We start from the raw sequence: 144,179 nt of genomic DNA on the forward strand, positions 1-144,179 counted from the left end.
ATTTTAAAACCAATATTAAAAATTGTAAAAATCCACCAACCACTTTTACTAAAATCCACGAAATTCTAAATCACCTATGTACTATTAATTGAGGCTATTTTTCTTAAGTAAATGTCCTGAGGCTATTTTGTCCGAGGCTATGTGACACCCTATTGAACTCTCCTCCCTCCCTCCCTGTCTTACTTGAATATAATTTAGCCTCCCCAGGTAGTAACAATTAGTTTCTTCACTAAACTTTTTATCTTCAAAGAAAAGTTCTAATTAGAAAATTAATCTTCAGATTGGGAAAGAAATTTACATAAATTTTGGCAGTTTTACTCAAAATGCCTTTTTGAGTATGGAACCTCCCTCCCCTTGGGTGAGGTTAAGTTGGGATGTACTGGGTACAGCATAGCCCCCCCCCCCCCCCCCAGAATGAGGGTACCACACAGTTGAAGTGGTTAAACATTAGAGTAAAACACTAGAGGGAGAAAGAGTTAAATAACTTTATCTCCCAATCGCATCAACCTTGAGAAACCTTTCTATTGGTTCATTGAAAATCAACCAATGGTGTCGCTTATATTCACACAGCCAAGTAGCAGAAAATAATTTAGAAGCAGACGAAAAAGGACATTGAAAAAAACAATCGCCACCCTTATTCAATTTATTTTAAATTAATTGATAGGGGGGGAAGTTGTAATCGTTGCTTTATATACACTTTGATGGAAAGTACTAAAATTTCATCAATACTTATCAAAATTTGTGTATCTTTACACATTTTAATATAAAATTATAATAAAATGAAATGTGCAATAAGAAATAAATAAATCTATAAGATATTTTCATTGAGATGTTTTATAAAGTATCCTGCATTTAAACTATTATATGAAATACATTTATTTACTTGTGTTTTGTTGAGGTTTGCATTTATAGATGTTTTCATCCTTGTTTAGATGAACCACCCAGGGAGTAGAGGACATTGGGCTGTTTATTACATTAGCCACAAAAGTTTTATAATGTAGTTTTCGTATTTGTTGGCTTAACAACTTTGGGGTCTTTTATTGATTTTTGATTGGTTGGTTCATCAAATTTAGTGTTCAAACTTTTCAACCACTAATTGTAATCAATAAAAGCTGTAATTTTGTGTATCATCATTGGGGATTTAAATAAATTTATCGGTCATTATCTTATACCTTTAGATTCCTGCAAAACTTTGAAGAAAAAGAAAGAAAAAAAAGTTTCTGAGTCATTTGAATGTGTGACCTAGTATCTTATGTCTCTGCTATGATCAACTCAAAATTGATTGCCTATGTATACCCTAATTTCCGAAGTTGTACAGCAGATAACACAAATATTACAAAATCTATTTTCAGCTACTCCGGTCAAAGGGAAAAGCGATATAATAACGATTTATACATTTTACATCCAAACTTTTATTTTTCAAATTTTTATTTTTTTTTTAAGTTTGAAGCTTTTTTAGCTATTAGTAAATATTGAGATAGGATGAGGAAACTATGTACACAACCGGAAACACAAATTCAGCTGAACTCTGCTTAGTCTACCCTCCAGCTATCAACATCTATGGTAGCCACTGAGTAGACACTCTACCCTTTTAGACTCCCCCCAAGGATACCCCATCCCCCAGTCATCATACCCTCATCTACACACACTCGCAAGGCGCACCATCTACCCCTCTCCCTCAGCTGTCCTACCCCACCACACACACACTCTCTCTAGGCGGGCTATCAGCTGACACAAGGTGCCGGTAACAAAGCCCTCTCATTGGAGGAATTATTTCCTACCGACAGATAAGGGATCTGATTGGACCAGCGCATATTCATTTGGTCACATGACCTCAGGCTATTGGCTAATCTAGATTGATTAGTATAACCCGCGTGTTTTTTACACCAGTTTTTATCTGACCACGCTCGAATATACATCTCAATTATCAATTATATAAGTGTTGTTGCTTTATAAAATGTCAAAAAAATTGCTAACGCAGGACGCCTTAGCTCAAGTAAGGTCATTCTTACAAGATGACATAAAAGATGCCATCAGTCAAGCGGTAACACAGAGCGTGCAAGCATATGAGAAACTTCAAAAGGTGAGCAACGACACTCTTAATAAAACTTTTTTATCTGAGATTCGTGGTCTGCGTGATTCTATTGAAATTTTGAATGTTAAACACCACGATGAAATGAATGAACTTCGAGCGCTAATGAAAGGTGATGAACTTTCGTCGGAACAGCAAATTGCTGTACGTGTAGTGTCGTTAACAAAAAACTTTGAGAATTTTGTCGTTAACGCAAATGCGCGAGAAAAATGTCAATCCACGCTCAATGATTATTTTTTGACCGTCTCTGGAGTATTCGCGTAAACAATGTGCAGTGCCCATGGCTTGAAAAAACGCCGACAAGCCGTGAAGTTTTCGACATTGTCATCAAGCCTGTCTTGCTCGAAACAGGACCCTGACGCGAACGTTAACTACTCTAATATAATAGAGTACTCTCACCCTCTAAGCCAGAGGGTGAAAGGTCCCAGGAATTATATCTTCAGATTTTACTCTCGCCATATGCTTTTTCAGTTCATGATCAACAAGAAGAAGCATTTACAGTTGTTGGACAAGAAGGCTCGAGACAAGACAGGTTGGACCAGCGCCGCAGCAGTATCATTCGACGGTAAGAGTTATCTTAAGTGCGCCCACGATCTTGCGGACACAAATAGAAGCCTGATGACCTACCTACATAGCACAGGAATCGCATCTAGGACCAAACTGTCGGGTACAAGCGTCGCCTTCCAACCCAAAGATGGCCCCCCTAAATGGATAAAAGTGCAGAATCCTATGGCTCGAAGCCACATTGGGTTGATCTCTCCACTGCCTCCCCTTCAGGAAATATTAAGCACTGATAATCTGATAGTTAAATTTATGCGTGAGAATGGCCAATCTAACCGTAACCTTTTCTTTCAAGGTTTCGAAGCAGAGATCAAGAGTCTGCTGCAGGACCTGAAGACCAACAAGCTGCGTGGAATCCAGACAGAGCAGGACCATGAGGATCAACATTCTCCAGATCATAGTATCACTGCTGATGCTATCTCCACAGCCGAATTTCCTGCCATTGAGAATTCTGGTGCCGCAATTCCCGCCAAGACAGGTCCGGCCCCAGGTACAACACCAGGCTCTACAACCACAGGTACTAATGCAGCATCATCCTCGGTATCGACAAGGTCAGCAGCTGCCAAGCCATGAGCAAAGCCATGAGCATTCCTCTATGGATATCGGGTCAAATATAAGCCTTGAAAAGGTTATCGTCATACTAGTAATGTACATCTTGTACAGATTTCACTTAAATTGAGCAATTACTAGGTATTACTAGGTACATACCAATAACAAAGCTCAAACTCAACTTATTACGCTTAGTCGTCTTTATAATATTATTAAAAGTACCATATGTACTTATATATCATGTGAGTTGTTATTATTATTATTATTATAATCTGTATAATCTGTCAATAATCAAAAATTCAATGAAAAAGACTGATTAATGATAATCGTTGTGTAAACATAAACTGGTAATTGGTAATTAGTAATTAGCAAACTAATTTTAAATTTCACGCATCAATCTTGACATACTTAATTATAGCATCAGATCCTTCTATCCTAAATTTTAACCTAAATTTTAACCTAAATTTTGATGTCTTCAAGCAACGTTTTCTTTTTTCATTCATGAAGGTTTATACATGGTTCTTGCGCATGGTCTTCTCGGGGACTAAGGGATACATCAGAATTTTAGCAAGGGTTGAAACTTAATTCAAGAACAGCAGGGTTTTTGTAAATGGTCGAGGAACGTTAAATATAAGTGACAAATAACTGTGGAATACTACCTAGGACTTAATACACATAGAAATTCCTTTTCTCAATGCAAATCTTTTTTTCGAGCACCAAATTTTAATTTCTTAATTTTTAATCTTAACTTTATTATTTTTTGGCAACTTAACTTAACATTAAATTTATTTTAGACTACTTTGTCCGGGTCAGTACAGCCAGGAGCTCCTGGAGAGCGTACATTGTGTCCTTCGAGTCCGACCTAAGTACCTACATCCCCGTCGTCGGGTCGTCGTTGCAAAATAGATTTCTTACTAGATGTTAACCCCTGCAATTAAATTCATCCAACAAAATTCTTTACAAACTCTCTTTTCTTACATTACAGTTTTAGACAGTTTTTTGGCAATTTTTCCTTTCAATATTTTAAATTATCAACAATTTTCACAAAAAACATTTAACTTTTAATCTTAACAATCTTTTACTTTTTTTCTTTTCAAACTTCAACTTAATAAATTACTTTTACGGGGGAGCGCATCTAGAAACCTGCTGAGATTCTCATATTTTATTTAATATTCCAATTTTAATCAAAATTCTTTTTTTCGCAAAATCCTTTTCTTTCTTTTTACCTTTTTTCTTTTGCTTTCTTCTTTTTTACTATATCAAGTCACACGAAATGTCTATATGTCATGATTAGGTTCATATTCCCGTGTCTGCGCAAAATTTATCTATCTGTCTAACCGCTAGCCGGTCAATTCGTTGACCGGTCACGTACTAACATTGCTGTAAAGGTTGACATATGGAGGGTATGGAGAAGGAGGTGCAGGCAAAGCTGAAGTGAAGGCGAGCTCGCAGATGGTAAAGCGGTGGAACCACGAGCGGATAACTTTCTGATCCGCGTTTATCAAAATCCGCAATTATGTTTACCAGTAATAATAAAAACATATAATTATTATCGATATAATATGAAATATTAACATGTAATTTCAATATAATAATTAATTGTCTATGTGATTTTCTCATAACAGGATTGAAGAGTTATTGAATAAAAGTTCTATTATTATTATTATAAAACATTTTCAACTAGAGCTGAGGTACAAAGGGATAGGACAATGGATGATAATTTTTTTGCACCCCAAGTGATAAAAACCTCTTTTGCAGATTAAAATTATTGGTGTAAAAGTTTTTACACCTCTGCTTTGCACCAAGATTTGATAAAATTTTTAATGTTTTTAAGCCAAAAATTGATAATAAATTCTGGGTACCAGTATAATTTAAAGTCAAGAGTACCATCTCTTCCTAATTTTCAACTTTATCTCGGGCAGGTTTTTATTATTATTATAACAAAGGGTTAAAAGGACGGGTAAAAAGTCATTTTCAATTTACCTTCATAATATGTTTTCTCGTATTCATTCGAATCCGGTGGATAGGAACCGGTTCTTATCCATACCAAAAAACTATGTCTAGCATCGTATTATATCCAGTATTCTACGAATATAGAAATGTACAATCATAAGATTAAAACCAGTTTTCTAGCCGGTGCCTCCGGCACCTCGGGGCTAAAAAAACTAGTTTTAATCTTATAATTGTACATTCTATATCCGCTGAAAGCCGTTTATAATACGATACGAGAAATAACTATTATTAACGTTAAAAGGAAATTCTGTAGATATTTGTTATTTTTTTCAATAAAAATTATCTATACTTTCAGTATATAGGGACATTGCAGTGTAAACTATTCTGAGCTGGATCTTTAAATCATTTTAATGGAGCGCCAAATCGGGTTGAGCCAACTTTCCACCAATGAAAGCACAGCATTTTACGAAATGCCGCGCTGTGATTGGCTGAAATTGGCGCACCCCGATTTGGCGCACCATTAAAATGATTTAAAGATCCAGCTCTGGTCCCCAAAGTTTTACTAACACGTTCTCTAATTCGTTGATTTAAAGCTTTACAGATTTTTATTTAATCTGATTGGTTCACATTCTAGCAGTGTCTAAACTTTTATCAATAATTTGAATCTGCAGAAGGAGTAATTTGTTTATCATCATTGTGGATGTATATTAATTCATCGTCAATTTTCTTATCCCTTTAGATCCCTGCAAATGCCATATCTTTGGTCTCCATGCAGTGACAAATTTGTTGAAATGATTATTGCGCTGGCTGCTACTGCAGGGTTTTACAGGGAGGCACAGTTATGGAATCTCTACCACAAAGATTTTTTTATCCAATCTTGACAAGTGAGGTATTTTTGGAAAGAGGAATATACATAGAAAACGCCTATGTAAATTAGAAAATCCGCAGAAATCATATTTGCAAGTTATTTGCAAAAATCTGCAATTTAATTTGCAAAATTAATTTCTTGCCTTCAATGACTTATTTATAAATAAATCTTTTATGAAATATGTTTATCTATAAGTTTAGAACATACTTAAGGCAAAAAAAAATTCTTTAGTGTTACTTTTTTCACCCTATATATGAAAAAAGCAGTTTCTCACAATTTATGATAAAAAGAGGTATAGGAACAAAAAAATGTGTTTTTCTTGATGTAAACACAATAATTGGCATAAAATCTATCATCCTAAACGTAAAAATCAGATATAGAATCCTTTTTAGAGGAAATATAGTGCAAAAAGTAACCAAGACATTTTTGCAAAGTATGAAAATCTAAAGAAAATAGTCCTTTTTGATTTTGATATACATATCAGATAAATGGATTTAAAATTAGTGATCAAAAACTATAAAACAAGTTATAACTTTTTTCAACCCTATCATTGATTAAAATGCACTTTTAGGTTTACTTATTACAAAAGTTGCACATAAAAACTCTTTTTATTTAGTTATTAAACAAAATAAATTCAAATCAACAATTAGGTGTTTTTTATAATGCAGTAGACCATTATGTAGTTGGTTTTTTGGCATTTATTTTGTTTGATTACTTCATAAAAAGAGTTTTTATGCACTACTTCGGTAATTCTTAAACCTAAAAGTGCAATTTAATCAATGACATTGTTGAAAAAACTTATAACATGTTTTATAGTTTTTGATCACTAATTCTATATACATTTATCTGATATGTATATCAAAAGCAAAAAGAACTATTTTCTTTAGATTTTCATACTTTGCAAAAATGTCTTAGTTACTTATTGCACTATATTTCATCTAAAAAGGATTCTATACCTGATTTTTACATTTAGGATGATAGATTATATGCCATTTATTGTGTTTACATCAAGAAAAAACATATTTTTTGTTCCTATACCTTTTTTTATCATAAAATGTGAGAAACTGCTTTTTTCAGATATAGGGTGAAAAAAGTAACACTAAATAAATTTTTTTTGCCTTAAGTATGTTCTAAACTTATAGATAAACATATTTCATAAAAGATTTATTTATAAATAAGTCATTGAAGGCAAGAAATTAATTTTGCAAATTAACATTGCAGATTTTTGCAAATTACTTGCAAATATGATTTCTGCGGATTTTCTAATTTACATAGGCGTTTTCTATGTATATTCCTCTTTCCAAAAATACCTCGCTTGTCAAGATTGGATAAAAAAATCTTTGTGGTCGAGATTCCATAACTGTGGAGGGAGACGACATTGGAATGTAAATTGAATTGAAACCCAAAGTGTTGCAACTATAATTGAATACTATTGGTTTGTTTCCAGGAATAAGGTATAGCCAACAAGCGAAATAAATCTAGAATAATATTTGGGGGGCAGATAAAAAGGTCGTGTTGACCCCCAACGACAGCTGAAAATCAAGTATAGGTTTCGTGATTTTTTTCCGAATTAATTTCGTTGTTGGTAAAAGCTGGTGTGTTTCAAACTTCTAATGTCCAAATTTTTCAACCAATTACTTTTCATCTACAGATGGGGTGATTTTGTTATTTTTGGGAACGTACAACAATTTATCTTCCCTTGTCCTATCCCTTAAGATCCATGAGTGTTGTGTGTGTAAATATGTATGCAGGCATGCAGAAGAAGTGAAAAAAGTAATTAGTGCATTACAACGAATTCATATCATCCTTGTGCCTGCCCCGAAATATATAGCTCATTGCTGGACCCATAAGACTTCTTGTAGATTTATGTAAGGTTTATTCAAAAGTTCAGAGGTCTCTACTAACTAGAATTTTAGGTCAAGTAACATTCAATAGTAAATCAACCCTTTAATTACATGGCCTTTGTCTGGACATGCTAACGTTGCATGGTAATGAGTAGAATAAAAACAACATTACCAATTCTAAATTTTCAGTATTTGGTATTATAATTTTGTATCATCACTGGGGATGTACATCAATTTATTAGCCAGTGTCTTATCCCTTTAGATTGATCCCTGGTTTTACATTAGGTTAGGTTAGCTAGTATAGGGTAGCCATGGGTTAGGGGGTACTCTCTGAGTCGCTAGCCACTTAAGGGAATCACCAAATAAAGATTTTTTTCTACCATTATAAAAAATAGGTTTTATTTTTACCTGGTTTATAAAACCTTAGTCGTATAATAATTTTTGCCTGCGAAATGTCTGGAAATTTGTTAATCATTCTGTTTGAATTGAATACTGTTGTAACTTGTTGTTTATTTCCTCGGAGCTTGATTCAAAGAGATAGAAAGTGTGTGCTGTTAAGTTAGTAGTAGCGAAGCTATTATATAATCTGAAATGTCTTTCTGTTTGTTAAAAATGGTATTGGGAATAGTTATTTCTCGCATCGTACCATTGAACAGCTAAAAAAACATGTTTTTAGCCCCGAGATGCTGAAGGCACAGACTAAAATACTGGTTTTAATCTTATGATTGTATTTTTCTATTGCATAGAAAACTGAATATATACGATGCTAGTTTTTTCGACTGGATGAGAACCGGTTCTAATCCGCCGGATATTAATCGGTTTCCAATAAATACGAGAAAACATATTAAGATAGACTGCTGAAATTTAATGTAAATATTCTGATAATTATTCATTGTATATTTTACTTTATAAGTCAGTAATGACATTATGGGCTTAAAATTAATAAAATAGACCAATAACCAATTTGATTTTAGACTTATTATTTTTACCATGTGATTGCAGTTTTTATGTTTATAAGCATCTCTACTTATGTTGTCATCCTTGTTTAGTTTATTTATTACTAGATTTTGTGAATTATACATTTTATACTGAAATGGCAAATTTTCTCGAATATGAGTTACTAAAAATATTATAGGCCTCAACAGTCAGACTTTCAACTTTCAATTTAAAAAGAAACGGTAAAAAAGAATTTTTCGTAGGGATAATTTTTCTCCAGGGGCGATTTCTCTTGAGAGGGTGATGGTAACCTACCCCTCTCAGGACCTACCATGTAAAAAGAACCATTTAGTGGTTAGCGATATCTTTCGGTACACACAGACACATAGAGATCATGTTACTTTATTATAAGAAAATGAAAATTAAAAAAAAAATAGAATCCATCCAAATCCTGACAGCCACGAGAGCTATTCAAAACCGAGATAGATTAATTGAAAGGTACTTAAAAATACCAAATTACCTACTTTATGCGTGTTTTTGCTCCATTTACAAATTACCATCAATAATGAGCTTATTTAAGGCTATTTTTTTTATTTAAGTTGAGTTCCTTGTGCATGAAATTTTAAAATTAATCATACATTAATTAAAAGGATAGTTATAATCCTCTGAAAACTGACAGACAGACTGACAGACAGAAGGTCAAAAGATCCATACATTAACACTTGAAGAGTAGCTTCGCTATTAAAAAGTCTAAACCACACTTTTCGTACCAAACTACAATATCTTTGGTTAGATATTAACATAACCAATTTGAGTTTGTAATTAGATGAAAAAGTTTGATGTAGTTATATTCTAAACTTTGTTGTGTAAACCAGTTTTATATTCCAAAATGGGTTTATGTTATGAAAGTGGCTGTGTATACATGCATTTTTACACGTAAATAACATTTTTACATATAAAAGTAACATGATATGTGTCTGTCTGTACTGAAGGATCTCGCTAACCGCTAATTTGTAATTGTTCTCCTTATATCCTGGGAAGGTTTATAACCATTTTGGGCGAGAGTTATCCACCCCTCACCCAAAGCAATTCAACCGCAACCACTTCAAGTACCCCTAGAGGCCTCTAGGGGCCTAGTCGATAGTTATATGTTTTAGCAAAATACACTAAACTTGTCGTACAATATACATAAAAATATATTACTGCGTAATAAATGCAATAAATGTAGAATTGAGAAATCATGTTTAAGTCGCATATCAATTATTTAGGAAAGATTGAATAGTTCTCCTGATGCAGACAATAGATGTATAATCCAGACAACTACCTAGATCTACTGTTAGGGCCCTTTTTCGTCTTCTAGCAAATTGCTTTCTGCTCTTTTGTAGCGACTTAGTTGTGTTAATATGCCCGACGCTATTGATTGATATTCAAAAACCCAATTATAAGTCTACGGGGGTAGGGGGCAAATGGTTGTTTAACCCCTTCCTCCTCTATTGTTTTACTCTGATATTCAGACAACCAAGACTTTTGGAAAATGTATCTTTTCACTGTAAAAAGGGAGCTCACTGATATTTAGTTAGAAATGCTTTTTTGAACATGAAGAAAATCTCTAAAATTATAAATCTATCCTATATATATATATATATATAGTATGTTTTCTTTTGTCTGAAGCTTATAATCTCAATAACTTCTGAAATGATTGAAATCTCTATTTTATGGTGGCTTCTTTTAGGTCCCGGGATGGTTTCAGGCTGCTTTTAGATTATTCTTCTAATAAATCAATACCCTTTTTTTAAATTTCCCTTAGATTCCAGGGGCGTAACCACTATTCTTTATCAAGGACTGATACAATCTCATTTACAATTGCTACTATCTTAATTTTTATATAAATTATTGTTTTAGAAAGATCTGTTTCTTGTTAAAAATCTTTTATGGTTTGGTTTAAAAACATTTGTATACAAGTTTTATTTGTTTATGATACCATTAAGAGAATAAAAAAAACAAAGAGAATGTTATTTGGCAGTTTCAATGCTACATTTATAACATGCATTAACTTGTGCATTCGTGATAATGACTCGATAAATCATACCACTTTACAGCTTTATTCTGCATAATTATATATTCTTTATGTTGTAAAAGTTTTGTTATTATCACAATAATATTTTCTAGTAATGACATCCTCAATGTTTATTAGAACATTTTTTTATGTTTTCCCCGATTTTTAAAAGCGAAGCTTTTCTATAATTAGGGTCGGTCCGTCCGTACGTCCGTCCGTTCGTACGTCTGAGACAGATAGCTTTTTTCTTTAATTTAGGCATGTTAGAATTGTCCTATCGATTTCAAACTTTGCATGGTGATTCCTGTAGTAGTTAGGTATGATTTAAAAAGCGTAGCAACACTATAATCATTACCAGAATGTCCGTAGTCCATTTTAAACATGTTGATTTTTAAACAAAATTTTTTTATGTGATCTAATTATCCGAATGTTCTGGTTTTTGGTATACTGATTCATGAGGCTTTTATGGATGTTGTCATCCTTTTTTTTCATTTTATATAGATAATTTATGAATTACAAGTGGTTAAGTCCCCTTCCATCTTAGGTCTGTTTTTTATGTTAATGGAAAGGGCACAAAAATAGCCAGAAACCATCCCAAACCTATGTGAAGCTTTCCTTAAAAGGAGAACTCAATTTCCGAAATCTTTAGCAACAGACAAAAAAATACACTCATATTATAGGATGGCGGTTTCTTTCAAAGTACCTTTTCGAGCATAGCAACCTCCCTACCCTATTTTGATACAAAGTAAAACAATTGGGAGGGGGGGATGGGGCACCCCGAAGTTGTTAGGTAGAAAGAATAATAATACCTCCCCTCATCCTTTTTAATTTATTTTAAAAAGGAGAGAAAGCGCCTAACTTTTGTTACCCATCTAACTATACAAATTGCCATAATCCACATTTAAGCTTTAAAAAAAAACTAACAACATTTTTTTCAAAAATTATACATTTCAAATGCTGTTAAATATTAAAACATATTCTAATTCGCAAGTACAAAAACACTTCTGGGTAGAGAACGTTGCAAAATCTAAATTTTCTTTGGTATTTTAAAACTGCATAAATAAAGGCTAAAAATTTCTGATAATTGCAGAAAAAAGTCATGAAACGTGAAATTATTTTTGCACACACTGCTGCCAGGGAGGGGAGGGGACACTGGACTGTACATTATACTGATACCCATTGATTTATAAACACTTTTCTTTATTTGTTAGCACAAAAACTTTCAATATATCTTGATTTGTTGGTTCAAACATTTCAACCAATGACTTTAATTTACAGGGATTATTTTGCAGTCTATCATTGGGGGTATTCTTCAATTTAATGTTCATTGTCTTATCCCTTGATATCCCTGCTGCTCAGTAGTATAACAGTCAGGGATCTAAAGGATATGTCGCTTGCTGATAAATTTATGTACATCCCCACAGATGATAAACAAAATTAATCCTTCTGTAGATTACAAACAGTGGTTGAAACGATAGGACACTTAAAAAGACCACCATCAAAATTCAACAAAAGTCCCCAAGGTTTGTATGCCAACGAATAATATAATGTTATTATAAAACTTTGGGGACTAGTGGTATAAACAGCCCAATGTCCCCTCCCTCCCTGTATAGCAGTGCTGTGGCATGTCAGGAAACATTTGTGTCCAACAATTTGATTAGAGTATGCAACCACCAAAATTGGTCATTATTCCTATTATAGGTCCTGAGACAAACGCAGGAGTGACAAACGTCGAAAAGGCTACTTAATCTAACCTAACTTATTTTAAATCTTACAGGTTTTTAAATTATTTAACCCCTGCTTATTTGTATATTCATATATCAACCTAGCCTAACCTGTATAGAGATACTTACTTAACTCAATATTTTAGACGCTTCTGCGTTTGTCCACTCTGACGTTTGTCCTGGAACCCTATTATACACTTTCATTCTTTACTTTCTTAAAACATGCACCAAAATTGTTATACAAGCTTGTATTATATGAAAGAATAAATGTAATAAGTTTAGATGTATAACCAGACAAATACCTGGCCTCTTTCTTGGGGACCTTTTTTGTCTGCTATCAAATTGCTTTTTGCTCTTTTGTAGCGACTTGTCTGTGTTAATTTTAGGCCGATATTGACAGATATTCAAAGACCTAATTAAAAGTCGGCACAGGGTCCATAAGGTAGGAATCTACAATTATTTAATCCTTCCTCCTCTATTATTTTACTCCAATTATGAAAGTTTTAAGGTTTTATAAGGTTTTATAAGGTTTTATAGGTTTGTACAACCCAATCAAGAGTTTATATAAGTCCCAAAAATTTTCCAATTCACGAATGAGGTATGTTGTTTGTAACCAGAGCATACACTCCCTTCCCTTTTAAAGAATAGTTATTTCTTTCATCGTATTATAAACGGCTTTCCGCGGATATAGAATGTACAATTATGAGATTAAAACTAGTTTTTTTAGCCCCGAGATGTCGAAGGCACGTGCTAAAAAAACTAGTTTTAATCTTATGATTGTACTTTTCTATTTTCGTAGAAAACTTTATATAATACGATGCTAGACATAGTTTTTTCGTATGGATGATAACCGGTTCCTATCCAAAGGATTCAAATAAATACGAGAAAATATATTCCTTTTTCTGAACCTTTCAGGGTCTATACCTGCGGCGGTACCCTAACACTGTGGGGCTTCCCCCCTTATTTATAATTATCGACTACGCCCCTAGAAGCCTCTAGGGACATGTAAAATTGTTTCTTTTCAATCTATTTTAAAATTCACTATTTACCAAAGTACATATTTTTTGCCGATAGATAGTGTTATAACTATTGTTATGTTTTTTTTATAGGGCGGCTTTTTTGTCGATTTCTCTGTGAAGGGTGGTGGTACCCTCCCCCAAAATAGTTATAAACCTTCCCGGGAAACTATCCTGTTAAGGAGAACCCGATCGGTTCAGCGGTTAGCGAGGAACCCGGTATTAGTGTCGGACTGATTATGACGTAACAAAAAAAATTAGCCAATGAGAGGACATTATTGACCAATGGTAAAATTCATAGTAGCCTCTCATTGGCTAATTTTTTTTGTTACGTCATAATCAGTCCGACACTAATACCGGGTTCTTAGCGAGTTCCTTCGGTACAAACATACAAACACACACACAAACACACAGACATCTTTATTATAAGGATTTTGATTAAAAATCAGGGTGGGCGTTTCAGTGATCAACAAGGCACAATATAAATATGGTTTCTTTTTGCCTGGTTTGACCCAAATATAAAATCTGACCCAAGTTTTCACCAGTTTTGTGGTAACCTTGAAGCATAGCTTCACATTAAGGGTGTTAAAATTAAAACCATTTGCTCTGAATAAAATAAAACATTTTTTTCTCTTTTTTCATATCCTCGCCCCTAGAGGTAAGCCTACAAATAAAAATCAAACTGGACTGAAGCTATTATTATTGCCTATAAAAATGACTAAATTACAAAGTGAAGGCAAGTGGCCAAGTATACATTATAATTGGCCAATTTAAATGCACTATGAAAGCTTCACTGTAATGCATATCATTTGACTAATATTAACATTCCCTAAAAGGCAGTCTCTAGGAGAGGTTTGGAAAAAAGCCTAAAACCAAAAAACCAAAATACTTCCAATTCAAACCTAAACTTCAGACAAAAAACCTTACTACTTTAATATAGATTAATTTTTAAAAAATATTTTAACACCCCTTGGCTTAGCCTTAGCAAGCCTTATCTCATTACCAAGTTTAAAAGTTGAAAATTTTGCAAAGCAAGCTTATAATACATAGTATACAGTATATGTACTTCAAGTTTTGAAGCTTTACAAAGTGTCTCAAAAAATATGCGGTGCGACGTCATAAAAATGAGGGATTATCCATTACTTTTTTAGGTGTTCTTTCCCACTTCTCCTCTCATCCCTTATTTTTATGACGTCACGTGGCTAATTTTTTTAGACACTTTTTTGAGCCAAATTTAATAAAGGGTAGCATAGGATGTAGGGTTTCCTTAACCTTGCATAGATATTAGCGAACAAGGATGACAACATCCATAAAAGCGAAGCTCTGAAACGGTAGGACAAATGAACATTAACGCTTGTAGAGTGCCATAACTGAATAATCAGAATATAAATGTATAAAATTAGAAACAAAATTTAACCCTTAACAGTCAGGCCCCTTGTCGCACCTTTTTCGGTAGCGGGGGGGGGGCGTTCAACGCAACCCCTATTATCTCAGTTCCTATTAGAGCTAGAAGGCTAAATTTTTTTGTGCAAGTCCCCTGTTTGATAATAAATTTCCGACCTTAAGTAAGTCAAAGTCAATTTTCGCTTATTTCACCCTTTTATTTAACAACCTTTGTTTTTAGGTCCTTTTTCACTTAAAATTTTCAATTTTTTTTGCAGAAAATGTTTATCTTTATGTCAATATTATATTAGAAATATCAAAAATATCGGCGGGAAAACGGCCTGGAGACCTGGAAGATCAGAACCTGCAGGATGATACCTGGAACCTGAAATTGACCTGAACACCTGTATTTAGTAAGAGGATATTTTAGTATTTTGGTAAGATAAAATGCTTTGTTTAAGTCAAAAAATATTTTCGCTCTTTACCTGGATGACCCTGCCAGGTTTGCTTGCATCCTGTGCCCGCCAGGATGGAGATATTAAAAAATTCCAACTCTCAGTTATGTGTCTTACCCATACTTAAAAAGTCAAGCAGTTTGGGCTTTTTATCTTTCACACACCGAAAATGAGATAGAAAAAAGCGGAGAGGGGGGCGTTCAACGCCCCTCCCCCCCGATCGTTAAGGGTTAAGCAAATTTGTTGGAAAACTGCGCTAATACAGTTCAATGTTTAAGGACATATTTACATTTTTAGGACTTGAGTATAGAGATGCTTTGCTTATAACATTGCACTTTGTTGTCCTAGAAATCAGTATTCCAAAAATCAGATCAATCGCATGATTCATCATATAAAAAATTTGTTGTTAAAAAAGTTAAAAATCAACATGTTCAAAATGGACGTACAAACATTCTGGTAACGATTAAAGAGTTGCTACGCTTTCTAAATAGTACCTAACTACTACAGGAATCACAATGCAAAGTTTGAAATCGATAGGACAACTCTAACATGCCTAAATTAGCGACAAGAGCTAACCGTTACGGACTGACTGACCCTAATTATAGAAAAGCATTGCTTTTAAAAAATAAGAGTTATAAAATTCTAACCTACGTTCAAAATTTCATAGGATTTGGCTCTTTGTAAAGCTTCCAAATTATGAGAATAAAATATGTATATTTGGTTGAAATATTGTAATACTAATAATTTCTGTTTAATACAAATTAATAAGAATCATGGCAATTTTCAAATCAATAGAACAATTCTAACAGGTCTAAATTAAGTATAAGAACTTCATTTTTTTTTGAAAAGTATCCTTGAGAAAGATGACCCGCGATCGTGGCTCAACACGTAGCGCATCTGCTCGTCGCCGGGGAGGTGGTAGGTTCGAATCTCGGGCCGACACCGCGTCATAACTAAAGACATTAAAAATGGTTCCTACTGCTGCTATGTAAGGTGCTTGAAATAAATGGTTAGAGACGTGGGAATGCCTTGACACATAAACAGGCGCAACTCATTACCATGCACAGTTAGGACTACTCAGACAAAGGTCGTGCAATCAAAGGGTTGGTTGTCTGATGAATGTTACTTAACCTAGTATCCTTGGGTGTTATCGCATCCCATTGCACGTGGATGATGCTTTGGATTCTCTAGATGAACACTTTGATCGAAGGAGAATCCCGCCCAAAAAAAATCCTTGATAAAAATTAAAAGAAAATTGGGATATATGATAATTGTTCTACGATGATTTTCATTTCTTTATTTTGTTTTTAATCTAGGTTTTATGGTCGGTGGGATATTTTATCAATTACAAAAAAATGACCTGGCAAATTTAGGGTTCTATTTTAAACAATATATTTTAAGTAGATTATTTACTTAAAAATTACAAAGGAGTTTTTAAAAGCAAATGTTTATTATTTAAAGCAGTATTTTAGTGGTTATTTATAAAGATTGTATCTGTGGAATATTATAACATTAAATACAAAAGCAAATAGCGGTGATTTCCCTAAAAGTTCTTCTTGAGCATAGACCCCCTCCCACTTTCTTTAAATAAGAATTTTAATTCAATGTTTTTTTTATGTTATTTCTACTCAATACAGCCTAACCCAACCTAACATGAGACACAGTAATAAACAAACGAACGAAAACTTCAACCACTTTTTCACTTATTTATAATTTGTTTCCAAATAAGAGAAAAGAAACTACGCGGATATATATAATATATTGGTTAGTTCGTTCATCCAGAAGAAGGGGCGGGGATGAGGTAAAGGGGGTGGATAGGGGTTATCATTATTTTAGCCTACTGCGAGCATCACTTTATCAGAGTACATGAAAATCTGGTGCAACTTTCAAGTAATAATATCTATGATACAAAGTAGAATGCTGTCTGTCCGTATGTCCCTAAAGATCTCGGTAACCACTAAACCGATCGGATTCTACTCTTCAGGGAATATACCTACTGGTCCTGTGGTGGTTTTAGGTTATTTTCTTTGGGGGTGGGACACCCCCAACCCCCCCCCCAAAAAAAAAAAAAAAAAAAAAAAATTCCCCCATCATTTTTTTAAATAATTGAAAATAGTGGTCGAGTGGGGATCTCCTAGTAATAAAAGATGTAACTTTGATGTAAACCACTAAACTAAAAAACAAAACAAGCCACTATAGAGAACGCGCAGTACACAATGAAAGTACCTCTGAACACAAACATAAAAGTCTTTTTATTTCAAGTTTTGGTTTTCATGAGATGGGAAACCACAATTTTCCTTTATAAACAACTGATGACAGATACCCAATATATCAAGAATGTACATTGTACGTAAGTAGAATGGCAAATGACCCAAAAATGTTTAGTTTTTAGTGCCGTTTTTTTATTTCTACATGTTAGTATGTTTTAAAATATTGGTGATTTACACCAGGGCGCGGCAGCTGAGCTTCAGCCGCAACTAAGCCTCAAATTGAACACAGTAATAGTGGCTGACTGATTATGACGTAACAAAAAAAAATAGCCAATGAGAGGCCGTTATTGACCAATGGTAAAATTTATAGTGGCCTCTCATTGGCTAATTTCTTTTGTTACGTCAGAATCAGTCAGACACTATTACTGTGTTCCTCAAATTTAAACCTGTCTGGAGTGTAATATTTGGACTTTCAGCAGATTCTTAAAATTTGTTGATTTTCCTGAGGCTTACAGGCGGCTGACAAGCCCAGATTTGCTTAGTGCCTACTAACCAACACTGAAATGAAGCTCTTTAAAGTGCCTTTAAAAAAAGGTGATAAATCAAAAAACTTTATGCTGAAAAATCCTGAATCAGATCAAGAGAATAATGGAATATAGCCCTGCGGGATTAGCCAGTACCTAACCTAACCTAACCTAGCCTAAAGCAATTAACAAACAAATGAAAAAATTAACCTTTCCTACTGACTTTCAATTTCGGTTAAAATTATGGGGTGGGGATTTCTGTGCTAGACAAAGTACTTAAAGGGAAACTGCTAAAATATTTGTAATACCCAAGAAAACTCAATGTACAGAGAATATGTACAGTACAAAATCGGACCATCAATTTTCCTGTCAGCAAAGAATCTTTTTGTGAGTTTTTATTAACATAAGTTCTTTACGTACTCTGTTTCTTTTAACCTTGCTTGTCTATACAATAAATGTATAGGTGTATAATCCAAACAACTAATTGGCCCAAGTGATGGGGACCTTGTCTGCTAGCAAATTATTTTCTTCTCATTTGTAACGACTTGGCTGTGTTGATATTTCCGATGCTATTGGCTGATATTTAAGGACCTTGTTAGTTGGGTTAAATATAGCTCGTGTCCTCACTATTCTTTGTTTTTAAGTGTCTATAGTTGACAAGAACAATTTTACCTTTAACCCGAATCTTTCTCAAGGGTGAAAATTATCAGGTGCCGTTCCTATTCAAACATGATATCCAAAATTAATCTGGATTTTAAAAATAAGTGCAATGTAGTGGAGAGATAATCCCCCATTATTAATTTTTTGAATACAAATTTGATGGAAGGGTTGATGAATTGTTTTAGAAGCCATATCTGTAAAGGATGATGTAAACCTACCGTTAAATAGCCTAAAACCTTGCGAGTACAAATTTATAATATTCCAGGAAGTTTTTGACTGATCAGACAGCCGTTTGCAAGATCTTAGTAGACATATCGACAGAAGACATACTTACCTATTTGAAGAATTAATGAAAAATATAGAGAAGCTCCACACCCTCATGGCTGTATTATATAATTAGAGTAAAACACTAGAGGGGGAAGGGGTAAAATAACTTCAATTCCCATTCCCAAGGACCTTATGCCGACTTTCAATTGGGTCTTTAAAATCAACCAAAAAAATCGGAAATATTACCACAGCCAAGTCGTTGCAAAAGAGCAGAAAACAAGTTGCTAGCAGATCAAAAGGGTCTTTAATAGGGGGATCCAGGCAGTTGTAAGGTCATACATCTATACTATAAAGGGATTAGTAGCTTCCACAATATTACGTAAAGTTGGAGTAAGATTCCAGTCAAAGGCGCATATTAGGTCAAACAAATTTAAAATATGCGTTTGATTATACTATGAGTATCGTCAACAAAAAAGAACAATTAGACTTAATGAGTGCCTTTGACTGGAATCTTACTCACAACTTTACGCATTAATTTGAAATCTACTTTTCCCTTTATTATTGCATATATGTGTCTAGATTGGCGACAGGCAAACTCAGATTCAAATTTTGTACAGATGATTTGAATTTTATCCAGTTTTACAATATTTATAAAAAAGGTTTAGTTGCTTAAGTGTAACAAAAAAGCTTTTTTAAAAAATATATATCAATTCAACTTCAATAATTTTGAGTTTTTCTCCCTTGTACCGTTCAAAATTGCGTACATTTTATGGGTGCTAGGATTTTGTAACCGCCCAGATTTATTATACCTATTCTGAAGATTACACAATAGATTAAAAAATAGAATTAGTTATCTAATTTTCAAGATAAGGGTAATTAATCAGCGAGCAAAAGAGATAAAAATATGGTTAATAAAAATGATATACATTTCCAATGACGATACACAAAATTACCCCATATGTAGATATTGATTTAATAATTAACTTATTGACCAACCAAAATTCACTAAAGTCCCAAAACTTGATAAGCCAACGAATAAGAAAACGTTATCATAAATCTTTCAGGTCTATTGTAATAAACAGACCAATGTCCTCTCTCCCTCCCTAAATAATAGTGTTTTTTCTACATATAATTCAACAAAACTTTCAGAATCCTTTAAATGTGGATGATATCTTATTCAACTTTCGAGTAGGTAGTTGATTCGAATTTCGGCTCAAATCGCGTGTAAAATGGAAAAAAATCGTACATGCAGATCTAATGTCTTATGTGAGTAAAAAAAGCGTAGTTTATTTTAGTACAAAATTCATGTACCATGTAGTCTGAGAAATTTATTAAAATTACCAAAGCGTTGCAACTCTATGTATGTTAACGTTCGTTTGTCTGTCCTAATATGTTATCTTTCGTCTGTAGCTAAAGATCTCACAAACCACTAAATCATTTGTTTTCTCCATTTAACCCTTAACGGTCGGGGGGGGGGGCGTTGAACGCCACCCCATCAGGTTTTTTCTATCTCATTTTCTGTGTGTGAAATATAAAGAGCCCAAAATGCTTGACTTTTTAAGTATGGGTATGACACATTACTGAGAGTTGGAATTTTTTGAATATCTCCATCTTGGCGGGCACAGGATGCCAGCAAACCTGGCAGGGTCATCCAGGTAAATAGCAAAAATATTTTTTGACTAAAACAAAGCATTTTATCATACCAAAATACTAAAAAATCCTCTAGTAGTACATCCTTATATAAAATACAGGTGTTCAAGTCACTTTCAGGTTCCAGGTATGATCCTGCAGGTCCTGATCCTCCAGGTCTCCAGAAATCTTTAAAAGGCTCCTGTGGCCGTAATTTTTTACTTAAAGACTTCAAATTTTAAACTTAAGCTTTTCTTACATGTCTACATAACGTAGTAAAATTTCATGAAGATCCGCCGCCGTTTTTCCGCCGACCGCCGACTGCGGCGGCTGGCAGCTGCTAAGTACAGCTGTGGCCGCTGAAACTTATATTTGATATTTCTAATGTAAAATTTACATAAAAATAAACATTTTCTGGGAAAAAAAATTTCTTCTAGCTTCAAAAATAAGAAAGTTACAGCCGTTTGAAATTTTTAAGTAAAAAAAAGACCTAAAAACAAAGGTTGTTAAATAAAAGGGTGAAGGAAGCGAAAATTGACTTAGACTTATAAAAGGTCAGAAATTCATTATCAAACCATGGACTTGCACAAAATTTAGCCCTCTAGCTCTAATAGGAACTGAGATAATAAGGGGGGGAGTTGAACGTCCCCCCCCCCCGACCGATTAAGGTGCGGCAAGGGGCCCGACTGTAAGGGGTTAAGGTAAGCTTCAGTTAGGCCCCGGGGTGGTTTTAGGCTATTTTTCATCTCTTTTCTACTCCTTCGAACCATAGTTGCGAAGATGATTAAAGTCCCTCCACAGATTATGATGTCATACGATAGAATAGCAAATGTGAGGTCAGTATACACTGTAATTGACCAGTGGTAAAATTTATGCTGGCCTCTCATTTTAGTTATTTTATCGTATGACGTCATAATCTGTGGAGGTACTTTAATCATCTTCCATAGTTGCTAGGGGTGCATCCACACTAGTGAAATGACATAACATATTTTAAAAAAAGTTTAATATGCCCGTATTTGAATAGCTGTGAGTGAATACTGAATACAGGCCAAATATATATTCTCAGATTATCAAATAGTTGAAAATATCTGGTAGGAATTTTAATAGAAAAGTTTTCTGTTAACTTAAGCTTTCCACCATCCACCCCTTTGCTTGTTTTACAGTTTTATCAAGTTTTTTAACTTAAAGATTTATGCTTTTCGATCCTTTTTAATTAAGTACTAAAATCTTTAAAAGTTAAAAAACAGCTTTCCGCGGATATCAAAATTTACAATTATAAGATTATATTCGTAGTTTTCTGGATATAATACGATGCCATACACAATTTTACAGTATGGCTAAGAAACCGTTCTAATCTAATGGATATTAACCAGTTTCGAAGCGATACTAGAAAAGAAATCAACTGATTTAATTTTATTTATAAATAAGATACAGTGAAAAGTAATTTATTATAAATCATAAATACAAATAAAATCAATGTTCGAAAATAATAAGTTATCAAATAGCAAAGCTTTTTGTACAAGTAAAAGACCATTTTTGAAAATCGACCATCTTAATTGTGGAGGGCTTTTTGAGGGTTCGATTTTATATTTTTTTTCATTTGGGTTTTTATCGAGTTTTACAAATATTTAAGAAATGTGTATTTTGTGAAAAAATGCAAAACAAAAAGATTTCGTTGCACTTGTACTTTTGAAAATTGCTTACATGGTCTACGTTTAAGTACATTATGACTTGACACGCTTTTGCATGAGAGCAGATTTTTAGTATGGCAGGTGTCCCAGATTAAGTCAATGACAGTGGGTGTGTGTATAAGACTTTACAATGCAGTATCAGTGTTCTCACAGTAAGATAGATTATAGTTATTTCTCGCATCGTATTATAATCAGCTTTCCGCGGGTATAAAATGTACAATTATAAGATTAAACATTTTTACATTTGTAGAAAACTGAATGAGAATTGGTATTGAATGAATACGAGATTAGTTATTTCTTGCATCATATTATAAACAGCTTTCCGCGGATATAGAATGTACAGTTATAAGATTAAAACAAGATTTTTAGCCCCAAGGTGCCGAAGGCACGGGCTAAAAAAATAACCAGGTGAATGATAAAATAGTTACATCTGATTATGTAGTTGAGAATAATGATTTTATCAGTCATACAGTTCATAGGCATGAGCTACCTGTCACAGATCAAAGGCAAGGACGTAGATATGATGATGCTTTCAATTTTCCCTTTCCTGCTTAACACCTTACTGTTTTTCTTTTGCTTTCCCCTTATTAGTAGAAAAGCTACTTTATAATTCACTTTGTCCACCAATCTGTCCGTAACGTTTTTTTGTATGGATGAGAACCGGTTCCTATCCACTGGATTCGAATGAATACGAGAATAGTTATTTCTTGTATCGTATTATAAACGGCTTTCCGCGGATATAGAATGTACAATTATAAGATTAAAACTAGTTTTTTTAGCCCCGTGGTGCCGAAGGCACCGGCTAAAAAAACTAGTTTTAATCTTGTGATTGTATATTTCTATATTCGTAGAAAACTGGATATAATACGATGCTAGACATAGTTTTTTCGTATGGATGAGAACCGGTTCCTATCCACCAGATTCGAATGAATACGACAAACATTATTATCAAATTGTTTATTAAATTGTCACTAAAAGAAAGACGGATATATTATATAGTTTTAGAGTAGCTATGCCATTTTTTGCCTTCTACAGGAAGGGAGAGGACATTAGACTTTTAATCATACTGAGGTGGATTCTTTAAAAAAATTTGCCCCACTAATCGCTTAGTGGGGCAATATTATTTTCGTGAAAAATCCTCCAAAATCATATAAAAAATCTACAAAAATAAATAAAATCTTCATAACCCTTCTATGATTTTGTTTATTTTTTGTAGATTTTTAATGCAATTTTGGTGGATTTATCACAAAAATAATTTTGCCCTACTAAGCGATTAGTGATTTTTTAAGAATCCACCTCTGGTATTTAAATTTTGTTCATTGGCTCAATAATTTTAATCTACAAAAAGTGTAATTTATCGTAATTGGAGTGTACATAAATTTTTCTTCCATTGTCTTATCCCTAAAGATCCCTGGTATCCGAATATCTTCGTTTGATTTGGTCCAGACATATGTCTACTTGAAATCAATCCAATATATCTTTGACGATGGAAATTTGAAACCCACGGGTCAATATTTCTCAGATATTCCCCCTATTTACGAACTGTCCAAAGTCGTTGATAATAATTAGGGAAAGGGTTGAATTTGGACATGAAACAGAAATATTAAAATCTTTTCTAAATTTTTACGATCCTGAAAGTTAATATTTACTGATATTTTCCAATAAATTTTTTCGTTCCGTCAAAATTTGGAAAAATAGCCAATATAGCTGTCTAGAAAGAACACGAAACCTCTACACCTAATATTTTCTCAGTGTTTTTTTTTACTTTTTATACAATTTTTTTTTAAAAATTAAATATTGATGAGTTTTTTATTTTTATAGAATGAATTATAAAAAAAAATAATATTGGTTGATTGGTTTTTGTGATATCAGAACCATATTTTGTATCATTGTTGGGGATGTACATCAATTTATTGGCTATTATCTTATCTCTTAAGATCCCTGATTTTTCTTACTTTTAATTTTTATTGCAAGATATTTTGACTTTTAGACTGACATAACCTAAAACATAAAAAGGGAGGCGGAAAAATTAATATCCAGGGAGGGAGGGGACAATGAGCTGTTGATCACACTATTCCTATGTTCAACCCCTTCCTTTCTTTCCCCCCACCCCCCATTAATTATTTATGATGATGATAATCCCATTTTATGGGGGGGGGGGGGAAATGTATGACATGTATATACTCAGTCATGGAAAATTTTAGAAAGGATTACAAGATCCATAAAAGCGAAGCACTGATACAGTAGGACAAACGGATATTAACACTTGTATAGTGTCAGAAGAGTCAAAGCAAAATTGTAAGTCAATTTGTTAAAAAACTGCTTGATATCTCAAACATGCCTAAATTAACAAAAAAAGCTATCCATTTGTGACGGATGGAAGGACCAACCCTAATTATAGAAAAGCCTCGCCTTTAAAATGTCTAAGCTATGATGAACATAAGCCTCCCCCCTCCCCCCCCCAAAAAAAAAAAACAAACAAACCTAATAATAGACTTCAGATGGACAACTCATATCATATTACCTTAGATGGGGGGGGGGTGGAGGGGCTGTAGTCCTGTATTCTTTATATGAGATCTAAAGGGATAAGACAATGGCAGATAAATTGATTCACATCCCCAATGATCATACACAACCCCTTCTGTAAATTACAATTTTTAAAGTTTAATAATTATAAGTTTAACACATAATACATCTTAAGACAAAGATAATAAAAAAAACATGTATAGAGTCATGAAAAATTAAAAGTATATTTCTGTTTTCAATATCTATTAAAATGTTTAAGTTTTTAACCATGCATAATATTAGTAATGTTATAAGCGAAGCATCTCCCTAATCAAGTCCTAAAAATCTTATATGTCCTTATATCTATTTATATTCTGCCCTCAGTTCTAACACTCTACAACTTACAAGTAATTATAAAGTTTATTTGTCCTACCATTACAGAGGTTCGCTTTGATATATGTTGTCATTCTTGTATTAGTTCTAATTTTTCTAAATGTTAGCGCCTCTTCTTATTGTAGAAACTAGAAATCTTTCTCATTTGTATTTTGAAGCTAGGGAAATCAGAAAATTGCTTCAAAACATCCCAAGACCTAAACAATAAATTGAATTTTGATTGGTTGATTCATTTAATTTAGTGTCAAAATGTTTTAAACACCAATTGTAATCTACATTTGCCTATTGTAGAAAAGGATATATACGTGGATATCATGACAAGGGAGAATTAGTGGTCTATTTAGATTGCTAACAGTGAACTCCCTTGGTGGTTAGTTCGATAATTCATTAGGAGGGGAGGGGATGGGGTAGGGAAGGGAAGGGGAAGGGAGAAATCATTACTTAGACTGCTGCGTAATTGCAACCTAAATTCAAATTAAAAAGCTGAAATGTTATATGAGTCATTATAAAAGGCTTGAAACAAGAAGGACGTGTCTATCACCCTAAAAATTAATCTGTTATGGGCTTTATGGACAAACAAAATTATATATAGAAACAAGGATGACAACATCCACAAAAGCGAAGCACTGAAAGTGTAGGACAAACGGACATTAACACTGATATAGTGTCAGAACTGAATAATCAGAGTATAAATGTATAAGAGTAAAAGCAAAATTGTAATTAAATTTGTTGAAAAACTGTTTGATACAGGATAATGTTTATAGACATACTCAGATTTTTAGGAGGACCTCATTATAGTGTTGTTTCTCTTATAATATTGTACTTTGTTGTCCCAGGAATCATTATACCAAAAATCAGATCAATCGTATAATTAAATCACATTTGTTGTTAAAAAGTAGAAGAATTAACATGTTTGAAATGGACGTACTTACATTCTGGTAATGATTATAGAGTTTCTCAATCTTAACTAACTACTACAGAAATCACCATGCAAGAAATATATAGGACAATTCTAACATGCCTAAATTAACGGAAAAAGCTATCTGTCTCGGACAAATGGACCGATTCTAATTATAGAAAAGCTTCGCTTTTAAAAATCAACTGATGTTTAACATTATATTAAATTATATGAAAATAATTTTGTCTTTAAAGAAAATGAACAATAATAGTTATTTCTCGTATCGTATTATAAACGGCTTTCCGCGGTTATAGAATGTACAATTATAAGATTAAAACTCGGGGCTAGTTTTAATCTTATGATTGTACATTTCTATATTCGTAGAAAACTGGATATAATACGATGCTAGACATAGTTTTTTCGTATGGATGAGAACCGGTTCCTATCCACCGGATTCGAATGAATACAAGAAATTATATTAAACTAACTAAGAAGCATGGAAAAATAATCATGGTGATAACTTTAGTAGTTAGGTACGATTTAGAAAGCGTAGCAACTCTATAATCATTACCAAAATGTCCGTACGTCCATTTTAACCATGTTGATTTTTTTACTTTTTTAACAACAAATTTTTATGTGATCTAATCATCTGATTGATCTGATTTTTGGTATTTTGATTTCTGATTTTGATTAATGAAAAAAGCTATCCATCTCAGACGTACGGACGGACGGACGTACAGTTCAACCCTAATTATAGAAAAGCTTCGCTTTTAAAAATTTAAACTTATAAAATCATTAGATTAATTTAATATCCCTCCCATATTTCTTTACTAATACAACAACAGGAAGTTGAGGTTTTGATATGAGCAAGGGGTCCAACCTTACTTTTTATAAAGCAGGGCTTTTCTATACTTAGGGTCGGTAGGTCTGTCCTTTTAACATTATTCTGTATTTAACAGTTTTACAAAAAAAATAACGTATAATTTTGTCAAAAATAATCCAAAAATATTATGCTTAATTTGTTCTGACACTCTACAAAAGTTAATATCAGTCATTCCATTTTAGAGCTTCGCTTTTATGGATGTTGTTATCCTTGTAATTTTCTCAAAGTAGATAGTGTAAAAAGTGGTCGATGACAAATTAATGCCACGCTGTATCACGGGATGGGGGCGTGATTGAAATGTGTAGTATACTCCTTTGATTAAACTCAATTTACGGGTTTTTATATAATTGCAACGTAGTTATAAGACTTTTGGTAGCAATAAATTGAGACGTTGGGTATCCCTCTAACTGAACCGATTTTTGATTAGTCAACGGTCTAAATTTGTCTCGGCCAGGATATGATTAAAAGCCTAAATCGGCCAAGGAATAGCCGAGTACAATATTTTTAAACTTAAAAAATTAAAAATAAAGAGCTAAATGATTTATTGCGTCTTTCTCTTTTTATCGACAGACGCACTTGGATATATTATTTTCATAATTAATTATATGTATTTCCCATGTTAACGTCACCTTATGTGTAAATTTGGTGAGCTACATTATTAATTAGCGTTGTTAAGTTAGGATGGAAGAATTTTGTAATGAAAGCAAAAGTGGGGTAGAGGATAAGGGATGGGGTAAAACGGGTTATCATAATGTTTTATTTTCTTGACTTTAAGTTAAACTCTATCTAAAAAGTAATGATAAATAATTGGAGGGGGGGGAGCAGTATTTTTAATTATCCTATTATATAAAGTAGTTTTTGTCTGTCCTGAAGGATCTCGCTAACCGCTGAACCGGTATTGTTCTCTTTTACAGTAAAGCTTCTTACAGGTCCTGGGAAGGTTTTAAACTTCCCCCCCAAAATATTATTTTTTTACTCTTTCAAAACTTAATATTTAAATGGGATGAGGTCGACTTTTTCCCCTTCTACCTTAAGTACCCCTAGAGGCTTCTAGGGGCGTAACCGCTAGTATATGTATATTGTAAAACTACAAAAACATGTGTTAGGTGTGATTGGGAGAAGGTTGGAACTTGCCCTGATTAGTTCTGCTAACAAAATATCACATAGGTTTTAGGGGTTGTTGATGGTGTCCCCCCCCCCCCACACAATACAAATAGCCTATAACCACCACAGGACCAGTAGGTATATTCCCTGAAGAGTAGAATCCAGCAGTTACAAAGATCTTAAGGGACAGACAGACAGACATCATTCTACTTTGTATTGTAGATTGTGGGGGAGGAAAACTTTTACTTTTATTTATTATCCCTTCATTCTTCTGGGTTAGACTTAGGAGTTGACTTTCCAAACTTTCGAAGCTACTCTATATTTTGAAATGTCCTTCTGTCTTTCTATTTTTGGTGTTTATGGTCGGAATATCAAAATAAGCATAATTTAAATGTACAAGTGTACATCTAAATCACATTAAATGACCCGTGTATACATGTCATTCCCCCCCCCCCCCCCCCAAATAGACGTCATATTGTAATTTGATAATTATAACATGACCTCCCCTCCCCTCCCCCATCCTTTCATGCAATAATAAAAACAAGGTTGACTAGATCCAAAATCATTGATAGAAATACATACAACAAGATTATTTGTGTATTGTAGTTTAAGTTATTTAATCTAGAGAGTGACATATTCATAGAAGGTAATTTTGTGTATCATTGTTGAGGATGTACATCAATTTATTGGCCATTGTCTTATCTCTTAAGAACCCTGATTTTTCTTAATATTGATTGCAAGATATTTTGACTTTTAGACTGACCTAACCTAGTTATAGAGCAGCTGTGCCACTAAAAAAGGGGAAAACAATTAGTGAGCAAAACTTAAAAGGATTTTGTTTCTTGTAACTAAAATTTGTTAGGGGAAGGAGGGGAAACTTTCTAACTTACTAGTAGCTTCGTCCCATGTTCCTAGGGATATCTTATATTTTATAGAGAAACTAGCTTAAAACCTGACCATTGATATTATTTATCTTCTCAATATTTCAACTACATACTACTTAACTTTTTAATAGCAAAGCTATTCTACAATTCTATAATGTATAACTCCTAACATTCGTCTATAAAAAGGTTACTATTAAAGATTTATGTCGGATTTTTTTACGAAGATTTTCATCAAATATACTTTTCAAAGTTCAAAGAGATAGGGGACAATGGGATGTTTATTACACTAATCCCAAAAGTTTTATAATATTTTCTTATTTGATGGCTTAACAACATGTTACTTGTAAGTGCAGCGCTGCATCTACAAGTTACATGATCCGAAGTTTTCAATAGGAAGACAATATCATTAATGATCAGTCTACAATTTTCTGGTCTGAATTATTGCTCTATCCCTGTATCTTAGGAATGCAATCTTAGCATTTCTTGGGGGGGGGGGGGGGAGGAGTTAAATAAACACTCACTCTCTCTCACTTCATACATCCCCCCCCCCTAATAATTCTTCCTATAGGACAATTTTGTCAATTCAAAGTTTTATGATAACGTTTACTTATTCATTGGCTTAACAACTTTGGGGACTTTAATGGTTTGTTCATTAAGTTGAGCATCAATCTTTGGGGATGTAAATAAATTTATCGCTCATTGTCTTATCCCTTATGGTTTCCCTTAAACTATACGGGGACCTATATGAAGCTTACCTAAGATGGATAACTTAATTTTAAGGAAGCTGTTTAATGATTAACTGGCTAAACCTAATTATAGAGGAGCTTCGCTTCTATGAACTATATAAATGTAATATTTTAGATTTTATTGGCCTTGTTAGAAACTCTATAATCGTTACCAGAATGTCCGTATGTCCATTTAAAACATGATGATTTTACTTTTTGCCAAATTTTTTATTTGTGAAATGATAACTAAAATAGACATGTTACAATTATACTATCGATTTTAAACTTTACATGATGATTCCAATAATAGTTAGGTATAATTTATGAAGTGTAGCAACTCTATAATCATTACCAGAATCACATCCATTTAAAAACATGCTGGTTCCTTTTCAAAAATTCAAACAATGTTCAATATTATAAGCGAAGCATCTGTATAATCAAGTGTTTTCTTTCTTTATCTTTTATATTCATTTTATCTCTTTTTCTCTTTCTTTCTCTCTCTTTCTCTTTTGTTGGTTCTTTTCGTTAATTTAGGCATGTTAGAATTGTCCTAATGATTTCAAACTGTGCATGATGATTCCTATGACAGTTAGGTACAATTTAGAAAGCATAGCAACACTATAATCGTTACCAGAAAGTCCGTATATCCATTTAAAACATGCTGATTTTCTTGACACTTTGACAAAACAATTTTGTATGACATAATTATCTTATTCATCTGATTTTTTAAATAATGATTCTTAGTACAACAAGGTAAAGTATTATAATCAAATCCTAAAATTGAAAGTAAATATTAGAGAAAGGGAACAATGGGCTATTTATATCACATGTCCCCAAAGTTTTATAAAAAGCATTTTCTTATTTGTTGGCTTAACAACTTTGGGGACTTTTCCTGAATTTTAATTGGTTGGGATGTACATGAATTTAACAGCCATTGTCTTATCCTTTTAGATCCCTTCCTAACCTAAAAGTATAAAAGTCTGGGACTATAAATTAATAACTGAAATATCTTTAAAATGATGTTTCTTAGTTAGGGAAATTGATGGGTGCTTTCACACAAAGTACCTGTTAAGCACAAATACACCCCCCCATCCTCCTTATCATTTCTATAAATATGAATAAGGGCCTAAAGAAATTAACAAACAGACATGGGGGTTTATCATTAATACACTTTCAGTGATAAATCTATTTATATAAATCAGGGATCAGAAGGAATATGACGATGGCCTTTAAATTAACACACATCCCTAATGTAGATCACAGTTAGTGGTTGAAACGTTTTGACACAACTAAATGAACCAATCAAAATTCCCAAAGTTGTTAAGCCAACGAATAAGAAATTTAAAACCCTAACGACTAGTGTAATAAACAGCCCAATGTCCACTTCCTCCCTGCCAAATATTTATTTGAAATTGCCGTGGTTAAAACGGTCATGAGTGTATCTTAACGGTCATTGGAATGTGTGTTAATCCCCGCCCCATATTAAAACGGACATTAATCTCCGCCCATTTATTTCCTAAAAAACGAAACGGTCAGGTATTAATCTCTATTAGAATACGGTCATAGACTATTGTCTCCGCCCATTTATTTTTATTTAATGGTTATGAGTTAATCTGTACTTGATTTTTAAAAATTGGGGTTAAACTACCCTCCCCCCCCCCCTCTCTACAATCAAACCAGGAGAGGTTAAAAGCCTGCCCAGGATTTATATAATACATAATTATTTTAATAGAGATTTTGAACATTGTTGTCATAGGAATCAATATTCCAAAATTCAGATGAATATCACACAAAAAAATGTTGCAAAAAAAACGTTAAAAATCACCCTATTTTAAATGGACATTCGGATTTTCATAGAGTTGCTATGCTTTCTAAATCGTACCTAACTGTTATTGGAATCATCATGCAAAGTTTGAAAACAATAGAACAATTCTAACCCATCCAAATTACAAACTGATGACCGTGCAGACAGAATTAGAAAAAAAATCTTGTCTAAAAAAAGGTTTTCAAGAAAGAAATTTAAACAGTATAATGTAATAATGGAGCATGTATGAGATCTAAAGGGATATGACAATGGCAGATATATTGATGTACAACCCCAAAGATGATACACAAAATTACCCCTTCTGTAGATTACAATTGGTGGTTGAAACGTTAAGACACTTATTGAACTAACCAACCATTATTCTTCAAAAGTCCCCAAAGTTGTTCGACAAAAAAACTTTGTGGACAAGTGTAATAAACAGCCCAATGTCGTCTCCCTCCCTGGTATAATATAATAAGGGAAGATGTATGTAGCCTTGATGTGCATAGGTCTTACAAGTTTTCACCAAAAATTTTAGCTTTCCATTTTAAATAGTAGTCAGGAAATTTATGTTTCCCCTTAGCCATACAGATGGACAGACGCACTAAGTTATTTCTAGAGTAGCTTTGCTAAAAAAAATATAACATTAAATGATATTTAAAGATTTTTTCATAACAAATTGTTATAATTTAACGAGGGCTCTAAAGGGATAAGATAATGGCAGATATATTGATGTACAACCCCAAAGATGATACACAAAATTACCCCTTCTATAGATTACAATTAGTAGTTGAAACGTTAGGACACTTATTGAACTAACCAATCATTATTCTTTGAAAGTCCCCAAAGTTGTTAGACAAAAAAACTTTGTGGACAAGTGTAATAAACAGCCCAATGTCGTCTCCCTCCCTGGTATAATATAATAAGGAAAGACAAATGTAGCCTTGATGTGCATAGGTCTTACAAGTTTTCACCAAAAATTTTAGCTTTCTACATTAAATAGTAGTCAAGAAATTCATGTTTCCCCTTAGCCATACAGATGGACAGACGCACCAAGTTATCTCTAGAGTAGTTTTGCTGCTATAAATATAACATAAGATGCTATTTAAAGGTTTTTGTATAACAAATTGTTATAATATAACGAGGGATCTAAAGAGATGAGACAATGGCCGATAAATTGATGAATATCCCAATTTATGATACAAAATGTAGATAACAAATAGTGGTTGAAACAGATGGACACTCAATTTAATCACCCAACCAATCACCCAATTCATTAAAAGTCCCCAAAGTTGCTAAGCTAACGAAAAGAAAATGTTATTATAAACTTTAGAGACTTTGGTTTACCTCGTAATTACCTCGTACGGGCGGAATTACAGTCAAGGACCTTATCAACTTGATGTACTGTCCAGGTCCTGGTCCAGCAATCCAGGAGAACTAAGGATGACTTTAACGCACCCTTCTCTGTCCAAACAATATTAGGTTAAGTAACATCCATCAGACAACCAACTCTCTGTGGTGCATGACCTTTTTCTGAGAAGTCCCAACTGTGCATGGTAACAAGTTGCGCCTGTTTTATATAAAAAATAAAAAACCTTCATTTTATCATAAAACGAGCAAAAATCGAGCTATCTGGCTAATTTTTTAATATGTTAGAGATTTTTTCATGCTTAACAACTTTGCTTTTATATTTTGTTTTGAAAAAATCATTTTAAAACCGGTTTATTTGGGCTTGAAAATTGATGTACCTAAAATCGCATATTTTTTTGTCCAAAAATTTAAATCTAGCCTAAAACCTGCCCAAATTGATTTCCTCTGATGGTATATGATAACCAAACATAAAAATATAGTTTTTAAAAAAATCGAAGGCTATGAAAATTTTAAGAAGAAAAAAAGCACAGTACCCTACCTTAACATTTAAAAAAATCAATTTTTGACCAACTTACGTAAGAGATAAAACAATAACCAATGATCCTAGAAGGCTAATTTTTTTATATGTTGTACTCAAAGCAATTCCTAACAACTTTGCTTTTCTATAAAAGTTGAAAAAAATCACGCTAAATATCATTTTTTTCCTTCGTAAGTTCGTATGGTTTATAAATTTCTTTAAAATGCAAAAATCTAATATTTTTTTATTTAGCGCCTATATGAATGCTCATCTGTCATTGGTTAATTTGTTTACCGCTGAAATTTTCTATTGGTTAATATAGTTTAGTGTGAGTGAGTTTCTCCGTCAAAAGTTATGCTAACTCTCTCTCTCTATCTCTCTCTCTCTCTTTCCTTCTAACTCTCTCTCCCTCTTTCTCTCTTTATGTTATTCTCTCTCTCTCTCTATCTCTCTCTCTCTCTTTCCTTCTAACTCTCTCTCCCTCTTTCTCTCTTTATGTTATTCTCTCTCTCTCTCTCTCTGACTCTCTCTTTCTCTTATTATCTCTCTCTCTCTCTGTCTGTCTCTTTCTCTCTGACTCTCTCTCTATCTCTCTCTGTCTGTCTCTTTCTCTCTCTCTCTCTTACTCTCTCTCTTACTCTCTCTCTCTCTGAATCTATCTTTCTCTTATTCTCTCTCTCTCTCTCTCTCTCTCTCTCTCTCTTTCTCTCTTTATGTTATTCTCTCTCTCTCTCTCTCTCTCTCTCTCTCTCTCTCTCTTTCTCTCTCTCTCTCTCTTTCTTTCTCTCTCTTTCTCTCATTCTCTCTCTTTCTCTCTTTCTCTGACTCTCTCTTTCTCTCTCTCTCTCTCGTTCTCTCTCATATTCTCTCTTTCTCTCTCTCTCTCTCTTAATTGCTTAACTACTCAATATTAAATTGTTAGGGAAGCTAAGTATTGTTGTATGGACAGGTTTCAGGCTATTTCTTTTTATTCGATTCTATCTATCTATGGGATTATCTATCTATCTAAAAAGAACCTAAAAGTCTAATATATTTAGTAAATTTTATTTCGGAATTGTTTAACGAACATACTTCATTTAAGATTGCGTGATTTATTTCGAAATAGAAATATAAAACGTAAAAATTTATTATTTTTCAAAATCTTCTATTTATTTACGAAGTACTTCGTAAATAAATATTAAGAAATTTGAATATTTAGAAAAATAGAAATAGGGAGGTATTTGTGAACGAACGGAGAGGGGAATAAATATCATATTTTTGAAATAGAATTCTTGCCGACGTTAATTAATATTCCCCAATTTCAATATTTTCATGTCTCATGAAATACGATACGTTTAGGGTTTGGAATACTTAATATTTTAAATATGTAGTAGACACATCATTGATTTGGTCAACTGAATTTGAGTTGCCGATTGTGTACTTAGTTTTCTCGGTGTTGCCTCATCCTATCTTAATATTTACTACTAGCTAAAAAACTTCAAACTTACAAAAAAAATATAAATTTGAATGTATAAACGATTTATACATTATACATTCAAAATTTCAATTTTTAAAATTTTGATTTTTTTTGGAATTTTGTACACATTCGGCAACTCAAATTCAACTGACCCTTCTTTCTTTTAATTTTGTAAAGATGAGATTGCACAATTATTCAATTAATCTCCCTGACTATTTTGGCAGAAATGGCCTGCTTCCATTATCTGAATATATACATATCTATCCCTGTCCACATTCCTTTAGTTCTCCAACTGAGCCAGACCTACACTGATGAACCGCCACCTTGTCCTATCCTGCTGTATCCAGAGTCAGTTGATATATATAGGCCTTTGTGTGAACATCTCACCTTTTGTCTATATTCGGTAGATTGCAAGCCTATATGTCTAGGCTGTTGGCAATCTTAACTCTCTAGCATTCGAGCACGTGGTTTCTTGCCTGCCAAGAAACGAGACACCAAAGCTTTTTATTAACCTAATACTGATCCATATTCCATTAATAAAACACCTATTCAATTGCCAGTTCTACTTTGATATTTATGTATAATAAATGTATTTTTTTTATGAAAATACCTGTGTTAGATTATTGATATATTATTGTGTCGAAGCTACTCTATACTCATATTCCGGTCTGTCCGTACATCCCCTCATACGTCATTTTGGCGCAGTTCTGTCTACCACTCATTTTTGAGGGGGGAAGGTATAGTGGTAAATATTAACGTACAGACAAAGCCAAATCGCTAAGTAGCTTCGATTGCAAAGTGAAATAAATATTTTCCGAATAACTAAACTAGGTTTATTTAGGGAAACACATTTAACAGTAACAATTTGTTACAAAATATTGCTAATAAGTATTTCGTGGCAAGCTGCCAAATAAAAATAAAAAGGAACCCGCCTTTTTCACACTAGTATTATTTTCACATATCTTCTTCCTAAGCAGGAAGAAAGGGATACTTCTAAGTTCTTAAAAGTTCGTGGTAGACAAACAGTGTTAACGAACACTACAGCTCCATCACTATGACCAACACGGAAGGTAAAAAGGGTGAGAAGGGGGATGGCTCCTCTAAAACAGTTCCGCCTCCTCCGAATGCCAATCTGACTCCGCCAGATCCACTTTCCCCTGAAAGTATAAAAGAATTTGTACGGGAAGCTCTAAACGAATCTCTAAACGAATATTCGGCACATTATAGAGATATGATAAAACAAGAATCTGATATTGTTAAGCTAGAAATGGAAACAAAATGGGCAGGGTTTAAGGAAAAAGAAGCACATCGTAGATTGCTGGCCGATACTGACATCCTAGATTTAAAGCGTAGAGTGTCAAAACTCCCAGCGGACGGAAATTTAGGCCCCCTGTTCGCGGAAAAAACGTTAAACGAAAGTCTTAACATGACCCATTTTAATACCATAGGGGATGATTCAATTAATGCCACTTTTTATGACCGATTATCGGTCCAACAAAGGGTAAGCGTGACCGAATGGGTTGCCAAAGATAGAACTACAGCTCCAGGTTGTATGGCTTATTCAATCGTAGGCTTTGTAGGCCCAGTAGACAATGACAATTGGATGAATGTAAGGGAAACTTCCCTAACAGAATATGAAAAAAGTTTACTGGAAAAATTTCCCTTTATCCCTGATAGGATTAAGTCATTAGAGCCTCTTCGTAGGTCTGCACCCAATGTAACACAAAGAGTTTCCACCAGAAGCACACCTAGGACGGCAGCAAATAATAGTGCTGACAATGATTTTATTAAGGAGTGCTTTATTAAGGGGCAAAAGTGGGATTCCGATTTTGCAAGAGATGCCCCTAAGTGGGACGATAGAGCTGATTTTGACAATTTCTTTGCTAATTTGTGGAGGGTTGCAAAAACATACAGAATCTGTGACCCAATTTTGTTCAAAGATATTCTGTACCAACAAATTTATGATTCCAGAGGGGAACGACTTGGGGATCTAGTTACACCTGAGAGAAATCAGGTCCTATCTGCCCTAAGTTACTATCTAATGATCAGAAGGGTGGTCACTCCCTTCTCGGACCCGGAAGTAGCCTCGCAGTATTTCTACAACCTAAGACAAGAGGCTAATCAGCCCCTTGACACGTTCTTCGAAAACAAACTTAAGGTGTTTAAACTTATGAACCCTGGAATAATCCCCAAAAAGAAATGGAAGGAATTCTACCTTAATGTTAGCAAAAACCTATTATACTCAAACCTTGCCATAGATATGGCAAATTATGTCGAAAATATGCAATTTTTGGACGACTATAATGCTTATTTAAATAAACTTATTAATCTCGGACAGAGATACGTCAATTGGGACGGGTCTGGCCATATTAGCAAGGAAAATCTTTCGGCCTGCTATTCCCAAGCTATGGAAATGTTGTCACTCTGTGTTTGTTAACGTTCGTTTGTCCGTCATATTTTTAGTCTTCAATTATGTGGATATTCTAATAGAAACGTTTTCAGTAGCTTAAAATCTCACAAACCAATGAATCATTTGTTTTCTCCATTTAAGGTAAGCTTCAGTTAGGTCCCGTGGTGTTTCTACTCCTTCAAACCCATAGTTGCGAAAATGGTTAAAGTCCCTCCACAGATTATGATGTCATACGATAGAATAGCAAATGAGAGGCCAGTATACACTGTAATTGACCAGTGGTAAAATTAATGCTGGCCTCTTATTGGTTAATTTATTGTATGATGTCATAATCTGTGGAGGGACTTTAAATCATCTTTCATAGTTGCTCTGGGTGCATCCACTATTGATATGACATAACATATTTTGAAAAAGTTTAATATGCTTGCTTGTTTTACAGTTGTATCAAGTTTTTTAACATAAAGATTTATGCTTTTCGATCTCTTTTCATTAAGTACAAACATTTTTAAATGAAATTAATTTATTTAATTTTAATTTAAAATTAAGAAAGAATATCTATAAAATATCAATAAAAATGAAATTAATGTTCTAAAATAGTAAGTTATTAAATAGCAAAGCTTTCTAAACAAGCAAAAGACCATTTTTGAAAATTGACCATCTTAATTGTGGGGGGCTTTTTGAAGGTCCGATTTAGTAATTTTTTTTCGAGTTTTACAAATATTTAAGAAATGTGTATTTTGTGGAAAATGCAAAACAAAAAGATTTCTTTGCACTTGTACTTTTGAAAATTGCTTACATGGTTCACGTTTGAGTACATTATGACTTGACATGCTCTTCATGATAGCACCTCGCCATCGCCGATTTTGGGTATAGCAGGTGACCCAGATTAAAACAAGAATGACAACATCCATAAGTTGCGAAACTCAAAAATTATGGATGGATATCGGGCAAAAATTTACTATAGAGCAGTGTAATACAATAAACATTAAGCATGTAAAATAGTTAAAACAGGGAACCTTTAATATCACGCAACAATTAAAATTCCGAAAACTTAAAAATCTAGGAATCGATCTAGCACCACAATTAGACACAATAGACAAATCTTAATGAAACTTGATGGAAATATGTAGAATATGAGCATATTTAATCCCTGATAATTTCAGCCGTCAATCCGGAATAGGAATTGAGAAAATCACGAAAACCTAAAAATTTAGGAATCGATATAGCACCCCAATTAATAGACAAATCTTAACAAAACTTAGTCAAAATAAGTAGAATTTAAAATTTCCTTAAACAGGTGGACTAAACAATGTATATATTAGATGAGCATTTGTCATAGGGATCTTCACTAAAAATGTCAGCTGTCTATATTGAATAGGAGCCAAGAAAATCAGTTTCCCCCATAGCGTTACGGACAGAATGACTGACTGACAAAGTAAATTAGAGAGTAGCTTCGCTACTATAAATAAGTTTACATAATTATCATGTTGTATAACTAAATTGTAACTAAAAGACAGGCGGTCGTACGAATATAATATAGTTTTAGAGTAGCCCTGCAATTTTTTTGCCCTCTGCAGAAAGAGAGAATAATTTTTTTGATCAACATAAGATGTAATTTTTGGTAATTAGGAGGTTTACATCAATTTATCTTTCATTGTCTTATCCCTAAAGATCCCTGGTATCCGAATATCTTCTTTCAGTTAGCTGAATTTGAGTTGCCGATTGTGTACATAGTTTCCTTGGTGTTGCCAGATCCTTTCTCAATATTTACTACTAACTTAAAAACTTCAAACTTCAAAAAAATCTAAATTTGAATGTATAAACTATTTATACATTATACATTCAAAATTAAAATTTTTCAAATTTAGATTTTTTTAAAGTTTGTACACATTCGGCAACTCAAATTCAACTGACCCTTCTTTCTTTTAATTTTGTAAAGGTGAGGTTGCACAATTATTCAATTAATCTCTCCCTGACTATATTTATCCCAAACAATTTACTTTCATTTTACAGTATTTTCCACAGGGGACATTGGACTGTTTATTACACTAGTCCCCAAAGTTTAAATTAAAGTTTTCTTATTCGTTGGCTTAACAGCTATGGGAATTTTATGGAATTTTGATTGGTTGTTTCATTTGGTTAAGAGTCCTAGGAGGGTGGTAAACCTTGAAAGCGGTATGAAAGGGGAAGGTCAATAATTTCATTTTTCAAAGGGGTAATTTTGTTATTCATACTTGGGGTATACATCAATTAATCTCTATTAGCTTATCCCTTATGATCCCTGAGTAAATGTGCAGGGATTTAAAGGAACAACGATGATAAATTTACGTACATCCCCATTGCTGACACACAAAATTACCACTTCTTTCCATTACAATTAGTGGTTGAAACGTTTGGACACTCAGCTTAATGAATCAACCAATGAAAATTCAATAAAAGTCCCTAAGATTGTTAAGCCAACGAATAAGAAATCGTTATTATAAGACTTTGAGGACTAGTGTAATAACTTGAGTGTAAGAGGGGATAAGACAATGGCTGATAAATTGACGTACATCCCCAATATGATGACACACAAAATTACCACTTATTTTCATTACAATTAGTGTTTGAAACGTTTAGACACTCAACTTAATGAACCAACCAATGAAAATTTAAGTCCATGAGGTTGTTAAGCCAACGAATAAGAAATCGTTATTATAAGACTTTGGGGACTAGTGTAATAACTTTAGTTTAAGAATCTAAAGGGATAAGACAATGGCCGATAAAATGACGTACATCCCAAATATGATGACACACAAAATTATCCCATCTGTACATTACAATTAGTGGTTGAAACGTTTGTACACTCAACTAAATGAACCAACCAATAAAAATTCAATAAAAGTTCCTAAAGTTGTTAAGCCAACAAATAAAAAAAACATTATCATAAGACTTTTGGTACTAGTGTAATATACAGCCCAAAGTCCCCTCCCTCCCTGACAGAATGTGACTGGATGCAGTGTGCGACCACTTGTCTTGCTATGTCCATGGTTCTGCTCTGCTATGTGCCACCTTGAATAAGAAGCCAATTTAACTTTTTGACAGAGAGTAATTTAGATTTTGGAAGTTGGACCAACCAACACCACCACATCTGTACATCCAGGGGGGGGGGGGGGGGAGGGGAGGAGGGGACAATGGGCTGTATATTACAAAAGTCCTCAAAGTTTAAAATAACGTTTTCTTATTCGTTGGCTTATTAATTTTGTGGACTTTTATGAAAATTTTGATTGGTTGTTTCAAAATTGAGAGTCCAAACGTTTAAACCACTAGGTGAAATAATTTTTGTATAAAAATTGGGGATGTACATTGTACATTAATTTATCCGCCATTGTCTTATCCCTTTATATCCCTGACAAAAATATAAAACAGAACAATATTGGAAATGATGACATTTTTTCTAATTTTTAAAACAAGGCAACTCTATAACTTATATGTTTTTTTTTTGTGGCAAGTGAGATCTTAAATGACAAACAAACAAAAACCTTACCGTTTTATCTTACTGCCAATAAATGAAAAATTTCAACAAAATATACTTTTATTTCCATAGACAAGGATGGAAATATCCAAAACCTTTAAGTACTATGAGCAGACATGCTCTACTGTTAAGGGTTAATTATTATTAATTTTAACATTTAAGACACCTACATATTTTCTGTAAGACGTTATGAAGAACTTAAATCATAATAAAAGAAAATCATTGCTTTAAAACATACAAAGTAACACAAAATATTTCTTATGTTTATCGTTTTTTGTTAGTTTTATATTCCCCTTTTCTAATTCCATAAAAAAAACCTGGCTATTTATGCTAACTATTAAAGAATAAACGCAAACATTATGTAAATGATTAAGGGGAAAACTTTAAGTATTTGTACAAAATAATATGCATTTGATCAGGAATAAGGTATGGCCAAGAAGCGAAATAAATCAAAAATAATGTTTGGAATGCAGATAAAAAAGTCGTCAAGTGTTGCCCCCCAACGACAGCTGAATATGACGCATAGGTTTCGTGACTTTTAAAAATCCATTTCGTTGTTGGTATAAGCTGACACTTAGTAAGTTAGTAAGCAACTAAATATTTTTTTAAAAACATTGTCAAAAAATTTTGGTGATTTTTTTTATAAAACTAGATTGGGTTGTAAAATCCAATCAAATGTGTTTAAATAAGTAAAAGAATGGGATCATATGAATGAAATGAAGTCATTCCTGAAAGGAAAGGAAATAGCCTTCCTAACCCAAGGAAGGGAATTTCTGTCCTTATTAGGAATGACTTCATTTTCTTCATATGATCTAAAGAATGTAACCAACTGTAAAAGGTACTGGGGCTAAAAATCATTAAAAATTTTTTTTATTTGTTGAATTATTATTTCATTTCGACATAATTTTAAAAAAGAGGAAGAGAGGACAATGGGTTTGTTAATTAAACTGGTCCCCAAAGTTTTATATTAACGATTTCTTATTCGTTGGCTCAATAAATGTATTGAACTTTGATTGGTTTCATCATCAAGTTCAAACGTTTCAACCACTAATTGTAATCTAATTGTATTATCAATTTATTGGCCATTGTCTTGTTCCTTTAGATCCCTGAAATAATTAACTAATTTGAGAAAAACCTAAGTACCTCTAAGAAAAACCTCTGTACAACATTAAACCCTGAATAGCCCTCCACCATTGTAATGCATTAGTTGTTAGGCTTTTTAGTATTATAATAATATCCAGAACTCTTTATATAATTCCCCCCCTATCAAAATATTGGATGTAGGAATAAGTAAAAAAAATAACTTCAATTGAGGTCAACTGAACCATTGTGAATCTAAATCATGCACAATTTTAGCAGGGCTCAGCAGTAGTGCCTCAGCTGCGCATATGCCTCGAATTTAAACCCACTTGTGTCCAAAAAAAAAAAAAAAAAATTCAAAAAAGATGAATTGACTGTTTAGAAACAAGTTTAGACATCTAGCTGAATTTTAAAGTTATAATATGACAATTTTAATGAGGCGTACACGCTGCTGCCGAGCCCAGAATTTTATATATCATAGTAACAGTTATTTTTTCTTCTGCTTTTAAAAATCAGGTTAATTCGAACATTTCTTACTCTAAAATGTGGGTTAAAAATATTAAAAAATTAATGTATATATCCCCACACTGGGATAACAATTTTCAAGGAGGTACAACCTCCCCTCCCCAATAACAAAAAATAAAAGGTTTCCCTTCCTTGCCTAAAGATTACTTTTAAAGGAGGACCAAATCTGTCTAGCGTTTACAAACAGCCAGACATACTGCATTAGAATACATGCATCAAGAACGTAGCTGTTCAAAATTACCATTTTTGAATGCAAAATTAAACAATTTGTAAAAAAAAAATATTTTGAAATAAATCATATAATTGTTATTAAAAATCATTAGTATGTTTCTTAAGATTGCAAAAGCATAAATAAAAAAAAAACGTTGTTTGCTATATAAGATTTACAAAATGCATTTTATAATATGCAACCAGAATGTCTATCTCTACACTCCTGATCAATCAGCCAATGCAGAGTTAGGATATTTGTTCATATTGTATCCAGGGATATAAATGGATAAGACAATGGATGATAAATTTACATACATTCCTCTTTATAGTTAACCTTTCTGTAGAATAAAATCATTGTTCCAAAAGTTTGGATACTACAATTTGCAGCAACAAATCGAGTAAAGGTACCCAAAGTTTCAGGCTAACCAACGAGATCATTGGGTCCAACTATAATTTACAGTTCTCTGTCCCCTCCCTTCCTGTTATGTAATAGATCAGCTTATTGTAACATTGTTAATGGTTATTTGCATAACATACTTTTGCAACTTATACAAATAAGCAATAGATCCATTATTACTTGGATCTTACACCATATTAACATGTACTCTAATAAAATGAAACTTGTAGCTGGCTAAAATAACGATCCCCTCCCTCCTACTGAAAGAACGAACTGACAAATAAATTATGTCCATGTTAGCACCCTAAATTGACAAACATTTTCGCTATCATAATATCCAGGTATTTTGTATATCCATTAAATAAGCAAGGATTTGCTTCAGCTGCCATAAAAGTTTATATTTCGACTGCAGCATGCATAAAGGGGGTGGGGGAAGTTCTGACACTTTTGCGTAAACAGTGATTATAGGCTTTGTCTTTGGAGTGAGAGGATTGGTTATTTCACAAAAAAGTTTCCTTTTGGGATGTAGTCTCCCTATATTTAAAAAAATTGGATTTGGCCTCCAGGTTCAGGTGCTGCAGGCCTCCAGGTTGTCTCTGGAGAGGTAAAAATGAAAAAAAAAATGTTTTGAAGATTTACAGGTAAACTTATAAAACAAAATATGCATCTATTTGAAGATAAAAGATTCATATAACCTTTCCTCTCACTCCAAAAACAAAGCCAATAATCATTGTTTACGCAAAAGTGTCAGAACTCCCCCTAACCCTTTAATCATATATTTTTTTCATTTTACTATTCGGGGAAAACGATGCGATAGATAAAAGTATTAAGATAACACCAGATAATTGACTCTGACTGTCTGTATTTTTGGATTTCGCTAATCGCTGAACCGATATAGTTCTCCAATTTAAGTGAATTTCTTTATAGGTCTACTAGTGGCTTCGTCCCTAGCCTCTAGGGGCTTTGCCTCTAGCGGTTTGATCAAACCAATTTTTCGTAATTTAGATTTTAAAAAATAAATCTAAAAAAAAAATTTTTTTAGGGGGAGAGGAATTTTTTTTTCATGGGGGGGGGGTAGTCGACCCCACTATTTTAATTTTAGTTTTAAGAAGAACAACATTTTTTTTTGGGTGGGGGTGGGGAGTGTCCCAACTCCCCAAGAAAATACTTATAAACCTTCCCGGGACCTATGAGAAGCTACCCTGTAAAGGAGAACCCGAGAAAGGGGGGGGGGGACCTCTACCCTCCCATGAGAAGTCGCTAGTAGGTGTATACTACATCTCGAAAAAAATATAATCGAAAATGGAGGAACGACTTTCCCCCCCCCCTTTTTCTTTCCTAATGTACTAGAGGCCTCTAGGGGCGTATCCGCTAGTGTAAATATATGTGTAATTGATATAATATCTGGTTGACTTAACAATTATGCAAATAATAATAATATCATGCAACTAACTCATTTACAATATCTTATAATTATTATTCTTGCTTGTGTTTATATATTTGTGTTAAACAACATAGAATAAGGTAATAGATAAGTAGATGTAGTAAATAAATAGGATTAAACATAGAAATATTCTGCAAAGAGGGCAAAGACATTGGGCTGTTTATTGTACTAGTCCGCAAAATTTTATAATAATAACATTTTTTTATTCGTTGGCTAAACAATTTTGATTGGTTGGTTCAGTAAGTAGTGTCACGTCACAGTCGCGGGTTTACTAGATTCGTAATCTATAATTCAATCAATTTTATGCACCTTGAACTCAGCAAAGTGTTTGATTTTTCCCCTATCTTATTCAGAGATCTGAAGGGATAAGACAATGGTTGTTAAATTGAAACACAGCTTCAATGATACACAAAATAACCCCTTCTGTAGATCCCAATTAGTGGCTGAAACTTTTGTACACTCAACCTAATGAACCAACCAATCAAAATTTGAAAATTCAATTAAAGTCTCCAAGGTTGTAAAGCTTTTTAATAAGAAAACGTTATTATAAAACATTGGGAAGTAGTGTAAATAACAGCCTTATATAGAAGTTTTTCTCATAGAAACAAAGATAACGAATCTGATCAAACAAAATATTAAGAACTATCTTTCCTTTACAACAAAACGGTCGTAACCCACAAGGATGCAATTAAAAGAAACAAAAAACGGATATAGTCCATTTCGTGGCAACGACTCTTAAGGAGCGTTTCGTCGTACTTTCGCAGAAAAGCTACTGTAAAAATACGACGAAACGCCTCTTTGACACGAAAGTGACTATTCCCAAAAAAAACAAATTTGATTGAATATTATGTGATTTATGATGTAGTGATACACATAATATATCATATGCATTATTGACGCATTTATAGTTTATATAAGAGAAAAAGGTGCTGGTTACAAAAAAGTTGTACATGTATAGAAAAGGATGTTATGAAATAAACAGGGTATAAAACTATAATTAATGTTCACCTATATCATTAATTAATAATTTACAAACAAAGCTAAAGTTTCATAATAAAATCTTTAGCAGATATCAAAATTAAACATTATTACAAAAGTGGTATTAATTTTATGATTTTTATTATAATATTTGTGAAAAATTGTATGTACAGGATTTTTCTGTATGACTGGGAACCGGTTCTAATCAAGCGGATATTATTCGGTTTCGAAGCCATACTGAAAAAGGGGTTGTCTGACATCTGCGCTAATTTACTCTTATAGCTTTGACTGTAAGAGCACTCTGATAGCACTAATGCATTACAGACAGACAGTGTAAGGGATCATAGGCTTTATGGAACACACTTGCGTTTTAATTAAAAATAAAATAATATAATCTTTACGTTTATCTGAAAACTGAATATTTACATACCATTTGTACAAAATTTAATGTGCATTATCAAAAGAATTTTATATCAGAAATAAAAAAAATTCTCGTGAAAAAGATATTTTTATTACTGAAAACTGCGCAAAAAAATGTTAAAAAACTGACTAATGAAATTCTTAAAATACAATATGACAGAAATTCCGATATTGAGGCATCCCTTTAATATATTCAAGTTTTTGTTTGGTCCAAGCAAGGATTTAAATTGTCGGTTTAAAATATTCACAGAGTTTAATATCAACCAGTTTCATACATAAATTTAAACATTTCTGAAAATTATTTAAAATTTTATTGAAAGAGAAGTACAATACAAATATCAATCGAAATTATTAAAAATACAGTATGACCAAATTTGTCTCAAATATGAAGATTCTTTGCTTTTTGAATTATGCATAACTAGCGGCTAAGCCCCTAGAGGAGATTTTATTTTGAAGGGGGAGGGGGTAGGAGCTTTCTAGTTAAAAAATGATATTATAATTTTAGGGGGGGGGGGGGGGTTATCTAGGGGTGTTTTCTTTTAGGAGGGTAGTGGTACCCTCCCCTAAAATTGTTATAAACATTCCCAGGACCTATAAGAAGCTACGGTTAGCGAGATCCTTCGGTACATACAAACAAATAGACATCCTGTTACTTTATTATAAGGATAAATAATAATCATCATTGCAAAAATCATGGTAATAGGAAGGCTACATCTGGTAAAAAATGACGTCAAAATGTCCATAATTGACATTCGTATCAATTGTAAAGATTATATAGTAGGTAAGCTGTATAAAAAGATGATCTTTTAAAGTTTGAAATCGACAAGACAATTTAAATTGTAGGAAAGCTTCGCTAGTTACAGTGGACAATACTCTTATGCTAAAGGAATGTAAAAAAAATCACTATTTGACAAACATTATAGAGTTGCAGCGCTTTCTAAATTATGTTGAACTGTTGCTTAGGTCCAAATACCAAGTTTCAAATAGATAAGGTAATTCTAACATGCCTATACTAACGTAAGTAAAATTATCCTAAATGGACACTGAGGCCGAACACATTGTTAAATTATAGCTTTGCTCTCAAAAATAATTTCTAAGGTATTACATTAAGTTTGTAAAATGGAGGTAACTTGTGACAGTAAAATTCGGAGGGCTTGACAGCCGCGTGCCAGCCACAGTGACATAGTCATATTATAAAAATGTAGCTTGATATCTAAACCTGTTCCTCGACAGACAGACCATCTTTTCATAATCTTTTTTTTATGCACACAATCAGGTTAAAATTTGAGGTTTATTCGCGGCTGAGGTTTAGCTGCCGAGCCCTGGGAATTCTAATGACGTAAATGAACAGAAAAAAATATTAATCCACTTTAAATAAAAATTATCTAGGAAAAAGATTATACCTTTCATAATCTTAATCTTCAAATAATAAAATTAAAATTATTAGTATTTAATGTTTTAGAAATAATACCTTACACAATTAAATATTTTATTAGAAATGATAAAAATTTGGGTTATTAAATATTTTTTATTAAAAAATCATAACATGTTAATTATTTAGAAAGATTGTATTGTTACAGCAAAATATTTAGATTAAGTCCTAAGGATTTGATTATGTTGGAGTATAGACACCCTGATAAAATTGATTAACATACACAATGATGTTAAACAAAATCATCCCTTCTATAGTTTAAAATTCTTACCTGAGTGTTGTAAACAACCCATAAAAATTAGTGTTATTTACAGTTTAAGGTTCCCTTCCTCCCTGGGTATGGGTAAAATGGAGCCAAAATACTTAATTGGAGTATTGTTACATGCACCATGCAATTAGTATTTAGAGATCAGGTTTCTGTACACTAACATGAACCAATTCTAATGAACAGCATGCCATCATTATATTCGACCAAAACTTGGGGGATGCATTTAAAATTTAGAAATGCAAAACTTGCACCAGCGGCGCCACATTAAAAAGTAAAAGTTAAAATTTAGTCTTGGCTAGATTTTAGTGAGTCAAGGTGGTGTGCTGCATAATTAATCAAAAATTCAATTAGATGTTCAACCTAAATTTCCCATGTGGATTCCCAGATTAGCAAATATATATCATAATATTAATGCATTAAGTTAAATACTGTGGATTCATTTTAAATAACGTCTGAAATAACGTTGTGAAAAGAGGGCAGAAACATAGCCTAAAACCATTTCAAAATAAAATAAAATAGCCTAAAACGAACCCAAATCATATGTGAATATTCATTAATATAAATTCTATAACAAGGATGACAACAGCCATAGGTAACGTAACACAAAAAATCAAATATTGACCAACGGACAAAGAACGAAAGAGGGATATAACAATACAAGAAAATAACAAAATGTTTAACATAATTACATTGATATCTGAAACATTCATGAAACAACTAATATTGTCTGAATGAATATGTTAAATTCATACTTTGATTGTGAGTTACGTCTAGTTTTGCATGATTGATAGATAAAGTAACTAATTAAATTACATACTGAGGTGGATTCTTTATTAAAATAAGGGTCACTTAAAGAGTCAAATATATTAGAAAGGCAAAATTGTTCTTTTTTGGGGAAAATTCTCCAAAATCGCATAAAAATCTATAAAAATTAAATAAAATCATAAATGGGTAATTAACTTATGATTTTGTTTTAATTTTGTAGATTTTTATGTGGTTTTAATTTTTTAAGAATCCACCTTGGGATGCTTATTAATTGAGAAGTACACGTGCCTCCCATTTAATTTATTATTGACGGACAGACATTTCTAATGAAATTAAAATTAACAAATTTTCGACAGAATTAATAAATTATTTTTTAAAGAAAATATTTTGTAATCTTTGATTAAAACAATTCTTTATTTTAATCGAATTTCATAAGATTTTATTACTAAATATTTAAAAACTGGTAAAAACAGTCTAAAACAAATTAACATTTTTTATAAGAAAGTCTAATAACCATTCTATTTGGAAAAAAAATATCTTTACAAAAAATTCGTTTATGGCTTTCCAAAAATCTATTTAAATAATAGGCGAGTACAAAGAAAAACATTTACAAAATATTTACAGAGTAGCTTAAATCCAAAGCAAAATTCATAAATAAGTTTCTTAAAGTAGGATTTAATAAAATTACACAAGATATCATTTACCTAAATTATTTTATCAAATATTTGCCAAAAATAAGATTCCTTGAACCAACAATAGGACCATAGATTCTTCCCTTCCCGGACCTAAGATTTATTTTAAAAAATGGTTCTTATCCCAGAAAGTATTTGAATCTAGTAATAATATAATTATTCTTGCTTTAATCTAAGGCATGGAGGGGGAGTTTAATGTAATCCACTGGTGATTTGAGCTATTACCAAAAAATTGAGTATAGTCCCTTTAGTGGCAACGCCTCTTAAGGGGTGTTTAGTTGTATTTTCACAGTAGCTTTTCCCCTATTTTTAGCCCCTGTGGGGAGCTCTAACCCTGCGGGGCAATCACATAACCTAACCTATAATAACCTGAAAAAAGCTAATTTGATAATACAACGAAACGCCCATTAAGAGGCGTTGCCACGAAAGGGACTATACCCAAATTTGTATAAACAACATAACATTAACAAATAACTAATATTATTTTGGCGCTTAACACAAACTACCTTGTAGAACACTCATACTACTCATACCCCTAATTTGAAAAAAGTAAGGAAAGGATTAGGGGGAGGGGTCGTTTGTTTGTTTATAACTTTTTGTCAGGTTAGGTTATATTAAGTACTAGGTAGCCACGCAGTTTTAGAGCATTGTAGGCTTAGGGACAGGTTAAAAAACTACACTCAAAATATCTTCAAATTCAAATTTTAAATAAGAAAAGAGGAGGGTTATCAATGCTCAACATGTTTCTTTGTGTAAAAGCACCTAAAAGTGCAACATAATAATACCCATCATTTGTATAAACTAATATTGCACAGGAATGACAGAATTATATGTATACTTGGTATTTACGGTGTATTATTTGCAAAGTAGAACAATTTTTTGCACTACCTCTCCGATTTTGGAAATACTTCAGCTGTAACACAGGTTTGGGCCAAAAATAAAACATATTTTTCGGAAAGGTATTATGAGCTTTAGGAGGATATCCAAAAAATACTTTTTGTTGGACACCATGTAAAACTAAAGTTTTGGCAAAAATATTCTTTTGTGTGATTTTTACATCAATAATCGATGATTTTGTGTATTATATGTATATTATGTTCCACAAAAGATAAATGAAAAAAAAATATTTTTGAAATCATGACAAAATGTGATGTTTTTTTTTTTTTTTTTGGGGGGGGGAGGTTCAGTATCGACCTTCATGATTAGCTGGATATCTAGACATACAGGGACTTTTTTCTGCCCTCTTGGAGGTAAGAACCACCCAAAATCGAAGAGGTATTAAAGTGTCCCACTTGGTAAATAATACAACATACACATCATGCATTTGGTATATTTAGTTTCATTAAACAAGTTAATTAAATATTTGTGACAAGATCATTTAAAGCTTTTCAGAAAAGGCATATTTTACTACTAAGAATGTTTATTTCTACATTCTATGTAATATACTAGCGGCTGTGTCTCCAGCAAATAGGGGTAGAAGGGGAATAAAATAGCACAAAACCATTCTAAGACTTTAATTTAAAAGTAAAATAGACTAAAACCATCCAAATATAGTAAAGAACTCTGAGTTTAGAAAATCTTAACGACTAAAAAATCCTTACTGCTTTTTAAAATAAGACTAGCGGCTACGCCCCTAGAGGCCTCTAGTGGCACTTTAAATGTTTTTGTTTGTTAAAGTTGATTTTTTATGTACGATACCTCTTTATTTGACGTTGAAGTCTCCCATAAGTTTTTAAAATTTTTGATTTTTTTGTCATTTCTCTTGGGAGGGTGGTGGTACCCTCCCCCAAAATAGTTATAAACCTTCCCGGGACTTATGAGAAGCTACCCTGTTAAGGAGAACCCGATCGGTTCAGCGGTTAGCGAGATCTTTCGGTCAAACACACAGACATCCTGTTACTTAAGTATAAGGATTAAATACATTTGATTGTGATATCCAGTAATGTTTTAATTCAGTCAAAATAATTTATCTATTAAACAAAGGAGTTAGATCAAGAAAAACTTAATTTCAAATTAAACAGATTCTACTCAGGGAGGAAGGATTCATTGGGCTGTTTATCAACTAGTCCCCAAAGTTTTATAATAACGTAATTTATTATTCGTTGGCCCAACAACTTTGGGGACTATTAATGAATTTGGATTGAATGGTTTATTGAGTTCAGTGTCCAAACGTTCCAATCATTAATTGTAATCAACATAAGGGTTAATTTTATGTATCATAATTGGGGAGGTACATCAATTTATCGGGCATTGTCTTATCCCTTTAGACCCCTGGATTCTACTACACCAATTATAACATGTTGAAAACTTTGTTAATTATCAGGGATCTTAAAGGATAAAACAATGGACGATAAATTGATAAACGTCCTTAATTATGATATACAAAATTATCCCTTATGTAGATTATAATATACTACATTTCACTACAATAAAAAATTAATAAAAGTACCCAAAGTTTTGAAATCAACACCTCATATAACGTTGTTATACATCTTTGAATACCAGTGTAATTAACAGTCCAATGACCCCTCCCTGCCTGGCTAATTATGCAAGAAATAAAAAAGGGTTTGATCAAAAAATTTCGGGAATAGTCCCTTTCGTAACATCGCCCCATAAGGGGCGATTCGTCGTATTTTTAAAATGGCTTTTTATAGGTTAGGTCAGGTTATATTGGGTTAGGTGATTGCCCCACAGGGTTAGAGTCCCCCGCAGGGGCTAGAAATAGGGGAAAAGCTACTGTGAAAAATACGAAGAATCGCCCCATAAGGTGCGATGTTACGAACGGGAATATACCCAAAATTTATTTTCTTCAGAAAGATGTTCTTGCTCTTCATTATTTATTAAATCCCGAGTTGGTGGTCCAATCAGGTACAGGTGAACTTCTAACGGTCATCCTGTGGCTGGAGGCCGGGCTCCAAACTGGCAACCTTTCCACAGCCTCTCCGGCTAGAGCCTAAATTTTAAATATTTTTGTATTTCTTTACAGAGATAAGACAATGGACAATAAATTCATTTTCTTATACCCAATGATGTAAACACAATTAACTCTTATGTAGATTATTAGAAGTTTAAACATTGATAGTTTTAACACACAAATAAAGATTTATAATAGGTTTTAAGCCAACGAATGAAAAAAAAACTTTGCGTTCTTGAATAATTACATCAATGTCCCCCCCCCCTTCTTATTTTTTCCTATTCCAAAACAAAGTGGGGCTAGAAAAAAAACTTAACACCATTCCATTACTTAAACTAAAAAAATAGAATGGGCTAAAATTATTATATGAGCTGAGAAGCTTCCATAAAAAAGAACTGTCAATAGTTATTTATATCTTAAGCTTTAGACAAATAAACCTTATTTCTTAAGATTTTTTAATTGATACGTAATTATTTATCTGTTTAAAATTTTTGAAAAACACAAAACAAATATATTTTTCTTTTATAAATAAATTATTGATTGAAATATAACAAATATTATCAAAATTGAAATCAAAGCTTTAACTTCTCGGCCAGATAGTTTTGTATTGATATTGTATTTCAACTTTGAACAAGGCATTGAACCACAAATATAATATTAGTTTGGTAATTTCCTTTAATGATCTTTTACATGAACATGAACGATTTCTCTTTTCATTCCTATTAATACTCTTAGGTAACAGGTTACAACTGTTGGAGGTTTCCCTCAAAGTTCCTGCTAGGCACAGAAAAACCCCTCCCTTATTTTTTTTTGTTTTTCTTAATGTTTTATTCCTGAGGGTCGAATCCAGTGAGGCATATACCTAAAGTGTCCTAAACTTGTAGGTCTAGATCTCCCACTTTATTTTCAATTTATTTCAAAATAAAGAGGGGTCGTTCTGTGCTCGCTGGACACTTTGAAGAAAAGCGCTAAACGTTTAGCATAGTAACTCTACTCTTGCTCAAAAATATGGTATTAAAAATAATCAAGTTGGGGGAGTTATGATGATTTTAAGGGGTTGATCAAGCTTTTCCCTCACAACTGGAAAATTCAAGTGTGCGCCCTTGGATACGACTAAGTTTTCTAACCTGTAAATAAATATATATATCTGTACCATAACCTTCATACGAGGCAGCCCTTATTTCACCCTGGAAATATCTAAAAACATATTTATATTAGTTGTAAGGCCATTGACTTAAATATATTTTAAGGATTAAAGGAATAATACAATGGGCTAAAATTTGATGTATGTACATCTTCCTATTGCCATAATCAAAATAAGCCCTTATGGAGAATTAAGTTATCTGTAGAAAGTTTTGACAACAATGGTATAAAAATGTATATATAAAGGGTCGGCAAAAAAATGCAGACCTTTTTAAAATCGAAATAACGGGGCTTGTGTTAATGGTATAAACGACAAGTCAGTAGGGACATTTTACCACTATACCAACTATATGCTGCACAGGAACCGTTTTTTTTTAACAGTACGCATATTTTTTTTACTATTAACACAAGCCGCGCAATTTTGATTTTAAACGCATTTTTTTACTCACCCTTTAATTAAAGGATAGTTAATACATATTTCGATTTGTATACACTTAATAATAATATTTTTTTAATTATAGTAATAGTCCATAAGTAATTAAGTTTAAGCCCCTTTAAATTGAAGCCTACTATTCTTATATTTCTGATGTATTTTAAGCTTTTAAGTAAAAGACATAACATATCTAGATGGAATATCTGATCCAAATTCTCATCCATGTTTTAAAAAATCTAGCAGACAAATATCTTTGTTTATCGTTTTTGTATATGATATCCATTCAAGTAATAGTGCATCGACATTTTTTGAAGATATGATCTTTAGAAAGCTAATTTTATTCTAAGGAATTCAACTATTCATATCTAACTTATTATATGTTTTGTCATATGCTTCATATTACATGAGGGAAGAAATATTTAAAAGAAAAAATTTACTCATGAAAATCTTTGTTCTATGATATGCGACAATTTATAGCTGACTTATAATGCGAACTAAATGAGAATCGTTATTTCTCGCATCGTATTATAAACAGCTTTCCGCAGTTATAAAATGTACAATTATAAGATTAAAATCAGAGATGCCGTAGGCACGGGCTAAAAAACTGGTTTTAATATGGATAAGAACCGGTTCTAAACCACCGGATTTTAATCGGTTTCAGATGAATACGAGAAAAAAATATGCCCTTACATACCAAAAACTGACAATGTTTCAACCAATGACAGGGCTGCATTTTTCCTCCAGTGCACTGGTGTCCTATTGGACGATTTAGAACATATACCTCTAGACGATTATTTCTATTGCTTAACCATGAATTATTGTAATACATATTATAATTACGTGAAATTACTCATTATACATATGAAATATTAAATTTCCAATCAACTCACTTCTTAATTAACATTCATAAATAATTTCATCACTATTAAAAGCGACGCTTTTCTATAATTATGGCCAGTCCGTACTTGCGTACTTAACGGATTGCTTTTTTCGTTAATTTAGGCAAGTTAGAATTGTCCTATCGATTTTAAACTTTGAATGATGATTCCTGCAGTAGATAGGTACGATTTAGAAAACAATCTATAATCGTTACTAGAATGTTTGTAAGTCCATTTTAAACATGATGATTTTTAACTTTTTAGCAAAAAAAATTATGTGATATAATCATCCGATTGATTTGATTTTTAGAGTACTGATTCCTATCACAATAAGGTACAAGATTACAAGCGAAGCATATCTATAATCAAGTCCTAAATTTCGTTGGTTGTATTATCGTTATGAATCATATGTGACTAAATATAAACTAAAAATTTTGTCTGATCAAAAATCCTTTTTAATTTTTGCGGATGATTGTATCTGACCGCCCATCGGGGATAAAAAAAATCCATTTTTGTAACTTTAGTGTAAAAATCTAAAGGGATAAGACACTGGCCGATAAATTAATATATATCACTAATGATGTCACACAAAATTACACCTTCTGTAGATTTTAATTTGTGATTGAAGCGTTTGTACACTCAACTAAATAAATCAGCCAAAAAAGTAATAAAAGTCACCAAGGTTGCTAAACTAATAAGAAAGCGTTATTTCAAGACCTTAGGACTGGTGTAATAAACAGCCCAATGTCCCCTCCCTCCCTATTAAAACTATTACCTGGCATATAGCCTGGCAAGGGGTAGGCCATAACCAAGACCAGATAGTGGCACAGTCTCAGCAGTCAAACTTGCCTAAAGAAAAAATACAGGATAGTTTCAGTATTCGGCGGTTTCCCTAAAATTGTCTAACAGAGAACCAAAACCCCTAATTGTAAATAATAAGTTAAGAGGTGTTAGTTTTTCATCTCTTATGGTTTACCTTAGGTTAGGTTATATTGGATGTAGGGTAACCTTGCAGAGTTAGAACAGCCCAAAGGGAAAAAACGAGCACTTTTAGGCAAATCACCTAGAAATCAAAACGCTCAAAAAAATGAGAAAAAGCTTTCTTGAAGAACAGAACATGAAAGTATAGTTCTTATACACTGAATCAGACAAACGGACGGACATTGTTCTACTTTATATAAAGGGTATGGAATATTACAAAAAATCAAAGTACACTATAGGTACTCAGAAAAAGGAAAAATCTGAAAATAACAATTATTGCTAAATTCAAATATATGACATTTTCAATTGCACGATTTGCAAATTTCAGGGATCTTAATGGATAAGACAAAGCATGATAAGATAAAATGTTTCTCCCAACTGGCTTATAAAATGATACCATCCTTCGACCTTGTGATTTTACCCTATCCCCTCCACTGACGTGACTATGGAGGAAAGGATCGACCAATATCTGAGGACTATATTAACAACCTAAATTGACGACAGAAATTCTCACAATATCCACGTATTCTATATCCATTAGAGTTGGTAACTACCAAGTAATATCAAAGTACACGTTAATAAATCACTATAATGTATATTATGTGCATCAAAAATATAAAGAATACTAAATATTTAATAAAATTTTACCCCAGGGGTAAATTTTTTTGGGGGGGGTAAACTAAATTTACCCCCCCACAACAGACTTCAGGGGGTGTAATTACCCCCCCCCCCCAATCAAATTTTACCCTCGGGGTAAAAATTTTGGGAGGGGTAAAAAAAAATTTCGGCGCGCTTGGCGCGCCATCTTACCCCCCCCCCCAAAAAAAACCTTGGACGTCTATGATTGGGCTGTTTATTATACTAGTCCCCAAAGTCCTATAATAAGGTTATCTTTTTTGATGGCTTAACAACCTTGTGGACTTTTGTTGGATTTTTATTGGTTTGTTCCTTTAGTTCAGTGTCCAAACGTTTCAACCACTACATTTACATCAATTAATCGGCCATTGTCTTATCCCTTTAGATCCCTGCCAAACTCACCCTTGGAGCAGTGGTGTAGAGGTACTTGAATATCTTATCAGTCCTGTATCTAGGTATACCTCCTCCAAGATCACTTATCCTAGGAATATATAATATCTTATCAGTCCTGAATCTAGGTATACCTCCTCCAAGATCACTTATCCTAGGAATATAAAATATCTTAATAGTCCTGTATCTAGGTATACCTCCTCCAAGATCACTTATCCTAGGAATATAGAATATCTTATCAGTCCTGTATCTAGGTATACCTCCTCCAAGATCACTTATCCTAGGAATATAGAATATCTCAATAGTCCTGTATCTAGGTATACCTCCTCCAAGATCACTTATCCTAGGAATATAGAATATCTTATCAGTCCTGAATCTAGGTATACCTCCTCCAAGATCACTTATCCTAGGAATATAGAATATCTCAATAGTCCTGTATCTAGGTATACCTCCTCCAAGATCACTTATCCTAGGAATATATAATATCTTATCAGTCCTGAATCTAGGTATACCTCCTCCAAGATCACTTATCCTAGGAATATAGAATATCTTATTAGTCCTGTATCTAGGTATACCTCCTCCAAGATCACTTATCCTAGGAATATATAATATCTTATCAGTCCTGTATCTAGGTATACCTTTTCCAAGGTCACTTATCCTAGGAATATAGAATATCTTATCAGTCATGTATCTAGGTATACCTCCTCCAAGATCACTTATCCTAGGAATATATAATATCTTATCAGTCCTGTATCTAGGTATACCTTTTCCAAGGTCACTTATCCTAGGAATAAAAAATATCTTATCAGTTCAATTTCTTCATATACACCTTTAGATCTTATTTTAAGATTGCGATAACTCCTTACTTTATTTTTTATCTTATAGTATAAAAAGTATAAAGAGTATTGAAGTACAAAAATATATTGAAATTTTGATTGGAATGATTCATAAAATGCAGAGATATAGAAAGGGATAACAAATCTTAAATTCATTCTTTTGGTCATATTGGAATTTTGGTACTCAAAGCAACATGAAATCAAACCTTGGTATTAATTTAAAAGATTAACCGTGTCTAAACCTTTTATGATCAATTACATACTATTCACACAAAAATAAGACAAAATAACCTAATATTAAATATTTTTCTTCCAAAGTTACATATTCCTTACTATTTGATTTTTTCTAAAACTCTAAAATTGAATTAAATGTCCATAGTCCCATCCCTTTATCCCTAATAAAATGATAAACAGCACAAAACTAAATTGAATAAGTTTTAAAATTAATTAAACTTTTCACTTTTACCTACCAATATTACATGTTTTCCAATTTAAATTAGTTAAAACTGAACTTGAAAGAAAAATGTAAATGGATTTGTGTATGAATGCCTAATTGAAATATAAATCATGAAACGTTTTTATGTAAAATTGTACAATTTAAAGCAAACTTTTTCATTTTATACTTAAAAAAGCGATTTGCCTTCCCCCAAAAGAACAAATTTAAGTAAACTCCAAAATGTTTGACAAATGGGTTTTAACTCCACCCAAATATCCCAAAACTTCCTTTAAATATTGGTCTAAACGCATTCATTTTTATAAATTAGGTTAATTCTTAAACATTTTAATGCCTGTTTAAACACCGCCTGTTCTACCTTCAGCATTGACATTTTTCAGCAACTCCTTTATTTCGAAAATAAGACGACATGGAACGAAGAATGATTTTGAAAATAAGATAAATAGGCAGTTCTAATTCAGCGGATATTTAAACCACAAACAACTGTTTTTAATTCCTACCTTATTGTGATATCACTGTCAGACTGACAAATCAACACCTAAAAAATTACGATTATCTTATAATCAAGAACTTTCTTTTTTTATAGTATGTTTCAAGGCATTAATAGTACAACAAGGGAAAAGGGAAGGCGATTCTGACAAACAATTCTTAAATTAATTTTCCCACAACCCCCTTCCTTCTTTTTCTTCCCTTCTTACCTTCGGCATCACGGGGCCAAAAAACTGGTTTTAGTCTTAAAATTGTACATTTTACATCCACGGAAAGCTGTTTATAATACGATGCGAGAAATAACTATCAAGGTTGTTTACTGACCTTTATTTCAGGTAAAACATCACTCTGGTCCAGGTGCTGGTCCACAGTTGCCTGCATGGCGTTCTTCAACACCTCAAATACCATGTGATACACGTGCGACGGTACCTTAAAATTAAAAGGTGGTTTACCTCAAAATAACTAGTAAGCATATAAAAACCAAGAACCCCTCTTGTTAGTAAAATTAATTGAAATGTAAGGCTACCCTGTAATTAACTTAACCTAACCTTAAAATACATACACATGAAAAAAATAACCACATTTTCAATTTAATCAAAATTAAGCGAGGGGAGTTTCTGTGCTCGTCAAGGCGCTTTTATAAAATAAGTAAATATTGCACTTTGCAAAAAACTGAGCTAGGCAACTGCAGTCGTTGTCTGCCGCTCAACGTTTGGGAATCCACATGCAGACATTCTGGCATGATATTAAGCCGCTAGGTTTCATTAATATGGTTGCACTAGGACGTTTAAGATTTGTTTTGGGTGATTTAAATGGTTTTAGGGGAGAGGTAATGCCAGAGAGAGGGGACAATGGGCTGTTTATTTCTATAGTTCCCAAAGTTTTATAATAACGTTTTCTATTTCGTTGGTGTAATAACTTTGGGAACTCAAGTAAATTTTGATTGGTTCGATCATTAAGTTGAGTGTTAAAACGTTTCAACCACTAATTTTAATAAAGTAGGTATAATTTTGAATTATAATCAGAGATTAACATCAATTTATCGGTCATTCTCTTATCCTTTTAGATCCCTGGATAAACAATTTTCCTATTGCACCCCCCCCCCCCTCCGATCCCCCCAACTTAGAGAAAGTTTTAAAGTGGGGGTCAAATCTAATATATTTCCAAGCCTAGATATTGTAGATGCTTAAATACGTTTACATTATAAATAAACTAACGGCTTCGCACCTAGCCTCTAGGGACTTTGCCTCAAGAGGAAATTAAAAAAGAAGAGTATGGGAATCATTACATCTTCTATTACCTACCCAGCCGAAAAAATTGTCTATCCCCAAAGAAAATAGCTTAAAACCACCACAGGACCAGGTATATTCCCTGAAGAGAAGAATCCAATCGGTTTGGTGGTTACCGAGGTCTTAAGGGACAGACGAACAGACGGACAGACGGAAAGACGGACGGACGAACGGACATACGGACGGACGGACAGACAGACAGACATCATTCTACTTTGTATTATAGATTAGAAAATTAAACAAATCAAATTAATTGCATTGCTAAAAAGTACAAAAAGAAAAAAATACAAAAATTACATGAGGTATACACAGGGATCTTAAGGGATAAGACATTGGACGATAAATTGATCTACATCCCCAATTTTTATACACACAGTTACCCCTTCTGTATATAAAAGTTATTAGTTAAAAATATTGGACATTGCTAGTATAAAACAACCAATAAAGATTTAGTATTTGTTCCCAGAGTTTAAGCCTAAGAATAAAATAGTGGGAATACAGATACATAATTTACAGTCCGATATACCTTCTCTCCCTGGGTTTACAAGGGAAAAACAAAATAAAAGCTAGAAAAATAAAAACACAAATCTAATGAATTATGCATCTCTAAATGTTAGATAATAGTATCAAATATTCTATAATTGTGATTTTTAATTCAGGGGGCTTGACAGTTTTGTCTCTGCTGTCTCAGGGAGCTGAGATAAAGGGCCTGTTTATTACTTTAGTCCCCAATGTTTTAATTAACGTTTTCTAACTCGTTACCTTTTCAACTTTGGGGATTATTTTTTAATTTGATTGGAAGGTTTAGTTGAGTGTCCAAAAGCTTCAACCACTAATTTTAACCTACATAAGGGTAAATTTTGTGTAACATCATTGCACTGTGTGCCCAGAATTCCAAAATAAAACAAAAACTCATAGTTCTGTTAATTTTGCTTCAAATTGCGTAAAATCTTTTGGATTGGGTCACTAATTACCCCAAGTTTTGATATATTTTAAAAAAATGGCGGCGGAATAGCCGCTCCCGCCGTTAACAGCCATTTTCTGCCGCAAACATTATCTCAAATGATTCCAAATTGCCTAATTCGGCAAGAAATGCAAAAAAAAAATTTTGAGGCGGCGGCTGAAAACGGCGGGAGCGGCGGGCCCGCCGCCGTTTTCAAAATACCAAAAATTGGGGTGATTAGTGACAACCTAAAACGATTTGAGTCCAATATCTTAAAAGCACAAGAGAAGCACTGAATTTAAGGTATACCTTGATAAATAAGAATTTGAAAATGAAGTCCAAATTGCCTAATTCAACGAGAAATGCAATAACAAAATTTTTGTTGGTGGCGGAAAACGGCCGTGAACGGCGGTTCCGCCGCAGTTTTTTTTAAGATTCCAAAACTTTTACCCAATTATCTCTAAAACTAAGGGAGTAGCGCACAAAATAAAATTGCTGGTATGTTTTGTTTCAAGTCAACCCCCTCCCGTAAATAAATTATCAATGAAATACTTATATATCAATTGATTTGTTTCAGGGAGGGAGGGGACATTGGGCTGTTTATTACACTAGTCCCTAAAGCTTTATATTAATGTTTTATCATTCATTGGTTTAGCCACTTTTGGGGCTTTTACTGAATTTTAATTGTTTTGTTTTTCAAATGTTGAGTGTCCAAACGTTTAAACCACTAATTGTAATCTATAGAAGGGGTAATTTTGTGTATCATCGTTGGATAAGTTCATCAATTTATCGGCCATTAACTTATCCCTTTAAATCCCTTGATTTGTTGACATTAATAACTATAAACAAGGAAACATGTTAATAACATTTTTTTAAATAATTTTCTATTTTCCTATAACCCATTTTACTGTACTTTTTCATTAAAAAAATTACCTATTATTGCTGCGCTACTTATAGACAAAACAATTCTTGTTTTAAAATAAAAGCAAATATATCACAAATCACCCCAAAAGCACTAAAAACTTTAATCCAAAGGCCTTGCAATCAAAGGATTGATTGTCTGCAATAGGGCCTTTATCAGAAAGGAAGGGGACATTGGGCTGTTAATCACTCTAGTCCCCAAAGTTTTATAATAACATTTTCTTGTTTGTTTATTAAGTTGAGTGTCATAACTTTTCAACCAATAATTGTAATCTACAGAAGAGTAAGTTTGTGTATCATTATTGGTAATGTACATAAATTTATCTGCCATTCTCTTATCTCTTATGACAAAGATTAACCTAAAACTTTAAAATTGGTCAATATTCAAAAATGCATTTTTTGGAATCTTGGAGTTTTTGCATTGGCTGGGCACATAGTGCATTGGGGATGTAATTGTACATCAATTTATCGGCAATTGTCTTATCCCTTTAGATCTTTGTTTATGTTTTTAATGTCCACTAAATATCAGAAATTAAAGGTATAACACAATAAATTGATGTTTACCTCTAATGACGGTAAACAAAATTGCCCCTAATTGAAATTATTGGTGGAAAGTTTGGGCACTGCGGGATTGTACAATGATGTTCAACCTAATCAAGATTTTGTAAAGGCCTTAAAAGCCAACAAATACGAGAAAATATTGTTAAAACATTGGTTACCAATAATGTTTACGGTCCATTAATCCCTCCTCCCCCCCATTTTAGAGATACATTAATATTTAAATAAACAAACAAAAATATCCACGACAAATATATAACTATTTTTTTTTGTTAAATTCATCAGTAATGATTTTGGGATTAAATGATTTTCTCGTCCATGGTCTTATCCCATTAGATCCAAATGTTCGCCAAGACAAAAACTTTCAGAGCATTCATCGTCTGGAGATTAAAAGATAATCTAACCTGGGTAACAGTAACTTTTCCTTCCTGGTTGGTTGAATTCTGACTAGATATCTTGATGTCGGGGGCAGATAGATAACACTGTTCACATAGGAACTGAGCATTCTGGTAGGCATGTCTCACCACCCTCTCTATATCTGTACTAGGGTTTATCACCCCAACCTAGATAGATAATATTGATCACATAGGAACCGAGCATTCTGGTAGGCATGTCTCACCACCCTCTCTATGTCTGTACTAGGATTAATCACTAAGAGATATAAGTTTTCCGGAATTTTAATGTAGGGAGTAGATTTGAAATCTGCATCAAATTTTAAGGATTTTTTATAAAATTCGTTATTTGTAAATTTCTTTATCTAAAAGCGGAAATAAATTTTAAGTTAATTAATTTTGACCAATAGGATAGTTGGATTTTAAACTACCTGCGCTCTAATTGGTTGTATGATGTACGACATCCAATCAGAGCGCAGATTTTTAAATTCCACCAATCACGGATGCCAAAATTAATTAACTTAATTTGTATTTCCGCTTTTAGATAAAGAATTATAGGGTAAGGGGGGGGAAGTTTCGGTAAGGGGCTATTCTCGGTAATTTCGACCTACCTTCATTAAATGACCTTTTTCTCCATGTTCCTTTCAAATGACAGAAAAAAACATAAAAGCAAATTTGTTCCTTATTAAATTGCCTACAAAAAAGTATAAAATGAATTTTTTGTGAGATGAATATTAAGGGTACTTATTGGGTCTCAAAGTCGGACGAAAAATTTTTTTTTTCCAAAAATTTTTTAGTATGTGTGTAAAGATCGACCTACACAAAAATTGGTAAGACCTAGAGCTGATCTGAAAAACTTTTTGAACTAGAAATTGCCCGCTTTTTCCAAATCCGTTGAGAGCTTTAAAATCGGGTTAATATTTTTTTCAAAAATGACCAAAGTTGGCGCCGGGGGAAAAATCGGTAATTTCAAAAGAAATTAAAATTCAACTTTTAAGGTCATGTTTTCATGTTTTCTTTTGTCAAATCTATTATTCCATATGGACTTTTTAAGAATTAGGCCTAAAAATGAATAGAACAGATAAAAAACAAAAAAAAAATTAATTTTATTTTTTGAATCAAAATTTTGCGAGGAAAAAATCAAAATTTCTGGTCCTTTGAAAAAAAAATATTTTTGACATAGGAGGAATAGTCCGATCTTTATGAATTTTTTTGTGGTTAATCCCAATCACCTATACTAATTATGATTTTTTACGCTGATTTGGTCGTTTGGCCTTTTTTCATCGATTTTTTTAAGGTTAAAATGTAGTCAAGATTTTTTGCAAAGATGACACTTTTGCTTCAAATTAAATTTTTGAGGTCAATTTTTAATCAATTTTCATGTTTTTTGGGCTAAATCTATAGTTCAATGTGAGCTTTTTTAGGATCAGGCCTAAAAAGTAATAAAATACGTTTTTTTCTTATATTAATTTTAAGTTTTTTTAAAAAAAATTTTCGAAAAAAAAAATCGAAAATTCGCGTCTTTCAAAAAAATTCATTTTTAACATAGAAGGAATAGTCCGATCATTATGAAACTCCCTATAACCTATACAAATTATGATTATTTATGTTCGACTGGCCGTTTGGCCGTTTTTCATCGATTTTTTTTAGGTTGAAAAAAATTACCGATATTTCCCCCGGTGGTGGGGAAATATCGGTAACTTTTTTGCGGTCAATTTCGGCCAACTTCTAAAAGTCCTAGGATAATGTCCTTTTAGGACCTGATAGTCCTTTCCGTAAACTTTCTACTGGTCTTGGTTTCATTTGAAAATATTAATATTTACCCCATTTTTTTTCAAAAAAACCGAAAAAAAACCGAAATTTCCCCCCCCTTACCCTACAAAAAATGAATTTTATAAAAAATCCTTAAAATTTGATGCAGATTTCAAATCTACTCCCTACATTAAAATTCCGGAAAACTTATATCTCTTATTAATCACCCCAACCTAGATAGATAATATTGATCACATATGAACTGTATATTCTGGTAGGCATGTCTCACCACCCTCTCTATGTCTGTACTAGGGTTTATCACCCCAACCTAGATAGATAATATTAATCACATAGGAACTGAATATTCTGGTAGGCATGTCTCACCACCCTCTCTATGTCTGTACTAGGGTTTATAACCCCAACCTAGATAGATGATATTGTTCACATAGGAACTGAATATTCTGGTAGGCATGTCTCACCACCCTCTCTTTGTCTGTACTAGGGTTTATAACCCCCACCTAGATAGATAATATTAATCACATAGGAACTGAATATTCTGGTAGGCATGTCTCACCACCCTCTCTATGTCTGTACTAGGGTTTATAACCCCAACCTAGATAGATAATATTGATCACATAGGAACTGAATATTCTGGTAGGCATGTCTCACCACCCTCTCTATGTCTGTACTAGGGTTTATCACCCCAACCTAGATAGATAATATTGATCACATAGGAACTGAATATTCTAGTAGGCATGTCTCACCACCCTCTCTTTGTCTGTACTAGGGTTTATAACCCCCACCTAGATAGATAATATTAATCACATAGGAACTGAATATTCTGGTAGGCATGTCTCACCACCCTCTCTATGTCTGTACTAGGGTTTATTACCCCAACCTAGATAGATAATATTGATCACATAGGAACTGAGCATTCTGATAGGCATATCTCACCACCCTCTCTATGTCTGTACTAGGGTTTATCACCCCAACCTAGATAGATAATATTGATCACATAGGAACTGAATATTCTGGTAGGCATGTCTCACCACCCTCTCTATGTCTGTACTAGGGTTTATCACCCCAACCTAGATAGATAATATTGATCACATAGGAACTGAATATTCTGGTAGGCATGTCTCACCACCCTCTCTATGTTTATCACCCCAACCTAGATAGATAATATTGTTCATATATAACAAAAAAAATATTTAAACTGGTGGAAAAAGTAAAAACTAAATTCCTTTTTTCAAAAACATACTGTAAAAGGAGAAATAAGACAAGAACAATTAGTTGCTACAAACTGTACCTGATTACTGACAGGCGAAGAATGTCCATAAACCATGAGATGTTGATCCGTTAACATATTCAGTGATATTCTACTCATATACAGTCTATCCAAACCATACTGGATACTCCTAAATATTACATGTTTACATACTCAGTGATATTCTACTCATATACAGTCTATCCAAACCATACTGGATACTCCTAGATATTATATGGTTACATACTTAGTGATATTCTACTCATATACAGTCTATCCAAACCATACTGGATACTCCTAGATATTATATGTTAACATACTCAGTGATATTCTACTCATATACAGTCTATCCAAACCATACTGGATACTCCTAAATGTTATATGTTTACATACCCAGTGATATTCTACTCATATACAGTCTATCCAAACCATACTGGATACTCCTAAATATTATATGTTTACATACTCAGTGATATTCTACATATATACAGTCTATCCAAACCATACTGGATACTCCTAAATATTATATGTTTACATTCTCAGAGACATTCTACTCATATACAGTCTATCCAAACCATACTGGATACTTCTAAAAATTATATGTTTACATACTCAGTGATATTCTACTCATATACAGTTTACATACTCAGTGATATTCTACATTATACAGTCTATCCAAACCATACTGGATACTCCTAAATATTATATATTTACATACTCAGTGATATTCTACTCATTTAGAGTCTATCCAAACCATACTGGATACTCCTAAATATTATATTTTTACACAATTAGTGAAATCCTACTCATATACAGTTTATCAAAACCATACTGGATACTCCTAAATATTATATGTTTACACGCCCAGTAATATTCTACTCATATAATGCAGTCTATCCAAAACATACTGGATACTCTTGAATAGTATATGTTTACATACCCAGTAATATTCTACTCATATACACTATACAGTCTATCCAAACCATACTGGATACTCCTAAATATTATATGTTTACATACTCAGTGATATTCTACTCTTATACAGTCTATCCAAACCATACTTGATACTCCTAAATATTATATGTTTACATGCCCAGTAATATACAATAATTATCATCTAAAAATGTTTTCCTTGTTAATATCTTTCCAGTATGGCTTCAAAACCGATTAATATCCGCTAGATTAGAACCGGTTCTCAACCATACTGAAAAATCATGCTTAGAATCGTATTGCAGACAATTTATATGAATATTAATAAGAAAATAGCCCGGGCTTCGGCCAATCTAGGCTAACAAAACTGGTTTTAATCTTATATTTTTTTTTCATAACCTCGGAAAGCTGTTCATAATACGATGCGATAAATAACTATTTTAAAATTGGTATATTTTTCACTAAATAAAAACATGTAAATTAAACAGTAGTACTATCAACAAGCAAATTAAATAAAAAACAGAAGTTAGAATGAATTGATTTTTTTATTCAGTTACAGATGATTTGAATTATTTAAGTGTATTTAATTGCTTTACCATCCCTTGTAACAGCGATATTAGGGGATAAGACAATACATATATGTCATCCTCAATTATGATTAACAAAATTACCCCTCCAACAGAATACAATTATTTGTGGATAAAATAGGAAACTGATAGTTTTTTTTACTACAATCAAGATTTAATAAGAGTCTCCAAAGAATTAAAAGCAACGAATACAGTAGGATATTTTGAATACTTTGTGGACCAGGATTGTATACAGAACATATCTAAAGTATAGATGTATATACAGACAACTACCTCCCTTCCTTTTTCAATGACTTTTTTCGTCTGCTTCTATATTATTTTCTGCTACTTGGCTGTGTTAATATAAGCAACACCATTGCATGGTTGATTTTTAATGACCCTATAGAAAGGTTGCACAAGTTTGATGGGATGTGGAGATACAGTTATTGAACCTTTTCTTCATCTGAGCTGGATCTTTAAATCGTTTAGTGGTGCGCTTAATCGGGGTGATCCAGTTCACCCCGGTTTGGCGCGACAATGGGGTGCTGCCACTTTTACCACTAGCAAAAATACAGCCACTGTGTTTTTGACAAAAAGTGGGTGTGTTTTTGTCAATTTTGATTATAGCTGTGTTTTTGGCAGTATTTTTTTATCCACTGTCAAAATTACACCTTCACTGCTGTCATAAACACAGTTTTACTGTCATTTTCACACCCATGAAATTCAAGGAGGCTGTCAAATTCACAGTTTTGATGACAAAAATACACCTATTATCATATTACTATTAAGTATTTCAACCAAGTTGTTAAAACGGATAAATATTAATGTTTATAGTTAAATTAATCTACACAACAATAATTCTAAACTCAGCAAAAGAAGGTAACAGACAGGGAGTAAGGGAGGGGACAATGGGCAATTAATTCAATTTAAGAGTTTTTGAAGAAAGGCCATGAAAACCAGAATAATCTCGAAAATATGGTGGAAATTGTAAAGTGATTGTTGATTAAATCTAGAAAACCATAAACTAAGAAAAAAGTTCCAAGAAAAAAAGCAATCATTTGAAAATAAGATTACCAGTATTACAAATTGACATTACCATTCTGTAATTAATTACTATGACTCGTTGAGTGCCATTGCCGCGCCACTAGGCGCACTGGTTCGCCCATTCCATTTTGATTTAAAGATTGAAATCTAATAATATCTAGGTGCGCCGATTTAGCGCACCACTAAACGATTAAAGGGCGAATATAGGTTCGATATGATATGAGCTTATATCAAAGGTGCCATTACATACTTTTAGAATATCTATGCCAAATTAAAAAATTCAAAAAAATCCTTAAGTAGATTTTGCAATTTTCTGTTTCAATTGAACATATAATAAATGAGATTGCCGACAAAATCGTTTATTTTAGCCCTTTACAAGACTTTTTTTTGACTATTTTGCTTAAGTTTGATTGACTATTACATTGGCATGCACCTTAAAAGATAATTTAAATGTTTATTATTTTAGATTATATACTAGTTTATTTAATTTTTTAAAAAGCATAAAAATAATTTGCGTAGAAAGGCGTCAGGAGTATTGACAGGGTAAATAATACGTCTTAAAGTTTATTTTCTGTACAGAGCTCTTTGATTAATTCATGATGATATAAACAACCCTTGTGTACGCATTTTCAACACACACACACACGGCCACAAAAAAACAGGGATTTGAAATCATTCTTCCTCCAAGAAAATTTTATCGATTATTTTTTTTTACTTTTTACATAATTTGATGTTTTTTTTTAACTTTTAAATAATTTACTTTATGAAGGTAGAAGGAGGGTATATTTACCCCTGATTAATTGGTTTCCACGTTATTACGACTATCATTTAACGAAAGCTTTTTAATTCAACCTTGCCACGAAGCCTTGTGTGATGCTAGGGTGTTTGAGTTCTTAGGGAACCACACTAATTACAAAATATTTTCTTCGAGATTGACGGGTTTTAAGCTATAAACAGACTTATACAATTGAATATGTCAATATTTTTAAGTTATTTATAATCTATGGAATTGCACCTTTGATATAAGCTCATATCATATCGAACCTATATTCGCCCTTTAAAAGATCCAGCTCTGGTGTTTTACTCTAATGTATACAGCCCAATGTCCCCTCCCTCCCTCCCTGGTTGTATCTAATAGTGTTGGGCCGGATATCCGGTCTGGCCGGTTATTTGGCCGTATATCCGGTCATTTTCAATATCTCGCCAGATACCGGATATTAAAACTATCCTGTTACATGATATCCGGCTGATTTTTGACGCAGAATATCCGGTTATCCGGCCAGATATCCGGTAAATTGCCGGATATCGAACGTTGGCCAGGTATCCGGCCGAAACCGGATATCCGGCATTATAAATCTGCCGGATATCCGGTATCCGGCCAAAAAAGTATCCGGCCAAACCCTAGTATCTAACCTGATTGAGTGATAAAAAGGAACCTTTGGATCTCTCCGTGGTGAGCTGAGGATTTTAGATAGATTTATTGCCGACATTAATCCTGGAGCGGACTTACCAGTAAGCTCCAGAAAAATAGGTGTTCCAGGTAAATTATACCTATAGTTTAATATAAAATTTAATTAAACACATATAAAAAGACATTGAAGTAAACACCCTTTATTATTTTGAAATAAAATAAAATAATGATGGGGGGTGTAGTTTCTGTTTTTTTATAACTTTAGTTCAGGTTAGGTTATGTTATTTTGTGTACTGCGTAGCCCCGCAGGGATAAGGTACCGCAGGTACAGGCCTCGCTGGGTTATGGCCCCCAGCAGGTGATAGGTGTAGGTAAAAACTACCTCCCTTATTTATAGTTTATTTCTAAAATAAAGAGGGAGGGGGGTCAATTTTTGACCGATTTTTGTCTTATTAATGTATTAGTAATATTTATGATGTATTTCAAAGTAATAAAAATCTGCAAAAATGTATAAACAAAGGAAAATAAAACCTTAAAGAGATTAAAAGTGTATCTCTTCTAACTTACAAAATCCATTTAAATGCAATAAGATGCTTTAAAATTGCAGCAATGAAATTGCAGCTCGTAATGAAGATTATAAAAAATCCAAACATATATATTTTATTCTAAATACATTTATAGATAGATAGCAGTTTTTAAAAACCATAAGGAAAAAGGATAAGAGGATGAATACTCACCCCAATTTCATTGTAAAATATTACTTCCCCCCTACTAAAATAATTTGTCTGCTATTTATCTAAACCGTCCGCGGCTTTTTGCATCTTAATCATAACCTATTCTATATATGTAAAAAAAAATAAAAAAAATTTTATCTTATTAATTATTATTATTTTTCTGTAATTTATTATGTTTTAAAAAAAATTAAAGAAAATATTTAAAATACAATTTGATTTAGAATCTTAAAAAACAAACAGCCGCGGACGGTCTTAGTGCAGCAGAAAAGTATGTTTCGCCTAGTTTAAAAATAGGAGGGTTCACCTTTTATGATCAAAAATTTATTTTTTTTCAAATAAGCCTAAATGTAATATTTAAATCTAATTAACATGATAAAACTTTTAAATGTTTACTAATAAAAAATTAATAGTTTAGCTCTCAGCCACCAGGTTCGCTAGTTGTCTACTTCAAAGACATACATTAAAACTAAGGCTAAATATCAAATAAAAAATTTCATAACTGAATAATCTAAATAAGTGAATAATCTGTAATGCTATCTATGTTCTTTCTCAGACAATACTCGTTTTTACAATATTTTTAACATTTTCAAGTGATGTTATTTACCCCTCAGGGTTTGGCCCTTTAGTGACAAAAATCCAAAACAAGAAAAATACAGGCAAAATAAAAATTGATGAACGCTTTGATATTCTAGTTCTATATCCAAAGCTAGATGGCACTGAAAAACTGATTATTATAATTTACAATCAAATGTTCATATTAAATTTGTAAAAACGTTTATTTATTAAAAAATATAAGTTAGATAGACTGCAATATAAATCTTATAAGCTGATAATGAGTGTTATGATTAAAGTCAGTAGCAAAGTCATGAAAAATTAATAATGATAATTTTATATTCTTACATTAGGTTTCATCAGAATGGATGATAATTCAAAATATTTCTATATCATCCCTTAAAAATTAGATTTATGCTTCAAACAGCAACTTTAATTGTCTTGAAATTATATTTAATTTTAAGATATTCCCATTTTGAAAAGTGGTGGAATAACATTAAAAATTCAGCGCGGCAATTGCTCAATATAGGCCTCTAGGCCCACTGCCTATTTTAGTCCTTCAAATACCTCGATTTCTCTCTTTTATTATTTTCTCTATGTTAAAAACTAAGGATAAAAATGTAACATAATATTTGCAATTCTCTTAAAGTGTTAGCCAACAAATGAGAACTTTTGTGAATAAAACTTTGGGTACCAGTATAATTTACAGTAAAATGTCCCTCTAGCCCTGTAATACTAAATGCAAAGTTATGTATTAATAAGGAATATTTTGGTTGCAGTTTTATCACATGCAACTTTACAATTAACAAATATAAAGTCCCAAACAAATGTGTCCTCATTATATTACCAGCCCCCCCCCCCCCCGTATGTTTACATAAATTAATTAATTTTCTCTTTCAAACAGGGCTTGGCACCTGCAGCCGAAGCATCAGCCGCCAACTATATATGCGATTTCCCTCATATCGCATTTGATCACAAAACGATTTTTTGAAGAAAAAAAGTAATCTTTCTATGCTTATTGTAGGGTAGGTTATATCAATGAAAGTTTAAAAGAGCCCAAAAGGGGGTAGAAATATGAAAATAGTAACACAAGATGGGGAAGGACTAGCGAGTATCCACTATAAAATAGACGGCTGCCAAGCCCTGCATTTAAACATAAGTTTAAGTTTGATTACATGTTTACAACATAAAACTTGTTAAATAACAAAACAATTAAATAATTAAAAACTACCGATTTTTATTTTCATATTGGTCTTTTATTTACTTATTTTTTTCTCAAATAAGATATATGAAATTATTTCATGAATTCAAAAAGAATGAAACATTCTCAAGTAGGAAAACAAAAATATTTTTTTATTTAAATAGTAAAAACAAGCAAAAAACATATCCTAAAGAAGTTTTTTTTATCTATTTTCAGTTTTAAGATCTCTGTTGCGCTTGAACCGATTTGTCTTTTTTTTCAGGGAATACACCTTCTGATTTAAGGCTATACAATCCACCATGTTGTTTCGTATAGAAGGACAAATGATTAAACTTTTAAATTATGAAGTATCTTCACTTCAGAAAATGCAATTAAAATTATAAATGTATACAACTTAAAGCAAGCTAAGCTGTATTTAACAAGTTTATAAAAGTCAAGAATCATAAGGGACAAGTCAATGGTCGAAATATTATTTTCAACAAACAATCTATTGATATTTTTTGTTGTTGTAAACTGCTAGTTTGTACAACCCAATCATTAAATTAAAGTTCATAAAGTAATGAAACAATCAATTTGGAGAGAGCTTGTTTATAAAACTTTGGGGACCAGTTTAATTTAAAGTCCATTATCCATTATTCCTCCCTGATAAAAGTATTCAGTGTGCGCCTAGTAATAATGATCTGACATAATGCATTTCTGCAGGGAGGAAGGGGATATTGGATTGTAAATTACACTGGTACCCAAAGTCTTTAACAAACTTATTGCTCATAAACTTTGGGTACTTTTATCAAATTGTCATTGGTTGGTTCTAAACAAGTAGTGCCCAAACTTTTCAGCCAATAATCTAATCTTCAAAAGGTGTATTTTGCTTATCATTATTGGGGGTTGTACATAAACTTATCGTACAATGTCTTATCCCTACAGATACCTGCATTTCTGCCCCGTATCCATTCAAAAGTTAACCCCTTCCTATATCAAATCCTCTTTATTATATGTTATGTACAGGGAAGAAAGAACCATTGGGCCGTAAATTATGATTCTCCCAAAAGTATTAAGTTTTTAAACTTTTTCAACAATAATTTTAATTTACAGGGGGAGTAATTTTGTTAACCACAATTGGGGTTGTAAACTGTAATCTATGTTTCATCCATTTTCTTATCCCTGGAGATTCCTGTCTATATGTATGAACTGCTAAACTTTTGGGCGACAAAATTGAAATGCTGCAAAGTTTGAAAGAGGAATTTCTAAATGTTAAGACTGGCAAACTTACACCAACCTAATTCCTAAGATTTCATTTTGTAATGACTTCATCCTTTCCAGGGAGGGAGGGAACATTGAACTGTAAATTATAATATTACCCACAGTTTCATAAATAAGTTCTCTTAATTATTGGTTTAAAAAACTTTTTAACAATATTGATCGGCAGGTTGAAACCAACAGCGTCAAAAATAAAGTCTACAGAAGTGATGTTTTTGTATTATTGGGGACTATTACCTTTTGTCTTATCCCTTTAGATCCCAAATCCTTCCACATTCTTTAAATGTAACCAATACACTCAATCAGAGGCGTGTAGAAGGGGGGTGTCTCCACTAGCAAAATCAAGGGAGGTGGATACACCCATCTAGGTGTATTCCCCTTGCGCACTTCGCGCCTCCATTTCCAAAATCAGGACACTTTCATAATCTTTTGAGTGAGTTGGTGGTCAACTAGGGTGTTTTCTCAATCCCACTAACTACATCCCTCTTATAGTCTGTGATACACACCACTACAGCCCCATAGATTTTGGTCAAAAATAGTAAGTTAGGTACCAAAACTTGCATAAGGCGTTTCTCACAACCCCTTGGCAAAACCCCATGCACGCCACTGCTTAAACTATTGTTGGCTAAAGCCTAAATTACACTTGGAACTGAAAATCTTATGCAAATAAGATTAAATAACATCACAATAGAGTTGTAAAGTTGGTAACATTTCCCCAAGATTAACAAAGAAATTTAGGTTAAAATTGAGGCCTGACGACAGTTTAAATGATCAATTTAATATGCACTTCCCCAGAGCTAAAACTGTGTAAAGTTAATCTTTATGTGAAGGATTTACACATAATTAACCATTGACAATGAACTGCAGAAATCTACAAAATTTATACCCATTTTTAGACGAACAGTATCTCATACATTATTTTTGATAATACAGATGTCCCACTTTAAATGCATTTTCCAGTTTTAGTTACAACCAGAAATTAAATAATTTGAAATAACTAAGCTATAGGTCCTAATTTTCGGTGAAAATTAATAAAAGGTTAACTCATACATATAAAGTAAAGTTATATATTTTTTTCGAGCTATCATCAGATGTTATTATTTTATTTGTTAGTTAACTGCTGTTATTGTTTTGAGAACTCTCTTGTATTAATTTAATTTGGTAACTTCACTTACAAGATTAAATTCCTTAAAGGTGTTTTTTAGTTAATTGTAATGTTATAAAAAAGTAAAACATGTAATTTCAATAATTATAAATTCCCACCCACTTTTAATATCTAATGAAATAAATTTGAATAATAAGGTTACATTTAAGAATGAGCTATTGAATAATATTTTAAACTGGGATAACTTTTTTGGATCATGTAATGAAAACAAAGTAGCGGGCTTCGTCAAATTTTCACAGTAGCTCCTACTTCTAGCCCCTGCGGGGGGTCTAACCCTGAGGGACGATCAATAACATTTACCTCATCTTACCTAACCAAACATAACCTATCAAAAGCTACGTCGAAAATACTACGAAACCGGAATACTTCGTTTTCTTTCCATGATCCCTTTTTTTATTTCTCATGAAAAAGAAGCGGCTTATATTCCCACCAATAAACTAATGCCATACAAATGACCAATGATAGGCTAGTACACATTGTAATTGACTAATAGTGAATTATTTACTGGCCTATCATTGGCCATTGCATATTGTGGGATGTCATTATTCTTCTGTTTCAAATGAAAAACACATTAAAAAAATATTTATTATTGATAACAATACACAATCAAACGAAAAACTGCTCGACAAGTCATTTTGAGGGAAAGCATCAACATTTTTTTGGTGAAGTGTTACCTTGTTAATGCACAATCATCTGTGTCTAATGAGATTCCATATTTAGTTTTCATATTCATGCAAGCTCGGGCCATGGATGATACTGTATCCTGAAAACGGAGTTTTTTTTTTAGTAACGAAGCTACTTTGTAATTCACTTTGTATGTCCGTTCGTCCGTCCGTGAGTCCGTAAAGCTATGGGAAACCTTGATTTTATCGACTCCTGTTCAAGCTAGAAGGCTGAATTTTTCAAGGATGAATACGTTAACATTATATACATAGTTTCATTGACATTTACTTATTGGTTGGGGTGCTAGATCTATTCCTAGATTTTTAAGTTTTTGTACTTTTCTTTTCAAAATATTTCAGAAATTAAATAGGTTCACATACTTTTCACAGGGTTTTATTAATATTTGTCTATTAATTAAGGTGCTAGTTCGGTTCCTAGATTTTTAGGTTTTAATCAAAGCATGTACATTGGTACAACCCAATCTTAATTGTAAGTGTATAATAAAAACAATTGAGATAAATTTATAAAAAAAAATTATAACCACTACAGTTTCTAGTCAATTGTCACAAGATTTCATTAATATTTGTTTATTAATTTGGGCGCTAGTTCGATTCCTAGATTTTTAGGTTTTAATCAAAGCATGTACAACCCAATCTTAATTGTAAGTGTATAACAAAAACAATTGAGATAAATTTATAAAAAAAATTATAACCACTACAGTTTCTAGTCCATTGTCCCATCCCTGTAAGAGTTAGTAAATTGCAAGGTAATGTATTAAAGTCCCTTTTAAAGTTATCTTCCATGTTTATAAATTGCTTTTAAATATTTATAAATTGGTCAAATCAAAACCTTAACACCAATGCAAAATACAGCAATTTTTAACAATACTTAGTACCTATCAAAACTATTAACGTGTATTTTATCTTAAATAATAATAGTATCAATTTACTTACTTTATGGCGTTCTTTGCCCATTTTCAGAACTGTGGTCCAATCTCTAAAACAAAGACATAAATATCCATTTCATCATTATAATTTATTACAACCAGCGGCTTCTCTAGAGGTATTTGATGGAAGGGGAGGGGGCCGGGGGTGGGGGAGATGATCAACCGCTTTACGTCTGGGACGATTTCACCTAAAAGATTGTTGGTACCTTACTCCAAAATAGTTTTAAACCTTTCCAGGAATTACTGTATACTGTTTTACTGTATCAGTCCAGCGGTTAATGATATCCTTCTATACATACAGACAGAGAGACTCATGACATCCAGTTACTTTTCAAGAATTCTGTTACGTTTATATAAGGATGAAAAATTACCTAGTCAACTTACCCCATTCAAGGTAAAAATTATTGGTGAACAAATATATAAACTGCCATTTTAGCCTTGGCAAACTAGATTTAAGGCTAACAAATAAAAGAACATTTCAATAAAACTTTGGGTACCAATATAATTTAAAATCCAATGTCCCTCGTCTGAATAAGAACCTGTAAAAAACTACAATGTTTCATATGCATATAATAGCAGGGATCTACAGGGATAAGACAATTGCCGATAAATTTATGTACATCCACAGTTATGATACACAAAATTACCCCTTTTGTAAATTAAAATTAGTGATTGAAACTTCTAAACACTTAACTCAATGAATCAACAATTCAAAATAAAGAAGGTCACCAAAGTTATTAAGCCAACCAATAATAAAAAGTTACATTAGGGACTAGTGTAATAAAAAATCCATTGTCCCTTCTCTCTCTCTGATATAATAAATACATAGGTAATAAATTGGGGTTAAATTGCAGTTAGTAGTAAAATTTACATTAACTTTTCACGACAGTGCACGAGTTAAATATATGCAATAAAATTCCTTATCAATACCCTTACTAAGAATTATATCAAACACTTTGAAAAGGTTAAGATGACAAAGATTTGAAATAGGACTTGCAGCCGCATTTAAAATAAATAAGAAGCCTAAAGTAGGGGAATTCTGAAACAAAGTCGCAGCCGCCACAAACGTAACAATGCTTAGTCTGCAGTTCTTGTTACAATATTTTAAAAGACTCATTTATATATTAATATATAATTATATACTATCCATATCAAAGCCATTTTCGGCAGTTTTCCTTAAACTACCTGGTAGAACAAAGAACTCCTCTTCTCCTACCCCTTATTTTTAAAAATTAATGAAAAATTGAAAATTAGGGTGACAAGGGAGAAAAAGACTACACCTCCCCCCACCCCTAAACCCACTTATTTTATATTTATTTTAAACAGGATATAATGGCTGTTCAGTGCTCAGGGCAAGCAACCCGCCCTCTTTCAACTTTACCTGAGATTATTGGTGTCAGGAGGTAAGTTTTCAAATGCCATAGCAGCACTGAAGCTTCTGTGGTAATTGTCTAATATTTCTTGGTAATTTTCTTCTATATGCAGCTCCTTAAAAAATGTATTGGGTGATTATCAAGGTCACAAGCACAGAGCCTCACTTGTTATTTTTCCTTATCCCTACAGAGGGCTCTAAGCCTACGAAAACTAAACCTGTTGTGCCATTACCTTGCGAGGTTGGGCCGGATACCGGATATTGAAACTATCCGGATACCTGATATCCGGCTGATTTATAATACCGGATATCCGGTAATTTGCCAGATATCGAATGTTGGCCAGATATTTAGCCGGCTCCGGATGTCTGGCATTATAAATAAGCTGGATATCCGGTATCATGTATCTGGGCAAAAAGTATCCAGCCCGACCCTATCCTCCACCCATTATAACAGTAAAACACAAATACACCACCTTCAATAGTTTATATTCATTTCAAAATAAAGGGGGAGTGTGGCGGAGTTTGTGCTCGACTAAGAACATTGAGTGGAAGTACCTATTAATGATTCAAGAATATATTGCATCTCCCCCTTGAAAATCTTTGGTTTTATGTATGTAAGGCTAAGCCCAACATTTTAGAAAATCTTTAAATACTGTAAAGTTTTTTGCTGAATATATGATTGTGCATATAAAAATTTGTTGATTTGTTCTATTAATGAACTAGCGGTTTCGCCCCTGGCCTCTAGGGGCTTTCCCCCAAGAGGTAATTTAAAAAAATGTAGTACATCTTCGTCATCTCCATCATCAAAAAAAAAAATGAGGGATTTTTTTTTATTTTTGGGGGTGTTGAGGGTGTCCCACGCCCCAAGAAAATAGCCAAAAACCACTACAGGACCAGTAGGTATATTCCTTGAAGAGTAGAATCCTATCGCTTCAGTGGTTACCAAGATCTTAAAGGATTGACGGACGGACAGACAGACGGACGGACAGACAGACATCAAGCTACTTTGTATTATAGATAAACAAAAGTATGAAATTGATTAGGTACTTACTTCAGGTAGACATTGAAGTTCTTTAATCAGATGCGCCAGTCTTACTAAAGTTTCATCCACTATGTGTGTATAGCTTTCTTCTTCGGTAAACTAAAAAAATCTTAAGTTAAGAAAAAAAGGCAAAGGAGCATTGATCTACCTTTCAGTTTCCCGCATTTAAAAGTTTAAATTTTCCAAGTAAAGATTATAAAAACTACAAAATTCGTTATTTTGAAAAAATTTGAACAATAAAAGTTGCGTCAAAGTGTAATCAATTTAAATTTTTGTCTATGTGATAATATCTTTTTAACTACAAAACCAATTTCTCCATTTTAAGGACATTTTACAAAGTTCTGAGGATATTTTATCTCTGAATCAGAGTCTATTTTCACACCTATCTTTATACCAGTGAATAAAGAGCCTCTAGAGGCTAGGGACGACGCAACTAATAATAAATAATATTATGTCACACAGAAAAAGTGGCATTACTTATAAAAAATTATTCTAGAAAAGAAAAGAAAAAACAATACAGATATTGTTCCTAATTTATTATGTGGAAAAATGCATGAAAAAATATATATATATATAACAAGGCTCGGCATCCGTTCATTTAAAGTGAGTATCAGCAGTAGTTGCTTGTTTGGCCGCAATGTTTAGCAGCTGCACTGTCGATGTATATAAAACAATTCAACACGTCTGCGGCTTAAAGAATAATACAATAGACTATAAATCAACGTACATACAAGATATCCCTAAAGATAAACAAAATTAACCCTTATGTAGATTAAAATTTATTGGCTTTAAATGGTAGAATTTAAGATAGAAGTACCCAAAGTCAAAAAACAAAAGAATAAGCATACTTTTGTTTTAAAACTTTGAGTACCAGCGTATTTTTGATTCCAAAATACACCCTGGATTTTCGACTTAATTCAAGCCACTGCAACTGCCGAGCCCTCTTATATAAACAGAAAAAAAGAATGCATTGATCTAGTCTTGTACTCTACAAGTTTTGACATTTTATATTTCATAACATAATTTCTTCATATATTATGATGAACTTATATGAGTATATATATTCAAAACTTATTTTTCTTTAGAACAAAACAAAGAAAACATTACAAATATTACTCAGAAGTAAACATCTTAAAAACAATTATTTAGGGAGGGAAAGGTCATTGGAATTCAAAATATTCTACACAATAAGGTATATGCCCATTAGAAAGAGGATTCTTAAAAAAAAAAGTTTTAAGTCAAGCTTTCTATCTAAATTCTAATTTACCCTTAAGCATTATTTACGAGGAATTTATACACAAAAAAGCCGTCTATCTTTATTAGCGACAGATAAAATCACGTTACCAACAACGTATAAAGTGGGTTATAAAGCAGTTTTGCTAGAAAAGTAAGATTTTATCTGAGGTACTGTGCTAAACAAAAGATAACAAAATCTATAAAAAAAAGAAATGCTGGAATCGAAAACTACCTGTGAATTACGTCCACGTTCCAGGAACTGAGCTATAGATATGGGAACTGGAACTTTTTCAGAGTACTCACTCATCAAGTATTAACAATATTTTTATCTATTTAAAGATAAAAGATCCTGTAAAAAAACCTTTTTATATTTGCTCATCCACTAAGATCTCGCTAACCACTGAACCGATTGAGTTCTCAATTTTAAGGAGCTCTACAAAGGTTCTAAGTTTCTTTGAGGCTATTATACTTTTTTTAACCCTCTTAAGCCGCACTCTCCCTTCAAAGAGGAAAGATAGAAATAGAAAAAAGGAAGGGAGAGAGATGGAGAAAGAGAGAGAGAGCGCGCAATGGGTATTTAATCATAGAAATTGTAAAAATAAGATTAAAATCTAAAAAAACTAAATGTAAATTTATTCTAAGTCACATCTGCTATAAAGTTCCTTTTTATCAAATATTTATGAATATTATTCTGACTATTCTGTCTGATATTGAACCCAATAAATATAAAAAGTCTAGATCCAAAATAACTTTAAAGGGCCTATAGGTACACAGAACAGATCTATAGTATACACAGATAACTACCTGCCTCCCTTTAGAATGACCTTATTCGTCTGCTAGCAAATTGTTACTTGGCTGTGATATACACATTGCATTGGTTGATTTTCAATGACCCAATTAAGAGTCAACACAAGAACAGTGCGATGGGAAGTTGTTTAACTATTTTCCCCTCTAGTGTTTTACTCTAATATATACAGTGCAGTGTAGATATAATCCTATATTTAAAGAAGTAAGGTTTTCTTTGTCTGCAGCTTAATATCTCAATAACTACTGAACTAATAGAGTTCTCTTCTTAGGGAAGATTTACATCTAGGAAGGTTCTAGAATAGTTAGCTATTTTTCTGCCCCAAATTTGCACCAAATGAATACAGAGCGCCTAGATGCTAGGGTAACAGCTACTAATTAGTTAGAAAAGGCAAATATTTTGGTACAATAGGGAAGTTTTAATTAATTTTATTCACATAATAAGTCAACTACATATAATTATAAACAGTTGAATTTCATTGGATAAAGCTTTCCTAATGGATGATGTATCATCAAAAAAAATCGTCGCTTGTAATATGTTTATGAATCGCCTGCTAGTAATTCCTGATTAAGTTCGAAAGATCTTTGTCTCTAATTGACCATTTAGGATAATAAATCTATATTGAACCCAATAAAAGAAATACTATAAAAGGATATTCACTTTATTGCGACAAAAAATTTAACAAGGACGATTACAACAATAGAAGCTAAGCTATTTAATTAATAGAATGGGCAAGGGTAAGTAACAAACAAGGTTATAATTAGGGATAAAATCGTTTTCAAATATGGCTTCAAAACCGATTAATATCCTCAGGATAAGAACTGGTTCTCAGCTATTCTAAAAATAACATATTAATAACTTATAAATACCAGTTTTGTCAAGCCCAGCCTTCAAACAAAACTGGTTTTAATTTTCAATTTTAATCTCCGCAAAAATCTGTCTATGACATAAGTATTAAAGCAAAAAAGTAGGATAATCATATCGATAAAGTAATTTAAAACAGATATTCGATGATCATAAATCAAAACTAAATATACGGAAAATCAGAATATCTTGAAATATATTTCATGTTTGTTTTAATATGACTGGTAGACAAACAACAAAGGACAAAGTAAATTATGCTCAATAGTTCAAGGAATCTTCACAAAAAAAATCTGCTGTCTCTCTTAAATAGCAGACAGAAAGACTTACGGGCATTACAAACTATAGAGTAGCTCTGCTCCTAGAATATTTGACAAAGAATATTTCTCGTCTCGAGGTTCATAGCGTTTATATAAAAAAAAACAAGGATAATAACATGTTTAGTAGCGTAGCTCAACAAATAAAACATAAAAACAAGAATGGTGACGGTATCTTATTTAAAAATACGATCAGGGTATAGTCCAAGACAAAGAAACGCCCATTTCTTCGCATTTTCCCAGTAGCCTTTCTTTTATTTCTAGCTCCTAAGGGGGGATCTAAACCTGCGGGGCAAATTGCCTAACCCTTCAGGGCAATCATCTTCCCCAATATAATCTAACCTAACATAAAATAACCTAAAGGGTGTGAAAAAAAATGCGGACCTTTTTAAAATTTCGATTGCGCGGCTTGTGTTATTAGTAGAAAAACGTTATGCATACTGCTAGAACCGCTATGAAGTCTATTTTTTGGAAATATAAAAACGAATCCTGTGCTACGAATAGTTTAGGGGCGATGTGGTAAAATGTCCCGACTGCCTTAAAACTTGACTTGCGAGTAAATCATTAAAGATTAAAGTATATAAAAAACTCAAACGCCATTTTCAAAATACGACAAATCGCCCCTTAAAGGGCGTTGCCACGAAAGGGACTATACCCGATCATCCTTGTATAAAAGTAACATAATGTCTGTGTTTATGTGTCTGTTTGTAACAAAAGACCTCTTGTACAGTGAAGCTTCTCATAGGTCCATAGAAGGTTTATCACTATTTTTGGGGAGAGGAAGAAATCGTCAAGTTAAAAAAATACCAGGCCGAGCCCACTAAAAATCTTCGATTCTAAAACGAACGGACACATTATTAACACAGAAAAGCTTTGCCTAATAAAAACGTTATTAAAATATTTTGTAGTGAACAATGGACGGCAATGTTCTCCATAATTGAAAAGAAAACTTGGCGGGAAACAGGGATCTTAAGGGAAAAGGTAATTAGTGATGAATTAATAAACATCCCCAATTGTGATAAACTAAATTACACATTTTGTAGATTAAAGCTATTTAATGCAAAGTTTGGAATTAACCAATCAGAATTTAATAAAAGTACCCAAAACGTGTTTATAAAACTTTGGGTACTTTAAAGTAATTTAGAGTCCACTGTCCCCGTCATCCCGGACCAGAAGACAATTTATTTCTGCTAACTTTTGCAATGAATTATGATCCAGACTTTAAGCAAGGTATTTTTCAAACCCCGGGACAATAAATATTATAAACTACGTCTTGGTTCAGATATTCTATGCACAAGATTTGGTGCTTTTGAGCCTATTGAGCTAGGAACCCCCCCCCCCACCCCCAATCCTTATTGATGATATAATTTCAAATAAGAAAAAGGGAGTATAGTTTTACCTGCAGGGCTCCCCTGTTCATAATATAACCTGACCTAAAGTAAAAGAAAAACCACGAAAACCAACACTTCTTCCAACTTATTTTCAGTTTATTTCGAAAAAAAGAGGAAGGAGGGGTGGGGGGGTTCTGTTCACTAGGCACTATGAGGGAAACCGCTGAAAAGTTTAATATTTAGTTGTCATTAGCTGTCTATGCATTCTCATTGAAATTCTTAGAAATATTTAAATTATTCTAAAGTAGAAAGTTTGTGTGGTTCCTTATGTCTTTAAGATCTCGTATACAGCTGGTCTAGAATATGATTTTTGGTTTTTTCTTCTTATGTTTTCGGCCTAGTTTTTAGTTTCAGGTACTTTTTAATTAAAACAAAGATGACAACATCCATCAGTAGCGAAACACAGAAAAACCACAAAAACGAATATAATTGGTTCAGTTATCATAAACAAATAGGAAAAAAGAATTAGAAATATAAATATAAAGATGGATTAAATATGTTAAAAATTTATAATAAATGACCGACCAACCGACGGTACAACTGAATTGTATGATGGTGTATTTCAAGCTCGAAAAAAACTACAGTATAAGTTATATAACATCAGAAGCCGAGAAAATCATATATTCCCAATAGCGTTTTTGACTGACTGACGGACGGACAGACAAAAAAAATTATCGAGTTACTTAGCTTTAAAAAATTTAAAAAATCTGTTAGAATTTTCTTGACAAGCCTAATATAAAATCATATTTGTCTAAGCTAGCTAAGGTAACTAACTACCCATGAAAATATTTTGGTTCAGCACAATTGTTTACCCTAGTCTCTTATCTAGTCTTTATAAGATTTCACAAGAAATCTTTTATAAAATATACAGGAAAATAATCAAAGTTTTTAAGATTATTTTTAACATTATTAAATTCTAAAGAACTTGTATAAGCTAACAAGGATAATAACATTAGCTTTAAAAGAGCAAACTATTAATTAGGAGAATCATCTCCAAAAATGTAAGACGCTTAAGGTTTTGCCAAAAATGTTTAAGGGGGACATACTGACGTTAATAATCATAGAGTGGTTTATTCAAAGAGAGGGTACAATGAGCTGTTTATTACACTAGTCCCCAAAGTTTTTGGAGTAATAACTTTGGGACATACTTAAGTTTGTTTGGTTGGTTTATTAGGTTGAGTGTTCAAACGTTTCAACCAACAACAATTTTACTTTAATTACAGAAAGGGTATGTAATTTTGTGTGTCATTATTGGGGATATACATCAATTTATCGGCCATTGTCTTATCCCTTTAGATCCCAGACTTTTTTTTACATAAAAATATTGATTTCCTGATTTTATCTTGAAGATTTGCTTCTGTCTGTGTACAAAAATTATTCATCTGATATCATAAACATTATGACAAATCAGGGAGGGAGGGGACATTGGTATGTTTATTACACTAGTCCCCAAAGTTTTACAAAAAAAAAACGTTTTATTATTCGTTAGCTTACAAACTTTGGGGACTTATCTATTATTTTGATTGGTTGGTTAAGTTAAGTGTCCAAACGATTCAACAACCAGAAGGGATAGTTTTGTTTATCATCATTGGTGATGTACAACAATTTACCGTCCATTGTCTTATCCCTTTAGATTCCTGCCATATTAATATGAAGCTCCTATTAGGCCCAGGGAAGGTGAATAACTATTTTGGGAATGTTTGGGCTTGTCACATTACGATTAAAAAGAACTAAATTATGTCATCTTGATATAAGCAAAGCATTTGATTCATTAGGGTCAAGCGGAGCATAGACCGGTAAGGGGCTAAACCGGTAATTTTTTACCCACCTTCATAAAATGACCTTTATCTCCATGTTCCTTTCAAATGACAGAAAAAAACATAAAAGCAAATTTGTTTCTTAATAAATTGCCTATAAAAAGTTTAAAATATTAAAATTTTGTGAGATGAATTTTAAGGGTACTTTTTGGGTCTCATAGTCGGACGAAAAATTTTTCAAAAAAAACGAAAAATTTACCGGTTAAGCCCCGCCTCGCCCTAATAAGATGAAGGTATCAATATTTAACAGATTTTTTGTCCATTTAATTTTATATAGGTAGATGGATTTACATAAAAATAAAAATGGCCAAAAAATTTCGGTATTTTACAGACATTAGATATCTCTCTTATTTGAGCTTACAAACATCAAGGGCTCTGCAGCCGCGCTTTAGCCGCATTTAAGCCTCAAATTTATACCCGCTTGTAGGCATAAAAAAATCTTAAAAAGATGGATTGTCTGTCTCGGAACAAATTAAGACATCCAGCTAAATTTTAAAGTTACAATATAACAATTTAATTGAGGCTTACACGCGGCTGACGCACGGCAGCCGATCCTGCAAATGTCTTTTTAGAAGAATCTATACATGATACTAGCTGGGGGAGGGGGTATTTTTTTCGAGGGGCGATTTATCTTGGGAGGGTGGTGGTAACCTTTAAATAGTTATAAACCTTCTCATGACCTATAAGAAGCTACCCTGTCAAGAAGAACTATATCGGTTCATTGCTGAGCGAGATCCGTCGGTACAAACAGACATCCTGCTACTTAATTATAAGGATGCTGTGTAGAATGCTTTAGATATACTAATTTCAACATTCATCAATAACTATTTAAAATCCAACCAGATTTTCTCCACACTTTCAAATTTCCAGGGAAAGTGAGAACCACGATCTATGATTCGTTAGCTATAAAACTTTTGGTTATTTTTATCAAATCTTTTGAAATACAGACCATAGTGTCCAAAATTGTTCACCAATAAACTTTATCTTCAGCAAAAAGGGGATAATTAAGTTTTTCAAGATTGGATGTGTACATAAATACATCATTCATTAGTATCATTACCATATCTCTTAAGATCTCTGCTATTTTCAGAGTAGTTACTTATTACTCAAGGAAAATCAAAAACTAACTTACTTATCAGATTAGATAAATAAAATATTCTGCGGTTTCCCTCAAAATGCCATGACTAGCACTAGAAACCATAACCACACCCCCACCCCGGCCCCACCCCCAATCTTTTAACAAGTTTTTTTTTATTTGTTGGTTTATACTTTGGGTCAGGTAAGGTTAGTCAATAAAAGGTTTTTTGAAAGGTAAAAAATCTCACCTATTTTTTTATTTCAAAACTACTTAATTCGCTCTTTGTCTATAGGGGTGTCGGAAGGAGGTCAGAAAAATAGTCTTAAACCACTCATAGACATTTTAAAGATTCCCTGACAAGTCAATTCAATCCTTAAGTTTCCGAGATCAGACAGATCATCTTATATTCTAAAAAATAAAGGGGGGGAGGGGGTTCGATAGCTCAATTGCAATTTGAGAGAAAGCACCAGACCAAACATTCACTATAAACCTTTAAAGTTCATTCATAATAGGTATCAGTTTCAATTTAGTTTTATTAACAAGATATGGCATAAGTAAACTTTATAGGGATTGTAATTTTCTATATATAAACTGCTTTAGTTTTGATATATTTAAGGGCGCATATAGTCAAATTTTCTATCCTTATTTGTTAATTGATAAGCCATACTGGCAGTTTCCCTCAAAGTACCTACTCGAGAACAGCAACACCCCAACCCCCCCCCCCTTTATTTTGAAATGAATTAAAAATACGGGGGTTTATTTTTTTACCGTGTTTATTTTTTGTTTTAAGTCAGGTTAGGTTATGTTATATTAGGTCCAGTGTTTCAAAGCAGGGTTAGGGAGCTCCATAGTTGACTACCTATTATTTCTAAGCTATTCCATCTAATCTGAGTATCTTAATTTGTTGAAGACCCTTCGTGGAGCTACCCTTTTACATTCTTTGAAATACTTTATATCATACTAGCGGATACGCCCCCTAGAAGCCTCTAGGGGCACTTAAGGTAGGAATGGGAAAAGTCGACCTCATCCCATTTTAAATTTGAGTTTGTTTTTTTTTGGGGGGGGGAGGGGGGGCGAAGAAACCCTCCCCAAAAATAGTTTAAAACAATCTAAGGACCTATAAGAAGCTTCACTGTAAAGGAGAACAATATCGGTTCAGCGGTTAGCGAGATTCTTCGGGACAGACAAAAAACGCTAACTGCTTTATATAATAGGATTCATAAGGAATAAGACATTGAATGATAAATTAATGTAAATCTCAAATGTTGATTCTTTAGATTAGAATTATTGGTTAAAAAGTATGATCACTACCACAACCAACCTATCACAACCTAAAATCAACAACGTGGTTATAAAACATTGTGTACCAGTGTAATTTACAGCCAAGTGTCCACTCCTTGCTGGAAAAAAATGCTGCAACACCACCCCATGTTTACGCCCCTGGGATCAATCTTTCAATTTCTCACCAATAACAAGATTATACAACCTACTCAAATCAAATTTAAATCCAAGGCATATATATGGTATATACCTAGGTATGGCAAGCCTCAACTTAATCTAATATAACTGAAAGTAGATACCATATATGTCAGTTGAGTCCTTTTCCACAAAGTGCCGGTTGAATACTGATACTACACCTTCCCCTTTTTTTTGGGGGTGGGGGGAGGTAGTTTAATTCCTATCTATAAACCCCTTATCCAGTTTAAACTAACCTGAAGTAATAATAAACTACAAACGAAAAACTACCCACTCCCCCTTATTTTCAATTTATTTCAAATTAAGAAGGGGGGGGGGTGTTATCAATGCTAAAGAGGATATTTTGTGTGATGGCGCCGTCAGTTAAAATAAATAGACGTAGCATATATGTATATTAGCTAAATATATGTTATATAAATTAGCTCAGGGATTAGATAAGGATCAATAAATTGATGTACATCCCCAATCATGATATACCTCTTATGTATATTGTATATTGATTGATTGATTGATTAGCCAAAGTTCTTAGGGTTTGGGCCTAAGTAGTCATGGAGTAGGTTGAGACACTTTTGTATAGCCACTAGGGCTATCAAGCTCCACGTTCAAGCACATTATGACTTGACCCGCTGTCTCATGAGAGCTACTCATTATTACCTCAACCTCGGCGCTCTTATGTATATATAAATTATTGGTTAAAAATTTGGACACTGCTCATGCTAGGTTGAAGTTGAACTATCCAATTAAGATTAAATAGAAGAATCTTGAGGTTTTGAGCCAACGAATGAGAGAATATGATTATAAATGTTCCTCAACCCCCCCCCCCTTTCTTCATAACTAAAAAAAGTAAATTTTTAATCTTTTAATGAAGTTTTTTTTTAATAGGAATAGTTTTTTCTTTAATGCAACCATCTCGTAATCAATGCGCAAATGGCACTTAAGATCAAAATTTCGTTATGAAACTTGGCATGTGTAATCTTTGGTATTTTCCTAAATTGAGCAAAAAAATGGAAAAGTAACAGCTAACGGTAGGCGGCTCAGCTATTTGGCCGTTTTTTGGCAATTTTCCAGTAGAAATGTCACACGCCCTATTTACACATCATACTCTTAGCATTTCTCAGTCGCTTACAGCTGCAGCTGGTAATAGAAATTAATAAAATGGTAATTGGTATCATTTGACATGAAATAAAGCAAAAATAATTATGAAGAAGTTGATTCCTATGTAATAAATTATTAATTTGCCCTGAAAATAGCTAAAAAGGGTTAAACGACTAAGCCGCCAGTCGATAATTTTCCAACTTTTTGTTCAAGTTGGGGAAAATAGACCTACCAAGGGTTACACATGCCAAGTTTCATAACGAATGCCATTTGTGCATTGATTACGACATTGTTGCATTAAACCCCCCCCCCCCCCTTTATTAACTTTGTCGGCTATAACTTTTTTTGTCATAAAATTCCTTAAAGTAATGTTGATATTTCCATTTTAATCTTGATTGAAAAATTAATCCACTAAATTTGTTCACTAATTGAGAGCTTGATTTTAACTTTGCCCCAAATGGCAAAATGTTTCTAAAAGTAAACATTTTTTTTATATATTGTCACTATTTACTTAACTAAATTCATCTATTTTGCATTTTTCTTATAGGATTTTCAACCTATAATAAATCTTAATAATATCTGAAATACATAAAAAAAAAATATAAAGAACTTTCTTTTGAAGTTTTAGGAACTAGTGCAATAAAGCAACGACGATAAATTGAAGTTTTCCTCCAATTATAATAAACAAAATACTCCTGTAGGTTAAAATTATCAGTAGAACAATTTAAACACTGTAAATGTGATCCAATAAATAAAGATTTGACAAAAGTCCCAAACATTTTAAATATAAAACTTTATGTATCAGTATAATTTTCAAGCCAATGTCCCCTCTCTCAATGGCAACACCTATTATTGAAGTTTATTTATGATTTGTTTTGCTATGGCTCTAAATTTTGATTGTTGCTGCGAAGCTTATTTATAATTAAGGTCTGTCCGACCGTACTGGAAAGGCTTGTTAAAGTAGTCTAATCAATATCAAACTTGGTATGTTGATTCCTGTAGTAGTTTGAAGTTTTGCTATTCCTTTTTCCTACCAATTCATATCTCCGCTTTTATGGATGTTGTCATACTTGTTATACTAAAAGGATCTTAAAGAATACACTTACAAAAGAAATAAGATATTTATTTAAATTTTCAGCTATTATTTTAGCAAACATTAACATTATTTAGCATATGTAAAGAATAAAAACAACAAAAAGATTTATTCTCAAGTATTAAACGCAGTTGGAATAAATGTATATGAAACATTTTATGTAATACTGAAATGAATAGCCCATTAAAGCTGTTCTATAATATTATTGCCGGCCATAATTCAAGTTTCACAGGGTTTAAGAAAATCTGGGAAGGGTATGGGGTAAAAACGAGGGAAAGGGGAAGGGGGGCAGGGCAGTAGTGTGGATAATAATATCATAATTCAAATTGCAAACCTTTGGAAAAAAGAACAGTAACAAAAGATAAAATTACATTTTTTAAACATTTTTTTGCTTTAACCTTTAACAATAAAGTGGGAAATAACTATATGCCCCCTTCCCGAGGACCCTGTGCCGACTTTCCATTGGGTCTTTAAAAATCAACTAATAGCGTCGGGAATATCAACACAACCAAGTCGCTATAAAAGAGCAGAAAGCAAGTTGCTGGCAGATGAATAAGATCCCCAACAGGAGGATCCAGGTAGTTGTCTGGTTATAGAACACATCGATATTTCTAGATTTATTTGTTTAATGCTTTGTTGAAGTCCAAGAACATTGTTCCAAAGTAAATAATGTTAGCTTATATGTTTTTACTTAAGAAGTTTTAAAACCTAATATATGATAAGAGGGATTGTTTTTTTTTAATTAAAATGATTACATTAATTGCAGAATTAAGCTACGGACATACCTATATCTATTAAGAGAAAAAGGGGACTATGCACAAACTAGAGCACGTGATTCTAAGCACCTTCCAGCAGTGAATCAAAATATTTTTTTTGTAAATATACTAGGGTTATATCAGATATAGTTATACCAACTAAAAGAATTAAGTTTCACCATGGTTTTCTATGAATAAAACTCTGAAATGTTACCTAAGCCTTTTTTTATGAAATAGCATCAAATGTTTTGTTGAGTTCAAAGGTTTAAATAAAATAAAACGCCAAACTATAATCAAATGCTGTAAATTACTAAAGTACACTAATTAAACTGTTTACAATATTACAAGTTACCATCCCTTTTTCTAAATTAACATTTTCATTTTAAACTTTTACTTTTGTGTCACATCAGTTTGAACTCAACAAAACATTTGATGATAACATTTCGAAGTTTTTTTCATATAAAACAATGGTGAAACTTATTTTTTAAAATGGATATAGCGATATTAAACACAACCATATTATATAATTATATTCACTAGAAAAAATAATTTAGAATCACTGCTGGAAGGTGCTTAGAAACACTTGCTCTCGTTTGTGCATGCTCTTCTTTATTAAAAGGAAGTAAAAAGTCAACATTTTCTGCAACCTTCTGTATAAAAATGTTTTCACAATTATTTTATAAAACCTTGTGCAAAAATTGAAATGGATAGGACGATACTAACATTCCTAAGATTAGATTAAGGGTTTACTCTAAAATAAAGTTCACATTTTTTAAAAGGGGGCTCGCCTAAAGCTAAATTACTAATTTTGTGGCTCATCTTTATATAATTTAAGGTTAATTTATATGTAGCATAAGACTAATTTAACGACTGAATCAATTGAGTTATACATTTTAGTGGGAAGCATCACACAAGCTTTTGGATGGTTTTAAGCTTTTTTCTGCCCTTCCTTACTTCTTCTTTACGCTAGGAACTTACTGAAGTTTTGAAAGCTGAAAGGTCGGATGGGACAAGTGGCTGCAGATTTTCTAGGTATATTGCTTCATAAACTGCAATAAAGAAGAGACTAGAAAAATATGATTGCTTAATGCGTAGGTATAAGTTATTTTAAATACCTTATTTGAATTTATTAAAATATTTTGATTAAAAGAAAAAATATAAAACATGCCAGCTAAATCTAACCATGTGAAGCTATGTGCCGCTAAAAATGTCCACTAAGTCTTTGACTATTAAAAATACAAATATGTTGTTTAGGGTTGGCAATCCGGATCCGGAACCCGCCCAATTTTTGGGCCAATTTTGGAAACCGAATCCGGAATCCGTTTTTAATAGCGGATTCCGGATTCTTAATTGGTAGGATGAAATTAGCATCTTGAGTTTTTTCTTTCGACAAATATTTTTTTTCAGATAAAACTTATTTAAAATGTGGCAGACATATACCTAAAAAGTATTTTATTGTTTCTTCTTAACTACAGGTAGCTAGCATCCAAAGTTGCGTTTTTTGTAGGTATTTATTTTCATTTCACAGCTTTTCATGCTTCATTTATTTTTTTAAAAAAGCCTTTTACAATACTGCTAGAATCCGAAATCCGAATCCGGAATCATTAAGGAATACGCCACTTTTTTTGACGGATTCTTTTAAGAATCTGGAATTCGAATCCGGCCCAAAATTCGACGGGTTGCCATCACTAAAAGGTTGTTATTTTTGGACACTTGGCTCCGGTGGTAGCTTGATATTTCTGGAAAAGCTAATCCTTTTATATAAAGTAGTAAGGTTCTTTGTCTAAAGCTTAATATCTAAATAACTACTGAAACGATTAAGTTTTCTTGTGTAGGTAAGCTTCACATAGCTCCTGTAATGGTTTCAGGCCAATCTGTTTTCAGATATGAGTCTTGGGATAGTTTAAGGCTATTTTTTCTATTCCTTTTCTGTTTCCTAGAGGCTAGGGACGTAACCGCAAGTAAATTAACAAAGAACAGTGGATTTACCAATCCTAATACTAAGGAAGTAAGTTTTTTGTCTAAAGCTTAAGATTTCTAGTTTACTGAATGAGTTTTCTTTTTTAAGGAAGCCTAATAAATAAGTCCCAGAATATCTTTTTAAAATAACTCTTGAGATAGTTTTAGGCTATTTTTCTGTCATCTTCTTACTCCTTCAAAAACAGCCCCTAGATACTAGGGGCGCAACTGCTAGTAAAGCATATAATAAATTTGAATTATATATATACAATATGTAAAAAGTTCGTGTTTCTTTATATCATTATCATAAAAATCACTGATTTATTATAAACAAAAACAACATTATCACTAAAAATGTGTATTTTTACTATAATATTTACACAATGACGCTTAAATACAACTATTATTAACATTTAAGAAGTAAACAAACTGTTTTTGTTTACATTTCAACGCATCGCTCTCCTTAACCCCCCCCCCCCCTCTCTCTATCTCTCTCTCTCGCTCTATCTCTCTCTTTCTCTTTCGCGTTAAATCAGCTGATTTTGTCATTTATGTTTCTGCTAATTTATTATTTCTCCGGAGAAGAAAGCAATTTTACTTTCCTTACCATATTACGATTTACTTGCATTATAATTCAGGGATCTGATTTAAGTGATGATTTAAAGATCAAGCTCTTATTACAATTGGCCTAGGACTAACTAGAGACGGACTCGTCGATTAGCTACCCACAATTGTAGAGTAACTGTGCTACTGCTACTCTATAATACAAAGTAGAACGATGTCTGTCCGTCCGTCTGTATAAAGCTAAAGATCTCAGTAACCTATGAACCGATTGGGCTCTATTAAAAATGAAGGAGGAAGAATTCCACCCCTCCGCACCACATTAAGTGCCCCTAGAGACCTCTAGGGTTGTTACATATATTCTAAGATCTAGATACAAGGAAGGCAACATCCATAGATAGCGAAGATGTTCAGTGGTCATAAAAAAAGAGAGATATAAGGATAAGAAAAATAATAGAAATCACTAAACCTTTATGAATATACTAGCGGATTCGCCACTAGCCTCTAGGGGCTTCGCCCTATATAGTTTTGGGAAGTCAACCCTCCTTAATAGAAATATTCAAAAAAATATTCTTTGTTTAATTACTCTGTGATAAAATTAAACCCAGGTTGTGCGCTTTATGCAGAAAAATTTTAATTTGTACAAATTTAACCCAGGTTGTTTGCCGTATACAAAAAATTTCAATTCGTAAAAATTAGACCTAGGTTGTTCGCATACACAAAAATTAAAATTAAAAAAATATATTTTGATTTTTTTTGGGGGGAGGGATTCATGGGGGCTTTGCCCCATGTTGCAGTGGGGTTCCCCCACCCCAATTACTGGTTTTTGTTTAAAAAAATTAAAAAAAAAAAATTTGGAAGTGGGGATTTTTTTATTTTTGGGGGGGTTGGAGTGTCCCACCTCCCAAGAAAATAGCTTAAAACCACCAGAGGACCAGTAGGTATATTCCCAGAAGGGTAGAGCCCAATTTGATCAGCAGTTACTGAGATTTTACAAAAAATGTAAAAAAAAAATTTTGGGGGTTGGATTTTTTTTATTTTTGGGGGGGTTGGGGGTGTCCCACCCCCCAAGAAAATAGCCTAAAACCACCACAGGACCAGTAGGTATATTCCCTGAAGAGTAGAATCCGATCGGTTCAGTGGTTACCGAGATCTTAAGGGACAGACAGACAGACGGACAGACGGTCAGACGGACAGACGGACAGACAGACATCGTTCTACTTTGTATTATAGATATTATTATGACCGACAGACAAAGCTAGTAGTATACTAGATGCTCTTTTGGAAGATGTATCCCCAATGACTGATGGATGGACGGACAGACAAAGTGAATTATAGAGCAACTTCGCTAAAAGAAAGAAAGAGATGCATAGAAACAGGTTAGGAGATATACCAATACTAGTAAATCGGTGGTGCAGGCACCACCTAAAAAATGTTATTCTATGTTATCTCACTTCTGAATATTAACCCTATTCTTCCATTGACCTTTCCCCGACTTTTAACCTTTTTTCTTCCATTGACCTATCCCCGACTATTAACCTTTTTTTCTTCCATTGATCTATCCCCGACTATTAACCTTTTTTTCTTCCATTGAGCTATCCCTGACTGAATATTAACCTTTTTTTCTTCCATTGACCTATCCCCAACTATCAAACTTTTTTCTTCCATTGACCTATCCCCGACTATTAATTTTCTTTTCTTCCATTGACATATCCCCGACTATTAACCTTTTTTCTTCCATTGACCTATACCCCACTATTAATCATTTTTCTTCCATTGACCTATCCCCGACTATTCACTTTTTTTCTTCCATTGAGCTATCCCCGACTAATAATCTTATTTCTTCCATTGAGCTATCCCCCAATATCTCTCTCTCTCTCTCTCCGAACCGTACTACAAATCAAGTTACTCATAAAGATTACTACGGCTTTTATAGTTTCGTTTATTCATCATTTTTTAAAGATTTAATGTCCCTCTCTCTCACTTCTCTTTTCTTCCGTCTTTATTTTAATTTCATTATTTTTATTTAAAACTGTATTTATAATTTTGTCTCTCTTTCTTTAAAAAATTTTAGGATCCCAATATTTTTTGTTTAAAATTATCGTCCTGAAAGGGTTAAACTATTTAGTTAAATGTTAAATTTTAGTTTAATATCTGAACACATTCGGGCGCGTCGCTAGTATCATATTACATTAAAACTTAGTTTTCCTTGATTTACTATATTATAAACTTAAATTTTCTATTTTATAAATAGAAATTTAATACTTCAATATAATTTGAATAGCAACATGAAATAAAAAATTTAATTTATTCTTCATAGAGTAAAATAATGGGTCTTATCATTCTGGTCATTGAGAGTTTATTATTGAATATTGAACCAGCATGAGTTTTTAACATCTGACCTTTGGAAAACCTGAGCTCCTTTATAGACATTTATTTCCTATATAGATCTGTCATGGATCTTGATGCAATACAGCAGGCCGTTTTGTAACTGTTAAAAATTGGAAGATTTCATTAAATAAAAGTAATCGCAAATATAAGTATTAAATAATTAATATATTATTAATTGGATGTTGCATCAGATTTTCATGTACTTTAATAAAATTGTACTTTCAGCTAGCTAAAATGACGATATCCCCGCCCCTATCCACCCTCTTTAGCCCACCCCTCCCCTCTAACTGGATGAACAAACTGACCAGTAAATGAGGTCCATATTAGCAACCTATATTGACGACAAATTTTCTCCTGTCAATGTATCCACGTTTTCTACATCCATTATCAATAGAGACAGAAGTAAAAACTATAAAAGAATGCGACTTTTTCAGGTTTGAAAGGAAAAGTAATAAAGTTAAATGAATTATTCACAATATTTTAAATGCCAGAGGGTGTCTAACCAACCACAATAAATAGGTTAAGACCAACACAGGACCAGTATCCACAAATTATCTGAAGAGTAGAACCCAATTGGTTTATTACTTTTTGCTTAAAAACAATAAGGAAGGAGTAGTTTGCAGGTAAATTCCGTAAAGGTGTGAGTTTTCAGGACTAAAAACAGGAGTAGAAGGATAATATTCACTAAATATGTGTATTCCTTATTGAAAAGAACTATAGACAAAAAAAATATTTCAAAGATATTAATTTTTAAAACATTATTTGATTATTCATGGTAATTCTATGTATTATATGTTAAAAATTTATTTTTGCCAGCTTGACATTAGCAAAGCTTTTGGTGAAAATTTCTGTTTTTTTTTAACAATTTTCAGGTATCGTTAACATAAAAATTTTTTTTGTCTATGGTCTATTCAGCAAAGTATACACATATTTAGAGAATATTATCGTTCTACTACTGTTTTTAAGCCTTATAACTTACATCTTTACAGAATTTACACAACCTACTCCTCTCTTTTATAGTATAGATGTATAACCAGATTGAAAGTCGGCACAGGGTCCTTGGGAAGGGGACATAGTGTTATTTAACCCCTTTCCTCAACTGGTGTTTTAGACAGACAGACGGACCGACTAACATCATTCTACTTAAGTAATTTTATGTAAACTTTAGATTGGAATCCCTCCCTCTAGAAAAATCTATATACAATTTTATTCACCCACTAATATTAACAAAATAGGCAATTTACCATCCCATTTACCCCTGCCAGACCTATGGGATAATATAATAGAATTTTGTCCCCATCAGGGAACTTTACAAATTGATTTCGGATAAAACATTCTGGTGTTTAACCCTCCAGAGAGAATTGTAAAGCATTGGTGCACAACATAGCCAGGGAGGGAAGGGACAATGGACTATTTAATACATTAGTCCCCAAAGGTTTATGATAACATTTTCTAACTAGTTAGATCATCAACTTTGGTGACTTTAATTGAATTTTATTGGTTGGTTTATTAAGTTTAGTGTTACAACGTTTCAATCACTAATTGTAATCTACAGAAGAGATAATTTTGTGTATCTTCATTGGGGATGTGCATCCATTTATCGGCTATTATCTTATCCCTTTAGATCAATGCAACATAAGATACTTTTTTTACTCAGGAACAAACAGATAATTTATGAAAGAGAAGCTTTTATACAATTAGATTAGGTCCGTATGCTAGTATCGGACTGCCCCAATCGTTAATTTACGCATGTTAGAATTATTGTAATAATTGTCTGTAATCGTTGATTTTTTAAAGTTGTTTTGACAAAAATATTATAATTTTTCTGATTTTTGGAATAAAGATTCCTTAGACAACAATTTACATTGTCATAAGAGTAGCATCTCTATAATAAAGTACTGAAAATATAGATATGTCCTTAAACAGTAATCCTAAAGCAATTTAATGCATTAAATTTACATATCTATAATACAAAGTAGAACGATGTCTGTCCGTCTGTCTGTCCGTCTGAAGCCGCTAGTCTATAATATAAAGTAGAACGATTTCTGTCTGTCTGTCTGTTTGTCTGTTTGTTTGTAGCGAAGGATCTCGCTAACCGCTGAACCGATCGGGTTCTCCTTAACAGGGTAGCTTCACATAGGTCCCGGGAAGGTTTATAACTATTTGGGGGGAGAGTACCACCACCCTCCCAAGAGAAATCGCCCCTAGAAAAAAATTACCCTTCCCAAAAAAGAGACTTCAACGAAACATAAACCAATTATTTCTCTAATTAAATATTTGAATTAAAAAAAGCATTCAATGTGCAACTAGAGGCCTCTAGGGGCGTAGCCGCTAGTAATATATAATGTACTTACGTTCTGGTCTCCTAAAATATTAGTTTGTACCACTGCACTGTCTTATTTTAGAGCTTATCTTCTATTGATGTTGTCATCCTTGTTTACAAATTGCCGATATTGTAAACACCAGGCAAGGAAAAGATATTGAATTGTAAATCGTACCGGTACCAAAAAGTTTTAGAATCACATTCTCACATTAGTTGGCTTAAACACTTTGCATCCAACCTAATGGCGAGCAGAACAGATAACCAGGGGGAATGGCAAAGGGTAAGGCAGGCCTTTACAATTTTAAATTTAAGATTGGTGTTGACACCCCATTTAAATATGCAGAAAATGTTAAGTTGAAATAATTTTTCAGGACGGAACATAAATTTCACGTCCAAAGTTTAATTGAAGCTCTATTTATTGCCTGTAAAAATGATGTCATATTAGTAACTCTACAAAGTGCCTAAAAAATCAGCCAGGTGACGTCATAAAAATGAGGGATAATCTATCTCTGGTTAAGGGATTTTATTTCCCACTTCTCCTTTCATCTTCCTCATTTTTATGACGTCACATGGCTGATTTTTGAGACATTTTGTAAAGTTACGTCATATTATAGGCGCTGATTTTAAAACTTTTGGCCGAAAAAATCCCCAATGACTTCATAATAGAATAATGGACTATTCTAATATGACGTCATTTCTACAGGCACTATAAAGAGCTTTGGTTAAATTATTTTAAAAATACAACAAAAAATAGAATAAACATTTTTCATGAATGGTTTGGCAGAACTGTTTCTGTGTGTTTAATTTTGTATTTTATATTTGCACTGCAGATAATCATATTTGCTTTTATGGAATTCTGTTGTAAAGTTAATCACTTAAACATTGGCCAGTAAATTTATTTTATACATTGCCCCAATATTTCTCCTTGCATTTTTTACGTCATATGTTATTTGTTATTCTACATAATAGTTATAAGTTATAATTGGAATTTTTTTTTGAATTTTCTGTGATATTCTCGTATCCTTTGTTTTCCACCATTCTCGATTTATGGTCATAAAGCATCAGCTCTGTAGTTCAATTTGTCCGTTTGTCACTCCATGACATTTTTGTGCTAACTTTTAAAGAGACATGATTACTGGTTCTAGGCTATTTTAAAAAAAGGGTGGGCCAATTTTCTCTCACAAAATATAAGCGCTCACTTTAAGGAATATATAGAGAGTGAGACATAAATTGCTGACTTGGTGCATTTTGTACAATTTGATCTCTTTAGAGCACAACATTATTTAGTTAAATATCCAGGGCGAAAGGAGACATTGGAATGTAAATTGCACTGGCACCTAAAATTGTATAACCATGTTATCATAATCGTTGGCTAAAATCTTGATTGGGTAATCTTGATTTTAGATTTGTTGAGTCCAAACTTTTTAACAAAGAATGTCAGTCTACAAAAGGAGTTATATTGTTTATCGTCAATGTGGATATATATCAATTTATCTCATTCTCCATGCTTATTCCCTTAGATTTCTAAAAAAATATCAAATTTATTGCAGTAAAGTGTATAATACCAACGAAAAGGTTTTTAGTTGCAAATGAATCTACAATTCAAATATAAACAAGGATAACAACATCCATAAAATGGTAGGACAAATGAACATTAACACTTGTAGATTATCAGAACTGAATTACCAGAATATAAATTTAGAAAGTCTGAACAAAATTCTAAGTAAATTTTTTCAAAACTGCTTAGATACAGGATTAGTTATTTCTCGTATCGTATTATAAACGGCTTTCCGCGGATATAGAATGTACAATTATAAGATTAAAACTAGTTTTTTTAAACCCGTGGTGCCGTGATATTCGTAGAAAACTGGATATAATACGATGCTAGACATAGAACACAGTAATAGTGTCTGACTGATTATGACGTAACAAAAAAAATTATCCAATGAGAGGCCACTATAAATTTTACCCTTGGTCAATAACGGCCTCTCATTGGCTAATTTTTTTTGTTACGTCATAATCAGTCAGACACTATTACTGTGTTCCTAGACATAGCTTTTTCGTATTCATGAAAACCGGTTCCTATCCACCGGATTCGAATGAATACGAGAAAATAATTTAAGACATACTAGCCTCTAGGGATAGCGGGTATAAAATCAGGAGAATAGTTTTAAACCATCTTAAGCCATTTATAAAGCTTTACTTTAAATGTCAACCCATTTGGACCAGCATTTTTTTAGATCTTTAGCTTCAGACAATACACCTTACTACTTTTTAACTAGAGGCTGCTCCTCTAGTATCTAAGAGGCTCTGTATTCAAAGGATGATAGGGGACAGAAAAATAGCCTAAAACCACCCTAAGGATTAAATCTAAATCAACCTTTCCGAAACCAATATAAAGCCTCCCTATAATGAAGAACTCAATCGGCTAAATAATTATTGAAATCTTAACATTCAGACAAATGTAAATAGTAGAATAAACAAAACAATGATACATTTTTTATTAACTTTCCTTGAATGAAAGTGTTACAGGACAATCCTACATAAATTTATATTTACAATGAACATACACACAGTTTTAATGTATTATTATTCAGAAAGAAACAGGGGAAAAAGGTCTGGTAATTACACTAGTCCCCGAGGTTTTTAAATAACATTTTCTTATTCGTTGGATTAACTTTTAATTTGTTTATTCGTTAAATTGAATGTTCAAACGTTTCAACTACTGATCTTAATCTACAAACGGGGTAATTTTGTGTATTTTCATTGGGGATGTATATTAATTTATCGGTCATTGTCTTATCCCTTTAGATCCCTGATTATTATTAGAGCAAACAACAACAACAATGTGTTTCTTCCCTTTGTAAAATCTGAATTGAATGCAGAAGTAGAACTTTGATTGTTTCCAATGTTGTGCATAATCCATTTCTCTTGAGCCAACGGTGTAATCAGCAATACCAACATTCACATAACCTATACAGGTAGAGATTGTAAAACCCTGATTTAAAAGTGGTAGGACGTCTATATTTCTGTCTGTAACAAAAGTCCTTGTTACATATAGTATAAGTGGAAATATTGACAGGGAGAAAATTTGTTGTCAACTCAGGTTACTAATATGGAGCTCATTTATTGGTCAGTTCATTCATCTAGAAGGGCGTGAGGGGAGGAGAGTATTTAAAAATCTGGTGCAACATTAAACCTTTCTAGAAGTTCTGATAAATTTTAAACTAATGTGAAGTAGAGTACATTTACCCTCAAGATATGTTTACCCTTAAAGTTAAGGCCCTTAACTGGTTCTGTATAGACTATGATGGGGGGGGGGGGGGTTAACGCCCACCCTAATCATCTTGGCTCTTATTATAGATTAGATTCTATAATTTGATGTGTGTTGCATAAGAATTTTGCGACTATAAAGCAGTCAAATTTCGTTTTTGCTTTTTAAACTCCTTTAATTATCAACCTTTGTTATAGGTCCTATTTTTACCTAATTTAAATTTTACCAAAGGGACAACTTTTTTAAGGAACATTTATTTTTAATTAATTTTATATTAAAATCTTTAAAAATGTGAATTTTCAGTAGCAATGGGGTACAAAATTATAGTGTCAAAAAAGCAGTTACTTGTAATTTGTATTTACATCCAATGAGACTAACATAACAACAATTGTCAACTGCTAAAAATAAAGTTGGATGGTTTATTGTTAAATACCATCTCGGGTAATAAATTTATTAAATAGGAAAACAAAATTTTAAATTATGTGTTACAAGTTATTAAGTATGACTTTAAGTATTTCAAAATTATGTAGCCTAAAACTATCCAATGAGCAAATTAAACTACAGCAAAAAAAACTGCATAAGAGTGTAAATTACATTAAAAACAAGAACATTAAAAAGCAAAAAATAAGTTAGTGTATAATATTTAATACAAAATTATGGTTGTTTTACAAAAGTTTTGACAGACAGTGAACATTTTTTGAAACAAAAAATGTTTTGTCAAAATATTTCAGGCAGTAGAAGATAATTGTTTTTTTAGATAAAAAGTATTGTTTTTATACCAAGAGGCAACATGTGTTTCTCAGTAGTAATTTACCCCTCATTTTTCAAACAATAACCTATTTCTGTGCAAGTTATGAAAATTAATATTAAACTATGTATGCTCAACCCAATAACAAACCAAATTTTGAAGTAGACTTGCTCCATGAAAAAAAACCAGTGCTTGGCTACAACCAGAGAAAATGCAACAGCAAATGAAAGGTTTGTGCTGCTAACATGCAGATTAGGCCTATTATGCGGCATGAAAATGTGACAAGTTAATCCAAAATCTGGTCAGTTGCAATTGCTTTGAATAAATGCTCAGAATACTCATTCAATGGAAATGCATACAAAGTCAAAATTACAAAAAAACTAAAACCAATTAATTTCTTCTATATATAATTAAAAAAAGGTATTTCTGCAATAGACAAAAACTGTATAGGTTTTGTGATCCTTGTTGTTTAGAATAATTCAAAAGGAAAAATATCTGGCAATCTAAGCTCTGCTGAATTGTTGAACAGTAGAGATCAATTTAGATAAACAGAGATTCAATGCAAATGAAAACTTGCAAAAACACTTTATCTATTTGCAAGAATGTTTGCATATATTGCTTCCATATCAATAATATGCATATTTGATTTGAAACATTGGGAAATGCATATTTTTTTTATAGTTTGGTAAGCAAAGTAAATATAACATCCATATATTATTTTATTGAAAGTAAAAGGTCTATACTCATGAATGAATATTTGCATCATTGGGTTTAGTTATTCTTTGGAAAAGAGGTTGTTTTATAAAATTTTCTATAAAAAAAATCACGCACCAATTTTGTAACTTCTTTTTTTCAAGTTATCCTGTTATATAAAGTAGTGAGGTGTTGTTTTGTCTTTAACCCTTAACGGTCGGGGGGGAGGGGGGGCGTTGAACGCCCCCCCATCCGGTTTTTTCTATCTCATTTTCTGTGTGTGAAAGATAAAGAGCCCAAACTGCTTGACTTTTTAAGTGTGGGTATGAGACATAACTCAGAGTTGAAATTTTTTGAATATCTCCATCCGGGCGGGCACAGGATGCCAGCAAACCTGGCAGGGTCATCCAGGTAAAGAGCAAAAATATTTTTTTTGACTTAAACAAAGCATTTTATCCTACCAAAATACTAAAATATCCTCTAGTAGTACATCCTTATATGAAATACAGGTGTTCAAGTCAATTTAGGTTCCAGGTATGATCCTGCAGGTCCTGATCCTCCAGGTCTCCAGAAATCTTTAAAAGGCTCCTGTGGCCGCAATTTTGACTTAGAGACTTCAAATTTTGAACTTAAGCTTATCTTACATGTCTACATAATGTTTTAAAATTTCATAAAGATCCGCCGCCGTTTTCCCGCCGACCGCCGACTGCGGCGGCTGGCAGCTGCCAAGTACAGCTGCGGCCGCTGAAATTATATTTTGATATTTCAAATATAAAATTTACATAAAGATAAATATTTTCTGCAAAAAAATTTTTATTCTAGCTTCAAAAATAAAAAAATTACAGCCGTTTGAAATTTATAAGTAAAAAAGGACCTAAAAACAAAGGTTGTTAAATAAAAGGGTGAAGGAAGCGAAAATTGACCTTGACTTACTTAAGGTTCGGAAATTTATCATAACACAGGGGACTTGCACAAAAATGTTTAGCCCTCTGGCTCTAATAGGAACTGAGATAATAGGGGGGGGCGTTGAACGCCCCCCCCCCCCCCCCCCCCGACTGATTAAGGTGCGGCAAGGGGCCCGACTGTAAGGGGTTAACGATAACTACTGAACCGATTGAGTTCTCCACTTTATTAAAGCATCACATAAGTCTAGGGAGGTTTTATGCAATATTATTTTTTTATTTCAATTCTTTGAATGGTTTTAGGTTATTTTCATTACCCAATTATACACAGAGCCTCTAGATTTTAGAGGCGCAGGCGCTAGAATTCAAAATAGAGTCCAAAATGTTTGTTAAAATTTGAAATTAAAAGTTGAAAGAAATTTTTTTTTTTGAGGAAAACTGATTAATATTGAGCAACCGCAGTCTATTCTTAAAATTTGTTTTTTTTGCATTTCATTTAAAGCAAAGATACTCTATTATGCAATCAACAGCTTTACGTATTATTTAGGTCGGCAAAGTCAAGACTCTTTTCATCCTCAGAGATCTGAAGGGATAAGACAATAAATAATAAATTGATATACTTGTACATCCCCAATGGTAATACACAAAATTACCCCTTCTGTAGATTACAATTAGTGGTTGAAACGTTTGGACACTCAACTTACTGAACCAATCAATCAAAATTCAAGAAAAGTGCTCAAAATTAATAAACTAACGAATAAGAAAACGTTAATATAAAACTTTGGGGACTACCTATCGTAATAAATAGCCCAATGTTCCATTACTTTCTGGTTCCTCTAAGAGTGTACTTTTTTTGCATTACACTAGTGTTTTTTCCTAATTAATTTCTATCTTTAAGAATCTATTTAAGGTTCATAACTACCTGGGGAGGGGGGGGGGGGAGGGAACAACACTCTCCAAAAAATAACCCCCCAGAAAAAATCTGTGACTTTTTCTTTTTATGACAAAAAAATCAAAATTGAGGGAGGGTCGATTTCTCACCTAAACCTCTTTCTTATTTGTTAAGCTTTGCTTTGCTGGATGGTATCATCCTTGTTTAAATTCTATTTAGTTTAGTTATATAATATGAAGCTATATTTATGAATAGCAAACAAATTCCATAAAAAATGCAAGCCTGAAACTGCAAATTATGAATCGAAAAATTTTGCCTTAGTTAGAATATAGTTTAACTTTTAAAAGCAAATAAAGTATTTTAGAATGAAAACTATAAAAAAAAGAATAGAATAATTTGTTGAAACATATACTACTTGGTCAACCATTAGACTTCAAAACTTTTTTCTGGAAATTCATTCTTTTTTTTCCTTAGGTTTTTTCCATTATTTTTTTCCTAATGCCACATTATTTATATAAAATGGAAAAGAATAAAGGGGGCATTATTTATAAGTGACTCTGTAGTAAGGGGACCCTGTCCCGACTTTGACTTGGGTCTTTGAAATTAGCTAATAGCGTCGGAAATACACACGCAGCTGAGTCCCTACAGAAGAACAGCAATCAAATAGCAGACAGACGAAAAGGGTTTCCACCACTTGATCTTCATGTTCACCAAAAACATCAGACATCTTAAATAGCAATAGAGTAAAACAATATAAAAAAGAAATATAATTATTAACTTTAGATCAGGTCTTCATATATATAAAAGTTTTTGAAGTTTATTATGAAGCTTTTTATAGTACCTATAAAAATAACGTCATTCCCTTCATTGGTCAATTAAAATGTATACTGGCCTGCCATTGGTAATCTAGCCTGTGTATTGTATCATTTGTATTGTATGACGTCATTTTTATATCACTATAAAGAACTTCTACATTTTTTTCAAGTTTAAAAATGAAATTGCATAACACTGGCAACCAATCCTGCAATTATTTTTGTCGTGTATGACACATGACCTTGTAAGTTTTAAAAATGCATTAAAGTAAAATTTTATTATTTCTCTAGCGTTTTTGTGTTTTCAAATTTAGATTCATTCCTTGGCTTTAGCTTTTAAGTTTTACCTTTGAATCAAATTGCATCACTTATGTTATTTTATCTTATTTCCAGGGCTCGGCAGCCGCATATCAGCCGCGAATAAGCCCCAAATTAAAATAGTTAAGTTACAATATGACGAGACTGGCGCGCATCTGCCGAGCCCTGCTTGTTACCTTGACATAGGAAGGCTTGGCAGCAGTTAGGGCTCGGCCGCAGGTTCTCAACTTATTTGTAACTGAAACTACTTTGGAGATTTTTCACAGCTGGTTATCACTCTACAGCTGCTAACAGTAAAGTTTGGAAGCTATTTATAGTGCCTAGAAAAACGTAACACTGGCCTACCATTGGCCAATAAAAATGTATACTGGTCTGTTATTGATAATTTAGTCTGTGTATTGGCCTACCATTGGTCGTTTGTATTGTATGACTTCATATTTTTATAGGCACAATAAAAAAATTTCATAAATTTTAAGGGTAAAACAATACATTGCAATGTTGCACAAGTTTTTAATGATATTTATTATTCTTTAAACCTGAGTTGGTTTAATTTCTATTAAAAACTTTCTTAATATAATAAAACCATAATTATAAAGTCATTATGAGGTCACAAGTTTATTTTTCTATCTATTCATACTTTGCAATTGTACTTTTTCATTTTTTAAAAATAACATCAGGCAGTTGTCCTTATATTTAGAGTGGTTCGGATACAATCAAGCAATGTATTAAAAAAAAAAAACATGACGAAGGCTATGGACATATTAACCCTTTACAGTCGGACCCCTTGCCACACCTTAATCGGTCGGGGAGGGGGGGGGGGGGGGCGTTCAGCGTTATTATTTCAGTTCCTTTCAGAGCTAGAGGGCTAAATTTTTTTGTGCAAGTCCCCTGTTTGATAATGAATTTCCGACCTTTTATAAGTCTAAGTCAATTTTAACGCCCCCCCCCCGACCGTTAAGGGTTAAAACTATGTAAAAATCTAAGTTTTGCATGCTTGATTAAATGGTAGTTGGACGCGGCTGCGACTAATAAATTCCTCTTAAAGTGCTTGTCAAGCACTGAAACCTATTTTTCAAATAACCTAAAAATGGGAGGGGTGCCGTATTTTTCCTTTGCCTAACAGCTAGCTAAAAGCCTAGCCCTTTAGGCCTGTACCTACGATGCCCTAAATACCTAATACCTACTACTGACCTAAATTATTAAACCAACAAAACCTCCCCCTTTTTTGTAATTTTTTTTAAGGGAAGGAGGTCCTGTGCTCGCTGAGCACTTTATAGAAAGCTTTACTTGAGCTAACCGCGGCTGCGACTATCTATCAGGAATATATTATTCATACATATTTTATTTATTCGTATTATTGGCTAAATTTCTATGCATTTTACTATGTTTCAAAACAAATATTATCTAACACTTTTATGAAACAATGTATTTATTACATTTTCATATTATTTTTATTTTAGCATGAACATTAAATTCATTTGTAAATTGTAATTAAATGCAAATGTAATTTTGAGCAAATGTATTTGAGTCTCTCTCTAAATAATTTTGATGTTGAGCAGTGCAGGGGATGCGGGGGCGTGCAAGAGGAGGACTTGAGTCGTTATATATACACCTTCTTGAATCTTTTAAAATCTACTCGGATTGTAAAATTATCAGTGGGATTCGAACACCATTACAAGACAACCATTAGAGTGTAACACTTGAATGAGAAGGGGTTAAATAAATTTATTTTTCATTCCCAAGGATCCACAGCCAAGACGCTACAAAAGAGCAGTATGCAATTTGCTAGCAGACGATAAAGGTCACTTACAAGAGAATTCAGGTTGTCTGGTATACATCTATACTATAAATTTATTAGACAACCTTATATAGAACAATATATACCTTATATAGAAAGCTGAAAATATATTTTAAGTGAACTGGAAGATAAGAAAATCTCATCGTTCTGCGATTCTTCAAATCGTGCCCAATCCAAGGCAGATTTGATTACCATTGTACTACGTGGCCTATGTTCTAACAAGAACTATTCAAAAGGTAGAGATGATGATGATGTACCCTTTGCTTACTGCCTTTTGAATACAACCTGCACACGCACTAGATTTTGATATTGAGAGATATTAATTTAAATGTATTGTGCCATGTATTCAATTGTTTCAATTTACTTTAGGATTTTACATTCAAATAGTAATACATAAAGAATGACCAAATGTATTTTATTTGAAAATAATCGTCCTAAAAATTTCAACATTGGAATGCTGTGAACTGGTCGCCAAAGGTATTTTTTACATTTGAGAAAAAATATGGCAAATTTTTATAGATAGGATAAACAATGTATTGGGATGTCAGAAATGTTAAAAAAATCCTAACCGTTCCTTCTTGGATGAAAATGCGGGTGGGTGGGTGAATTTGGGCGATTTTTACTACTAAATATATTGTAAAACTTATCGTACAAACTCAGGAGCTATTGAAGATATTACGGAAATTTCTTTTTGGTGGTTTTGGAGTGCCAAAAGGTTCAGTATGATTGCCTTATCTGGAAGTTTTTAGTTAAGATTGTAGGATATTGGGAGTGACGCTCACTCCCTGTTACGTGTCTTCGGCTCTAAAACTCTATTTTTAAGGCCCGAACCTTATATTTTGGATCAAGTCTAGTTCGCGAAAAAAGGTCTAAAACCGAAATTATCTATTTATATGTTAACAAACATCTATCCAATAGAATCCACGATAACAGTCCTTTAAAATGATTAACGTTGGTTCAATGTGATTTTAGCTAAAGTCCTACACTACGCCCAAAATACTATCTCCAATCCTATGAGACCGAAAAATAGCTGCCACTGGCAGTAGAATAAGATCCTCCCTCTAGCTAAAGTTAATTATAGAGTACTTTGACAAATTAGATTAATACCTTTTTATTAAAAAATATCTTTTAATTGATTTTTATCTTTTTATTCACTAAACTGGACTAAACTACACAATTACAATGATATTTAGACAATTAATTCAATGATAGTATCTTAAGTTTATATGTAATTAATATTTGGCACAATTTGCTTAGGACAATGATTTCAGAAAATATAAGTTCTGGGGTTTATAATTAAGTTGACAAATCACTATTCACAACACAAAACTTAAATCAATAATGACTAGATTGAGTACAAGATTCTTAACTTAGATTTAAAATGTTATTTAATAATATTAGCTGATGGTTTAAGATAATTTTACTTAGTAAATATGATAACTGGGGTTTACAAAATTAAATGATAAAGCACTACTCACAACTCCAAACTTATATCAGTAAAATGACTAGACAAAGGAAAACTAAAATCCTTATTTAAATTTGCTTATTAGTGGTTAAGGTCTTAAATTTACTAATTGGTTGAAAATCAACCAATGGTGTTATTTCTTAAGAAAATGAAATTAATTCTATTTATTTACTTTTAAGTTTAAGGCAAAATTATCTAAATGAATTATGATAAGATTAAAAATAGTTTAAACTCCTGATTATTAGGTTAGTATAATGGAACTAATAACAGTGGATGTAACTCTCAAAATATTTAAATTAGTTTGAATGATTTCATTCTGTGAAATAGAAAAGTACTTACTTCTAAATTATTCAATTTTCACTATAACTTAAAAGTTACATAAGACTTTTGTTCACTGAGAAAATCACTAACCCCTGTCTATCACCAGAGCTTGGTTTTTAACAAGTAGTTGTTGTCACTATGACCACTGCCTAAAGAGTGCTGGATTTCTTCTGAGATCTCATATTTATATGAAATCTGAACAGGGGGGTAACCAATGGTCACCTCTCTGTTGGGCAGGGTCATTTAGATTAATGTTTATTTGGGGTTATTATAGGTGTCATAAAGACACATTAATTCTTAAGAGGCTGTCACTGTTTATCTTTGGTCATTAATATAAATGAGCAATAATCTTAGTTTTTATGTGTCCAAGGAGATATTAATACCATTAATTCTTGGACAGTTTGACATTTATAATGGGGGTCACTTTAGATAATGGGTAAAATACCCATTATGATAATCAATTTTAGATAAATCTGACATCTATAATGAGATGTCATATTAATAAAAGCACAATATTTGGTTTTATGTTTATTAGTGCCCATTTATTCTAATACATTGTCACTGAGAGTTCATACCTCCCTTTTTGGGGGAGAGTGGATATCTTTGATTTTTGTTTTCACTTTTTTGGGGGGAAAAACCCCTTTCCATTTCTTTACTTTTTAAGTATGAGAGAAGTCATTGACTTTTTGTATATTTGGTAGTTTATTACCCCATTATTTTATATAGATACAATAACCATTTATTCTTATGATAATATCTTTTAGACATAGATTTTAGTTTAATAAACTTTTGCTTGCATAAGGAAAAGGTAAAAGATTTGAAAAAGTAAAGTCAAGGGTAAGGATTTTGAATATTTGTACAAAAAAAACTTATAAATAATTGAATACTAGTTATTACATAAGAGAATCTTTTTTGTTTAAAACTGATGCATATTGGTTAGAATAAAATAAAGGGAAATTTGAGTTTTGAAAAGTTTAAAAACTTGTTAGTTACTTTTAGAAAGAGAAAACAAGATAGAAAAAAGATTTTACTTTTATGGATCATTTGTCATAAAATGTACTTGATCCCATGTTTATATGGAGAACAAAGATTAAACATTAAAAAGAGTGCTTTTTGCATTTCAAACAAGGACGAATAATTATACATAGAAATGTGGGCTTTTTCTTAAAAGTTCATAATTCTACATGCTTCCTGCCCCGGTAAAAAAAAATCATTAAAAAAAATTGGTGAGATTTTGGGGTAAAGGACAAAATAAGATCAATTTTGATACTCAGTACTGAGTATTAAGAGTCTGGACAGTTCACTGAGGGTCAGCTTGTAGCATATCCTGGACGGGATCACAACACAAATGACCCCATTGGGCATGAATGTTATGATCTCTCGAACGGATATGCTTGAAGCTGCCGATATTTCACTTAACTTATCACCGTGGGTGTGTGTGAGCCATGAGACCATTTCCTTTAACTCTTCATGGCTGTAAAGGCGTGCAAACATAGATATTTGCAACAACATCCACTTCTTTTGCCTGACAGTGTTGGCCAGTAGGGGCATAGCAGGCAAAAGAAGGAACTTCCCCGTCGACTTTTCTAACAAGGACTGGGGGAAGTTCGGGATGTTGTTGATGACTTCAAGGTTTCTGGCATGCCATTCTTTACAGAGAATACCCTCCGGCGTGGCAGGGTATTCCGTTGGCGGCAGAACGGCTGTAACCTTGAAGTCACAGATAGAGAAATGATCCACTTTTCTAGCAACATGGAACTTTCTCAAGTTGGTGTGTTGTCCGTATGGACATAGCACATTTGCTAATCTCACTAACTGTCCCTGGTGGTCATAGAAGATCGTTGGCACATAAATGCCGAGGGAGTTTGGGAAAAACTTCCAATCTCCCTCGAACAGGGACAGTTGTTGCGTGCTGATATTGAGTGTACAGCTCTTCATCACACCTGATCTATAGGGCATCAGGTGTGATGGTAAAAAGGTGCGTTCAATGCGGTCTGATAGTATCACTGCAGGGGCAGTCTCAGCTAAAAGTTTTAGGCCTGACAAATTAATCTTGCTTAAAGATTTTGTCACCTGGGCCAGGTGTCGACAATTTGAGTTAATTGTCGACACCGCTGAGACGCCCACAGGAACTACAACGTTGACGTGGTAGTTCCTTCTGCTTTTTATCACTTGCTCCGAGAATATATTGTTCAAGTTTTTCCTAGCAGGTGCCAAACGTCTGCGTTTTGCAGGAGGCGAGCGGGGAGAATGCTGCGGCATTGGACTTTGTAGCTGTGGGTCAGCTGGCGATGGCGGTGGGGGCGATGGCGGCGGGGGCGCATAGCTGGGTGAGGGGCCTGTATCCATGCGCCTCGCTGGAGTATTTGATGTTGTTGGAGTTGAATTTTCACAACTGCTGCCTGAAAAAATTACAGGTAAAATATATTTTATCACAGTTAAGTTTTTATTGAGGAGCTATGCTCTTGTATATCTAAGTTGAAATAATATCCTAATTTAAACAAGGAAATATTTATTCTAAAAAAAACATTGAAAAATTATCTGATAATTTCAGCGTTGTTTTTAATTTAAAATGGGAGGGATTTTTTTCTGAAAAAAAGACTAAAATAGATTGATGTTTATGCACATATGTTAAAAAATTTGTTGAAAGTGAATTTGTGTATCAAAGGGGTGGATTCTTTTTGAAAAGAAAAGGAAGAAATTTCAACTATAGGGGGGTTAAATTACATTCATTAATTAAGTTTATAAACGGGTAAAATTACACAAAAAGTATTTCATTTGGCAAAAAAAATTGTTAATCAAAAAAAAAAAAAAGGAGGGGTAGGTACATAGTTTGGTTAAAATTAGGGTCGTAGTTAGGTTAAAAATATACATATTGTTGAAGGGTAGGGATATTTCTTCTGAAAAAAAAAATTTTTAGAAACACTGAGAAAAATAATGTACATAGATTATAAAACATAAAAGAAAAATTGGGTTTGTGGGATTTAAATTTGTATATTTAAGGGAAGGATTTTTATGAAAAAAGAAAGTTTTACTTATGTAGGGAGTATATTGCATAGATTAATTAATTTTATAAAACGAGTATAAATTACACAGTATTGGTTATTATTTGCCAGAAAAAGAAGGGGGGGGGGGGGTTTTTTCTGACAAAAATCCAAATGAAAAAAGAATAAGTACATAGGCTAATTTAATAGTTATTATACATAAGTTAGATAAAACCAAAAAAAAAAGGGTGAGTTTAAATTATAAACAAATTTAATTATTAGTTTAAGAGTGGCTTTAATGTTTGTTTTAATCGTGCCGTTGACAGATAAACATATATCCGTTTTTTGTAAATCTCAAATTAATTGATTAAGCCGATAAATTAGTTGTTAACATTAGACTTTACCTGGACTATTAGGAGAGGACTCCATTGATGTAGTCTGGTCAGGCTAAAAAAAATAAAACAATTTGAGATGATTAAGTAAAAGGAGATAATAGGGTTAACAAAACTGGTTAATAAAATTAAATTAGTATTTTCATGAAAGACAATTTTAATTTTGTACAATAGGTAAAAAAAAATTTACTAAAAATTAGATTATTGATTTGTTAGGAATTTTTTATAAACGGGTTAGCTATCCATGTTATTTTTTGGCTGAGAAAAAAAAAATTGCTAACAAAAAAAAGTCTTGATTAGTCTATGTTGATTTTATCTATAAATTAGTATTTTTATGTATACTAAGGCGTTTATGATCAAAAATACAATTATTTAAGGTTTACCGAATTATAGTCAGTCGGACAACGCTTAGCAGGCAACATGTCAACCCTGTTCTTCCCCGCAGTGAAGGAGGTGTCGTCGGAGGACTACTCGCAGGAAGATATCTCCGCTCTCCAGGGGGTGGTGGTACCAGGGTTCTCTGGATCTAAAAAGGCGTAAGTAATTTTCTTGTTTGGTAAAAAAAACTTATTTTAATTTGAAAAACTTTCCAAAAAAGATTTTAAAAATTGTGTTTTTTTTAGAGGAATCCACCTCAGTTTTGAGGCCTGGTTGACCTTGGCCTGTTTGATTCTACTAATTGCCCTGCTGTGTATTCAAGGCTGTTTGCTTATTGCCAAGATTACGTGTATGTATTATTTAAAATTTTAAAAAAAAAGGGGGGGGGGGTGAATTATTTAATTAGCTAAAATTTAAAAGAAAGGTTATTTGACTTTTGTTAGATAGAGTTTGAAATTTTGAGAAATAATTTGTAAACCTTATACAAAAGGGTCTTTAATTCTATCGTGCGCATTTGCCGCGTCGCACGTTGTAGATTATTTCGCCGTGGGGAGCGGGTTTATTATTATATCATAAACAGTGAAAGGAAAGACACGCAATTTTTTGTTATTATCTTATTATTTTTTTATAGCGGTCGTACAAAGATGCGTTGACCGTAGGCAGCGAGGGATTCGCCGCCTAAACGAGCAAGGTCAAGGAGGAGTAGAGATGAACCTCTTAAACAACAACAATGCAGGGAATCATTACGATGAGGTCGACTTTTGAGAAGTTAAAAAAAATATATGTCGCCTGTAGATTAGTGATACATATTTAGTAAAAAAAAAATCAATTTATTAGGCTAATACAAAGTATTGTCAAAGTTAGATCCAAAATAAAAGTGAAGTATTGTTTATTTTTATTGTAGATTAATTTAAATATTTTAAAAGTTTGTGGTGTGGAGATTGTTGTTAGCCTAATAAGTTGGTTCATATTAATGAAAAAAAAATTGATTAAGGCGATGTTATATTCGTAGTATTTTAGTAGAATTATATACAAAAATTAAAAAAAAAAATTACCTGTGTGTGTTATAAATTGTAGGCAAATCTCTTTGTAGTTAAAAATAACTATCAAGTGAATTTTTCAGTCTATTTTTACTTTTCTTTTTCTCAGAAAGAATTTTAACTTCAGTTTTGTAAATATTTTATAGAACTATTTTCACTTAGGTGTCTGAAAACACTTATTCTTTTATTTTTAAAGTATTCACTGTTTGTTCAATATTAATATGTCTTAATGTTTGTAGTAGTATACTTTTAATTCACTTTTTCCTTTTGCACTTTTTAACTTGTGATTTTGGGATTGATTATTAACTTTTCAGAAAGATGGATATTCTGTCAATTATGAGGTCATATCATAGTCAGCAAGGAACTGCTGGCATTGACGAGTCCGATGAGATGTCTGATGCTGTGGGGGCGAGGGGGGGGCTGGAGGAAGGAGCCGGAGGAGAGTACAGTGTCAATGGGGGAAGCGCCAATGGTATCAGCGTGCAGATCGTCATGGGGGGTGGTGGATTCCTTGCTGTGGTTTGCCTTTTTTGGTGAGTATAATATTTTAATATGGGGGTTGGTTATTTTGGGGGTAGAGGAAAAACGTATCAAGGGGTTGTTTGACTGTAAAATTGAATGTTGCAATTTTTGTATTTTTTGGCACAAAGAAAGGAATGTTTTTTAGATTTACAAGATCAAGGGTTAGTTTGTTTTCTGGGAAGGTCACGGTTTGCTTTATGATTCCATTTCTTATGACGTCATGTTCTAAAGTTAGATGGCATAGGAACTTCTCATCAAAAATAATGTCTATGTAAGTTTCTAGCTTTGTATGTCCAGGGAATAGGGTAAACTCGATTAGGTTGATTAAAAAGTAATCGTGTTTTGTTTGATCGATTTTAAAGTATTTATTTGCTTCAATAATTAACTCGAACATTTGTCCTAGGTTGGTGAGATGGCTGATCAAACAATGGCGCCGGGACCAAGGTTAGTATTAAACTTGGAAGGGGAAAGGGCTATCTATACCTAGGAAGAATTTTTTGTACAGATACTTTGCTAACTTCACCACTCCGTAGGTATATAGTAAAATAGATGAAATGAGGGTGCTTAAAAGTATTAAAATAACTGGGATACAGAAAAATAGCGTTATTAGTATTCCAATTAATTGGGTGGGGTTCCAGTTTGATTGTGTATTCACTATTTTCATGGGTATTTTTGTTTCAGTGCAGGGTGGAAGAACTGAGGTGGTAGCTGGTCAGATTTCGGCTGGTGGCGAGTCAATGCAGGTACATTTTTTTATATATATTCTGCAAAAGGAAGGTAGGTTTAGATATCACTGGTTAAAAAAGTAAAAAAAAATTAAGTGTAGAGAAGGGAAAATTATTTACAATTTTAATTTCAACATTTAGTGATAGAAAAAAAAATTATATAATAATATTATGTTTTAGCTGGAGGATGCCGGAAGGAGATTGGATCTGGTTGACTCTAAGCCGCCGGTTGGCATGGTCCGAAAGGTGAATATTTTTTTTATAAAAATTTAAGGAAAGAAAAATATCATTAGGTGGGTACAATTTTGTGTTTAAAAACGATAAAAAAAACTATAATTGCTTACAAATCTAAGATCTATATATATTTTTAGAGACTTTTGGATCTTCAGCCGAAGAAAATTGACTTTGTAAGTTATTTCTTTACTTTAAATATTAGGAGGGGGGGGGGGGGGGGTGAAACTTTTACTTAAAGTTGCAATTTATAACTTTGAAGCAGATAACTGTATCGTAGTTAGTTAGGTATAACTTTAAACTTTTAAATAAGGATAAAAAAAGGAAAGTATTATATTTTTGTATAAAAGGTTATTTTATATATAAAACTATTTCAGGAGGAGGTTTAAAATCGAAGATGGAAGAAAATCATTGCTTCAAGAAGAAAAAATACATTCGGACTTAAAAAGGACATAAATTAGTGAGAAAAAATATTTTACTTTCTTTCTTTTTCAAAATTTAAAATTAGGAAAAAACATTAGAATAAGTAAAATTAATATGTAGAGGCGATGATTTTTTTTATTAAGTATGAAAAGTTAAATAGGTAGGGATTGTTGAAGTATAAACCGGAATTAAAAAAAACTTTTTTAGAGTGTAACAACTAAGTTAGGCGGGGGGGGGAATTTTACGGGTAGCATTGAATACTCAAAATTAAGTAGGGAAAAAAAAAGGGGGGGGGGGTGAATCTTTGTAGAATGAAAAACCATTTATGGAGGGTTAGAGTTAGGGGAAAAATTATATAATGGTTCTATTGGTTGGGGAAAGAAAGTAGGTGGGATTTGGTTATGTTAGCTGGGATATTCCAATATTGTCCGTGAAAAGTTAGGAGGGGGGGGGGGTGGGGTGAAATTTTACGTGCGCGGAAAAAAATATTATTCGGAGGGGGGGGGGGGTGAAATTTTTCGTGTGCGGAAAAAAATATTATTCTGAGGGGGGGGGATTTTTAGATTTGCGAGGGAAAGAAAAGAAAAACATATTTTAAGAGGGGGGGGGGTTAAGTTTTTAGGCTGAATTTTGAATAAAATCTTAAACTTTTATTTGCGAGGAAATATAAAAGTATTAATTTAAGAAGGGTGGGGGGGGGTTGTTAAGTTTCTCGATTAAGATCTTAAATCATTTTTAAAGTTCTCATTGCGAGGAGCAAGGAGGAAATATAATTTTAAAGAGGGGGGGGGGGGTGGGGTGAAACTTTACGTGCGCGGGAAAAAAAAATATTATTCGGAGGGGGGGGGATTTTTAGATTTGCGAGGGAAAGAAAAGAAAAACATATTTTAAGAGGGGGGGGTTAAGTTTTTAAGCTGAATTTGAATAAAATCTTAAACTTTTATTTGCGAGGAAAGTATTAATTTAAGAAGGGTGTGGGGGGGTTGTTAAGTTTCTCGATTAAAACTTCTAAAACTTAAGGTTCTACTTGCGAGGAATAAGAAATCATAAATTTAAAGCGGGGGGGGGGTTTAAATTTTCGGTCAAAAACTTCAACAATTCTTATCGTTTATATGCGAGTAGCAAGAAAGGTATTTTAAGAGAAAAGGTTGGACTAAAACTTTTCTTTTATGCAAAATTCTTTATTCCGAAGATAAAATCTTTGGAGAAAAGTTCTTACATTATTAAATTGAAAAGAAAATATTTAAAATACCATCGGCGTTTAAAAATATATATGTTAAAGTAAACTAAAAGGTAAAGAAGTTATCTTAGCTATTTGTAAAAGTAAACAATTCTTGTTATTCAAAATTTAAGATTGGATTTCTTCGAGAAACGAGGTTAATAAGTAGGTTAGGATTAAAAATAAAAAATAGTTAATTTAAAGATTAATCATAAAGTTTGGTAATGTATTATTAGAAACTTAACTATAGTATTTAAGCTTTTTAAGATATGCGAGGAGAAAGAAAGATGGCGTAAGGGGTAGGTACTTAAAAATTTGGGTTTAAACGGATAAAGGGAAAAATAAAGGAATCGTTATTGTGTGAAATAGCGTGAATAGGGGGTAGGACTTAAATTTGAAATTTTAAAATACTTTAAGTTTTAAAATTTATTTTGCGTAAAAAGGAATGTATATATTTGGAGCTATGATTTCTCGAGGAGATCCATTCAAGATTATTGATTATGTATCTAGTAAAAACTAAAAAAAAGCTATAATTTTAAAGTTGTGCTGCTAAAGATATATGAATTAGAAAACTGAAGCGTTACTATTTAACTATGGGCTTAAAGATTTAAGAAAAGCTTAAGTTTAAAGATATTATGTATTATGTTATTACTGTTCCTTATGTTAAAAGGTATCTCGATTTTTGTCAATTTATATGGAGTGTTAATAATGAAAAGATGCCATTTTTTGCAAAAAAAAAAATTCATATTTTAAGTAAAAAAAATTGAGCTCACATTTGCTAAATGTGTTGTAAGATAATCGTATATTTATAATGGTTTGAGGGTTAAAAGATGAAGTGCTTTGTATTTAGAAATTTATGGCTGTCATTATAGAAAATCACCGTTGTAAAGTGATAAATATCGAGATTATGTCTAAATATTGCTCAACAAGGAAGAGAAAATCCTAGAAAAAGGTGCAATTTTTGAAAATAAAAGATCTTATTAAAGTTTTACTGTAAAAAATTGTAAATATTCGAATTAAAAGTTGTTAAGTTTATCTGTACAAAAGATTTTTAAAAAATTTAAAACTAATTTTAACGAAATTTTGAAATTAAAGAGAGTTTTATGTATAGTTTTTTTTAAAATTTTTGGACTTATTTGAGCAGACTTTGTTAAAATATTATGTTTTTATCTGAAACTTTTGTAATTTTATTACCATATTCGTGACGTATTTTTAAAGGTATTTCGAGTTAAAATAAGTTATATTAGTATTTCAACTATTTAGATAAAAGAAACTGTACCTGATGAAGGAAATTTTATGTAAAAAAAAGTGATATTTGTAAAGAATTTGTATGAAAATTAAAAAATAAAAGTGTTTTAAAAGTTGATTGCTTTCATTTCCTTATTTTATGTTAAATGTAATAAAGTCAAAATTTAAAGTGAAAAAATGATTGAAAGAAGAACTTTAAAAAAAATTGTAGGATGAAGATTTTTTAAAGTTTTAGCTAATCTTTTGTCAAATATTGTCGGGGACAGAGCTGTGCATTCATTAAAAGGAAAAGTTCTTAAAAATTCTCATGCATTTGAAAAATTTGAAATTTGTTTCAGACTAGAGGCATACGAAAAGGGTTTGTCCGTCAAAAATCTTGGCTGATTAGAAATATCATTCTTGGGTTCCAAGAATGATAATTTAACTGTCAATATGTTTTAAGGAAAGGACCCTGGTTTATTCGGTTCCGATTTCTTTTTAGAAAAATGAAAGCTCAGCAATGTAACCTATTATATTCTTAATTTTGATTGAAAATCTGTTTCTTAAGATCTCGTAAACTGATTTTGAAATGATGCAATTAAATTTAAAAAACAAAAATTGAAATGAGATGTAACATCCTTCTCATTTAAAATAATTTTTTTTGAAATTAAAAATTCGTACTGAATAAAAATTTTTTTGAAAATTTGTCCCAATTAGGTACAAGTGTAACAATATGGTGTTTAGATTAAGCTATAAATTTAAAGTCGAGACCATTTGTGGGTTAGGGCATTTAGAGAACAATAGGGTGGGGAGGGGTCGTAAAATTTGGTTTGCAAATAAAGGGGAGGTATTTGAACTTGTCACTTGGTTAATGGTTCAAGACCACAAAATGGTTCTATGGCACGAGGTAATAAAAGGAAAGAAAAGGAGGGGTTCAGAAATGGGGAAGGTTCGTAAAATATGTTATGTATTGATGTTATAAAATTGGAGTATATTTGGTTAATATTTTGCGTATTAAGATTTTTTAATGGGGTTGCCATTAATTTAATATCTAAGATAAATGTAGTAAGAGATCCTATAAAGATTGTACATAAAATGTTCTAGAAAAGGAAAAAAAATTGGAATGGGGGGGGGGAGATGACATCTGCTTACTGTCATTTGTTGTATAATGATTAGGGTTTAAAAATGTCTGTTATTTTAACATTAATCCTGCGAGAATAGATGAAATATTGATAATATTCAAATGGTATCTCAGCTATAATTAGGAATAATTTTAAAGATAATTAGAGAGCTTAAGAAAATGCAATATAAAAATGCAAACAAAAAATAAATTAGGTGTGCTTTAAAAAGCTTAGATTTTGTAAAAATTTAAAAAGTAAACAATGAAAATTTGTGGGGAAAGCTATGGGGAATTTTCAGTATAGGGTTTGTAATTGTAAAAAAAAACTAAAAAATGGTAAGTTCAATATTTAATCTTGTGGAAGTTAATAGATTAGAAAAAAAAGTGTGTTCTATAATACTTAGGAGCAAGAATTAAGAAGGAAATTTTAAAATTAAAGAAAAAGGTAAGATCTTAAAAATGTTTATTTATCCTTGTAGATTGGATGGTTTAGAATCAAATATCGCGTGCTTTAATTTGAATTGGTGGAGAAGATAAAAATTAGTGCAAAAGTTGATGTTCTATAGAGCTTAGAATCATTAACTTGTGTTTAAGGAAAAACTGGATTAAAAGGAAAATAGTGTAAGATAACGAATTTTGGCATGTTATATACAGTTTAGAATCAATTATTCAATATTTGAAATGGTTGGAAAGATAAAACTTATTGCAAAAATTGATGTTCTATAAAGCTTAGAATCATTCACTTGTGTGTAAGGAAAAAAAACTGGATTAAAAGGAAATAGTGTAAGATAACGAATTTTGGTATGTTATATACAGTTTAGAATCAATTATTCAATATTTGAATTGGTTGGAAAGATAAAACTTATTGCAAAAATTGATGTTCTATAAAGCTTAGAATCATTCACTTTTTGTTCAAGGAAGACTGGATAAAAAAAAGGTGTACGATATCGAATTTCGGCGTGTTATATACAATTTAAAGTCAAGTATTCAATATTTGAATTGGTTGGAAAGATAAAACTTAAAGGATGATGAAAACTAAATGATTTTGGAAAAATTTTAGGTGTTTTGGTAGAAAAAATACGAAATTAGAAAGGTCAGGAGTAAAAAATTAAAAGCGTGTTCTATAGAGTTTAGAATCAAAAGAAAAAAAAACTGAAAAACTATCAAAACGAATTGGAGGGTTCATTAAGTCTTTACAAAATTTAAAAATCATTTATGAGATGTTTGTATTGAATTGGTGGAGCTATGTAAAACTTTTTTTTTAGGAAATAAAGAAATTAGAATACACAAAATAATTATATTTTTCACACAATACAGTATTGGTTCATTAAGTCAGTTCATTTGCCATAAATCAAGGTCGTTTTTAATACTATTACAAGTAAAGGTGTCAGAGAATAATTTTAAATCAAAACCAAATTTTTGCCTTTCTAATAATGTCATGGAATCAAAAAAATGATAGAAAATGTAAAAAAAATAAGGAAATTGATTTTTTAAAATGAAATTGAGTACTAAAGGGGAAAATTTTCGGGTTGGGAGTATTTGTTTATATATTGTTGCTGCACAAAGGATATTAGTCATGTAAATTATATCTCTATACTTTAAAATTATTTGTAGGTTAGGTCTTAAAATTTTATCTGTAAAATATTTTCTTTTGTCAGGAGACAAATGTTTAAACTTGAGTAGTATTCTTTCTATCATATTTTCTATGTCCATTAAGTTATTCTTGATGGCGTTGGTTATCTCAAACATCTAAAAAAAGGTAGAATTATGTATGTGATCTTCTAACCATTTTAAGGATGTTCTGTTCCATAGGTACTAATTTACAACGAACTCTTATTTTTAAGTAAATTTGGCGTATTATGGCTAAAAGAAAGAGAAATATACCTACTGCTGCTATGTTGATCAAATTATCTAAGTACTCATTTTCAAAAATATCAGAAACTGACAAGCTATTATGATTTATTTGATCTTTATTCAATAAATAGTTTGTCATGAATTTAATTTGATCTTTAGAGAAGGAAGAATTCTTTATCATTTGTGGAGAAATACGACTGTATGTGACTGGACCTATAGATGAATCTACAAAAGATAGTTGGCCATTGAAAGATATATGTGCAGGTAAATCTTTGATTGATAGGGTTTGTCCTAATTGAGTATTTATGGTGTTTAAATTGGCTTGAGTAGTCTTATACAATAATATTCCTTCGTTGGTAGGGACGAAGGATTTTGAAGGGCTATATTGAAATTCACAAAATTTTAAGGTATCATTAAAATTTTCTGTATTTAAAGCATCTAGACATTTATCAAGAGTTAACCTATCATTATGATTTAAAAGATTATCTGTTGGTTTGATAAATTTATGACTGGAGAGGTCTAAAAGATAGCCGTCTTTTAATCCAAAATTATTGTATATTATTGGCACTTGTTTGTTCCCAATCTTTTGGTTGTGATATTCAATCTTTTTAATATAAAAGGTGGGAGCGCCATTATGACTAAAAGAGTTACTTATTTTAAAATCTGTTTTAGGATTGTTGTATTCTAAAGTTGAGATTGCGTCTGCCAATCTATCAGTTATGATGTTTTGTTTGGCGAGCTTTATTGCTTGATAGAAAGAATCCAGGTTAGCATATAAGGCATTTAAAGTTTCTTGGAGAAACCTAAACTGTATGATTGCCCCTGAAAATTTTTGAGGGTCAGCTTTAAATGAGTCCCAATCCGTAGCTTGGTCAAAACTAGTTTTTACTACTGATGTTAGATAATGTACAGCTCCTATTGTGTTATTAACAAATTTTGGAGAAATTTCAAAATTTGTAGCTAGATGAGCAGGCGAGGGTAGGGAGGGGGTAAAAAATCCTGGTAAATCTAAGATTTTTTGGTTTATTTGCCAAATTTTCTGAATTTCTGTATTTAGAATTGATAAATGTATATAGAATTCATTTTTAACTAATGAATCATAGTCTACATGTACTTCTGTTGGCAATGGAAATTTTGTATTTGTATGGTTGTAAGTCCTATCTACTGCTTTAGTAATCCTATCTATATCAGGTAGTTTACAGGTTAAAGCAATGATTGTTTCAAATTGATAATCATAAAAATTTGTTTGAACAGTATCTCCATAGAAAAATTGTAAAGAAGGTAGCGAAGGTAGAAAGGTTAAAATAAAAATTAAACTAATAAGCATTATGAATCAAAAGTTTTAACTTGAATATCAGTATTAAAATTTACCTTTTTGTTTTGATTTTGTAATTTTTTATAGGCTGATCTTGTCACAATCTGTCTGTCCTCGTCGAAGTTGTCCTCAGGTGGATCTACAAGTTCAACAGGTACTACTCCTTCCTCTATCTCCTGAACAATAGCAGATTCGTCATCAATAGTCTCTTCCGGTGTGTTAAAAATTTCTTCAAGAACTATTTCATCTGAAGATAAAAGTGCATCTAATTCTGCTTTATTAATCTCTTCGAATTTTTTAGAGCAAATTTGTTTTACTGAAGGGGGGAGGGGGTCAAATAGGGGGTCTGAGGGAATGTATTTTTTTATCTCATTTCTATTTCTTCTCAACTGCTTATCGTCTATACTAGAAATAGATCTTACTACTACAGCCCTGGGGGGGAGTTGTATAATGACAAATGGAGATTTGTAGTATGTTGTCTTAAGGGGACGTGTAGAACCCAAGATTTTAGATCTATCAACAACAAAAACAATATCTCCAACTTTATATTCTCTCGTTACTCTGTTCTTATTTTTATATCCTGTTCTATCTTCATTATCTTTTGCAATTTTTAATTGAGCTTCTTTCCATATATTCTGTAATAACTCATGTTTTTGTTTTATTTGATCAATATGTATATGAGCATTTGGGTGTATTTTTGGTAAATTATCTGATAAAAGTGTATTTTCAGAGAGATGGCAACCTGGACCGAAAATCAATTCTGCTGGAGAGAAACCTGTTTTATTTATTTTTGAGGTATTATGCAATAGACTGACTGAACAGCATAAGAAGGACCAATTGAATGATGGACTGATGGCCAAAACTTTTTTGAAGTAAGTTTTGAAGAGACCGACGTATCTCTCTATCCCTCCATGGGAATATCCTGAAAAGGCTGAAGAATAGAACATTCTACATTTTAAGAAAGCTAAGGTTGAGATTGTCTTTTTTGATACAAAGAAAGGGGCATTATCCGCAAGGATAGATCTTGGGTGCCAAAATTGCATTATAAAACTTTCAAAAATATGTAGAAACTCGTCAGAGGTCTTATTGACGATAGGAAAGCAATTAATGAAATTTGTAGCTGGACATTTTACAATTAAGATGTGTACGAATCCACTCGAGCTTGGAAGACTCTCTATTAAATCCATATGTAAAATTTCTCCCGCCTGGTTACTAATAGGGTAGAAACCTAATTTTTCATTTCTGCTATAATGATTTACTAATTGGCAAGCGTAACAAGTTTTTGTAAACTTATGAACATATTCTTTCAGGAGAGGATGATGGAAATTCTGGAGATTAAGCAACATCTTATCTTTGCCTGAATGGTTGGTAGCAAGGTGAGAAGAAGCTATATAGGCATATAACAATTTAGAAGGAATAAAAAGTTTTGGAATGTCATCTTTGTCTACATAATACAAAAGAGAGTTTTTAATTGTGTATTTATTATTATTATGTGTGTAAATATCTTGTGTTAGAGCTTGTATGTAAATGTCTTTGTATTCTTCTTTTTGATATTCTATGATTTTTTGGGTAGTCAGGACCTTTTCCAAATCTTTTAATGGTTGAAAGATTGTAGTTAAATTTTGAATTATCTTATTGTAAGAAAGATTTGAACCTAAAACTTTTTTACTCAGCTTTCTTTCTTTAAAGTCTTTTTCAAACTTTTCTTTAGAAATCTCTGATAATAAATTAATGTGAGCTTCAGGAATAGAGTATGCTGTAATGTTGTTAATAGATAATGGTTTTTCAGGTTTTTGTGGTTTTCCATAGACAACAAATTCTGGGTGCTTCGCAACCCAATCTGCCCAGTCCCCGATGGACATTTCAAGGGCTGGCATATGGTCATCCAGGCTGTCTTTAACATAGAGGGGTAATTGAATTTTCTTTCTTTCACATTTTGGAACATGAAATCTACGTGATAAGTAGTCTGCTGGGTTATTTTTAGAGCTGAGAAAGCCTAGTGTAACTGTAGAATGGTCATTTCTAACTATTAAACCCCATCTTTTCATTTTTTTACATGATTTTGTAACACCTTCATCATACATCCATAATACTGTCTTATTATCCACAAGAGCAAGGGTGGGATCATATCCACGGAGGTGCTCCGTAGCATGTAAGGCTTCTAGAAGAGCATTGAGCTCTAGAGTGTAAATAGCATTACTTTCGACAGGGGGGGGGATGGACTTTGTGTGATATGCTATAATTTCAAAAGTACCCCTATGTTTCTTAAGTTGGTATTCTGGAAATGTTACAGTAATGGCAGGTCTTACAATTAAATTACCATCATTTTTATAGAGCAGAAAAATGAGTGGTGTAGCACTTTTGAGTTTAGGTGCATTAAAGATAATTTGTCTTTGATCTTTAAAATCATCTGTAGAATTTATAAGAACGACTGACTTATAAAGTACTCTAGCTAAAGCATCAAAAACGTTTAAATCATTATCAATGTGAATAACTCCATTTTCCATATTTTTAATAAAATCTTTCATCATATGGCGGTTTGACATGTATGTGTTTTCTAAAATCTGTGGATGAAGTATGTGGTCCTTAATATAGGTTGTCATTTTCTTACACAGAGTTTTAAAATCTGTTGGACAATTTGAGACTTTTAGAATTAACTTAAGACTTTGACTAAAAGAATTTTTAAAGTCATCTCCATACCCCAAGGTTTTATCCTGTAAATATTCATGTCTAGGTGGTTGAGATGTATTCAGGTCAGCTAGATATTCTTTATGTGTTTGATTTGGTTTTGGATAAAAAATAGGTTTGTATGGAAGTTTTAAGTCAAAAATTATTCTATGGGTTTTATCATCCATGTTTAAATATTCTGGAATTTTTGCTTTAGGGTGTTTTGCTTGAATAATTTGGGCTAAAACGCAGCTATACTGCGATCCTGTTGCGCTGGCTGCATCGGTCATAAGGACTTTGGGTACTCCAGCTTGAACAATTTTTGAGTAGAGAGGGGCTGAAGATAAAGATTTGTTAATATTAAAAATGACATTTTTATGTAAATCTGTCATAATGAATTTTGTTTTGCTGCTAGTAAGAGCTGTTAAATGTTTAACATCTTTAAAAGTGTCAAATCCTAAAACTTCTCTGAAAGAATTCAGCATGCCTAAATATGATTGCATAGTTTCCATAGAAGTAGGCATGGGTGCTTGCAATACTTTTTCAACCCGCTTAGGGTCGGCTTGAACAAAGTTATTGCAAACATACCAGCCGAGGATATTTATCTTATTTTTGCAAAATGAAGCTTTTTCTATTGAAATTTTGCACTTATGAAAGGCAAGTCTGGAAACTATTTTTTCAACACAGTTAAAGTGAAATTTTATGCTTTCTTCGTAATTTTCTTTTGCAGGTGTGAAACAGATTATATCATCATAATAAGTTTCACAGAAATCCAGGTAGTCTGGCAGCATTAAAGGATATCCATTTTCATCAAAGATTATTTTATTATTTTCATCTTTACTTGGACAATGATTTAGAATCATATCTGTGAAGCGAGCCAAGATTGCTGGAGAAGAGGCAAGACCTGTGCATAAAGAATTCATCTGATAGGCTCCAATTTGTGTGGCAAACTGAGTATACTTTCTGCAGTCAGGATGGATACTGATGGAGTTAAAAGCATTTTTCAAATCAATTACTGAATAAAAGGAGGCATTTCTCAATTTTTTAAGGATTGAACTTATGGTTGGAAGGAGTGGAGGTTCTATTGTTATGAGTTCATTTAGTAGTTTGTAATTAACAACTAACCTAGCAGCTTGATTTTTATTTGCTTTGGATATTAAGAAGCAAGGAGATGCAAATTGACTTAGTTCAGAACCGCTGGTACTGGCCTTTGAAACTATTCCAAGTTTCTCCAGAATTCTAAGGATTTCGCGTAATTGCTGAACTTCCATTGGAGCTAAATAATAGCATTTTCTAGTTTTAGGAAGAGTGACATGAGGTTTAAGAGTTATTCTATAAAAACCAAGAGTGTCGCTGATTTTTCCTGCATCTAAAGGATGCAAGGAAATTATTTGTGGATATTTATCTATGAATAGATCTTTAATGTATGGCCAAGCCTGGCTATCATAATTTTTTTCTTGTATTATATCTGAGGCATTTTCATAATAATTTGAAGGAATTGAAAAACCAGAAGGTTGTAAATCCTCAGGTACAATATCTTTTGTATTTGGTTTAAAACCTAATTGAATGGTTTCATTTTCATCAATAAAAGAATCTTCTTGTTCTTTACTTAAAGTTATGGATGATTCCTCTATATAATCTCTTTCTTCAGACAAGCTATATTTAGGATTATCTACGTCGTTATTAATAGCATCAGGATTTCCTATTGTATCGCCAAAATTAAAATCTAGATTAAAAATCTTTTGGTTAACATTAGCAAACTTAATTTTATCATCTATATTTTTCAGAAGAGTTATTTCACCTACTGGGACAATGGAGGGATTAAGAAAAGATACTTCATGGAGCAAATTCACTTTATTTTCCAGGTAAGAATTTATAGATATGTGGTTTATTTGAGTTATTTCCTGGCTGGGTTCAATAAAATCTACGTATCCCTGAATTACGCCACTGTAAGATTTGGTTCCTACATTTTGTAATTTTGCTAAAACTGACATTTTATTTCTATATCTTTGAACAAGACTAATGGAGGGAAAAATTATAATATCAAATTGATTAGCATATGGGATATGATCTTGTGTTATAATTACTTCATCATTTTCTAAAAATTTACTTGCAGGAGAAAGCTGGAAATAAATTTCTGTCAATTCTTTTGGCTTTAAATCATTAATGAAAACATGAGCTATATTAAGGGTTTCATCAGTTTCAAAAAAGCTAGGAATTTCTCTTTCTAAACCACATTTCTCCATTCTGTATATTACTGGTTGCATATCATTATTGATTTTAAAACTTTTAATAAGAAGGTTTAAATTAAGAAAATCGCTTAAAGAGAAAATTACTGGTTGTTTACATTTAAATCTTGATTGAAATTTAACTATATACAATTTAACAATTTGGGGTTTGTCTTTTTGAGCAAATTTGATGTTAAAATTGATTGTCCCTAATATAGGTATATTGTGCCCAGTATAAGACTTTAAACTAATTTCTGTAGGTTGAATAAGTTGAGACCAATCATCATTATCTATGTAAGGAAACAAATCTCTTAGATATGCAAAAGAACAGATAGATAAGTCGGCCCCAGAATCAATCATTGTAGTACAACTTCTGTAATCATTAAAATTTAAATCCACTAAAAGTGGTACATAAAGTTTACGTCCAAATTGAGAATTAAGATTTATAAAATAAAGTTGATGCTTGTCTTTTTGGAGATTATTTAAAGAAATCATATTTAATTGCTATGCTGAACTTATACGTGATTTATATTCCTTATTCATGGCTCTCATGTCATAGATTCTATGCTTTCCTTCTTTTTTGGCCTGAATAAAAGCTGGCCTACGAAAACATAAATCTTCTGGATGGTGTAATATTTGTTTATTGTGTGATGCTCGTAAACAAATTGAACAAGGATAAGGGGTAGGTGGTTGTATTTTTAATTTACCACAATCTAAACGCATTTTTTGGCATCGTGTTGAATCATGACCAGTGATTCCACACAAGGGGCATGTGATCTTAGGTTTGTTATCATCATTAGGCCTGTTATGATGATATTTAGGAGCCCCAAAATTTTCTATGAATTGGTCTCTCATTTGTTTAGATACATTTTGCGGATTATATTGGCCGTTCCTAAAGTTTTGGCCAGATTGATTTCTTGAGCTAGCATAATTGTTATTGTTATTATTTCTGTAATTATTCTGATATCTTTGAACATTTTGATTAGAATTTTTATTATCATATCGTGATTTATTGTGCACATAAGGTGAACCATTTCTTTTATAATTATTATTATTATTATTGGAGTCTTTTCTGTAATATCTAGAATTATGAGGAGTCTCTGTATTTAGAGAATTTATATAATGCCTATTATAATTAGGATAATCATGTGAAACTTGGAAATTGTCATAATGATTGTAATGAGAGTAATTGGATCCATGTTTATAGAGTCTAGAGTCAATGTCTAGATTGTTAATAAAATGCCTATTATTATAATTATAATTCTTATAGCTAGAGTGAGAATGATTATTTTTATACGTAGGCCTACGATTTTCATAATTTATATTATTAACTGAGTGTCTAGGGTTGTTATATCTGTTGTAATTTTGAGCTTTTGAATGTTTGTTAGATAAAGCTTGCTCTAACTGAAGATCTATGAGGTCAGAGTAAACTTTTAAGGATGTACTGAATTCTGCAAAAGAAGCATTTCGACCATATTGCGCACTACAGTCTTTTTCTGCCTTCAAAACGAATTCTTGACATTCACGAGGGAGCGCTTTTTTAAGAGCACTTATAACTTCTGTATTGAAACAAGCATTTCTGGAGGCTACATCATGTACTAAGGCCGCTCGGTTCCCTAACTCAAGTATGTCAGATTCAATGCTACTTAGGGTTGAATCTGAAGGTGGAATATATTTTAATAATAAATCTCTAGCTTTATAAGGACTAATACGTGTATCATATTTTTTAAATAAATTGGTATAGATATCACTAATAGGCAAACTTGAGGCGATTTGATCAGAAATAAATTGGTAAGGTTCACCTGTGAAACTTCTTTGTAAAAACTTTTTAAATTCTGCTAAAGATAATCCTACATCTTCTTGTGCATCATTTAGATTTGTTAAATGTTCAGCTATAGAAGGGGAAGATGGACTCTTTGGATTAAAGGGTCTTTTAGGAAAAACATTTTGGGCATAAGACCTTTTATATTCATTCCCAGGTAAGATATCTTCTGGAGAGAAAAATGATGGGGGAACAATAGTTTCCATAGTAGCGAATTTTTTAGAAGTAGCAAGATTTTTAATCAAATTATCTAATTGTTCTTTTTTCTCTCTAATTTCTTGTTCTACATGCAAATTTTGCTGGTGTTTAAGATCTTGATAATCATTACTTATTTCTTCAAGATCAAAATTGGGGGTAGGAATATCAGCTTTTTTACTTAAAGCTTTTGAAGTACTAGCTAGGTTTAAAAGTAATCTACCAATGGGATCTGCTAAAGTTTTACCCACATTTTCAGAAATATAATTGTTATGAACTTCATCTTCATGTATATTTAAATTATTATCCGGATTATTTGACTCCATATTTATGATTGAACCCGCTTGGGATGTCGGTCTAGAGGGGGATTTTTCTCCTCTTTTAAAAATACTTGTCATATTTTGACTTTATAAGGTTTATAATATGTTCAAAGGTTAAGAAGAATTGACGTATAAATTCAGCAAAACTTTTTAATAAGTCTAGATTAAAAATCGAGAGCGCAACTAAAGCAATTAAAGATATACAAATAATAAGAAATAATACTATACACTTACCTAAAATGTTGACTGTCTGTTTAGAAGGAGAACCAGGAGTGCAACCGAATGAACGGGACTCTTTAGACTGGATTGATGCAGTGGAATTTACCGGATCCGTTCGAGGCACAGGTCTCCTGAAACAAAAATAAGTTTATCACAAGTTTGTAGCACCAAGTTTATTATCACTAAATTTTACAAGTTTAGTGACAGACAAAGGAAAGTGTAAGATTATTCAGTGAAAAGTCTAAAAAGATTTAAACTTAATAGCAAATTATTGTTATAATATCTAGAAGGAGAAAGATTAAAGGGAATCTTTGAGTAATATCTAGAGCAATGACGAAAATTTGAAAATCTTCGTTATGCTTTAAACTATTTAGGTTTAATTTGTAAACTAGATTCTTGGCTGTTAGTTTAGTGTCAATAGATGCAATTAAAAGTAATAAAAAGATAGTATAAAAGAGTCTTTTAGTTTTATATAGGATCAGTAAAGCTAAAAAGACTAAGTATATATCTAAAATGTCAATGGTGATTAGTAAAAAAAAGGTTCTATAGAAAGATAAGAAAAAATAACCTTAGGTGCAAGATTATTTAAGTATTCCTATGTTCTAATTCCTATCGGACAAGTTGCGCCACCTGTAGGATATTGGGAGTGACGCTCACTCCCTGTTACGTGTCTTCGGCTCTAAAACTCTATTTTTAAGGCCCGAACCTTATATTTTGGATCAAGTCTAGTTCGCGAAAAAAGGTCTAAAACCGAAATTATCTATTTATATGTTAACAAACATCTATCCAATAGAATCCACGATAACAGTCCTTTAAAATGATTAACGTTGGTTCAATGTGATTTTAGCTAAAGTCCTACACTACGCCCAAAATACTATCTCCAATCCTATGAGACCGAAAAATAGCTGCCACTGGCAGTAGAATAAGATCCTCCCTCTAGCTAAAGTTAATTATAGAGTACTTTGACAAATTAGATTAATACCTTTTTATTAAAAAATATCTTTTAATTGATTTTTATCTTTTTATTCACTAAACTGGACTAAACTACACAATTACAATGATATTTAGACAATTAATTCAATGATAGTATCTTAAGTTTATATGTAATTAATATTTGGCACAATTTGCTTAGGACAATGATTTCAGAAAATATAAGTTCTGGGGTTTATAATTAAGTTGACAAATCACTATTCACAACACAAAACTTAAATCAATAATGACTAGATTGAGTACAAGATTCTTAACTTAGATTTAAAATGTTATTTAATAATATTAGCTGATGGTTTAAGATAATTTTACTTAGTAAATATGATAACTGGGGTTTACAAAATTAAATGATAAAGCACTACTCACAACTCCAAACTTATATCAGTAAAATGACTAGACAAAGGAAAACTAAAATCCTTATTTAAATTTGCTTATTAGTGGTTAAGGTCTTAAATTTACTAATTGGTTGAAAATCAACCAATGGTGTTATTTCTTAAGAAAATGAAATTAATTCTATTTATTTACTTTTAAGTTTAAGGCAAAATTATCTAAATGAATTATGATAAGATTAAAAATAGTTTAAACTCCTGATTATTAGGTTAGTATAATGGAACTAATAACAGTGGATGTAACTCTCAAAATATTTAAATTAGTTTGAATGATTTCATTCTGTGAAATAGAAAAGTACTTACTTCTAAATTATTCAATTTTCACTATAACTTAAAAGTTACATAAGACTTTTGTTCACTGAGAAAATCACTAACCCCTGTCTATCACCAGAGCTTGGTTTTTAACAAGTAGTTGTTGTCACTATGACCACTGCCTAAAGAGTGCTGGATTTCTTCTGAGATCTCATATTTATATGAAATCTGAACAGGGGGGTAACCAATGGTCACCTCTCTGTTGGGCAGGGTCATTTAGATTAATGTTTATTTGGGGTTATTATAGGTGTCATAAAGACACATTAATTCTTAAGAGGCTGTCACTGTTTATCTTTGGTCATTAATATAAATGAGCAATAATCTTAGTTTTTATGTGTCCAAGGAGATATTAATACCATTAATTCTTGGACAGTTTGACATTTATAATGGGGGTCACTTTAGATAATGGGTAAAATACCCATTATGATAATCAATTTTAGATAAATCTGACATCTATAATGAGATGTCATATTAATAAAAGCACAATATTTGGTTTTATGTTTATTAGTGCCCATTTATTCTAATACATTGTCACTGAGAGTTCATACCTCCCTTTTTGGGGGAGAGTGGATATCTTTGATTTTTGTTTTCACTTTTTTGGGGGGAAAAACCCCTTTCCATTTCTTTACTTTTTAAGTATGAGAGAAGTCATTGACTTTTTGTATATTTGGTAGTTTATTACCCCATTATTTTATATAGATACAATAACCATTTATTCTTATGATAATATCTTTTAGACATAGATTTTAGTTTAATAAACTTTTGCTTGCATAAGGAAAAGGTAAAAGATTTGAAAAAGTAAAGTCAAGGGTAAGGATTTTGAATATTTGTACAAAAAAAACTTATAAATAATTGAATACTAGTTATTACATAAGAGAATCTTTTTTGTTTAAAACTGATGCATATTGGTTAGAATAAAATAAAGGGAAATTTGAGTTTTGAAAAGTTTAAAAACTTGTTAGTTACTTTTAGAAAGAGAAAACAAGATAGAAAAAAGATTTTACTTTTATGGATCATTTGTCATAAAATGTACTTGATCCCATGTTTATATGGAGAACAAAGATTAAACATTAAAAAGAGTGCTTTTTGCATTTCAAACAAGGACGAATAATTATACATAGAAATGTGGGCTTTTTCTTAAAAGTTCATAATTCTACAAGATAGAGGAAAAAAGGGTTGTAGATGATATTTAGAAATCTCAGCATATCAGTTCTGCTAGAGGCCCCAATTGAGTTATAAAACTTCTGATGGTGCCGATCAAAAAAGTTAAATGTGATAAAAAAAACTTTGGGTTTATATAAGTATAATAGAAGTATAATTTACATACTAATGTCCCCTCCCTCTCTGATAATAATAAATTGACATAAATTTAGCTCGTAAAATGATTGTACATTGTGTAATAAGAGCAAATTTAGATTACACACACACACACACATATATATCATACACATGGCCTAGATAAACTTTATGAGTAGCATTGATACTAAAATAATAATCATTATCTATTATACAAAGTGCCTTGATGTTTGTCTGTCCATCTGTTTGTCCGTCTGTCTGTTTTAAGCTTAAGATCTCAGTAACCACTGAACCGATCAGATTCTACTCTTCAGGGTATATACCTATTGGTCGTGTGGTGGTTTTAAGCTATTTTCTTGGGGGGTGGGACACCCCCAACCCCCAAAAATGAAAATTTTTCCGCGCCCCCCCCAAAAAGAATGTCTTGGGAGACTACTTCAAAATAAGGGGCAGCCACAAAAATATTTTTTTTTTAAATTACCTATTGGGGCTGTGCCCTAAGAGGCTAGTAGTAAGCTTTTTTTGTCTGTAGCGAAGGATCTCACTAACCGCTGAGCTGATATGATCCTCCTCTTCAGTGAGGCCTTGTATAGTTCCTGGGATGTTTTTATGCTTTCACATATCCCTTCGAATATAGAGTCTCTAAGTACTAAGGGCGCACCGCAGCCTTTAGTATGGATATATTTAGTTCATATTTTGTTATGTTATGAAACTAACATTTGTCCACTTGTATGAAAGAAAGAAATATATGCATGACATTTTAAAGTTTATATTAGATAATAGGTATAGAACGCCTAGATCTCCAGTCACTTAATTGGACCAATAGGACCGCAGTGTAAATTTGTTAAGACTGGTAGTTTTTTTCTTTTGTAATAATTTAAGTCAGTTATAAATTTGTATAATAAGTCAGATATGAATAAGTGAGTTTCTTAGTATTAAACTTTGCTTTCGGAAATTACACATTACAAAAATTTCGTCGCTAGTATCAATGAATTGAATCATTTTTATATGACTAAAAAACCTTAGTCTGCTACGAATCCTTTTTGAATTAAAATGATGATTGTATGTGATTGATCATATGCTCTATCGTACAAAAAAATACTTTTGCGTTACAACAGAAAGACTTAAGGAGTGGGGGGAAGTCGGCCCATCCAACTTTTAATTGGAGTTTGGAATTAAAAAAGTAAAAAAATCTTTTATAGGGTTTATTTCTCTTTGAGGGGGGGGGGGTTGCACCATCCTCCAAAATAGGTATAAACCTTCCTAGGACCTTTGAGAAGCTACACCGTGAAGGAAAAGCATATCGGTTCAGGGGTTAGCGAGAACCTTTGTGTACACACACAGATTTGCTTGTGTTTTGTCCTTGTTAAGTTTCATAATTTCTGAAGCAGAAAAAAATAAAATAACTTTGTTGTAAAAGAATATTTCGACATTACAACAAATAAACATTAAAATATCAAACAAATATGTTTCGCAATGAAAAAACAATTTTACCATAAACTATTCCACAATTCGAAAATTTGATGTAAACTTTAATGAATATACAGAATACAATACAAATGACCAATGATACCTCAATGCACAGACTAAATTACCAATGGCAGGAAAGTATACATTTTAATTCACCTATGGTAGGCCAGTATGACGTAATTTTTATAGACATTATGAAAATCTTCTGTATCTTATTTTGATCATTACTAATTTTATATTACTTTTTAATACTAAGCCGAAAAACAATACAAATGGCAATAAAAATGTTTTTTAGTTGCTCTGTCCCTCCCTAGATAATAATAATGGTAGAACAAATGTAAACACAGAATTGCAACTGTTGAAATAATTTTGCAGTCTCCTAGAGAGTTAGTAATTCTTGTCACGAAGTCTCTGAAAGCATGTTGGTGCACACTGTGGTTATAAACTAAGAAAGTTAAAGGAAGTCTCTAGAAGCATGTTGGTGCACAATGTGGTTATAAACTAAGACAGTTAAAGGAAATCTCTAGAAGCAAATTAGTGCACACTGTGATTATAAACTAAGAAAGTTGAAGGCAGTCTTTAGAAGCAAGTTGTTGCACACTGTGATTATAAACTAAGAAAGTTGAAGGAAGTCTCTAGTAGCATGTTTTTGCACACTGTGGTTATAAACTAAGAAAGTTGAAGGAAGTCTCTAGTAGCATGTTGGTCCACACCGTAGTTATAAACTAAGAAAGTTGAAGGAAGTCTCTAGAAGCATTTTGGTGCACACTGTGGTTATAAACTAAGAAAGTTGAAGGAAGTCTTTAGAAGCAAGTTAGTGCACCCTGTGGTTATAAACTAAGAAAGTTGAAGGAAGTCTCTAGTAGCATGTTGGTGAACACTGTAGTTATAAACTAAGAAAGTTGAAAGAATTATCTAGAAGCATGTTGGTGCACACTGTGGTTATAAGCAAAAAAAGTTAAAGAAAGTCTCTAGAAGCCAGTTAGTGCACACTGTAGTTATAAACTAAGAAAGTTGAAGGAAGTCTCTAGAAGCATGTTGGTGCACACTGTGGTTATAAACCAAGAAAGTTGAAGGAATTCTCTAGAAGCAACTTGTTGCACACTGTGGTTATAAACTAAGAAAGTTGTAGGAAGTCTCAAGAAGCAAGTTGGTGCACACTGTGATTATAAACTAAGAAAGTCGAAAGAAATCTCTAGAAGCATGTTGGTGCACACTGTGGTTATAAACTAAGAAAGTTAAAGGAAATCTCTAGAAGCAAATTAGTGCACACTGTGGTTATAAACTAAGAAAGTTGAAGGAAGTCTCTAGAAGCAAGTTAGTGCACACTGTGGTTATAAACTAAGAAAATTGAAGGAAGTCTCTAGAAGCATTTTTGTGCACACTGTGGTTATAAACCAAAACAGTTGAAGGAAGTCTCTGGAAGCAACTAATAATATCCCTGTAGGTCTCTTCTAACCTCTTACTATTTCTTACCTAACTTTAAGTAAAAAAGAAAAATAATTTTTGATACACATTTACTCCCCTCCCCCTCCTTGGACGTCCTTGATATTAATTATAATAAATGAAAAAGCAGATGGGTGTTAATACTAAACCAAAATAACAATAAGGCTTTATTTTATCTTACGATACCTTCAACTTTATTGGACGAGAATCACAGCGTGGGTGGTAAACAGATCTTGGTTACAGATAATTTCATGCAATACAAATATTTTTTTTTGCTTTATTGTGCAATACTTCGCCCCTAGCACCAGGAAAGATTTTCATTCTCTTAGAAAATAGCCTAAAACTTAAAGAAGATATTCTATGACCCACACGCCCAGGGAAGGGGTATGGGCCTTTGACTGTAAATTATTCTGATAACCAAAGTATCAAAAACTTTGAATACACGTCTCACATGTTGATTAGTTGATTTTTAATTAGTAGCGTCCAAACTTTTCAACCAATAATTTAAATAAACAAAAAACAACGTGTACTGTATGTTATGCATTTAAAGAAATTTTCACTGAATTTTGTGTGGATATATTTTTTTTGTTAAAATCAAGTTTGGTGCATCTAAATCTATCATAACTTTAATTAGATTTTCAAAACTTGTACCAAAATATATTTTGAGATTCATGTGCACTCATTTAGAAATTATTTTAAGTAGTGTAGAATAAATTTATTCAGTCTAGCTTTTTTCTCTCTTTCTCTCTCTGCTACTCTCTATATCTCTCTCTCTCTCTCTCTCTCTCTCTCTCTCTCTCTCTCTCTCTCTCTCTCTCTCTCTCAGTCTTTCTCTCTATCTTTCTCTCTGTTTCTCTCTCTCTCTGTCACTCTCCCTCTCTCTTTCTGTCGCTATCTCTCTCTCTCTCTCTGGACATTTATGAAATATTGATTGGTTGGTTCATTAAGTTGAGTATCCAAACGTTTCAATAATTATAATCAACAGTATATGTAATGTTGTATGTAATCATTAGGGATGTACATCAGTTAGTGTAATATGCAATATGTAAAAAAAGTTAAAATAAAACTAAAAATAACCCAAAAAAGGAAAAAATGTTTAACTACATCATTCCAAATAAACTGTTAAGTAAAGTTAAATCTCTAAGGAGAAGTAACTTAGTAACCTTAATTTCTTTTTTGCAGTTTTTAAAACAAAACTTTAAAAACCTTTCAATGAATGTCTAACTAAGATAAATATTCTGCAGTGACCGAGATCTTAAGCGTCAAACAAATGGATAGATACTTTGTATTAAACTTGTGTCTGCGCTCCTGGTATCTAGTAGTCTTGTAACCATCTTATTTTAAAAACAAGACAGCCTAAAACCTTCCTGGGACCGATGTGAAGTATCCTTGAAATGTATAACTAAAGCTTGATAGCTTCAGACTGAAAAGTCTTACTACTTTCAAGCCCCGCCACGTGCAAAATTAACTCTGATGAATTGAGCCATACTGATGAGCCCTAAAAGGGCGAAACACTGTGTCTATGGATATATAAGCTCGTTTGGTCAGGTATTAGGCTGAACTAGAGCACTCTCAGGGGAATGAAAAACCGTACTAATTAGCCATAAGTGCAAGGCCCCCAACTAATCATAAGTTGGTTGAGCTCTCTGGTCGAAATTTAATTCCTTACTCGTCATGGGGTAATGGCGCAATAGGTAGGGTGTTGGCCTGGTAATCTAAGGGTTCCCGGTTCAAGCCCCGCCACGTGCAAAATTAAATCTGATGAATTGAGCCATACTGATGAGCCCTAAAAGGGCGAAACACTGTGTCTATGGATATACTTTATATAATAGGATATATGTGTTAAATCTATTCATAAACACTTAAATTCCTATATAAAAGTACCAAGATGTCTGTCTGTGTCGAAAGATTAGGATATATGATATCTCTAACCGCTGAACCGACACGGAAGGACAACATTATTTTTATTAGAGGTTTCCTTCATCCTCCCAGTAGAAATCAAAAGCAATTAACAAATTGGGTATAGTTCCTTTCGTTAAAACACCTCTTTTGGGGCGTTTCGTCGTATTTTCACATTAGCTTTTGAACGGTTATTTTAAGTTAGGTTATGTTATGTTGGGTTAGGTGATTGCCCCGCAGGGTTAGGCAATGGGCCCCGCAGGGTTAGAGCCCCCCACAGGGGCTAGAAATAGGGAAAGCTACTATGGAAATACGAAAAAACGCCCCTTAAGAGACCATACCCAACAAATTTACTTCTGCTATATAAATGTGTTATTCTTTCAACTCATAGTTTGTTACTTTACAAATATAACTAGCGGCTGTGAGCCTAACATTAGGGCAGGGGCGTCCAAGCTTTTTATTTTGGGGGGGGGGGTAAATTTTTTTAAGGGGGGAGTAATTTGGTTTTTTTGGGGGGGGGGTAAAATGGCGCGTGAAGCGGTCCGCAAATTTTTTTTACCCCCCCCCAAAATTTTTACCCTGGGGGTAAAATTTGCTTGGGGGGGTAATTACCCCCCCTGAAATCTGTTGGCAGGGGTAAAATTTGTTTTCCCCCCCCAAAATTAACCCCCGGGGTAAAATTTTTGGGGGGGGTAATTTAAATTTTATCAAAAATTTAGTATTAAAAATTAAAAATTTTTTTGTTAGAGATTTTCTATTTTGGGGATGTATTTACCCCCCCAAAATTGTTTAGGGGGGGTAAATACCCCCTCCTAAATGGTTGGGGGTGCCTACGGGTAAAATGAAAAAATTTTTGGGGGAGGTAATCGCCACATTACCCCCCCCCCCCCCTTAGACGTCTATGCATTAGGGAGTAAGAAAAAGGTAGAAAAATACTCTAAAACTATCCCAAGGCTTAAATCTAAAATCACCCAGGAACCTATGTGAAACTCATGCAGTTCAGTACTTATTAAAATCTTAAGCTTCATACAATAAAAACTACACTTCTTTATTTAATAGGATCTTGTTATTCTAAGATGTAAGAGTACAACTTTTCCTTTTTTTACTGTGTATATTGTTGCTGGAATAGATTTATTACTCTAGATGGACTCTCAGTCACCAAATTTAAGAATTAATAGCTGAATTTTTGTTTATATTTAGTCACATATTATTCTTTTCAAAAATACGAACAACTACATATACTTTAGTATGATTAGATATCTAGATGTACTATATTTATTGTTGCTAGCTCTATATCTCAGTATGATTAGATATCTAGATGTACTATATTTATTGTTGCTAGCTCTATATCTCAGTATGATTAGATATCTAGATGTACTATATTTATTGTTGCTAGCTCTATATCTCAGTACTAGAGTTGGCTCGATAGATATAACTATCTTGCTATTGGCTAGTGTTCTATAAGTATATATCTATTTCTCAATAAATCAATTTTCCGCCCCCGCCATTACTATCTAAAAGAAAGTAGTTAATATTTAATAATTTAAATGATTTTTAGATTTCTTCAATTATATTTTTTTCAGTTTACCATCACCAAAGGGTTAATATGATTAAAATTTTAGTTTCAATATTTGAACACACAGGAAGTGTCGCAACAATCGAGTTCTTTTAAAACAGAGTTTTCTTAAATTTACTATATTATAAATTTAGATTTTCTTTTTTAAGATTATAAATTAAATACATCAATATAATGTAAATAGCAACATGAAATGAAAAAAATGAATTTATTTTTAATAAAGTAATTAATGGGTTTTATCGTTCTGGGCAATGAGAGTTTATTATGGATTATGGGAGCACTATGAGTTTTAAACGATTATTCCTTGGAAGATTTGAGCTCATTTATAGACATTTATTTCCTATATAGATCTGTCATGGATCTTGAAGCAATAAAGCAGGCCCTTTTGTAAATGTTAAAAATTGGAAGAATCTATTAAATAAAAGTTATCGCAAATATACTTAGTAAATGATTAGATATCTAGATGTACTATATTTATTGTTGCTGGCTCTATATCTCAGTATGATTGTATATCTAGATGTACTATATTTATTGTTGCTGGCTCTATATCTCAGTATGATTAGACATCTAGATGTACTATATTTATTGTTGCTGGCTCTATATCTCAGTACTAGTGACTTCGCCATTAGTATCTATGGGCTCTATATTCTATATATATCTCAGTATGATTGTATATCTAGATGTACTATATTTATTGTTGCTGGCTCTATATCTCAGTATGATTAGATATCTAGATATACTATATTTATTGTTGCTGGCTCTATATCTCAGTATGATTAGATACCTAGTTATACTATATTTATTGTTGCTGGCTCTATATCTCAGTATGATTAGATATCTAGATGTACTATATTTATTGTTGCTGGCTCTATATCTCAGTATGATTAGATATCTAGATGTACTATATTTATTGTTGCTGGCTCTATATCTCAATATCGCGCCCTTCATTTCTCTTTTAGCTCATTTCCCGTGAGAATAATTTCTCCTCGGAGTTCCACAGGGTTAAAGGGTTATATTAGTGGGTGTAGAATATACGTGGATGTTATGGCAGGTGAAAAATTGTCGCAATTATTAGTTAGGCCGTTTCTTCAGTACGATGGTCAGAGGAGATATTGTTATTTTAGCCCCCCGCTACAGAGTTCACTTTATTATAGAACATAAAAATCTGGTGTAAGATCCAAGCAATAATAAATTCATCGTTATATTTAAATTCATGGCTAGCGGCCACGCCCCTAGAGAGGGGCAGAGTTTAAGTGTACCTTACTTTTGAATTTTATTTTAAAAAAAAAATTAAATTTTTGCCAGGAAATTTGAGAAAATTTAAAGAAAAGTTTACATTTAACAGATTATCAATCCTTTTAATTCTGCCAACCTTTGAGAGAATTCGTCATCAGGTCATTCTACAATTTTATCTCTTTAATTGATACAATATCTTGTGTAGTGTTCATACTAAACATTATAATTTTATCTTCTTAATTGATACAATATCTTGTATAGTGTCCATACTAAACATTATAATTTTATCTTCTTAATTGATACAATATCTTGTATAGTGTCCATACTAAACATTATAATTTTATCTTCTTAATTGATACAATATCTTGTGTAGTGTTCATACTAAACATTATAATTTTATCTTCTTAATTGATACAATATCTTGTGTAGTGTTCATACTAAACATTATAATTTTATCTTCTTAATTGATACAATATCTTGGGTAGTGTTCATACTAAACATTATAATTTTATCTTCTTAATTGATACAATATCTTGTGTAGTGTTCATACTAAACATTATAATTTTATCTTCTTAATTGATGCAATATCTTGGGTAGTGTTCATACTAAACATTATAATTTTATCTTCTTAATTGATACAATATCTTGGGTAGTGTCCATACTAAACAATATAATTTTATCTCCTTAATTGATACAATATCTTGTATAGTGTCCATACTAAACATTATAATTTTATCTTCTTAATTGATACAATATCTTGTGTAGTGTTCATACTAAACATTATAATTTTATCTTCTTAATTGATACAATATCTTAGGTAGTGTCCATACTAAACATTATAATTTTATCTTCTTAATTGATGCAATATCTTGGGTAGTGTTCATACTAAACATTATAATTTTATCTTTTTAATTGATGCAATATCTTGTGTAGTGTTCATACTAAACATTATAATTTTATCTTCTTAATTGATACAATATCTTGGTTAGTGTCCATACTAAACATTATAATTTTATCTTCTTAATTGATACAATATCTTGTGTAGTGTTCATACTAAACATTATAATTTTATCTTCTTAATTGATACAATATCTTGTATAGTGTTCATACTAAACATTATAATTTTATCTTCTTAATTGATACAATATCCTGGGTAGTGTTCATACTAAACATTATAATTTTATCTTCTTAATTGATACAATATCTTGGGTAGTGTTCATACTAAACATTATAATTTTATCTTCTTAATTGATACAATATCTTGGGTAGTGTTCATACTAAACAATATAATTTTATCTTTTTAATTGATACAATATCTTGTATAGTGTTCATAATAAACATTATAATTTTATCTTCTTAATTGATACAATATCTTGACTTGAGAGTTGTGACTTCATGACTTTTTAAGTTTAGTAATTACAGTGTCCATACTAAACAATATAATTTTATCTTTTTAATTAATACAATATCTTGGATAGTGTCCATACTAAACAATATAATTTTATCTTCTTAATTGATACAATATCTTGGATAGTGTCCATACTAAACAATATAATTTTATCTTCTTAATTGATACAATATCTTGTATAGTGTCCATACTAAACAATATAAGTTTATCTTCTTAATTGATACAATATCTTGGGTAGTGTTCATACTAAACATTATAAGTTTATCTTCTTAATTGATACAATATCTTGTATAGTGTCCATACTAAACAATATAATTTTATCTTCTTAATTGATACAATATCTTGTATAGTGTTCATAATAAACATTATAATTTTATCTTCTTAATTGATACAATATCTTGGGTAGTGTCCATACTAAACAATATAATTTTATCCTCTTAATTGATACAATATCTTGGTTAATGTTCATACTAAACATTATAATTTTATCTTCTTAATTGATACAATATCTTGGGTAGTGTTCATACTAAACATTATAATTTTATCTCCTTAATTGATACAATATCTTGGGTTGTGTTCATACTTAACATTATAATTTTATCTCCTTAATTGATACAATATCTTGGGTTGTGTTTATACTTAACATTATAATTTTATCTCCTTAATTGATACAATATCTTGTATAGTGTTCATACTAAACATTATAATTTTATCTCCTTAATTGATACAATATCTTGGGTTGTGTTCATACTTAACATTATAATTTTATCTCCTTAATTGATACAATATCTTGTATAGTGTTCATACTAAACAATATAATTTTATCTCCTTAATTGATACAATATCTTGTGTAGTGTTTATACTAAACATTATAATTTTATCTTCTTAATTGATACAATTCTTGGGTAGTGTTCATACTAAACAATATAATTTTATCTTCTTAATTGATACAATATCTTGGCTAGTGTCCATACTAAACAATATAATTTTATCTTCTTAATTGATACAATATCTTGGCTAGTGTCCAAACTAAACAACATAATTTTATCTTCCTAATAGATACAATATCTTGGGTAGTGTCCATACTAAACAATATAATTTTATCTTCCTAATTGATACAATATCTTGGCTAGTGTCTATACTAAACATTATAATTTTATCTTCTTAATTGATACAATATCTTGGCTAGTGTCCATACTAAACATTATAATTTTATCTTCTTAATTGATACAATATCTTGGGTAGTGTTCATACTAAACAATATAATTTTATTTTCTTAATTGATACAATATCTTGTATAGTGTCCATACTAAACATTATAATTTTATCTTCTTAATTGATACAATATCTTAGCTAGTGTCCATACTAAACATTATAATTTTATCATCTTAATTGATACAATATCTTGGGTAGTGTCCACACTAAACATTATAATATTATCTTCTTAATTGATACAATATCTTGTATAGTGTCCATACTAAACATTATAATTTTATCTTCTTAATTGATACAATATCTTGGGTAGTGTTCATACTAAACATTATAATTTTATCTTCTTAATTGATACAATATCTTGTGTAGTGTTCATACTAAACAATATAATTTTATCTTCTTAATTGATACAATATCTTGGGTAGTGTCCATACTAAACAATATAATTTTATCTTCCTAATTAATACAATATCTAGTGTAGTAAGTGAAACCTAGATGGTATTTGTTTTAGCAGTAATAACTGATAGGAGTATGTAAATTTGCCTTTTATTTTTATTTAAAGTTGTTTTAAAGTCATTTAAATTTTTTAATAAAGTATTTCTAAGTATGAACGCTATCGTAATCTTTCAGTTCTAAAGCCTGAATCAATTAATAGTTTACCTTTACTCTTTAGAAGCATGCAGTTTTTAGCCTTTTTTGTTGTGTTAAAATATCAGTTTTAAGGCTATTTGGTATTATTTACCTTTTCGTTATGCATGAAATTTTAAACTTTCTAGTTTTTATAAACCAATTCAGTATCCTACTATTATCTCTTGAAAACTCTTGTTATGGATTCTTACTTGTTAAAAATGTATAATTTAAAGCCATTTCAGATAGGCTTAATCGAAGGCAGGCCAATATTCCTATTTTAGAGTAAATATTAAGATCTTTATTGGTGTAGAAATGTGTAAACACATCCTTGAAGTACACTTGAAATCAATTTAGCTAGAATAGCTAGAAACCATTTATTTTAAATTGAGCATTTCTATACAAAGTATATTGCGGGGTGTCAGATACCCTGTATTGCCAAAATGTACACAAGTTTAAAAGTACATAGATATATAACACATCAAGGAAGGGGACGATGTACTTTTTATTAAACTAGCCCCCAAATTTTTATAATAACATTTTCTTATTCGTTTGCTTATAAAGTTTGAGGACTTTTATTGAATTTTGATTGGTTGGTTCATTAAGTTGAGTGTCCAAACGTTTTAACCAATAATTGTAATTTACAAAAAAAGTACCTATGAGTATTAAAACTCTACAAATATACACTTTTGTATAAAATCAGACCCTAGATTTGTCTGCCATCAACATATTTCGTCATCGTACAAAGTTCTCATTCTTAGCAACATTTATCACAATTTTTCATCATTGGACTATAAATTGTACTGG

The 144,179-nt window shown here is 32.2% G+C and overlaps 2 protein-coding genes and 1 long non-coding RNA gene across 10 annotated transcripts; 1 reads left to right on the plus strand and 2 right to left on the minus strand.

The window, feature by feature from the left end:
- Nucleotides 1-51,668: 51,668 nt before the first annotated feature.
- LOC145312213 (pyruvate dehydrogenase (acetyl-transferring) kinase, mitochondrial-like) lies at nt 51,669-88,896 on the minus strand. The gene is made up of 16 exons (XM_080151428.1): nt 88,688-88,896; nt 84,195-84,244; nt 79,721-79,790; nt 78,262-78,351; nt 77,220-77,326; nt 75,846-75,888; nt 74,904-74,992; nt 65,412-65,520; nt 62,363-62,521; nt 58,572-58,676; nt 58,259-58,296; nt 56,481-56,559; nt 55,237-55,310; nt 53,135-53,204; nt 51,887-52,046; nt 51,669-51,687 (listed from the first exon to the last, which is right to left on the minus strand). The coding sequence occupies exons 1-15, from the start codon at nt 88,811-88,813 to the stop codon at nt 51,927-51,929; spliced, it is 1,329 nt and encodes a 442-aa protein (XP_080007554.1). The 5' UTR covers nt 88,814-88,896; the 3' UTR covers nt 51,669-51,687; nt 51,887-51,926.
- A 23,509-nt stretch (nt 88,897-112,405) lies between these two features.
- Nucleotides 112,406-118,037, plus strand: LOC145312214 (uncharacterized). 8 transcript variants are annotated; one of them, XM_080151430.1, is made up of 10 exons: nt 112,408-112,545; nt 112,633-112,736; nt 113,019-113,960; nt 114,353-114,393; nt 114,631-114,692; nt 114,855-114,920; nt 115,046-115,081; nt 115,283-115,488; nt 116,451-117,217; nt 117,452-118,037. In XM_080151430.1, the coding sequence occupies exons 3-8, from the start codon at nt 113,746-113,748 to the stop codon at nt 115,292-115,294; spliced, it is 432 nt and encodes a 143-aa protein (XP_080007556.1). In that variant the 5' UTR covers nt 112,408-112,545; nt 112,633-112,736; nt 113,019-113,745; the 3' UTR covers nt 115,295-115,488; nt 116,451-117,217; nt 117,452-118,037. The 8 variants fall into 8 exon arrangements, with proteins under 8 accessions (XP_080007555.1, XP_080007556.1, XP_080007559.1 ...); XM_080151433.1 differs by having other exon boundaries at nt 117,478-118,037; XM_080151431.1 differs by having other exon boundaries at nt 116,451-116,704; nt 117,024-118,037.
- Nucleotides 118,038-120,221: 2,184 nt separating this feature from the next.
- Nucleotides 120,222-129,651, minus strand: LOC145312875 (uncharacterized). The gene is made up of 3 exons (XR_013877158.1): nt 129,530-129,651; nt 122,120-122,239; nt 120,222-120,643 (listed from the first exon to the last, which is right to left on the minus strand). It is a non-coding gene; the product is annotated as an uncharacterized LOC145312875 (long non-coding RNA).
- Nucleotides 129,652-144,179: the final 14,528 nt, after the last annotated feature.

This window comes from Acartia tonsa, chromosome 2 (genome assembly GCF_053477335.1).
Source record: "Acartia tonsa isolate MP-2025a chromosome 2, ASM5347733v1, whole genome shotgun sequence".
Classification (NCBI taxonomy): domain Eukaryota; kingdom Metazoa; phylum Arthropoda; class Copepoda; order Calanoida; family Acartiidae; genus Acartia; species Acartia tonsa.

Coding starts and splice junctions, on each gene's coding strand:
- LOC145312213 (XM_080151428.1), bottom strand. CDS start 88,813: ATGTTTACTTTTAGAAACATTTTGCCATTTGGGGCAAAGTTAAAATCA. Junction 79,791..84,194: donor AATCTTCAAGATAAAATCAG/GAAATCAATATT, acceptor ATACTTGATGAG/TGAGTACTCTGAAAAAGTTC. Junction 52,047..53,134: donor ATATATATATTTATTTACAG/GTTAGAAAACTT, acceptor TTTAAAATTTAG/GCTCTAGCCGGAGAGGCTGT.
- LOC145312214 (XM_080151429.1), top strand. CDS start 113,746: ATGGATATTCTGTCAATTATGAGGTCATATCATAGTCAGCAAGGAACT. Junction 114,394..114,630: donor ACAATGGCGCCGGGACCAAG/GTTAGTATTAAA, acceptor TTTTTGTTTCAG/TGCAGGGTGGAAGAACTGAG. Junction 114,693..114,854: donor CTGGTGGCGAGTCAATGCAG/GTACATTTTTTT, acceptor ATTATGTTTTAG/CTGGAGGATGCCGGAAGGAG.